This window comes from Seriola lalandi, unplaced genomic scaffold, assembly GCF_002814215.2.
Source record: "Seriola lalandi dorsalis isolate HSWRI2012SDOR001 ecotype SW California unplaced genomic scaffold, Sedor1 jcf7180002054692, whole genome shotgun sequence".
Taxonomy (NCBI): domain Eukaryota; kingdom Metazoa; phylum Chordata; class Actinopteri; order Carangiformes; family Carangidae; genus Seriola; species Seriola lalandi.
The window spans coordinates 1,401,726-1,542,465 of NW_019525245.1; the positions used below are offsets into that span (position 1 = coordinate 1,401,726).

A 140,740-nucleotide genomic window follows, 5' to 3' on the forward strand; every position below is an offset into this window, starting at 1 on the left:
ACTGTCGGGAAAATATGGTCAAATATTTGCCCACTCGGGTCTGTTGGCGCCAAAAGCAGGTGGCGTTAATCCTTGTTTGGTTTTCGTGTGAATAGGATGGTGTACCTGTGTGTCGGAGGCTGGTGTGTCTTTTTTGCTCTGGATGTGAATCTCAGCAGGGATCTCATCTCCGTTGGACCATTCCAGGTGAGCGGACAGGAAGAGAGGAGAAGAAATTGATCTGGAGGAGGCTGGGGAAGCATCCTCGTCATCCTCAGAGGAAGAGTCAGGAGCTGTTTGAATCAATATAGACTCCTTACTTACGTGTTCATTACAGGGCAGTGGAATTGTAGTGATGTGTACTGTGTGAAGATTTCATCACTCACAGATAGATCTAGCGATTTCTTCATTTGATTTAGTTTCTGGCACAATCCCCAACCTTTGCTCCAGCCGACAGATGTAGTTCACCAGGTCCTACAAGTGTCCGAGTTCAAACCCGTAGATATGAAGATTTGAAGAAAAGACGACAAGACGGAAGAACTGAATAGATTGAATATAATGAAGTGGTTTCCAAAATGTAAGCAGAAATATATTATAGCAATGACATTTTTTGAGGTTATGAAACTTTTCTTTTCTTTTTTAAAAGATATTATTCTTAGCATTAAATCATTTGTGTTACATGTTGACTGTAAATATCAGCTTGACATCTGGAAACTTCTGACTTATGATTTCATCTATTTGTCTCTCTTTCTTTTCTTTACTTTGGTTTTGTTACAGACATTTTCTGTTTCTTGGAGAACAATAAAAGATAATGGGGGGGGGGGTCATTTAAATTGTGTTTTTGCACCTTCACATTTCACAGGGGTCAGCCAGCGCAGCAGATATGGTAGCGGTACAGACACGTGATATTTTATGGTGAGGGAAGAAACAACCACTTTATGAAGAAATATTTTGCTGGGCGTGTGTGAGGTCTGATGTGAAATTCTTGCCTGTTTCTCAAGCTGCTGCTCCTCGCTCTCCATCTGGGCTTTCCTCAGACTGGCCTTCAGCTCCTGCAGCTCTCGCTTGGCATCACTCAGCAGCACCTGCAGGGGGCAGCAGCATTATTCTCAGACCATGTGAACACCACACATCTGACATGACTTGCCCTCTTTTCCTGCTGTTGATCACACGGCAGTGAAAGGAAATGTTTACTCACTGTTCCTGGAAGGGCTTTCTATTTGTGCCTGCATGTGAGTAATGAAAGAACTGCGCTGAATTCTGGCTTGGTTCTCCAGTTTCCAAAATGGAACCTGAACTACTGATGATGCAGCTCTGCAGCGCTCCAGCAGTTATATTTAGAGCTGAATGTGTTTGTGTATTAAATGATATAATTGCAATGTAATTTGATTTACTTACTCGATTACAATCTCTCTCCCTCCCAAGCTCAACTTCTAGTTTCTCCCTCTCCATCCTCTCCTCCTGGAGCCAGTCCTCTTTCCTCTGCACCTCACAGCTCACTTCTTGCAATTTGTTTTTCTCAGTCTGCATGAAAACAAAAACAGGCAGCAAGTTTAACCGCATAGTCCCATATATTTATCACGCACGTGCAGGATCAGGCTCTGCCGTATCCTCACCTCTGCTGCGTGTTTGTAAGCCTCTCTCTCCAGAGCCCAGTTGGCCCGCTCCTCCCTGAAGACCAGGTTCTCCTCTGACAGCTGCAGGGTGAGCTGGGCCACTTGCAGCCGGGCTTGGTGCAGCTCGGTCTGGGTGTGGGCCTGACGGGTGCCCAGCTCCCTCAGCTCTCTGCGCAGGGTCTCGGTTACGTGCTCGCAAGCATCCATATGCTCCTGCAGCCCTCGCACCTCCACCAGACCGGCCTCGTTCTCCGCCTGAAGAAAGACAACAGGAGGAAGATGAGTGCAGAGATAGCAATGGGGGACAAAAATGTTTTAGCTGTCACAACTCTTGACTGATAAAGCCATAAAAAGAAACAGGAAACTTCTCATCTTCTACTTCTGAGTTTAATTTAAACATTCTTACTCCCACTGCTGATAGGACACCTAAACGTCTAAATCTAGCCTGGTTCCAGTAAGTTGTTGAGTCCTTACTGGAACTTTTCCAGACCTGTGTGTCCTCTATCCCCATTTCAAGCTATCCATGTTTCACAAGAGAAGAAGAAGTGTCAACCAATAACCTGCAGAGACTTTCTCTTTTCCTCATCGTGTTTCATTTGACTGGACATTTTCTTCACTCTCTCCTTCAGCCTATGCAGAACAGGGATAGCAAATAGGGTTAGTTTTAGGATCCAGGGACTAGATAAGACTAAGACAAATGTTTGAACTAGCCAATGTCTCAAACACTTGCCTTTCCAGTTCCATGTTTCCCTCTTTCTCCCTGTCAGTCAGAACTGTGACATCGTCCTCCAGGTCTTTGATTCGCTGCTCGCTCTGAGCCTTGTCAGCCATAAGTTTACTCAGTTCAGAGGTCAGATTTTCCTGGCTATACTTCACATCCTTTTAGTGTTGTGGAGAGAAGAAAAAATATTATAGAAACTTTAATATGTGTATTTCCCTTAGCCAGAAACTTCAGCCCTCAGCCATTAAAGAAATTCAACTAATGCTGCACTTACCTTGTGTTTTCCCTCCATCTTCTTCAACAGGTCGCACTTGTGTCTCAGGTTGTCCTTAAGCTCTGAGATTTCCTCCGTCATTGCTTCTCTCTCACTCTCCCACTCCATCCTTTCTTTTCTGCTGTTCTCTTTCTCACTCTGTCTCTCCTCTTTTGCCTCGTCCAGAGCCTGCTGTAAATCGGCTTGTTTTTTTAAGCATTCCTCCAGTCGACTCTGCTCACAACAGGGAGGGGGAACAGGGAGGTTTGCATTAATTAAATGGAATTTACACAGCTGATTAAACGTTACACTATTCTGTCAAATACCCAACTTCTCATTATGAAGATGGAGATGCTTATCTGGAATAGTTTTTTTCTCTTCCCACCTGCAGCAGCTGGGCCCTGGGGATGACCAGGAGCAGCTCCTCCTCGCCGTCCTCCTCGTCTCGTTCCTCTTTCAGAGTCTCCAGCTCCTCCAGCGGCTTGGGAGCACAGAAAGTGAATGGTCGACTGCGGGCACACACCTGTCCCATCTTATCCACGTACACGAACTGGTACTCCACGGTACTGGGACGGGGCAGGTAACATGCTGTATCGAGCAGATATTTCTTGTTGTACTTTAGTTGTTCTTTTTTTATTCTTTAAAAATGAGCAAAACAAGCTCTTAGTGAGATCAGAATGACGTGCAAATGAACTTGAATTGAGGGTGAAAGCAAGTCAAGGCACCTCAAAATTGCAAAAATGGTCACACTAAGTTAAACTCTGTGTTGTTTCTGAATTGCTGTTTGTGATATAATAAACAACTTTTGTCCCAAGAACTTAACAACGATAGAATATGTTGTTTTCGCCGACCTCGACTGGTTTCATTTTTTACCTTGCTGCAGTGATGTAGATGTCTATAGGAGTTTCAGTACACCGTGACATCACTGTTGGTCACAGGTGCAACACAGCACACCTCTGACCACAAACTTTAAGCCAGAGGCTTGTTGTAATATCTGTTGAACTATTCTCTGTGTCATATGTTTATTTGTTTGTTTGTTTTTTTGTTGTTGTTTTTTTGGCTGAATTCTTACCGTGAAAAAGTGCACAGCAGTTTACACTGGTTCCCTCGGCGTACCCTTCAGGAACAAGAGCCCATGTATATGTGTAATACTCTTTCATTGAAGACCAGCCCATCTGTGGCATGATAGCAAACACATTTTAAGACACAAACAATACAAATGTGCATCCCCATCAGTATTGAGACACATAACTTATTTTGCTAAAACAAATTGAGTTTTGGTTTTTTTGTGTGTGTGTGTGTGTGTGTGTGTGTGTGAATGGGGAGGTTGGGTGACTGTACCTCAAAAATCCCTATCCAGTCTTTGCTGCTCCACTGATGGTCAGAGGTCAGACTGTAGTGGCACTCCACTCTGGTTTGGGGGAAGTACAGTTGCCCCACATTTCGAAACACCACTGTGAACTGTTTATCCATGGTTATAGGAAGCTGAGCTGTTTAGGAAGAAAGGATCCAGTGAAATGTGCTCCAGTTTCAGTCTGGAGGAGAACAGCTGATGAAAGCCGATAGCAGAGTCAGTTCAGCAATGCTGCATGGTCATAACACCGGTCACCTATGGCCCCACAATATGTTTATAAACAACAAGCTCATATACTCACTGCGCACTGAGGTTATACCATGCAATCTGTGAAAAAGAAAAGATATCCTGATGATTGTTTGTAGCTCTGAACCCATCTTTTTAAATGATTTCAACAATAAAAATGATCAACAATCAATCTATATCATAAATTATATCAAACTATTGATGAAATACAGGTTTTATAATTAGTTATAGATCATAAAAGATAGTCCTTAGTCAACTAATAATTCCAATTTATATTCCAACACTGAAACTATGATTATTTTCATCATAACTGCATTCATAAATAGTTTGAACACAAATAAAATGGCACATTTTAATTACATTTTCAATTTAGCAATAATTTCTTCTTAAATGTATGCCATTAATTTAAAAAACAAAAACATTTTCATAACATTCAAAACATTTTAATATCTTCAATATTCTTTATTCACAATATGTTACTCTTGCCTTTTGTTATTGGTCTTGTTAAGTGCAGTTGTTTGTTGCTTGTTATTGGTCTTGTTAAGTCACTATGGCTGTCTAAGAACAGTTAATAATTATATGCTTGGATTTAATAAATGAATGAGCTGTGTGGTGGCAATGTTTTGAATCTTACCTTATTCCGCTGAGAAATGAATGTGATGTGTTTTCTGCTATCTGATGAAGGATAGAGCTGTGCATCAGTCTGTAGACAGTGATGAGCAATCCTGTCAGGTGCAAGAGTTTCACAACCTCTCCGGAACCATGTGGACCCCAAGTAAAATTAGTGATGCTGGCTGATTCATGGGAGATGCAGTTCAGGGATACACAGCTCATCACAAGGCAACGCAATGCTATGGACTTCAACTCCCATTAGATCACACAGCTGTGGGATACAAGATCTGCTGCTGGTAGTTCTTGCTCATTGCAATTCTTAGTAGGCAAAGAGGAGGAGGGGGGTCAGGACAGGGGGAGGGGGGCACTATGCTCAAGGCTAAACATTTCTCTTAATAACAAATTAAGTGAGCTCACTGTCCTGAGATCAGAACCCTGAAATGCAGCTACACACCTCCACAATGTGAGGCACAGATATGACTTTATTGTGTGACTCACACACTGTGTGGATGGTTCTGTATTAGTTTGCTTTGAAAATGCAGAGACAGTGACGGACTTGAAGAATTATCAGCAGTATTTCGGGTGAAACTCATCAGTCACTGCTATGTTTGAGTAACTTGGATTCAGCCTAGATGTATAAACGTGTATAAGCTTTTTTTTTTTTTTTTTTCTTTAAATCAGATTAGCTGAGATTGCCTAAGAAATGTAGTCTCAGTTTTGAACACTTGGTGGCAGCATAGTTTTATCACACAACCACTTTAAACAAGTGAGCGATGTTTTTGCTGTGTTTGGGGATTCATATGGTCAAAAGTGAGTTCAACATCACAAAGACAGAACCATGAACATTTTCATAGCAGACAACTGGCGTAGGCTGCAGAGTGTGAATAATGTCATAGGCTGTACTGATGCCACATGGTGGACATCTCCATTAACACAGATTTGGCTCATATGCCTGGTGATGAATTTTCAAACACTTTTCATTAGTTACTTTACAATGAATTACTTGTTCTCAAGTCCATCTTCCAACCATAACTGCATGACACCATTTCCTTTATACCGCTGCCACTCTAAATGCCAGGGGGGAAATTCTGTTGTCCATGCGGCATTGGTGGAAAACTTTATTTTAATTGCTTGCTTGCAGTTGTGGGCAGGAAAAGCAGCTTTCAAAGGTCTCCATTCATTTTGTTTGTATCTCAGTCAAATTCAGGGCTCCCAACATGTGGAAAACTACAGAGGCTTACATAATGCTGCTGCTGGAATTTCTGAAAAATCAAACACTACTGATTTTGGCCACACGTGGGTGTGGGCAGAGGTGGTAGGTTTACAAAGCAGATATGCCTCTTTTTTCCCATAGCAGAGATTTGTCGTAGGAAAAGTACAGGCTCTGTTACATTCAAGTGTCTCAGTCAACATGCCAGTCATCCAACATAAATACCCTGAAAATGAAACAGCTACATTTAATTCGGGCATCATTTTATTATTGTCATTATTTACACTGGGACATCTGGCTCCACCAACAAGCGAAAACATCCTCTTGTCCAACAAGTCACTTCATGACAGGACAGAATATGCTGGATGTTAGCATATTGTCATGCTAACATGCTAAATATTAGCTTTTGCTGTCAGTAATGCTTTCATCTTTGGAGTACCAGAAAGTAAAGATAAGGAGATAAGGAAAGGAAAGTATCTCGTATTTCATCATTAGGTTTACTAGGTTTATTTAAACAAGAAACTCTTTATTCCAAGAGCCCAGGAATAAACAGGATTGGTAAAATTCTGGAAAAAATAAAGTGTGTAAATGAATAAAACATTATCAAAACAAATGACAATTAAAAAGAATGTTTGAAAAAGAATACAAAAGAATGGTCCTCTGCAGTAGTCCAGCATCAACAATATGTACAACTGTATGTTTACAAAATAATCTTTGTAATGTTTACAGGTTGTTTCATTAGAAGTATTTTTCTATACCAATCAAATGTCACAGTCAGTTGTAGTAATTAACTAAAATTGTTATTTTATATGAGAATCAAATGACAAATTTACCAGCTAATATGACTGTGACAAGGCTGAACATACTTACATACACATTTTAAGTATAGGCCTTTTTTTAAAAATACTGTTTTAACAAGTTTGATCAACAGTTTGACAAAAACATCCAGAGCTTATCCTTTAGATATGAAGCACCTTAAAGTTAGAGTAGTGTAATAATACTTTTAGAATAAATTGTCCTTAACCTATTGCCACGCTCCATCCACTGATCTATAAAGAAAACCATCTCCAAATGAAAACAGACAGATGTTTACAGCAGAATAAAAAATACAGCAGCTGAGCAGATGTGTTTACAGCATTTGTGTACAAGCTCTTCTTGGAGCTGTTTGCTGCGATTGTCAGCGAAGGTGGAAACGTTTGCTCAGACACAGACACACTTACTGGTGTGAGATTAGCTCATGTCTTGCTCAGTAGCGACATGACACCCAGTTCTACCAGTTTGGCTTTGGCTACTTCCTCCCAGCCCTTATTGGCTAGTGGGTTCCTAGGCGACGGATGCATGATGCCCTCAACTCGCACATTGACATCTGCAGCAGAGAGCGCTCGCCGTGCCCGCTGCTCTGCAACCTTCCCAACTCCAATCACCATGGAGACGCCCAGTGCCTGCACCGCCTGGCACAGTGCAATATCACACAGGGCCAGAAGGGCCTCCCGCTCAGCCGCCAGCAACTCAGGAGGAGTCAAATTCTTCCCACTCTCGCTCATGAAAATCAGTGGGCAAAGGTTGTGCACAAAGCAGTGGCGGAAGAACAGTGCTGGTTCACCACACAACTTTCTGAAGAAGCCCCAAAAACGTGCACCGCTAACTTCACTCTGAGTACACGCGAGTCCTGTGATCCGCCGCTTTGGATGCTCGTTCTGAGGATGACCGACCTCCCCTGTGATCTTCAGCCAATCAACAACTGACTTCACTTCACCAAAGGGGACCTTTGCAAAGAAAAGTAGATAATTTAAACTCTATTAAACACATCATAGTCACAGTTTTAACAAGTTTGAAATTTAAGTTTGCTATACAGTAAGTAACCATCACACAAACATCTGGTGAGGAAACCTTGGAAAATATAGACTTAACTAAGTGTGTATGTGATCTAGCATGTGGCCCTGGGGCAAAAATGAGCTGAGGGCCCCATTTGATCATATTTGTGTACAAATTTATGTAGGAACATGTTGCAGGTTCATTTTAATACACAGAACCTCCATAGGACAGGTAGTCAAGATGGATAATGCTGAATCCACTTGCCTTATGACCTTGATTTGAACTCATTTGAATGCATAGTGCATTAAACTGAGTAATATCACAGTCATTTGGTCTCATTATATTATGGTGAATTATATGAATTTCATATGTGTTTTAATGCTTTCACTTTGTTTTAATGTTCCTTTTATCTTTTCGTTTTATGCACTTGATGCTTCATTTCTTTGTTGTAAAACACTTTGTGCTGCATTTCTTATATGAAAGGTGCTATACAAATAAAGTTTTGTATTATTATTATTATTGTTGTAAAGGACAAAAGGAAAGCCCACACCTGTTCTTGCAAGGTGCTAGTAGATCATGCAGAACTCAAGGAAGGGAAGGGAATTGATGACTGTTTTCAGATAAGGCAAGTCAGTAAAGAAAGGCAGGTTGTCGTTTTGGGTTTCCTTGGGTACAGACCATCTGTGCGACATCCTGTGTTGATTAGCGTGTTTATCATTCTAACTTGAAAGAAAATGCAACTGTCTAAACGCACTGCTCACCCCAGTCTGTGCCATGCCGAAAGGTCCTGGGTTCATCCCCAAAAATAAGATCTTTTGTCCGGTCTGGCAATACTTCTCCACGTAGCAGCGGTGTGTGTCCCAGGCGTACTCCAGCGGGTTGTAAATGTACCGGACAGGGTTGCTGAAGGTGAGCCGACGGAGGTGGACGTTCAGCTCCAGTTCAACCTGCAGAAACCTGGAGGAGGGCGTCATGTGCACCTCCGGCGCAGGTTTAAATCCCTGCTCATTTGCCTCACACAAAGCCACTTCCTTCTCCCCGTCTCCACAAGCTAGCTTACCCGATTCCTGTGCAGGCGTGTTGTCATCTAACATTTTCGACTGCGGTCGTATGAAACAAGTTCCTGTTTGTCAGGTAAAAACGTAACATTAACGTTATGTTCTGCCAGCTTTGATAAGGTTTTGACACTGACTGCCTAAAGTTGAACACTTTTGATAATTATGAAATTCTTCCAACATACGGAGTATTTTCTTCCTCGGCGTCTTCTTCCTGCGCATTCAAAGCGGCTGCTGCCCTCTACAGTAACACTGGTGTCATTACAGCTGAGGACCTGACTGAGTGTACTGTTGGCAAAGGCGGCACTTGAACTAACCACTGGGTACTAAGTTTGGCTGACCAGAGACACTCTGTCCGATTCATTCATTTCATTCAACTGTGCATTGTTTTGTTTTCTGATGTTTTCCTCTCTCTCAAAAAAAAGGTGTAAGGAGTAACTTTTTCTTAAGGGATGCCGGATGCAAGTGGAAGCGATTAACGATGTTTTTTTCCTCGGGTTTGACCTCTTGATGGCGCTGTTACAATGAATAAATACAGCAGTAACATAAAGGTTAGCACCTAGGTGTCAGGTTTAGTCCAGAGCAGCATTTTCTTTGATATTGTTGATATTGGAGGTCTTTAATGCTTTTTAATTTAAAAGTAGGAATCTGAGTTAGCATTTATCTGTGAAGTGAAAGTGAAAGGGATGCGTTAGTGCTACACTGAACATACCTGGCCGCAGGTGTAATCCATTTAAAATAGTTCACTCATGCATGTAAAATATTTGCATGTCAGGCCTTTGTTTTGAATTTGAGTGGCTGAAGCAGGATTTAAAGAGGAAGTAAAAACAGAAAAGCTCATCTATCTATATGATGCCTTTACTTTCTACTTACAGCACCAGTCAAAAGTTTGGACACACCTACCCATTCATAGTTTTTTCTTTATTTTGATTATTTTCTACATTGTAGAACAATACTGAAGACATCAGACCTGTGAAATAACACATATGGAATTATGTAGTAAACAAAAAAGTGTAAAAAAAAAAAAAAAAAAAAAAAAAAAGGTTGTATTTTAAATTAGCCACCATTTACCTTGATGACAGCTTTTCATAAGATGGCATTAGCTTAATCAGCTTCATGGTAGTCACCTGGAATGCTTTTCAATTAACAGGTGCGCCTTGTCAAAAGTTAATTAGTAGAATATCTTGCCTTAATGCATTTGAGACCATCAGCTGTGTTGTGTCGTGGTTGGTATACAGTCAATAGACAGTCCATCATTAAGACATGAAGGTCAGTCAGTCTGGAAAATGCTGCAGAGGATAAGTTCATTAGAGTTTCCAACCTCAAAAGTCACTTATTACGCAGCTCTATAGATTAGAGCCTACGTAAATGCTTCAGAGTTCAAGTAGCAAAAACATTTCAACATCAACTGTTTGGAGGAGACTGCATGGTCTGCTGCAAAGAAACCACTACTGAGGGAAGCCAATAAGGTGAGAATTGCTTGGGCCAAGAAACCCAAGGGATGTACATTAGACCAGTGGCAATCAGTACTTTGGTCTAATGAGTCCAAATTTAAGATTTTTGGTTCCAACTACCATGTCTTTGTGAGATGCAGAAAAGGGGAACAGATGGTATTTACATGCGGTTCCCACCGCGAAGCACGGAGGAGGTTTGATGCTGTTGATTTATTCAAAATGGAAAGCACACTAAACCAACATCACTACCACAGCATTCTGCAGCGACATGCCATCCCATCTGGTTTGTGCCTAGTGGGAACATCATTTGTCCTTCAACAGGACAATGACCCAAAACACATCTCTAGGCCATGTAAAGCCTGTTCAGATGACCTGGCCTCCACAATCACCCGCCCTAAACCCAAAATTAAAATGGTTTGGAATGAGTTGGATGACAGTGAAAGAAAAGCAGCCAAATGCTCAACATATATGGGAACTCCTTCAAGACTTTGAAACCATTCCAGGTGACTAGCTCATGAAGATGTTTGAGAGAATGGCAAGAGTGTGCAAAGCTGTCATCAAAGCAAAAGGTGGATACTTTGAAGAATCTAAGATCTAAAACATTTGTCTACACTTTTTTTTGTTTACTACATAATTCCATGTGTTATTTCATAGTTTTGATGTCTTCAGCATCGTTCTACAATGTAGAAAAAGAAAAACCATTGAATTAGAAGGTGTCTCTCAACTTTTGACTGGTACTGTGAGTGTCTGAATTGAAAAACATCAAAATTAAGTCAACACATCCAGTGAGCATACAGAAGTCCTTTACAAAGTATTTTATTTCAGCATAATAGTAAGAAGCCTCTCCTCTGATTTTCATACAGTTGAAACTAATTGGATCACAAGGGTACATATTAGTTAGCCCATTTTACAATAATCATTGTAACATTTTTTTAGGAAGTTATTCTTAAGCACTCATTTTCCTACACAAAATAATCAATATCAAGATCCTATCTTAACTGAGGACCATAACTCTGCATGCAAGACTAATAAAGAAAACAACTAATCTGTGATAGCTACTGTTATGCTGTTGTTCATCTAATACCATTATCAATATAATTTACTACAAATACCAGGGACTTTGTATAAGAAAGAAAACATTTTCCTGTGGTACTACTGCCTCTATTGTTAAAATTACTGAACATACTGGGCTCTCAACTGTACTGATCCAAATTGTTCTGTCCACTTTCTGTGTCAAGTTGAGGAGAAATAGGCTTTGTCTAAAACCTAAAATCTAGTACAGTCTGAAGGAAAAAATATCCATCTCTCTTTTTTGTCTTTTTTTTTCCTTTCACTCCAGTGTTTACAATTTTATCAGAATAAAAAAAAAAAAAAAAAAAAAAAAAAAAAAAAAAAAAAAAAAAAAAAAAAAAAAAAAAAAAGGTCCTTGAAACAATCATCAAAATGTGATGAGAAATTCTCAGGCAAATAAATCCTTTGATCTGTCTGAAAAATTAAAACCTCAATCTTATAAACAAATGATCTGAGACTCAAGGATTCTATTGCATTTTAACAATGAGATTGATAATACTAAAAACAATAAATGACAAAAAGGTATTAACAAGTGACGTCAACTATATACTGTATTGCCCTTTAGCCATTATCAGTAATGTGCTCGTGCCAGCAGTATCCCTTCCACAGATTTGGAATAGTGTTTCCAGAGCAAGTTAATGCATTTCTCAAACTTGGCCCCTTTGCTGCCACTGGGTTTTACTTTACCCTTCCAAGTCACTTAAAACTGAATCCCCTCTTGGTTCACACTGCTTTGTCTTGATATCAATGGACCATTTAAAGAAAATCTTCCCATAATACTTTTGGTTAAAACAAACAAAACAAAAAAAATCTATTAACTCAGTAATCTGAAACTTGTTCGTATCAAACACAAACATCATTTCATCCTACAAATCAAAGACTGGATAAAGCACTCAGGGTTTCCATCTCAGTCTTCCATCAGTCTTATCTAGACATTTAAATTAAAAAACAAATTCTCTCTCAGCTCAGTGTGATTCAAATCAGACTGCCCTGAAATCACCCTTGATGGTTTTCAGCCATCTGTTACTCACTGTGGCTTCAAAGAACAGCTGTAATGTCTTGATATGCACACGTATGTTCGGCCTTGTAAACTAATCCTCCCACCCAGCACTGATTTCTGGGTTAAACAGCACGGTTAAGACAGAGCCATCACCAACTCAACAGTCACAGAAAGGATCAAGTTTGAGAAATCCTTCAACAGGGAGCACAGTGGCTCTTATCAACTGCCTCTCTGCTGTCCGACCAAAGTCAAAGACTTCCACACAATACGATCAAAGTTCATCATAGGTAAAAGAAATCGTTCGTTACAATATCATTTAGTACTACAATGATTATTATTTGTGTATCCGCACTTACTTAAGGCTAAACCCAATGACATGACAGACATCCATTATTACACACCAACCACATAATATTTGGATAAAAAGGCAATTGTTAGTGTGAAGCAGAATCAAGCAAGTGCTGATTCTGCTATGGCCTGTGACCGGCCAAAGCACTGCAGTGGGAAACAATTTAGCACTACTGACTTCTCACAAGGACTGTCCAACTCTCAGGGGCTCCTTTTAAGATTATATACGGTGTTATAATGTTATCAGTAACAATGACCCAAAATATTCATTGCCATTATAAAGACAACCTCTCTCGACAGGAGAACACATTAGTCTGTTTTAACACCACTAAAGCCATCAACTCTGTGTAACCTTGACAGCTTTAGGATAAAAAAAAAAAAAACATGATGATGAAAGGCTGTCTCGTCTTAGTAAATACATCTGATCCACAATAATAAACAGTTGAGAAAAAGGCAAATGAAAAAAGAAACACACTAAGGCCACAAGATTTTGTATACCCCCACTAATCTCACAATGTGAGAATCTGTACAAACAACATAATGGGACTTCAAGTGGCCAACCTGCACCATTTTAGACCAGGATCTATGGACAACAGAGAAAGTTTTGCGCCAAGTACTGGAGATCTCTGTATATATACTCAAAATATATACAGTGGTAAGTACAATAGCATAACTCAGGAGGAGGACTTGCTAAGGCTGCCACCCTGTGCCATTTCCTGAGTCATCAGTATGTCATACATGACACAGAACACAAGGTACACAGGTGATACTCCTGTGACCCGACCCTTCATGTCTGACACAACTAGTCAACTGCAGGTTGCCCTCTCATGATGATCTCATGAAGTCTTGGAAGTCCTGGTTTACAGTTATGAAGCACTGTCTGATATTACACACTCCAACTTCCCTCAGGATCTCACTGAAACAATGGCAACAGACCGTATTTGAACCAAATTTCAAAATTTCAGTTTCTTTTTGGCCCATTTTGTTCATATCAAAAAAAAAAAAAAAAAATCACCACTCAAGTCCCATAGCGAAATAATAATAATCATTTTCAATTATGTACACAAAGTAATCATTAAAACTGTACCTCCTATATTGATGAAGTCAGGGAAATTTTGTTTGAGTCATATTTAGACCAGATACTGCTTTCAGTGAAATGTCTTAATGCTAAACGTTATGTTAGCTGCAAAGGCAAGCAAGATCTGGTCGACATGAGAGGTCAACAGAGTGGTTTCCTTACTTTACCTTGAAGGAAAGTTCAGTTTTATCAATTTTGCCCTAAGTGACAATCCTTGTGTGTCAAAATTGGCCACATAGGAAAAATCAGAAAGAAGCTCAAATACTTTTCCTCACCACTTCATCCCATTTTGTTGCTAACACGTCAGGATAAACAATACCCACTGCCCTTCCCGAGTACCACCAAATGCAGATATATTTCAACAATAATAAAAACCTTTTTCTTTTTGCAAAAATCAAATAGATTAAGTACAAAACAGGACCACTGTTCATCACAGAAAAGTCTCGTCTTTTAAAAAAACAGGGAAGAAAAAGGAAACACAGTAAAAAGTCAACAAAACAAAAACACAAATGTCCCTCTGTCATTAGTAATCCCAAGACTGGAGCTGCAAGATCAGTCTGTGCTAGAGTGTGGCGCCACTAAGCACAGAGCTGAGAAGAAGAAACCCTGTGGCTTGTCCCGTCTCTGGCGGGGTTGTAGATGTAGGGAAGGTGGAATGTCAGACCGCCAGCCGGCCTGGAGGGGGATGCAGGGGACTCCAGGTTGGAGGTGCGGGTGGGGGCTCTTGGGGATATGGGCGTGGTTCGCAGCATGGCTGGTTCTCTACTTTGGCTACACTGCGACCCTGGCACAACCGCCGATGCCGCAACAGCCGGTCTGTCCGAGAAAAGTTCTTTGAAACACAAATTGGACATGGTTAATAATTAAGGCACATATGGGGGTTAATGTTTAAATAGCATTCAGACCAGTCTATTTTAAAATATTAAGATATCAATCATATTGTAAATTTCATACATCCAAGTCTAACAAAGACCAAATTTAAACAATACATAAATACCATAAATGTCAAATTAGATTCTATTTGCTTAGTGTCGGTTCATACATACCTGCTGGCACCGTTCACACTGATAAGGCTTCTCCCCACTATGGACACGCTTGTGTCTCTCAAGATGGTAGCGCTGGATAAACCTCATATCACACATGTCACAAGCAAATGGCTTCTCTCCTACAAGAGCACACAAATACACAGTCAATGCATCAATTTTAGAGTCTCGTACTAACAAATAGCGTGCAACTTTCACTTGTTAATTTTTCTTTGCAGACTAAATTTCCAACAGTTACAAAAAGTTGGAAAACACTGCCCTATAAGTAAATTTTAACAGTGTACTTTCAGCAAATGGATATTCTAAAAGGCCTCGTCATCAACTCATTATGTGTAGATCAGAGTGGAATTTCTTGTTTTCATGGCCCAGATCTACGCAACATAGAGGCCCCAAAAACTGGGGCAAGTATTTTGAGGCTGGTTCAACATCCCATCAAATGACTTGACAATCCAAACTCGAGTTTGTTGTGACCCCGTTATGTTGCAAGCGCCAGAGCCTCTTTCAGTAATAAGGGTACGGTAAAGGAACGCATACCCGTATGAGTGAGGCTGTGTCTCTCCAGGTGGTTACGCTGAATAAACCTCATGTCACACATGGAACAAGCATACGGCTTCACCCCTACACACACAGAGCAATATATTAGCCCTACCACCCACATGTGCAATACATACAACCTTCAAGCTCAAGCTAACACTAAAACACTGGCAGAAATATAAACTCATTCTAATTTTAAATATGTGATGTGCATTTCCTTTTTTTTTTTTTTAGAAAATATGTTCAAATGTTCAGACATGCATCTAAAAATACAGTTGTGTTTAATGTTCTTAACATAATGTGGAGCTTAACATGGCTTCAAAGCAAAAACACCAAGATCTGTCATATGCGCTGTGTGAGATTAACATTTAAATGACTGTGTTTGGTCTGCATAATCATCAGTAACATCCTCACTTGACAGTGAAATAACCAGACTATTTCAGCATCCTCTCACCTCTGATCTATTATGCCTGTATTTACACCACAAAACTTTAACAAATAGTTAGTCATTGTTTACCATTTTTACTGCAAGGGTTTGAGTTTGACTTTGGACCAGTCCCTGGGTATCAAGTTTACTAAAGCTACTTTTAAGATGCTGTAAAAAGATAAAAATATTCACAAGAGTTTCATTAATACTTGACAAGTTGCCACAATGCAATTAATTTCTGTGTTGATCTGCAAAAAAAGAAAAGAAAAAAAAAGTCCTTTCACAATGATTAATAAATGACAGTCGTACACGGCCTGTTTTTTTTTTTTACTAGGGTTGGGTTTCAAGAGCCAGTTCTGATTCCAAATTTAGACGAAAAACTATTAAATTGTTGTGCTTTTCAGTTGTGCTTATTTATGACATATGACTGTCAGCCGAAAATATATTTTTACTTTCAACATATTTTTGACTCACTACTTGCTTTTGTTTTTTTTTTTTATTACTAAGAATTATACCAAGAATTGCAGCCAGGACTTGGACCAGAAATCCCAAATGGAACTGGAGTCAGGTTCATTAACATCAAACTCTAGCTAAAGGGCAACATACTCCTGTGCTTCACATTTTAGTTCTCATACTACCCCCCAGTATTACTGATACACATAGTAAAAATCAACTCAAAAGGCTGGTAAACAAGGCCTGATCAAAAATAAACAGCATCTAACCAAACAGACTAACTGTAAATCTAAATTGCCCTTTAGGATTCTCACCAACACCATCTGGATCATCTGGATCAAGATAGAATTAAAAGTTAAAGGAGAGGGAAGCAGACAGACACATGCTACCTCCATGGCACATGGTGTCTCTAGCTTTCTGCTTATTAGGCATGAGCTTAAACAAGAGTGTGTAAAACACAAGAGGTTGACACTACCTGCTAACAATTCTGGAGGGCAACAATCAGTTTTTGCTAGATAACCTATTTTTAAGTACAGGTTACAGAAATGTGAAATGAAGAGTACTGGTAATTTAAATGTCGTACTAGTAGCAACTAACCTAATACCTAGCACAATTATGAATAAATGGTGATCTGTATAATGTGAGAAGGGTAGGTGCACGGACCCATACCCGTATGAGTGAGGCTGTGTCTTGCCAGGTGGTAACGCTGAACAAACCTCATGTCACACATGGTACAAGCAAAAGGTTTCACACCTAAATGCAAAGCATCAATACATTATTTTCAGGACTTTTAGTTTGTTTCACAATCCATCAATCAGTAATGTAATTTAAACATCTATTTACAATTGATGGGTTGTTAACCACTTTTCTCTAATGTGAAATTTTCGTAAAAAGAATGCATGTCAAGTTTATGTTTTTTAAGTCCAATTAAGAATACATTGAAATATGTTGATCAAATTTCAAATCCACAACTAAACACATCACATGAGCTGATGATGTCACAGCCCTGTATTTATATACATATAAAGACTTATTCTAATGGTGCATTTACATATATAATGTAGGATAGCCTTGATCAAGAAAAATGTGAGTTACTTTTACAGAATAATAATAATTGCCTCAGACAGCTGACTCTGTATCTAACATAATGTAAGTACAGTCTGATCTCAGTGACATGGGTAAGGTGGGCGGACGCATACCCATATGAGTGAGGCTGTGTCTCGCCAGGTGGTAGCGCTGAAAAAACCTCTTGTCACACATGGTGCAAGCATAAGGTTTCACACCTAAATGCAAAGTAGCAATATTATATTACTTTACCTCACTTTCCATTCTTTACCATAAATACCTAAGCTATTGGTTATTAACCACACATTTGCAAATTCATGCAAAAAACAAAACGATATGTCCAATGTTTCTTTAATGTAACACATTTAGCAACAAAGGCAACTACAACTGACCATTTTAGCTATATCACCAATCAAAATGATTAGCCATCTGTATCCTAAAGAGTACCAATTACAGTCGGGGAGCACTGCAATCATTACCTTTACACTATGTCAGTCAAGTTAATAGCCTGTTAACCATAGAGGATTTAAATCATCATTAATAACCAACCAAGCATTTTGCTTAATCAGTGGCTTTAAAGCACATTTCAATGTGCAAACAAAATGTCAGCAAACATTTCAGGTAAATGAAGATTGCCCACTAAAAAAAGCTTTTCTGAAAAGCTATTTCTAAGCATCGCGGTAACCATAAATGTAACAGGAGAGTTTAAAAGCACAGGAAGAAGCCGAATGTGTCTGTACTGCTGGGTTTTTTCCAGTCTTTTTTAGTTAATGTTTTTAGAAGGTGCTAAATGTTCTAGAGGACATCAATTATTTCAAGTAAACTACTTTAACCCACTTAAATTAAAGGTTACAGATGTTTGACAGAGAAAATACTAACTTACTTATTGCTTAAAAGATTCAAACACAACTACTAATTTTGCTCTCTCTAAAATTAAACATCTGAGTTTAAACTGTTGCACTACTGATATTACCACAATAAAGACTATGTAATAATGACCTACAAAATGTGAGAAGGGTAGGTGCACTGACGCATACCCGTATGAGTGAGGCTGTGTCTTGCCAGGTGGTAACGCTGAACAAACCTCATGTCACACATGGTACAAGCAAAAGGTTTCACACCTAAACGCAGAGCATTATGGTATTATTTTCAGACTTTGTAATTTTTGTGTTCACAATCCATCAATAAGCAATACACACCTAATATCTATCCAGAATTGATGGGTTGTTAACCACTTTTTTCTTTTAATTCTTTTGAAGTTCATTTTAAGAAATTAATGCTTGTTTTTAAATAGTTTTTCCTCCAAATCCAATAAAGAATAAATCCAAATGTTTAACCCAATTCCCAAATCCACAACTAAACACATCACATGAGCTGATGATGTTGCAGTCCTGTATTTCTTTACAAGTTAAGACTTGCTTTAATGTTTCTTTTATCACATAATGTAGGGGAGGCCTGATCAAGAAATCGTTCAACTGGTCAGTTTAAAAGAATATTGACAATTGCCTTGGATGACTGACTCTGTATCTAACATAATGTAAGTACAGTCTGATCTCAGTGACATGGGTAAGGTGGGCGGACGCATACCCATATGAGTGAGGCTGTGTCTCGCCAGGTGGTAGCGCTGAAAAAACCTCTTGTCACACATGGTGCAAGCATAAGGTTTCACACCTAAATGCAAAGTAGCAATATTATATTACTTTGCCTCACTTTCCATTTTTTAATTTAGGAATTAATATTTACGCTATTGGTTATTAACCACACAATTGCCAATTCATGCAAAAACACAAAATATAAAAAAAATAAAATTCCTCTAGCCATTTCATAGTCTTGTAGTTACCAACTAACATCAGAACAATAAAACTGAACTGTTATCCTGCTTTACTGATGATAGAGACTAGGAAACCATGTTAAAACTTTACACTGCATACTGACATTTCCTTTAAATGTAACAGGCATATGTCTGAAGTGATCTAACAAAATTCAATGTGCACGCTGATTTCTAACACTGAATGTCATGGGCACGGTGCACGGACCCATACCCGTATGAGTGAGGCTGTGTCTCGCCAGGTGGTAACGCTGAAAAAACTTCATGTCACACATGGTGCAAGCATAAGGTTTCACACCTAAATGCAGAGCATCAAGAAAATTAATTTTGTGTCTCTGCCACCAAAAGAAAATAAATAAATCTGTATTCCCACTTCATAACTGAAGGGCTAAATCTGGGCTAAATTGATATCTGTGGTTAATAACCAATGTCATACCCTAAAATAACTTACAAGGGTACAATATAATAAGTGCTTGTTTCAAAATACAAAATTCCCAGAGATCTAAAATCTATTTACACAACACATGAGATGATGATGTCATCTACTGGCTTTTAACACTTAAAATAATTCTCATCCATCATATGAATACAGATATTTAAGATTAGATCAAGCATTCACATGTTGCAGCATCCTAATCTTGTGACTGGGTTAAGATTGGCTGACGCATACCCATATGAGTGAGGCTGTGTCTCGCCAGGTGGTAGCGTTGAAAAAACCTCTTGTCACACATGGTGCAAGCGTACGGCTTCACCCCTATACACACAAAGTACCAACTTTAGCATTAAAAGACTCAACTGCCAAAAATGATCGATGCTAAACTTTACTAATTGCTTAGTAAAGTTCGGTTGCACTTATCAGCGCTTTGTTTACACTGTAAATTCCAGCATGCTTAAAAAATCTGTTATTCCAATTGGAAATGACATTTTCACATCTGATTGAAGATAACTAACTGCTGAAGGTCTAAGACCAAAGTTTAAATTAGGAAAAATTGAAGGATAATGGAAATATCTCATATAGACTGCAATATTAACTTATCTTCAAACCTAAAAACCTACCAAATCACCAGACAATTTAATGGGCACATTCCAACTACCACAATAGGATGATTTTAAACTATGCCAATAGGAGCTTTGCAACAGATTTGTTCACGTAAAAACTTTTGTCACGCTGATCGCAGAGATTAGACAATTTTAGGCAGTTGGTAAACAACTATGCACAATACATTAAGATTAGACATTTGTTTACATAGCAACTCTTGTGATTTAACTTTAAATACTGATTTATAGTAACGAAAATGCTCTGAAAACCATATTATTTATATAAATAACTTATATTTAAAAAAACAAAAAACAAACATTAACTTTGCACTCTCTTCATATTTAAAATTTGTAATGTAAAAACAGACTGACACAACATCTTTACACAAAACCTGCTTTCAAATTGAAAAATCAAACTTAACTATTCATAACAGAGGATTATATGTTATCTTATTGCCATTACTTTGAATGTGAAATGACACAATGACTAAGCTGAGTCAGTTCTGAATCTGCACGTTTTAATTTTTTGCAGGAAAAAAATCCCCTTGAGAATTTTAGCCTAAATATACTGTGAGCCATATTCACATCAGCTGAAACACGACACAGGGTTTTTTCTCCACTCACAGATTAAGACCCCCATCAGGCCATGTTACCAGCACACACTCCTTAAGTCAGAATTTGATCATCTTTATCCATAGCTATTCTAAAAAGAACAAGAATCTGGGATTTTCCAGGTTATGACACAGACACTGAGTCAAGGGTTAACGCCTGCCTCAGGGTAAACGCCTTCCTTGACTCAGTTTAAGACCCAGCTTTATGGACAGTTAGAACTTCCCTCACATAGCTTTACTAGGTATTATTAATGTGACATGTTCAGATGGGGGACTGTTACAGATTTCCTACTCTATTTGCCTTCAATAAAAATAAAAAAAAAGTTTTGTATGAAAATAGAGGAAAGAGATCTTAATGTGTAATTATGTTATTGAGTCTGCAAGCCACAGACACTAGCATTCACTAGAAGGGTCTATTAAAAATGTCCATGTGCTCTTCTAATCCATTACACATTTCATTTACTTATGAGAATCAGGCTGTTTTTTGTTTTTTTTTAAATTATGTAAGCAAAAAATAGGATTGGTGATTGTGTTACAAAACATATTTAAAAAGTAATATCAATATTTCAAACTCCGTTTTTCACTGGAAAGATTCATTACATGCAGCCACTGGGCTGACCGTACTCGATATGATGTATGTGTCACAGTAGTTTCTAGTTACAGTAAAGCTGAGCCAATTCTTACACAAAAAGTCTGAAATGGAAAGATGTAAGTAATTTAAATCAATTTTGGCTTGCAGACATCTAAAAGCTAACAAAATAGCTAAATAAAACTACAAACTAACATAAAATTGTGTTTTTTGCTTCATGTTCATCATGTCATTTCATTAACAAAGTCTTGGCAAAAGTATTGTTATGTACGTGCTTATGAAGTTCCTTGTAAATGTTACATGAAACGTTAGCACTTGTCAATATAGTGACAGAAAGCAATACAAACTCGAGTTTGAAGCAGCCATGTAAACATTAATGTGTGCGCATGCAGGAGCAAAGACAGGGAGAGAGGGTCAAAGTTCAAACAATGAGGACATACCTGTATGAGTAAGACTGTGTCTCTCCAGTTGGTAACGTTGTATAAACCTCATGTCACACATAGTGCAAGCATACGGCTTCACCCCTAAACAGAGCACAAGAGTGTTAGATGTATTTCAGCACAATGATGAAGTTCACATAATGAAATGCCTTCAGGTTGTTTATAATTGCATGCTTTATTACAGATAAAATTCTTTTTAAGACTTTACACAAAAAAAGAGTCTAAGAACCTGCAGACATCAAGAGTTATGGTGCATCGTTAAGTGGGGAGAAACAGGACTATATGTTGCAGCTCGGACCAGCTTGAGTATTATTCAGTCATCCTGCAAACAAACTGTTTGTGATGGTGAAAAAAAAAAGTTGAAGCTTTTTCAAGTTACCATGTTCAGGATGCACCATTTCACTATTTAGTCAGGCCAAATATTCTTGCCTGATAAAATCTTGAAAAACATTCTTGTTTTCTTGACTTGATTTTAAACTATTGATGCCTGCATTTAGAATACTTTTTAGTGTAATGTGCCTTTAAATGAATATGTAATATAATACATTTATAAACATGCAGTAGTACCATTACAGTGTTAATTAGTAAACAAAGTAGCTGACAGACAGAGTCACTTTCTCAGTGGACAGTTTTCCAACAAAGCCTAAAAAGTCTATTAAACATTTTTTTTGGAAATGGCATAATTATGGTATCATATATAGAGGGGGTTATCAATTAAAAAAAATCATGTGTAGGTTTATATGAAAGGTTTCATAGTGAAAGGGGAACAATTAATTCAAGCATACCAGTATGAGTGAGGCTGTGTCTTGCCAAATGGTAACGCTGGAAGAACCTCATGTCACACATGGAGCAAGCGTATGGCTTCACCCCTAAACGCATACAGTACCAAACTTTAGAAAAGAATACTCATGATCTACTATACACAAAATATATCATTTTATATACACTAGTCAGTGTTATGTCATTACAAGGTCTAATGGATATTCATGGCCAACTAGGCAATACATACAAGACATAAAATGTGTCATGTCAACCCTAAAAGCAGTCAGAAAGTACAGTGAGTTTACCAAAAAAAGAAAAGAAAAACCTACAAGTTTAATCTTTCATAGTCAAGAATATTGAGTAGCACAAATTACAAGGTACTTTGTTTCAATATACTCTCACAGGTAGGCCATACCTACGCACAAGGGCAAATATCTACAACCCCTGATACAGTCAAGTGAGAGGGATAAGTAAAACTTATACCCGTATGGGTGAGAGTGTGTCTTGCCAGGTGGTATCTCTGGAAAAATCTCATGTCACACATGGAGCAAGCATATGGCTTCACCCCTGCACACACAGAGCAAAGTATTTTGTAAAAACAACACAATCAACTGAACAGGACACACTCACTTATTTTATGTATCCAGACATGCCAAAAGTAGTGGCACCAACATGATAACACTAAATACATTCCACTAACATTTTCTAATCTGTCCACATACATAAAAAATGTCTTTTAGCTGAACCCAGAACTGCTTTTCAATGCCGAGCCGCGCAGCAAAGACCAACAAAGTATTAAGACTCAAGTCTAGGCATAATTTACTGGCACTGCAGTTAAGTACTAATGAATGAAATGTTGTCCAAAACAGTGCCTTAAAGGGTTAAGGCAAAAACAGAGGCAATCTTCCAGCATGCCCCAACAGTTACAACGGCTTGATGCCTATGAATATTTTAAAAACCAGACTCAAGTCATTCTGTAAACAAGGGACAGATAAACTTCAGTAAACTGGGTATTTGGGCTCTAATGTAACAAAGAAGGGCGAACCCATACCCGTGTGAGTGAGGCTGTGTCTTGCCAAGTGGTAGCGTTGGAAAAATCTCATGTCACACATGGAGCAAGCGTATGGCTTCACCCCTACACACACAAAAAGTATGTAAATATAAGCTAGAAACAGAAAAAATAAGTTTCAACACATATCCATCAACTCTTCCCTTAGAATAGCTCTTGTTTTGCTTCTACAAATTATACCATCAGCCTGAGAAACAAATGCTTGTTTTGCAGGATGCGGGCTTGTGACCATGAGTGAGTGGGTCATTTCAGTTAGATAAATGTATTTTTAAAAATTAGGAGTGGCAAAGAAATAGCGCAGAATAAAGTAGAGCATTCAGCAGGGGAAAAGCTGAAGTTGTGTAATATTCAGATGCTCCACTATGTATGCATGTATTTACATCAAGCGCTAAAAAAGATAAGTTTTAGATTTTACCATCTTAATACATGTCTGGATACATCTCAGTGTTCATGAAATTGTGAATATTTGAAGCTGTTAGTCATTTTAAACACCCTAAATCTTGGTTTACACTGCAATGAGTTCAAAAGTTAAGGTACTTCTAAAACACCACAACCTAATAAGCTAGGGTAAGCAGACCCATACCAGTATGAGTGAGGCTGTGTCTTGCCAGATGGTAACGTTGGAAGAACCTCATGTCACACATGGAGCAAGCGTACGGCTTCACCCCTACATACACAAAGTATCGACATATTAGCTAAGACGGAATATTTTAGGGAAGCATCATTCACAGGCATTAAACCACTGGGACCGGGCAAACATTACACATTCTAGTCAAGCTTCATGCAAAGGGGTTATTTGTTTCACTTCTAATTAGCAAAGTGTCTTCTGTTATGGGGAGAATTCATTTTCAAATCATCCAGAACACATCATGAAACAAAGCAGCAACAGGATATAAGCTAAGCACGTTTAAAACAAAACATACAAGTTGGAATCAAGACGGTGATCATACTGGCCAGCTGAAGCAGAAACATTAGCACACTTCTCCACCGTTCACTACTACAAATAATTGAGTCGAGCTCGTTTGTTGCAACTTACTGCAAGTTAAAAATGGTTTAACAACAATATAGCATATTAAATTTATGGTGGCAGGAAAGTGTATGTTGCGTTTAAGTGTTACAAGTGTGCTTGTTTTCTAGCACTCCTCAAGAACAACTTTCAAAAGCTTCCAATCTGATCTCCGCCATAATTTTACAGCAGAAGCATCTGCACAAGCAATTGCGCAACTAATAAAAATCTTAATTTAAAAAGGTAGAAAATTACAGCTTAGAAACGTGAGTTGTGCAGCCATTAGTCTGTATGTCAAGTAAGTGTGGACATCAAAGGACTATTCCCATAATATACCATGGCCTGATTGAATCAGCTACTTCAACATGACTGGTTTGTGCAGAAGGGCATTAACACAAACTGTTGCCCACGATAAAACATTTGCTTAAAATAAATGATAACTTTTTTTGCTAATTTAACTTTCTGTTAAAGACAGCAGTGTTTTCCAAACAACAAAGTGAACTAGTTTCCCGGAGATTAGATCTTTAATTCTTCGGCTCTTCTACCATGATAAAAGTAGTAGTTACAGATTGTTTAGAAAATAAATAATAGGGGAAAAAAAGCCAGAATGAATTGTGTTGCACAGCAATGGTACAAGAGGGATAATACACTTTGAAGGGTCCACAGGAGCAATTTGAGTTTATAACAGGTGTTTACTTGTATCTACTCATAAAGTGTACTACAATAAAATGGCCTATTGTTTGACATGTTCAATAACTGGCCATTCAGTGTGATAGAGATGTTGAGTCAACCCTGTAGTAATTCTGGAGGCTATTGTCTCATCTATTGTTTTATTAAACTGCAAAAAACCTGTGCTGAGGAAAAGGTAGCGTAAAGTGGATGCAAAGTATGAACCCCTGCATCAGTCACTGGTTTGATTTTGTACACTCCAAACCAAGGACCCCTTAAAATTCGATATGCAAAGTGTAATTCTAAAAAACTGTTAAAAATTCTGTTGAGTACTTAATACAGGTCAGTTATCAGTCCAAAGTTTATCGTTAAATTTTTTGTATGCTGCTTATGTATTTCAGACTGTAAAAGGTTTTGTTCCCAAGCATCTCTTGAATTTGAATAAGAAATATTGATATATTGAGAATTCCTGATTAAATAAAGTTTCATAATTTGAACTGGGTACGGTAAATGGACGCATACCCGTATGAGTGAGTCTGTGTCTCTCCAGGTGGTAACGCTGGAAAAACCTCATGTCACACATGGAACAAGCGTACGGCTTCACCCCTACACACACAGAGCATAAAATTATTAGCTATTCAGTCTATTAAATAAATGAGAATATAACCAAAAAAACAAAACAAAACAAAAAAAACAAAACACAAAAAAACAGAAAGAACATATGCTCTGTTGCCAAAAAGAGCGACTGCTTACTCAAGCTACTGAGATATTGGAACAATGTAATATATATATATATATACATGTGTATATATAAACCATGCCAACTTAGTTAGGTAGATCTGGTCAACATTAGTTTACTACTGAAGCATTTCCTTTTATGAATACTGGGGCAGTAGTAACTGATTTGGAAAAACGAGGTTGGAAGTTGACTTACCCACAGTGAACACTTCTTAAACAATGAAAAACAAAAATTTTTGTGTGAAATGGTGCAACGCAAATATTGACACTATGCATAAATGTTTCTCAATAAACTTCTCAGTTTTCATTTTACATAAACAATTAAGAACATAGTCCTTTGATGTCCATGCAATTATTTTCACTGACAAAGTAATCATTACATAGAAAAATTATGATACATAAATAAATAAATCTTGCATTTTTCCCTGCGGCCTGTGCTTTGAGGCTTTCACATACATATATTGGGGTCCACAAGTCTGAGTCCACTTTGAAGTCCACTATCAAAAAGTCTTTTTTAGAGAACTCTTTGTTGTCTTCATTTATCCATATAATAGAAATAATTTGTTCTACTCAGTTGCCTCAAGAATATCTTATTTAAATCTGCTAAAAAAAAAAAATTTAAGGTCTAAGAAATGCAAACAGAAAAGTCTCAAAAATCTGAACATTCAAATAGCAGTAGTAGTAGTATTCTTTGTAACACATAGTCATAACTATTTTGGTCTTTTGACAAAGAACACCATATGTTGACAAAATTAATATGGTCGCCTATGTGTAGCTACGACCTGCTCCTAAAATGAATGTTTCAATAGAAGTGGTTGTCAGATGGCTGAATAGCGTGGGTGGTCAGACGTGGTCTCATGTACTTGTGACTACAACCAGCCAAGATTCAGCATTGCCCAACAGTGCATTGTTAAGTGTTGTACCACACAAGGTGTTTACAGGGCATGCGGCAACTGATAGATGGCAGTACATATAGGATTATAAGCCTGAGTATAGTATGCTTTAAAGTGACAGGATCCAACAGCAACTGCATCAACAATACAAATCCAAATGAACAAAGAAACTACTACTTCACTTGTCAAAACAATCATTTTAACAACAAAACAAGTTGCAATGATGAGCCGAATATGGGCATAACCCAAACAATATCAACATTTTACAGACAAATCAAAGTTTGAAATTGCAATGAGAGTTTATGACAATCACAACAAAGGCTAATTTCCAACATCTCTGGGATCCTCTAAAATAGTGATAAAATAATGGGAATTCTCAAATCTTGCAAACATTTCTACAACTGGTGCCAGACAGTATTGAATCTATGGTTATGGCAAATAATGGACATCTAAAATGGAAAAAACATCTGATCATAAATGATAAAACAACATGAGTTTTTAATAGTGGACTCGGGACTATTGGACCACACTGTTTTAAGTACTATATGTAAATTTTTCTGGTGTTGGGGAACAAACATTTGTAAGACAAATACTGTGCATTATATTTTGGGCTGAACAGATTTTGGGGGGGGGTGGCTTTGTTGGAAATTACTGTCCACAGACAAAATGAACCCTGAGCATCTGTCCATTGATTGAAGTGACAGACTACAGAGGTAGTCAGATTTATGCAATATGGGTACGGTTAAGGGACGCATACCCGTGTGAATGAGGCTGTGTCTCTCCAGGTGGTAACGCTGAATAAACCTCATGTCACATACGGCACAAGCATACGGCTTCTCCCCTAAACCGAAGAGCACCAGTTTTAGTTAAAGTCCCCACAGATACCACCGATTAGCTGTGAGGCAAAAGCTATTACCAAACAAGGTTTTTAAGCAGGCCATTGCAAAACCTTACAGTTGCTGCACACTCCCAAATTCAATCCAACTCAAGCTCTCAGGGACTCTTTCAACAAATGATTCATGTATTCAGGCATTAAAAGCTGTTTAGGCTTAACTGTAAACTTGAGTTGTTCCAAGCATGACCCATACCTGTATGAATGAGGATATGTCTCTTCAGGTGGTATCCACTTCTAAAAGCTCCGTAACAGTGATCACAAATAAAGTTTTTCTGCACTTTGGATGATGGACCATTCTCATCTCCACCTGTGCCCTAAGGATGACATTAAAGAATAATGGTTCACCATTTGTTTCAAATTACAGCATGATAATACATAATAATATAAATAAACAATGAAACAATACTACATTTTTCACACATACCCATCCAACTGTTAAGGATCTGATGCAAATGTAAAAATGCCTCTGAAATTTAATTATTATAGGGTTATGGCTATTTATTTTGTGTCTATTTTTTTTTTAAATGTTTTATCATTTCTAAAACCCTAACTGTCTGGTATAAATAAGCAATACCCCAAAGTTTTCTCTGCTTTTTCACTAAATGTAATTTACATCTGAATTGAAAAATACCCCACAATCCCTTCCAATGGCCTAATGCCCTCATGTTACTGCTCCCCCTGTTATGCACACAACTGCAGTTATTGTGCTCCGCTTCACTCTGCTCCCCTCCCCCTCTTTCCTCTCTAGAGATCCTCCACCCCCTCCACATCTTCCCTGAACTCCTCCCCCCACCCCCACACAAACAAAATGTGCACACATGAAAGCTCCAAGTCAGGCAGACTTGAATATTGTTGAATACTTTCACAAAAATATGTTTAAGCAAGTAAAGACATATTTTTTGTAATAAGGCAAAATAAACATGCACTGCAAAGAGCATTCCCCATTTAGCAAGCACAGCCACTGACCTTCCCTCCCCTTCCTTCTTGTTCTCTCACTTTACAGGGCGTCACTGACTTCCTGTTCTTTTTTTTCTGCTGCATGTCCTCGTTGGCCCTCATCTCCTTCTCATCCAGCAGGCGGGGAGCTTGGAATTCACCTTCCTTCCGGATAAGCTACAAAGACAGAAAAAGTCAATTATTTTCTAATTTCAGAACGATTACACTTTAAAACTAAAAACACAATATCTGAATATGACTAAAATGAAGTGATAAACTGAACCTCAATTATGTGCATTTTTTGCCACTGTCAGTCGGAGTGGATGAGTGGTCTTGATTTCAGTAAAAACCAACACATGATTTAAAACAACTGGGACCATTTCCATATACTGTGCTGGTTAGGGCAAGATTTTGTCATCTTTTCAAGATTTTGAGACAAATCCTAAGTTTAATGTACTAGAAAGCTGTACTCAGGTATAAGGACAATCAGCTACATGGAACTTCTAAAACTGTAACTATCTGCCCTGATGTACAACTTTGTATTTACGTACTTATAGTACTAAATACTACATATTTATGACAACTCATTTTACAATATATTCTATAATCAAGAAATGGTTATTGTTTTAAAGTTGAGTGAACCATCATGATTACATTCAGAGGGAAAATCCTTCCACAATTTAATTTTCAATTTCTTAAAGCTAATAGTTTACACTCTTCACAAATTTTAATGCACAGCATAAAACAGCCCCATTTCCACTCTGCATTTCCTAAGGGGGTTCTAACCAGGGGTGGACAGCTCATTCCAGAAGGGAGGATCATATGGCTCTGGGGAGCACGGTCAGGTCCCTCTCTCTGCGGTGGTCCATGGCCAAGTGGAGCCATCATTTTTTTGGGCGGAGCAGCCATGGAGCTGGCCTGCATCAGGGCCATACTGGAGAGGACAGCTTCGCAGCCAAGCAGCCCCGCCTGCAAAAAAAATAAAAAAAAACAGGACAACAACAACACATTAACACCTGTATCAAACATTTAAAAATAGTCTGCAATATGAAATTATCTGCATCTAAGACAATACTGCCAGTCACATGGCAATTACCAAGCTACTCAATCAACGACAACATCCTGAGTGACACAAGACTGCAAGTTAAGTTATTTGTAACCACTTTGGTGTTCTCAAAACAAACCCATTTCATATGGTCGCGGACTGAGCTGCTGGGCAGATGTGACATTGCTGTGGTGTATGTGAGCGCAGGGACAGGGGTGGGGACAAGGTCATCCAGAGATCCGTCAGTCAGGATGGTCGGGCTGGTGGGAAGCCACACCCACCTCACTCATCTAGCATTAAAACTGAGGAAGAGGAGGATGTGGATGAAACAGACAAACATTAAACTCCATCAACTCCAATTGGGATGGTAATTTTTTACAATGACATTTAAACATCACAAAATATAACACACAAAAATATTCTTCATTTATACAAATAATGATGTAAGAAGATTTAGCTTTTTTTGTTGACAGAAATTAGCCAGTATACTTACCTATAAAAACGGACAACTATAGTTTACTCGCCGTGGTCAATATTTGATAAATTATATTTTATAATTCCTTTGTAGCTATGTTTTTTCTATTTTAGAACTACCCTAGTTGACTATAGCAGGCAACTGATGGACTTACTCAATCATTCGCTTCTGAATAGTCCTCACACATGAAAAAAAAAAATCTGCTCATAACCATGGTGTGATTGGGACTATAGCTGGATATCACATCTGTTTCACCACTGGGTGACACAGAGGAAAAAGATTATTAAATAAAAAAACATTTTTTTAATTAAATAAACATAAATAACATTATCTTGTTAGGTATGATGCTGATATGCGTCACCCTCAAGTGTTTAAAAAACCAATCTGGGAAAATCTATTTATTTATTTTACAATTTTAATAATTTTGATTGTAATTTTGCTTATTGGTTTCCGCCTTTTCCTAAATTCTTGACATATTATTTTGGTGAGGAAAAAACAACCTATGTTGAAAACAGTAAACACAATTTTCTACAGTGGCTTTAAGTTGAATGTCAATTATGTTGGTTTGGGAGCATCATGGACATCAAAAACAGTCCAGTCATATAATGCTTTTCAGAAAGTGATGTTGTTTTGCCGTATCACTATTGTGTTTTTTGGGGGCTCATGGTTTGAAGTGCTAGCTGCGGTCCACTGTTGAAAAGTATACACTTGCAGCGCTGAAAGCATAACAACTGAAGAAGATGGAAGCAGAATCCAACTTTGCTTACAGGAATCACTAACCAAATTTCCTCTTGTTTTTGATACCAAACCTTGACCAATAAAGGTAACTCATTTTTCCTCCAGCCCTATATTATATTATTACTATTTTAGATGCTATTAGCTACCTAGCCACCACTGATGCAAGTCTACGTGTTTGTACAGCAGAAAGTACAAGCTGGCAATCCAACCACAAAGCACACCTGGATGTTCTGGCCATACACATAGACCTACATAGCGCTTGCAGTATGGAAGGTCTGTTTGTACTCTAACAAGCTTTCAAATTTTGTAAGAAGCTGCAAGGGAATGAGATGATGGAAACAAGTTGAACCATGGGAAGATAGGATTCCATAGAAAACTGGAATCTTCATCATTTGAAAAATCTCAAACCAGACAAATTACAGAATAATGTAATTTTTTTGAATATAACTGGTTCAACCAGTATTTTTTTAAACAGAGAGCTTCTAGCACCTCACAATATTCAACTCATTCACAATGTTTAACACACATATCAATTATTTTAATTCTAATTCTGATATAATAAAAGTTGTCTAAAATAGACAACAAAAGTGGAATTCAACATATATGAAAACATAAAAGAGGACTGTTATACAGTAAAACCGTGGATTTTAATTCTTAAACTTGAAGTTTAAAACTGGCCAGTATCGATCAAAACAAAAATTCAAAATGGTTCAACACACAAACAGCTCAATGGGAACGAAATTTGAAAGTATAAACCTGAAGTGAAGTTTCTATGAGTGAGAGTGGTTGGACCACTATATTTACTGTTAAAGGGGAAGGCAAACGCTCGGAAAACTTGGCTGTTAAAACATATATACTTAAGCAATAATTCACCAATGCTAATCTGGTACTACGGTTTTGACATGGGGTTTGTTAGCGTGTTACAAAGAGGCCGTTAATCTAGCGCTAATCAAAGGTGCATTGCTCGATCTGAAGGCAGCTTTTCCAGGTTAAACTTATGCATTGACTCCGTTTGTTCTTTTGTCAGACTGTAGCACAAGTTGACTGTGCCATCGTAAAAGTGAACAGTAGCCCGATGAAAGCAAGGCTACAGTGTTTTCGCCAGTGGCGTTTGTTAGCCAGCTAATGTTGCTAGGAAAATAGACAGCAAGCGCTAACATGGGCTAACGCTAATTAAAATACTCCAACACAACCGTCGTATAGTTATTTCAATGGCTGTGATCTTGTTAGTTAATGCAAGAAAAAAGTACCACAATGTTGCTTTGAAAATAAATAAGTAATTTTCAGCGCTGGCTAAACTGGCCTTCACACTACCACCCAACCTAACGTAAGTCTTGCTGATGTTGAACAAGCTGGCTAACACCAGCTAGCCAACAGCTAACTGCTCGCTGGCGCCCTCGCCCACTACAATGTTGGTAATCGAACAATTCTTTCGCCCACCTGGTTATCGGTTTGATCAGGAAATTTACGATGGTATATATCTTGCAGACTGCACCAATTCATCTTCTCGCCATGATACTACTATAAGACACAGCCTCAATTGGTTCAAGACAAGATTGAGCGATAAAGACATTCGTGATGGCCGTCGCTGTGAGAGCCTCCCCCTCCCGATGATTAAGCTAACATTTGTTAGCGAGCTAGCCATGGCTAACATTGACGCTGTAATATTGAATAAATCTATTTGCTGCGCTTCGCCGAGCATGGATTTTTACACAGAAAATGCAGACAATTGAATGCACAGTCAAAATTCACCGACCATCGAAGAAAAGCGAAGAAAATATATATATACCTTTTAGCTTCACTCGCCCGACGTTTTCAACACCGTCTAGTTTACAAACACAGGAAACGCCACAGGATGTAACCCACTCCCCCACACAGCAGCAAAGCCTCCTCCAGCGAAGAGAAAAGGGTCATCTTCTTCTATCAGCTCCCCGGGAACAGAGAGCGTTTCTTGAAAGGACGGGGAAAAATCTGCTGTTAATCCATTTTTATACTGTTGTAGAGGTTTAACGCCTATTTAATGTTATATCGATATGCTATTGTAGTGGCGCTGGCCTCTCTCAGTTTGCAGCAGACGACGACTGAAGAGACGCAGATGAAGAGGAAGGAGTGAGCACTTAAAATGACAGAAAACAGGGACGTGCACACTATGGATGTGTTAACAGTGGTGGTTACAGTGGGTCAGTCCGCCGCCCCTTTGCCCTAATTGACTGACCAAATTAATATTTTTTTTTAACAATATGACAGCTATTATTGCTCTTATTCTTTTAGGATAATTAATACTATGAGAGAGCTTCTGCCAATCTGCCATTTAACGGGGTATGACGTCATTGTTAATTGTGTCAGTATTGATTTATTTATTTATTTTAGTGAATTTACTCTGCACTTTGCATTTACATCTTTTCTTCTTTTGTGCGTTATACTTGGTTTACATGTTTGCCTGACACACAAAAAAAACAAAATCTCTTTTTTAAGTTTTCCTCATTAATCAGTTATTAGCATAGGAAATAATTTCTATGGCTCTTGCATTTCAGGAAATCTTCATTTGTGTGATTAGCGATTGCTTAGCCTATGTAAATCCTCATACCCATACTAGGAAACACCATCTTGGAGCTCATAACACAATAATGCTGGGCTCCATGTTGACTGTGTTGATGTACACCCACTTGTCTGTTTATGGTACACCTAGCTAAAACTAATGCAGTCTAATACAACAGTCCTGCAATAAATTATATTTTCATGAAGTTAATATCTTCATAATGTTCTGTCTTTATTGAAACTGTGTTAAAACTGTGTTGATGCAACCGTATGAGCATTTTGGAAGCTGGAATTAGTGGTACTGTTGAACTGTATGGCATTATACAGAGAGGTGAGTCAGTTGTTTGGCTTACCCTCATTAGGGGTGAACAAGATAATAGGAACTGTCAACACTACACAGTTCAACAGCACCACAGACTAGCGGCCAAAATGATCATACAGTTGAATCAGCACCTCATTAACACAGTTTCAACAAAAACTGAACATTATAACCATCATGAAGGGAGGATTTATTAAAGGACTGTTTTTATGCATTGAGATTTTGGAATCATATATCTTTTATGAAACTTTTCAATATAGAGAGTCAGTTGGTTTAAATCATGCTAACCCAGTTACTAGGCAACTAACAACAAAAAAAAAGAGTTGGCTCATTCCCTTTTCAAGTGATTGTTCTTCAGCATCGTTTTGACCTGAATGATTTTTAAGTAAAAGGAAATATGTTTTGATATATGTTGTTTTTTTATTATATCAGAATATATATATATATATATATATATATATATAGTATATAGTATATAAATCGACCAAAACACCCTTTTTCTAAGTTTAGCAATATAACAAAGGTATTGTTACATTTAGTTTAGTAGAAAAATGGACTAATATGTAAGCTTTAGCTACTGCATAACAGTGAAACCTTTAACTCAAAAAACTCATTTTCTAAGCACTCTGTCACTGATCTAACTAAAATACTGCTCTTGGCCCCAGTTCAAAGTGATCAGTGCACCTCACCACAACAGCCTTGGAGCTGGAAAAGACACACTGCCTTGCTAAAGGACTCTTGGGCAGGTCAGATGCTTGCCAGCACTGGAGCAAGAAGCAAAGGGTTCAAATTCCTAAAGGAGTTTTTTAAATCGAAAACAACTGGACTAGGTTATTTGTCTGTGAAGACGTTTCACCTCTCATCCAAGAGGCTTCATCAGTTCGTGTACGCATCTGACCAGGCTAGGACTGGTCCTGAGGGGCAAAGGGTTCAAATTAATTTGCCTTATTTAGAAGGCAAATGTAATGCAAACATGCAATGTACCGTGCACAAGGACAACCTCATTTTATTTCCACTTACAATTAGTACTGCAAGATCTCACAAAGGTACTACAGTTTGATTTTTTCTATAGTTCTGTAGGCATCTAGCTTGTTTCTTATAGCAATGTTGCATATATGACATTTGTCCCTACATTGTTGCCATTGGGAGAATGAAAATGCCTTAATCTACAGTGGCCCTGAGAGCTCAACGCACTGCAACTTAAGAAAACACATGCAAATACACAAAACACAGAAAACATCATCAATTTGACAACACATGTGAAACAAAAATTAACACTTCCTTCATTTTTTAATGAAGGACTTTGAGTTGCTTTTTGTGTATGGAAGTTGTTAAATAAAGTTTATTTTATTATTATCATCACAATTATTATTATTATTAGCGGTAGTAGTAGTAATAGTAGTAATAGTGTTATTACTATGCATTGAAATGTATTGACTGTCCATGGGGAATCAGTTGCTGCTCTGTCACACAAACTGTAAGAAACTGGAGTTGTTCGGTATGTCTGCTTTCTTTCTTTCCTTTTCCTTTTCGGAAAAAAGAGCCGTTGTTCTTGGCAATTTCAAGGGGTGGTATGCAAAGCGCACACACAGACGTAAATGTACCAGGTAGGGGTAATGTAATACCTACCAGTTCGTTGGACCATAAAATCACATGACCTGGCTCTTCCACTCCCATGACACCTTTCTGTTCACTCCACCTCTGCCAGTCCACACCGGGCGGTGACGCAGTGGCAGCAGCAAGTGTCAGGTGTCTGAAGGTTTCACAAAAGGAGTGACTCAACGGAAGTTTGCACAGGTAAGACAAGACTCAACTCAAGGACATTAAAAATATGTGAATGACTTTAACCAGCCCTGTAAAAAAAAAAATCCAACTGTGAGTATTTTGAAATGTTCAATAAGTCTGTGGGAGTTTAAATTTGGTCGTTGATGATTTCTTTTTACCGTAACGCACGTGTTCTCAAAGAACTCTATGTCGATGCCAAACCGGTCCAGCTGCTGAGTTTTTGTTCAGATCTGGCTGTCAATTTATATCCCTAAGTCAAAACAGATCTGTATAGCTATATTTATATAACTAGAGTTTGACTTTTTTTATTTTTTGTTTTACCAGAAGTCACAAACGCTCTCAACCAATGGCTAACAGTGTTATACACCTGTAATTACAGCTCTTCAAATAACATGTTGGTTGCTTAGCAAGGATGCCAGTCTTCAACATAAGTCATGTTTTCTTATTGCATCACCTCAGTACTGATCTTCCACTTCAAACTCAGTTATTTCCATTCAAACAACTTTGTTTTTTGTACTTTTATTTCTAATAACAATTGCCTCTTAGGTCAATAATGTGTTAAGCAATTATATGGACTCCTCCTTACTTATGAGTCATATCCAACAGTGTTCTGTCTACTTGTTGTTAAGGAGAACTTGTCTTGAAGTGAGGGTTAAAGGTCAGTATCCACCTTTCACTGATAACAAGTGATGGAGATCAAGCTGCAATGCTAAGATTATCCGATTTCAAAAGCTCATATTTCAGATTGCCTTTAAAGGTTCCAAGGCACCATTTTCAGTGTATCTAAGCACCTGCCAAAACAGGGACACCTTTGTAAAGGCAGTGTTTACACTTTCTTACCTTTGTTACCTCAGATTAATGACAATTTTATTCACTGATCTTTTTTCTAAAGCTTGATTTCAGAGAAGTAACTCACACAATGAATTATATGCTGTTGGGAGCTGTCAGTGCAACCAGCACCTATGTGAATAGTGACCTATATGTCATAACCAGTGAGGGGGGTCTTTTGATTTAAACTGTTGATATTTACTCCTTTATAATACTGTGAAGACAGTTTTGTTCATTTACTCCCAGGTTTCCAAACCATGTCATGCTAACGAAGTCAGAATCTAAGGCATTGAGATTGTTTTTTCATACAGGAAAAGCATGCTATGGCCCCACCCCATTCTTTATTTAAATCAGTGACATTTCCTGCTGTAGGTTTATTTTCACATGATGGCTCTGTTCACATCAGCTATTGTCTTTGTGGGCTTCTAGCGATAAGGACTTGAGTTTGATTCTCAACCCTTGTTGCTTTTGTTTTCTTCCTCCTGGTTTCCTTCAACCGTCTATGGTTTAAGGATATGCAATAGAGGTGGACTGGCGACTCTAAACTTAGTTTACCTGCAACACCCTGGTGACCTGTCCAGGGTGTGTCCCTGCTTTTCATGCAGTGCTTGCTGGGATAGGCTTCAGGCTCCCCTGATGCAAAAGGGCTTACAAGGTAGAAAGTTAGTTAGTTAAAAAGTTAACTAACAAAGAGCATGCAGCATTTCCATCAAATTACAGTGTTTTTGTGCTTCAACCCAGGTTCTCATTTAATAGTGACTATTGACAAACAGCTGATCAATTGAAAAGGTAAACTAACCTGTCTGTCAGGCCTCAAAACCTGTGACAACAGTAATCAGCCCCAAGCTATTTGGACATAACAAACCTAATAAAAGTAGTTGAGCAGTGGTTCATGCTTCATATCGTTGTGTTGAGTCTAATGAGGGTTTTTCTGCCCATCTACAACCCCTAACACTAGCTCAACAGAAATGAAAATAATCAAAAACAATTATATATAATTACATATTGTTAATGTATAATATGTATAGTTAAAAATTGCATAAACCTACATTTGCAAGTCTGTAGGTAATACTGTCAGAAGTGTAGTTGTATTTGACTGTTGAGTGTTAAGAATCAGGGTTATGTTGAAACTCAGTTCAGTCCAAAGTCCTCACTACTACTTGTCTGTGTTGTCACCAGTATCACTTTGTGTCTGAGTGATGATGTAATAGGTGCAACTGAGTGAAAAAGCCCAGATAGCAAGAGAAATGATTACTCAGTCTATCAGCTGTGCACAGCAGTGATTTAAATACATGTCTGAGCACAAACTGTATCAGAGGCTCATCATCTCTCTGTAGCACTTATTTAAATGTGAGTTTAAGATTGGGAGTGAAGTTATGGAGAAATTGTGTGTTATGGGACTCTCTGGTCTGCCATGAATGTTGCGCTTGGTGAGTTATCCCTATGATGATAATGTGCTCACACTCAGCTTAGCGGTTTGAAGTTTGCGTTTCCATCTTGCAGTCAAGCGGCACAAACTAGAGCACAAGTTCGAACATGTTGACTTGGGTCTTTGAAAGCATAACTGTATGAGCACCGATACACTATGTTCATGCAGTATGGTATGTATGTCTGGTAGTGGGGGGGTGGGACAAGTGGTAAACTGACAGAGTATGTTTTAAACAAAACTGGACTCTGGCAACAACCTTCTGAAGGGTTTGTACACGTCAAGATAGTTTCTAGCCTTGTTTACCTATAAACAAAGGTTTTTTTTGTCTTATGTAAATGTTAATCTTGTCTATTGTTGTCATTCGTTAGTGTCAGCTGGATGGTCTCTATTGTCTAAAGCACACAGCTAGTAGATGTCAAATTGTCTTTGAGATGAAAAGACTGGACTACCAACAAATGCAGACAAGAGGAGTTAGAGGACCAGTGGAGAGTGACAACAGGTGTTATAATACAAATCGCTTACAGTGGGTGTGTTTGTGTTTCAGGTACTCAGGTCGTTGGCAGAGATGGCAACCGGTCCGTTCAATCGACGGTCCTGGGCGACACAGTCTTTGCGTGTCACTGCGAAGGAGCTGTCACTGGTCAGTGTCCGAGGGAAAAACACAGCCATTGCTGAACGCTTCTCCAAGTGAGTAACACCCGGTTTTAATGAATGTTCGCTGTTAATATCTATTTGTGAAACTGTATCTATAATACAAGAAATTAAGTCTAAATACATTGCTAGATAATGCTGTCATCCCAGTGACTTATATAGCTGACAATGTATTGGCAATGAATGCAAATAAAACTTAGATAAATCATAAATATTTTATGATTTATTGTTTGTGTTGCATAGTGCTTGTTAACATACAACATACCTTTATTGCAATGGCCCTTTAATCAAAAAAATATTACCCACTGAAAGTTTAGAAAATTATAACTGAAAATAAATTAAAATCATATCTATGCAAAATACAAAAATACAATCTAGAATAAAACATTTCAAAACTATACTAGAACATTTTCATTGTGTTCGTTCTTGAACACCTCACAAGTTTTTAGAAAGAAGAAATGTGATGATTTCTAGGAAAGTAGATCTGCTCTGTTTTGTTTTGAGTCACCAGAGGTCAGTGTTGTTTCCTTCTCTTTAAGGTACCAGAGAGCTGCTGAGGAGTTAAGTACAGAGAAGAAAAAAGGAGTAAGTTTTCTGTTGAGCTTTTTGAGCAGGATGTTAGACACATTTAATTTAGACATCTCTAACTTAGTGATTATGAAAGGTACAACTGTTCCTGAATTTGTTGCATGAAAGACAAATGAAGACTATAGATATTAAATGGTTCAGTTGATAAATTGTAATTCACGGTTTTAAATCTATGGTACATCTGGTTCACAGTGTTTTGATGAGCCTCTCCTAGCAAACTAAATGATTAAATGAAGTGTGTGTGTGTGTGTGTGTGTATGTGTGTGTGTGTGTGTGTGTATATGTGTGCTGCATGTCTTGCCTCACTTGCTCAGTAGTTGCTGATGGTGCTAAACTAATTACTGCATGTTGAGATGAGGAGCACACACACACACACACACACACGCACACACACACACACACAGACTCACCATGCCAACATACTGTCTGGGCCAAATGTCTTGTCCAGGCTGACCTCTCATTGGCCACTTGTTGCAGTGGGCTGGCTATCAAACCCATAATCCTACTTTAGTGTAATCCCCTCTCTGTGTTTCCAACTGTAGGTTAGCTGCTTTGTCAGTGTGAAAGACTGATAAACAAACCTGGATTGAGATTAAATGAATTACTGATTAGATAATACCATGAAGAAATACAAGGTAATGTTGCTGTGGTTGTGTGTCATATTTTGACAGTTTGCCAGTGTGTGTGAGCCAGATGTTTAAAAAAAATGTTAGCTTCTTTAGTCTTTGTTTAATGGTCTGGCTGGTAAAGACACTGTCAAGAAGGCTTTGATTTTAACTCCTGCTGATGCGTGATAATGGTTTGTTAACGTAACGTTCCTGTATTTCTCCCTTAGAAGAGGCAGCACTTAATGGATATAACTTAAAATCTGCTCTGAAGGCAGATTTATGTTAAGCAACACAAGTTCAAGTTGTCAGGGTCATTTTTGCTTATTCACATTTTTATTCTGATTTATCATAGTTCATAATAATTTTCAGGAACCTATAGTATGTGTGGTCATGGACTGATACCACTTTTACAGGGATATGAAACAACTCTAGTTAAAATATTTGAGGATAACACTACTGATGTGTCTGAGCCAAGTTTGAATGAGAGCGTAAAAGACCATCTGTCTGACTTAATATGTGTGTGTGTGTGTGTGTGTGTGTGTGTGTGTGTGTGTGTGTGTGTTTGTGTGTGTGTGTGTGTGTGTGTGTTGGGGAGTCGGGGATTTAAACATGACATTAAAACGATGAATCCATTACAAAACAGATCAATTACAGAAAATTGTTCAACACCAAGAATTTCTCGGTTACATCGTCTCAAAATGCTGCCTCTCTCTGTTTTATGGCATTCAAACCTAATCACATTGGAGTTTTTGGAGCACCCTTTGGACTCTGGTTATCTGTCATTATTGCCATCATTTTTAGAGTAAATGATTGAGCCTAATATATATAACAGATTTATTGATGAATTAAAAATAATTGTGTTTAGAACCTGAGAAACTTGTTTTGTCCCTATTGTCCACCAGAATTTTCATTCGGCGTAGTAACTTAGTTTAAAAGAAAGTTACTCTCACAATCTATAGATTCTAATTTATTACAATTCACCCTGGTGTGAGGATATTTTTCATGGTGCATTTTCCTCCCTCAACCGTAGAATCTGCAAACAGTCTTGACACGATAAAAATTGATCAGTTGATGGATCAACAAGAATAACTGTGTTCAATCTGTCTCAATGTGGGTCAGAACAGACTGGGTCAACCATTGATCAAAAAAACACAAGGTGTGTTTGGTGCAGTGAATCTATTAGTGCTTTGGAGCATTCACAATGTATATAATCTCCTTCATTACTGCCTTTACGTATGTATGTATCAATAATGTCAATTTCATCTCCGCCTTGTACAGAAAGCAGTTGCATGTATTATAAAATGTGTTACACAGTTGTAGTCAGCTTTATTATTAACGTGACATTTTTAGCAATTACTTGTAAAGCTGAGAAACGTATGGCCCCAAAGCTAAACTATGTGACTCTTCTGATGCAAGACTCAAGTCCAGAACTGACGGAGGATCTGTCATTTGAGTCTGTGTTTTGTGGAACAGGTTTCCCAGTGCATTTCTCACTCACTCGCTCTGTCTCAGACTACTGTTTAAAATTCTGTATAAAACTCTGTTAAGACTCATTCACGTGACGAACCTTTGAATGGCTTTTGTTTGTCTTTTGTTCTCCTGGTCTTTTCCTTCCATCTTGTCTTGTATTTGCTATTTTGTGTCATTTTTTGCCTCTTCTAAAACCATGGCACAGATAAGTTCTATGTAGACATAGTGTTTCATAGAATTATCTTCAGAAATCATTCAAGGGTGGAAAAATGTCAAAGCCGACGCAGCAAACAAAGAGTTAACTTTTTCCTGAATGTATCATTTCCTGCTCTGGTTTCCTGGGTATTCTGACTCTCTCATTCACTTTCCTGGTGTTAAAGGGGCTGGGCTAACTCTTACAAGCAGATTTTGTCTAGCTGCTAACATCTGGGAGAGCTCTACCTCTCACTGTCTCAGCACACTGACCTGTAGAGAAGGACCAACCAAAGGACTCTCACTTTCCTTGCTGTCTAGTTGTGGCCGCTCCATCGCATTCACAGAGGTTTCTTTCTTTTTTCTATTTGCTCAAAAAACAAGGAACAATCTTCGTCACTGACCAGTTCTTTCTGTCCACCCTGGACTTGCCTCACAAAGACAGTAATTGTGCCTCCTTTTTTTTGTCCACTTTGGGGTTTTTCTCCCTTTTGTTCAGTCCTTTAGGCTCATGTTCCTATTTCTTTATTCTTTGCTCTCTCTCTGTTTTGTCTTTGTTTGCGCCTTAATACAACTTATTTTTAGATTTATCAGATTCAGTTGATGTACTAATACGATAAGGCAGTGTTTTTGTTTGTTGTGTTTAACCATCTCTAAATTAAGTTTAAAGTGTATTCGTAGTTTGTTTTGTGAGTAATTGTAGTTTTAATATTATACTAGTGTATAAATGTTCCCTGCTGACCTGAATTCAACCAGGAAGCTTGCCAACAAAAACTTCCTCTGCTTACTAAGATTTATTAGTTAATTAGTTCACTTATACGATTGTGATTTATTCTTATGTCCAGATGCTCTTTCTTCAACGTTTCATTCCTCTTTTATGATTAAGGAAGTTCCTGCGGGTCATACGGCAGTAGTGTGCCTCCTGTTGTTCTGTTGTGCTGTTTGCTGCTTGTTGTCATGAATGGCTGAGTGGTGAACAGAGCCCTCCTCAGTGTTTTTTTGGGAAAGGTGAAGTTGTCGTGTGGAAAGGAATGCAGCTGAAAAATCTGCCTGCACGCTCAGCCTTGCCAATCGTTGCATTCAGCAGCTGCAGCAAAACATCTATTTCCTGGACCAACTTTGAACAGCTGTTCACCTAATCTGTCAGTGAAGCCAAGTTCAGACTCTGGCATTTCCTTTATTCCATTGTGCTGCTGTATGTTTGGTACAATATATGCCAAATGGAAATACTTGTATAATTTAGCATGTATGGAGAATGAAAGAAATTGCTTTTGTGTTTGTGAAATCATTTTCATGTTAAGTTTGGCGTGCTCACAATTTAACTACCTTTAATTTCTTCTTCTCTTCCTCACAGTCTTTTGAGAGTGCGACGCCCTCCCTGCGGTCAGGCAACCTGAGTGCTCTTAAGAAGCGCTGGGAGCAATCGGAGAACCTTGACCGCAACAAACCATCGTCCTCCGTCCCACCTTCAAGCCAAACTAGCTCTCGCTGTAGGCCCCCTGCCCTCGCCAGGCCTCCTTCTATCAGTGAAACCCCCCCTCCATTAAAGAGCCCTGTCCTGCTGACAGCTCAGCGAGGTCAACCTACAGCCAGTCGTGTCCAGCAGCCCTCAGCAGCTCCTGAAGCATCCAAAGCTGAAGAACAGAGAGGGATGGACAGGGATGAGGTGACACACAGTGAAAGACCTGAAAAGCTTGAAGAGCAAGTTCCAACCAGCCCCTGTGCCTCATATGAAAAACCCAGAGTGCCACTGAACAACCTGAAGATGAAGTTTGAGAGGGGAGAGGACAACATGGGAAAGGTAAAACATTTAGGTCTTGAGGTGATATTATTTCTGTCCATCGTAATTATAGAGATATAGTGTTGAATGGCGTCACTTCCTCCTTTTGCAGCCTCTTCTTCTGGTGAATTTGAGACACAGTGTGATGAACATGTGAATAAGCACCAGGACTTTCCCTCACTATATTGATAATTGCATTATTTAAATACCTAGAAAACTGCCACAAAGTTTGTTTAAACTTTAAGCATTAATTAAGATCATATTTGTTTGTGTGAATACTTCACGAATGAGGCTTGTAGTCTCGACTGCTTTAACAGCTGTGCATCTATTGGCCATGTTTCTCAGGCATTAACTGTAACCATGATGGTGGGATTTATTGTACTGATGTTGAGCAGTTCTTGTAAAACACTGGTGTATTTTCTGAACCCCTCTCAAGAGCAAAGTCATAATATTTTTCTCACTAACTCTATGTTGTATAACCTGAAATTGCTTTTGCGACCATGATTAATTTTAATCCTTGAAGGAAAACCACTTTGATTGTAATTTACAAAGCTTATTACTACATACCTTGTAGCAATGAGTCACCTATTACTGACCATGATGATATCTCTCCCATTCAGCAGTGCTACCTTACTACCAGGGTCCTGTCTTTCACCCTGCTTTCTGTGCAGGGATACTCTGTGCTGAGCTTAGTGACTGTGTTCAAGATTTTCCCTTCATACACAGTTTCTTTTTACATGCATTCTTCCCAGTGTTCTCTGTCCCTTGTATTTCCACCTGGAATTTGCCTCATCTCTCCCCCACCCTCTCTCTCTCTCTCTCTCTCTCTCTTTCTCTTCATCCCTCTCAACCCAAAACAACAAGCACTCTACTCTTCACCTTCCACAACAGAGGAATGCAGGGACATTCCTGACCTAGGGCTGTTTCATTCTTCAGAGGATCACTTCTCTACAGCAACTGTCTTTATCTCACTTTTCATTAGCCACAGTGTGTATCCTACATTCCCCAACAGTCCTGGCCTTCAGTTTAGAGGGTTTGTGTGTGTGTGTGTGTGTGTGTGTGTGTGTGTGTGTGTGTCATGCTGTGCAGTTCTGTGTATGTGCTTCAGCTGTAAACTAACATTCAAAATCACATGAAAGTGAATTCTTATCCTGTCGTTTTCCTTAACTTGCACTCCGTCACTTTTGCCATGGTGTCAGGGTTCTCCAGTTCTGGAAGTTGCGTTTAGTAGTATGACTAACACCATTACGTCACCAGTAGGTTAGAAGAAGTGAAACATTTAATGGTGAATGTTACCAGCTAGACCAGCAGCTTTATAACACTTGGCTGAGGAAGATGGTGCCACTACAGGACTCCACAGTTCCAGTGAAACAGCCTGAAGAAATTAGCTGTTTTAACTGGCCAAAAGTCTTTTCCGCTCATGTGCGTACAGGATAACTGCGGAGAGGAACTGTCTGGTTTACTCATTAGCATTGGTGACACGTGGGCATGCATGCACACACATATGTAGCTCATTCTTTGCAGTAAAATGCAATGGAACAGTTTTGGTTGTCGTGACTGCAGGTCAAAGGCATGTTGGTGTCTGTCCAGGTAAATTCTCTGCACTCTAGTATTAAATGGAGGACTGGAAACGACATCACCTTTACTTTGCTTCCATTTTTCTTCTGTAACTAAACTTCTACTACTTCCTTTAAAGATGTTTATTTAATGCAGAGCACAATTTCTGCTTTAGATGTATGATTTTATGATAACACGACCACTTCCTATTCTCTACATGTTAAACACTGCAGGCTCATGCTGTGGTCATGTTCCTCAACTGCTGACCTGTGTTAAGCTTTCACATCAGTCCTGATGACTTGTCATTAAGGCATGGGAAACAGTTCAGGCAGTGCCTCACATACATGACCAGTATATGTCTAAATTAGACCTACACCTACAGGCTGTGACAACTTTAACCTGAATGATCTTTTTTTTGATAAATAATTCAAATTTTAGTCTCTCACTTTTGTGGAATTGGTAATGTTGGAATGATAATGTTGGTAGTAGTGATCTACCACTCGGAGATCACTAGTGGTACTAGTGATATCTGCCGACAGGGCTGGTGCATACAGGAGTTTGTAGTACTGATTTATTAAACCAAGCCTCTGATCCCATCAATCATTTTTGCTCTCACAGGGCAGCAGGACAACACTACGCAGTACTTCATCAGACGACATGGACCAACGCAGTGGTAAGGAGAAACACACTCATGCACACAGAGTACACACTGACTTCAGGTACATGAACTTAAATGACTTCTCAACTCATACCCTGTAACCTTCAATCATGAATAATGCTGAACTGATGAGCAATCGTTGTTTGTTGCAGTGAAACGAAGGCACAGTTTTCATGTTCAGCATAATCAGTCAAAGCGTAAGTGTGAACTTCTCTTCTGCTTCAGGTCTGTCTCCATCTGACAGAGTGCTGGAGTCGACGTCCCTGAGGGAGAAGATGGCGAAATACCAGGCTGCTGTTTCTAAACAAGGCACCACACGATCTGTGAGTTCATACAACAGGACCTGATTTAAAAAAAAAAAAACACCTTCTAAGTACAAACATATAGTATCTCTAAGGTATGTTTAAGAGAAGTGTTAAATGTGTTTTATAAATTGAGATTTTACTGGCTCTTGAATAAAATTTTATAATAAAAGACCCATATGAAGCAGTTAAACAACAAAGCTTAATTGCATTATAACAGCAGTTTAAAACCAAAATCATAGCCACAGCCAAATGTTGTTAATGAACATATCAATTAAAAATCTTATCTATAAAAAATCTACTAACTATATATTGTATAGTGTATTGAAATATGGATTCTCTGAATTCTTTTAATAGTTTTAAAATAACATACATTTTTAAATGTGTATCAAGGAACTTAATTAGTCCTTTCCAATCGTAAAAATAACTGTTGTTATCAATGAATATATACATGACATTTGAATGAGCTCTGACCAAATCTTTAATAAGCCAAAAGTAAAGTTTGCATTGTAATGGACACAGCATTGTGTATTGAAGATTTATGGTTCTTTCTTTCTATCTATCCGCTTTGCTCCCTTCCACCTCTTTAATCTCTTCCTTCCAACCTACTCCAGAAATAACAGCCAGTTAACACAAGATCTTGTTTTCCTCTTTTTCTTTGTGTTTCCTCCAGGGTGTGGCCCCAGAGGTGGCTGCTCCAAAAACATCTGCAACTGTTCCTCAGAAACACGTTCCTGCACCTGAGTGCAATGGTGAGTCTTGGTGGATAGTTGAAGGACAATTATTTCCACATAAATATTATTTATGCAGTAAAAAATGTAATATGAAACTTGAAATAGAACATCGACTATACTGTTGATATACCTGGATTACTTTGGCACCTAGAATGCGATCTAGTTTAATTTGATTGTCCCTCTCAGTGGATCGTAGCGGCTCCTGAGGAGCAACGGACAATTACATTTTGTGTTTTGTGTATTTTAGGTGAGAACGGCGAGCCATCCAAAGCATCCAGGGTGAGTCAGTCATCACAACATGCAGGAGACATGCATGAAATCTAATTTCAACCCCTGTTGATTATGGATAAATGTGACTGCGTTTTTCTGTTTAGAAGTTCTGCCCACCCGTGAGGGAGACGTGCGTCGCTTGTTTAAAGACAGTGTATCCTCTGGAGAGACTGGTGGCTCATCAGCAAGTCTACCACAAGAGCTGCTTCCGCTGTGTTCACTGCAGCACAAGGCTCAGGTTAGTCTCTCATTGTCAAGTACAGCATATCCTTCATTCTTGTTTGACATCATATCTTTTGATGAAAGTATACTTCAAGTGCCTCCTCATTGGGTGAATGTTGAAGTAAATTAACATCTTTGCTACTCTCTGTTTCTAGTCTTGGGAACTACGCCTCTCTGCATGGTAATGTTTACTGCAAGCCCCATTTCAGTCAGCTGTTTAAAGCCAAAGGCAACTATGACGAGGGCTTTGGCCATCGCCCTCACAAGGAGCTGTGGGAACCTCGAGTCGATGGAGAAGAAGGTGAAGAAGTGGTGAAGCCAAAAGAACCAGAGGAACCAGTGGAACCGGTGGAGCCGGAGGAACCGGTGGCAGTTACGCGTCCAGCTGAGAGCATCTCCGACACGCAGCCGACCCAAGCTGTGGAAACATCCCCACAGGTAAAAGTTACAGACATGACCGCCTTACTGGAGACACGCGTGCAGACAGATGCCAGCTCCGGTGAGAAACATCAGCCTACAGAGAGGCCAGCCGAGACACGCAAGCTGAGGATCGCTTGGCCTCCTCCGGCTGGTGAGAGCCAATCTGGGACAGCAGTACTTAGTCCAGTCACAGAGGGAGGGACCTCAAACCGACCCTGGAGAGCCAAGTGGCCCCCAGAGGAAGAGGTAGCATCATCCTTCCAGAGCTCGGAGCGGGTTGAGCTGAAGAGCCTGAGGAGGAGCTCTTCCCTAAGAGAGCGCAGTCGGCCTTTTACAGTCGCAGCTAAACCCACACCTGCAGCCAGTCTGGCACCCAGGGAGCCTCGTCGCCCTCTCAAGTCCCTACTGGAATGGAGAGCATCATTTGAGGAAAAAAACCCATCTGAAAAATCACCCAAAGAAAATAAAGCAGAGCAGCAGCAGGTGAAACAGCAGGAGAAGAAAGAGCAGAAGGTGCCTCAAAGTGAAGACCCAGCAAGTGCAAGCGAGACCATCTCAGAGGAGGTCGTGGAGACTCTGCACAAGCGGCAGGAAGAAAGAGACGAGCAAGTACAGAAAGAAAACCTCTCGGCGGCAGCAGCAAAGACGGCTGTGGAAGAGGGCTCTCTGAGAAGCATCTCTCCAGATATCTCACCGTCCCCCTCTCCACCTCTGCAGCCAAAAGAGAACCGCGCCTCCCAGGATGTTGGCTTCTGGGAGGACGACAAAGAAGGAAGTGATGCTGAGGAGCTGAGTGCAGAGGATATAATCAAGAGGAACCGCTACTATGACGAAGAGGACTCCGACTCATAGGAATATCTTGTCAGTTTTGTCTTCTCAGTTTAGTAGTAATAGCTTATAAATTTAGCTTTGCCAGATTTTAGTGTTTTGAGAGGTTCAGCAATGTGTAAAAGGTGTGTGTGTATGTGCATATATGATTCAACAACTGCCTTTAATTACTAAAGTACAAATGTTTTTTTTACATTTTAATTATATACTGTAAAAAATATCTAAAACAGCTTTTATATGACTCCTGATTATACTGGAAGGTGGGAATCTATTAAAGTCAATCAGTGCATTTCTGGATCTCATCTTCTGATAATTATATGCATCATTAGTGGTGTATTGTTTTCAGGTGGTGTGTCCAAAAAGCAGTATACTTTGTGACACATAAAAGTGCTTTTTAATTGTATTGTTTTGCCCTTCCTTTAATGCAGAACAGACCTTCACAAATTTCTGTTTCGTATAGCTTTTGTTTTTACAAATTGCCAGCATCGTACAGACCATGTCTTCTCTCAGGGATGAAGACACTGTACCACACGTGCAGCTGCCTTCGTATGGTCTTCGTCTCATTGGACTCAGTACTGTCCTACTATGGTTTTACTTTCAGCCTAGTTGGATATTACTTTGAATTCCCCTCCTGCGGTAAAGTTGTGCCAGTTCACATGGTGTCAGTTTAATGCTTTGACTGTTAATGAGCCTTTACCTTTTCCCAGCACCTGAATAATCATAAGATGCACATACAGAGGAATCACTAAGCAATAATAACTCTATCCTGCAGGGGGCTCCCTGGTTTTGTAAAATTGCAGCTGGAGCTGTAAGGACAAAGACGTTTTCTTAATCATAAGTGTAACTGTGTGAAATAGCCTTGGTATATTATCTGGTGGGAGTCAGAACCTTTCCACTATAATTCTGTCAGAAAAGCTATACATTTATTTACATTTTTTTTGTAACATGTTCCTGGTTAAAACTGTTCTAAACACCACAGCAAAAGGAGAAAATATAAATAAATAATATAAAATTTCAGTCTAATAGTTCAACATATGTCATTTCTTTTGGCCTTCTGGATTTGTGATGTAACATTTTCAAATGCAATCCGATCAATATTATATGTAAAACACTTTGTATTTTATAATGTGCTGTGGAATATATGTTTGCACTGTAGAATATTTTTAAAAATAACAATTTGTATACTGACACATTGGGTATTACAGTTCTAACTGTGACTGAAACACAATTAAAATGTATCAATAAGAAAATCCAGAATTCCCACAAAGCTGATAGTGTCTTTTTCGTGATGCGTCTGTAATAGCTATTAGATTTACTGTTCTCTTGTTTTGTCTTTGGTGAGGAACAGTTTTAGATATCGTGTACATTGAGGTGAAACAAACAGGGACATGGTTCTTTCACACTATAGTCAGAATACATTACCTTTCTTATGTTACATTCATTTTGATTTGAGAAGAGCCATGATACATATTAAGCCAAAGAAAATAAATCACTCTTAACTGGATGATCTTCCTCAAAGAAATGGGTTTAATTGATTTGAATTTGAATTTTTGCGATCTTCATACTCTTTTCTTAAGACACCATGAATCGCTGTTAATCTACAACTACTTCTGTTGTAGTTAAATACTATATATTTTAATATTTTTCAAATATCCGAGATGTTGACACAAATGAAAACAAGCAAACGATGCCAAGGATTATTAAGGGTTTAAACTTTAAATGCTTATGAAGCTAATAATTATTTTACATAATTTGGGGTGTGAAAGATTTTGCCTGCATTAAAAAAAAATCTAAGAGAAATTAATTTACATCTAAAGCACAAAATGTTATTCATATTAAACTTGACAGGAATAAAAAAAGATGAAAATGGAGTCAGCAGTGCAATGAATGTGAACATTGCTTTTAATTATTTTTGGCATGTTTATCCGATTGCTTTAAGTGTAAAGAGACAGAATGGATGAGAGAAAAGTCAACATGATACAAAAAACAAACAAGACAGGGAGAGACTGAAAGATAACCTGATTACATTAAATGTGATTCAAAAATATCAAAGAAGGGATCATTGTGAGTAGCATGTCGCAGATAAGCAGCAGCAGCAGAGGACCATTATTAGCTCCTGTGAACGAAGATGATGATTAACACACAGTGTGACCAGAACTGGACGATGATAAGGAAAAGTGGAAGACCCAAACAGGAGTACAGCCTTTATGCAACACAGAGGGGCATTTCATGGCCCTTATTCAAATGAATATTCCAGCAAGAATTCCTCCAGTAAAGGTGTGTTTAGTTCTTTTCAGTGACCTGCACAGTCCTCAAGCTTTAGGATGATATGCAATAGGAGGTTTTCAGTGTGGATGCAGTTTTACAAACAAACAAAGCATTTCCGTCACCTGCTACAAGGTGTATTATTGAACTGGATCTTTTTCATCGTTTGGTCTGGTTGTTTTAGACAACTGAAGTTTGACAAATCAGTATTCTACTGTAAAGTGTACATAGTATCTTGATGAAGTGCACAATGGTAACCATTTCTGGCAGATTAACAAAAAAGGAACATCAATAAACAGCATTAGAGGTAAATGTTAAAACCCTTCACAAGTTGCAGCTGTCACCAGTGAATGCCTATTTGTTATTTTTGCATGAATGACTCAACAACTTGCAAAACACATCTGCAGAGAAACCTGTCATGAGTGTAGTATGAACTGATGCCAAAGCAAGTGCCCTCATCTCAAAAATATTTTTAAAAAGTATCACTGGAAAATAACAACTTGTGGCAAACAATTGCTGAATTCAACTTACAGCAAAGTCACACAAATGATCTTAGAAAAGACTAGGTCATTTTGATTTTCAAATACCTGAGAGCAGCAAATCTTAGTTATGGCTTCATTTTTAACATTCAGACCTAAAATATTCAAATTTGGAACTACTCAGAAATGTACTATTATACCTCCTTAATGTTGTTGTCCTGACAGGGTTTGATACTCAAGAAATTTGTTTTTCATGATTTTCCTCTTTTTTTTTTTTTTTTTAGATAATTGGTTTCCATTTCATCCAAAATACATGAATGATCCAGAGAAAATACATTTAATACCATACTAACTTCCAAAGTGTTCTTTTTCTGTCATCTTCAATTTGTGAAAATGCTCCAGTTTCTCAAAAAGATCTAAGTTCAGATTTTTAGAAATAAAGAAGAAAAGGAAACCAAAAAGTTTGGCATCACTTTAATCAACTGGAGATGAGGTATTTACTGTCTGTCGGTTTGTGCGTAAGCCCAATGATAAGGTACATTCTCAGAGGACATGTAAAGCACTAGTTACACTTGGACACCAAGGATCTCTGTAGAGGGAAAAACATGTAGAGCAAATTGCAAGAGGCAAAACAAGAAATGTCAACTCATTATTGGTCTACATCTGTTTGAAGTTCATCTTCTGACATGGTTTTGGTTTTGCTTATCTTTTAAAAGCAGATGTTTATCACAAATATGACCTGTGCATGTGTTTCATGTCTATCACAATTATGATAACATCAAACCTGATTTAAAAAAAAAAAAAAAAAAAAGGACAACAGCTCGTCATGATCGTCAAATCAACCTTGTGTTTTGCTTTTTGAAACAGCGTATTCCAATAAAACGATAAAAGGTCATAATGATGGTTTGGACTCAGTTTCAACAAATTGTTATTACACTTAATTATCCCATAATTCCCAATGAATGTGGTTTGCACATTTGCTACTGAATATGCAGTAATAACTCTATGGAATGACTCCATGTCAGAACAAGCACCCACACCTGAACTGAACCACAGTGATAGAGCAGCTGGTTTTATAGAGAGTGAACTCACTGTTCGTTCAGTGCACTGCCGTTTCTTTGGAAGACTTTCCGGACATGATTTCTGCAGACTTACCACTCTCACCACTGAGTGTCACTAATACACCATCGATAGGAAGAAGTACAGCAGACCTCTGGTAATGAGCACAGTATGGCTGCAGGCTGTGAGAGCGGCGCTACATGTCTGCTGACGTATATTATTGCTGATAATGTTCCTCTTATGAGGACAAATGGGGTCCATTTTTCAGCCGGGGCCCCACTTTATCTGGATTTTTACATTCATTATTCTGGTCAGACCCTTTTTTTTGGCATTTTACTAACTTTACAGAGTGTGATTTCAAAAAATAGTGTTTTACCCTTTAAAACCTCTGACTGGTTATTTCTTACAGTATAAAACTATTTCATTATAAAGCGATTTTCTTAGGCACACATGTAATATTAACATTCATTATTTTGATAATTCTTGATAAAAAAAAAAAAAATTCTGCCAGCATGTTAATTCATTCTTACAGCACTAGAGAGCCACAGTAACCTGCTACACTGGAGTGACTATTCAAGTAACACCTTGGAGCCTGTTGATGTGGAGGTATTACACTGCCCAAATAAATTAAGGGAACACTTAATCATCACAGTATAACAACAGGTCAGTTAAACTTCAGGAATATCAATCTGTCAGCACAAGTGATTGTGATTTCACCTGCTTTGGTGCAAATGAAAGTGACAACAGGTGCAATGGAGAGGCAAAAGCAAGACAACGCCCAAAAAGGGAAAGCTTTTGCATGTGGTGGCCACAGACAATTGCCCTCTCCTTATCCTTCCTGACTGATTCATCTCTTGTTTTGTGTTTTGCTAGTGTCTTTGTCACTACTGGTAGCATGACGTGGAACCTGCAGCCCAATCAGGTTGCACAGGTAGTCCAGCTCCTCCAGGATGGCACATCCATACGAGCGGTCGCAAGGAGGTTTGCTGTGTCTCCCAGCACAGTCTCAAGAGCATGGAGGAGATACCAGGAGACCGCCCGTTACACGAGGAGAGCTGGACAGGGCGGTAGAAGGGCATCAACCCAGCAGCAGGACCGGTACCTGCTTCTTTGTGCGAGGAGGAACAGTAGGAGCACTGCCAGAGCCCTACAACATGACCTCCAGCAGGCTACTTGTGTGCATGTTTCTGACCAAACTGTCAGAAACAGACTCCAGGAGTGGGACCTGTGGGACCTAGCACCGTGCAGCTCGATTGGCATTCGCCAGAGAACACCAGAATTTGCATTGGCGCCCCGTTCTCCTCACAGACCAGAGCAGGGTCACACTGAGCACATGTGACAGGCGTGAAAGAGTCTGGAGACACCGTGGTGAACGTTATGCTGCCTGTCACATCATCCAGCACAACCGGTTTGGCAGCGGGTCAGTGATGGTCTGGGCAGGCATATCCTTGGAGGGTCGCACAGACCTCCATGTCGTAGCCAACGGTGCCCCGACTGCTGTTAGGTACCGGGATGAAATCCTCAGAGCGATTGTCAGACCTTTCGCAGGTGCAGTGGGCCCTGGGTTCCTCCTGGTGCAGAACAACGCCCGGCTTCATGTGGCCAGAGTGTGTAGGCAGTTCCTGGATGACGAAGGCACTGACGCCATTGGCTGGCCTTCACGTTCCCCTGACCTAAATCCAATTGAGCACCTATGGGACGTTTTGTATCACTGGATCCAACGCCGCCAAGTACTGCCACAGACTGTCCAGGAGCTCACTGATGCCCTGATCCAGGTCTGGGAGGAAATCCCCATCTGCTGGCTCATCAGGAGCATTCCCAGACATCGTTGGCAGTGCATACAGGCACGCGGGGCCATACACACTACTGAGTCACATTATGAGTTGCCGTGATGAAATTCACACAAGTTGGACCAGCCTGTGATTTCAAATTTTCACTTTGATTTTCGGTGTGATTGTGAATCCAGCCCTCAATGGGTTGATGATTTTGGTTTCCATTGACCGTTGCTACGTCATTTTGTTCTCAACAAATTATACAATGTATATCAGTAAAGATTTTCAAATTGAACAATTTGTTCATCAAGATATGATGTGTGATTTAAGTGTTCCCTTCATTTTTTTCAACAGTGTATTTATTGTCCAATCTCCAAAATGTACCAGAGCTCAATCATTCCTCCTCGCTCTGATTTCACCACTTGGTTTTCATTTCCTTCTCTCGGCTCAGCCGCTGAGGGGGTGCAGGTCCACCCTGACCTTCTCCCCAGTACTCATCATGCCAATAGTGGGGTAGAAGCCTCCTACCGGTAAGGCCACTTCTCTCCGGCCCACCACCTTTCCATTGCGAGTGAAGAACACCTGTTCAAACACAAAAACACAGCAAAAAAGATTATTTAAATGTTTGTACTGAAGCTTTAAGAGTGCTTGGTTTTATATTCCTGGACAGCAACTCACCATGACCTTCTTCCCCTCTAAGTCTTCTGCCTCATCCTCCTCCTCATCTTCATTGTTTGCATACAAGTCATTCTGAACCTCGCTGGGCTTGGGAAACATGTCAAGGTCCCAGTCATCTACGTCATCTGACATAACCCAGACAGCAACAGAAAGCGAGACAATGAGAGGCTGTTTTCAATGATAAACAGAGCTTTGAAAAATGTGGAATCAATATAAAAGATGTTCACCTCCACCATCAGGGTTGAAGTCACGTGGAAACATGATCCCACAGCCCATAATGTCTCCTTCAAAGCAGCGTGGTCCAAACGCATCCCCGACCCCGCTGCCCTGAAACAACTTCCCATCATCTACAAAGGGCAAAGGGTGAAGTTGATTAGTGCTTTTAATCACATACATGAGAGACTGTGATACAATTAAAACACAGGTGCAACTATCAGAACACAAAACATCTGTCATCACCAACATTTACATAACTCTTTTTCTTCTGGCTCCTTCCAGCTGATGGAAGCCAAAGAAAGCTGCATAGAAATCAATTCTAACCTTTTAAATTTTTCATTATCATTGACACGGCTGTCAATAATAATGAAATTTTAACTGTTCTGTCCTTTTCTACCATTGCCAGAAATGTGAGTGATGATTTGGTGCCATTACCAATGTGATCGTTTGTAACACATTAAATGTGTACGCTAAAAAAAGTCAGATAGAATATTAAACACACGGACACTGCCCGTGATGATAGTTGTGCTATAGTATGGATTTCATTTGAATGCAAATGTTTGCAGAGAAAACTCATGGACACATCATCATGCACCAACATTATCAGCCAACACTCACCTGCGTGATAAGCTATGGACCCTCTGCTCCAACCTGGATGTCTGTTTTTAGGGTAGTCCTGTAAATCAAAAGAGAAAAGTATAATCTTAAGACTTGAGTTGATTTCATCAGCTTGATCAAACTACTATATGTCCCCATTTTATTTAATTGATGTGTTTTGTGAGGCTTCAGCCAAGGTTCTCATGATACCTGAAATTCTTAAAAGTACTTGAGTACTTTCCAAATGGAAGGGGGGGGTTTGAGTTGGATTTCACATTATAAAACAGATCTAATTCGAGGAAGTCTCAGTGACCATATAAGCCCCTGTAAGCAGAGCACTGATGTGATGATGACCACAGCAACAAGCAGGAAAACCAGATGTTGGAGGGAAACAGCATGATGAGATAAGACCGTAGGAACACCCCAGAATTAAAGTGATAAGGAATCTGGTGCGTAAGAAACAGAGACAGTAAGACTTTTACCCGAAGCGACAAAAGGGGAAAGGAATGCACCATAAACAATTGCTCCTTTATACATGATAAGCAATCATTGAGTAACTAGTAAGTGTTAAGAATGTGTTAGTCAGAGAAAGAGAATGAGAGAGAGAGAGAGAGACCTTTGTTTTGATGTTTGTAGCAAGAGGTAACACTTCCCATCATCAGACTGATGCGTCTTGCAGGAGATGACGGGGGATGGCGCAAAACCTCAGGAATGACCGTTTGATAGATTTATAATGCTCTACTGAAACCGCAGACACACTGAGAGAAACAATTCCTGGAAAACAATCAGTGAAATGACAGAGCTCTATTCTCCACGCAGGTCTGACCTGGGGGCGCAACATGCCCACACACAGTAACTGACGGCACAGGAGTCAGGAGGAGCTTAACACTGAGGGTGAGTGCAAAAATGATCCACCACCTCCCAGGGACCATCACAGCTGGTGAAACAGCAGTGTGATTAGCATGAGCGACGCTCGATCAATCAGCATCCAATAAAAGAGTACAGAACAACAATATCTGAACCACGCTTCATTTCATATCGATCATTTAAATGACACGATGACTGCGCCCTCAGTGATTATTACGCTGCTTTACTTATATTAAACGGGATGTGTATGATTTTGTTGGAGGCCAAAAGCAGCATCTCTGATGTATAAATATTCAACTCACATCCTCTCAGACCCAAGATTTGGTTCCAAAATATGGATCATCATTTGCTGTCAACATTTCTGATTAAATACTACTCAACTGAGCCAAATTAATCAGGATATTAACCTTAAATTGCGTAGCCTGAGGAACTCTTGAATACCTTTAACCATTTTCTATTTATTCCTTCTTGTGCAGGGTGAGTGTGTGGAAAGAGGAAGTAAAACAAAGAATAAATGGAAAAGACTGAGACAAATAGAACAATCGGATGTTCTCATCTTATCTTATAACTAACTGTGCCATAACTTACTCGCCTGCAGTATTCTAGTTAAGATGGCAGATTAGCATGTAACTGGAACAACATGCTTTCTATGGAAAACCAGATGTGGGGGTAAAATGAGATAATATTTATTCTGTTGTTAGCTTTTCCTCTTTCGGTCATCCATCACTCAAGACTGGAAACAGTGAGAGCAGTGGTGCGTATGAGGGAGAGGGATGACGAGGTGTGAGCAGACTGTTACTTACTGTACACAGAGTGTGTACAGTAAGTAATACGGCGTGTCAATGTCAATGACATGCGATCATTACGGTGGTGACTAAAAGGAGGAGGCTCTTACCCTGCGTGCCAGCCCCAGGGCGATGTAACACTTTTCTCCAGCATCTGTGATCTCCAGTTCATAGTAGTGGAAGCGTGTGTTGAGAGGCCGACGGGCCTGAGCCAGGCCCACGTCCACGATGCTCTTGCCTTTCCCCATGTACTCCAGCAGCTGAGGAACACGCACACACACAAACAAACAGAGGTTGTGACTGTACACAGGAGCTGCATTAACATTCAGCGAAATGTCCTAGTCTGAGGATACATATAGAATTTATGTTAGAACAATAACTGAAAACAATGTTGGGATATACACTGTTGAGTCATTTTTGCAATATTGCTTTCAGTTAAGTAAGTTAAGTAATTAAAAGAAATGCATTATTTTATGCTTTTAAAATTTTAAACTACACCAACTACAACCTCATATGGTCTGGTATGACCAGTAGACCTGCAGCTTTTGGTGGCTAATGTTAGCATATGTTAGCTAACTTTAGGGAAATATTGCGATGTAACTAACGTTACTGAGTCAGTTAGCTGTCTTTATGAGTCCTCCCTACCAGCATTTCACAATAACCGTTTGTTTGTCACTTGTGGCCACAGTGGCAGATATTCAGTAATGTTACATAGGCTCGCTTCAAGCAGCTTTGCTGTCCTATATGGAAACCGGAGGTCCTGCCCTACTTTCAAAGTAGCTTCTGTTCCACTAACCTCCATTGTGCGTAATGCACTACTTTCAAAGTTGCTTCTGAAAGGCTCAAACAGTATGCAGTGGTTAAGGAGGCATTTTACGTTCTGCAATTAATATTACTTGCAAATTTGTTCTAATCCATACTTTTTTAAACGAACCTTTACAATATTTTTAGTCTTTCTTTACTTGTATAGACTAATTGAAGCACTACCTTGTTTTAGTCAAGCAGGTGACTGGAGTTTGGTGACTGTATGTTTAGGTGTGTCAGCTGGACTGTGTGAAACCACAGGTGGACGTTGTTCAAATGATCATAATGACTCAAAAACATCTCAGTTCCTCCAAACAGATACCTGCATTTCACTGGTATTGATAGCATGTCTGCACTGGCATAGCTGCTGCCTCCTCCTCAGGTTGGGACAGACCAGAATCCAACAAAATGAAAGGGCATGTTTTATTCACACGTTACCCTATTAGGGATGTTAGATGATGAGATGAAAAAATAGGTTGCAACGTCATGCGATTCTTTCTTGGAAAAATAGGGCAGGATTTGGACTTGTTCTCCCTGCACTGTACTGTTTGGGTACTAAAAGCAAAGCTAAGGCAACAAGGACAACATAACTGTTTACGACACGCAGCACAGGAAATCAACACCACCAAAACTGAATCCTTTCCAGAGTGACCTTTCTAAATGTCAGATCAGTGGATGAACACATGGGCCCATAATATGCCCATCTGAAGATAACTGCATTAGTCAAAACAAAGCCTATTGTATTCCATGAGTGTCCAGGCTGTTTTGCCCAACATCTCATTATAAACATAGTTGCAGATTTCCCTAATTTCACTGTTCTTTCATAATTAAAAGCAGACTGCATGAGATTTCAAAAATAGACCAATAGTGTTTAAAAATCTGTGATTCCCACTTTAAACCACTATCGCTTCGGCATCAATAACAACACCTAAGATACACATATGAACAGGTGCATCAGTATAAACCTACATCTAATAAATAAACTGCATTTTAAGCCATAACCATTTACAGACTGATTCATTTCTGAAGAACTTGTGTTTTCTTAATACACCTCCTCATCTTTCTTTTTTTAGTATGTAAGCACAACCTCAAGAGGTAAACAGCCACTCTGGTGTTGATACTGCAGCTCACTTCATGTGGATGAAGGCTGACAGTAAATCACTTACTAATCTGTAAACAGCTGTGCCAGTCACAGTATATTTGTAGCCAATATTGGATTTCGTCTGTCTTAATAAACATGAGTGTTTACCACACCTGCATGTCAAGATTTTAAACCAGGGTCCAACAAACGCCTGACCTAACATGCAATCACAAGTGTCAGCAAATTCAGAAAGAATAACCCTTGAAGGTATTGATTGGACAAATGAAAAAGGAACTGCAAATGAGGCTCAAGCAGAAAAAGGAGCTCAGTAACTAGGATGCGCAATAACAACTTGAAATTGACTGTAACTTTTTGTTTTTTTCTGCCCTAAGAGCTTTCATGTAACACGTGCACTTGTGTAATTGATGAGCTGCAGGAAGTTCAGACTGCGGTTTGTGGGCCCTACCTTCACACAGGACAGGGCCAGATTTGTAGAAATAAAGGGTAAATAAATGTGCGGGTGGCATGCAGGTTACTCGCTCCTGCCTGAGGGCTATTCAGCTGCGATCTCCTCCCATCCTCTTTCAGTTCAGGTTTCGTGTGTATCAGCGCCTGAGTCAGACACAAACACTATAGCCCTGCTGTCACAGGGAGGGGTGGAGACCCAAACAAATAGAGGGGGAGAGAGAGGTCAATGAACACCTCTGAGAAAAACATTTTTATTTTTGGTTATCTCTTTCTATCTTAATCTTTTATCAGGTGCTTAGCAACAGCTAATATTTATGTCTGAGTTTCTGTGTTGATCTATCAACATTCGTTTTACAACTAGTCTAAGAGATGTTTTGATAAATTCTTGTTGCATTTAATCACATCAACAATTCTGCATTAAGCTAACTGAGACGTTTTGGAGGCGGACTTGGAAAGAATCTGTGTGTGCCAGGTTGTGGACATTTTAGCCAGAATATACAGGGCTAGGGTTAGATGTAGGGTCAAGGTTCTTCAGAAAGTCTTGGTTAAAAGAGAACTCCCTCAATTTAGCACTGCACTCCTATAACACTGTCTGCCTCACAATGAACAGTTTTTAATAAAAGGATCAAAATCAGTGTAGCAGAACCAGAGATATGGTCTTTTTTATTCCACACATTCTTCTTCCTTGGCAAAACATGGCACCTACATTACCCACAATGCAACTCTAACTGCCAGCAGTTTGGTTGGAGATTTGAAGTGTTATGTTAGGAAACAGCTAATGTAGCCTCAAGCTGGGAACGTCAAAGGGAGATGAGGAGCGGGCTCCTCTTTCTAACGCCACACCCAAAGGTTTTTTAAATTTTCAAATTTGCAGCCGTGAGCCCTAACCAATGTTAGATATCGTGCAGCTCCATCTGGAGCCACAAAAGGCTTTTTACACCTTTTTTTCACATTATGAAACCCAGCACACAGAGTTTGGGATGTTCAAACTACCTGGAGTGATAAAAGGACTCAAACATCAAACATTAGCAGCCAACCTTAATTAAACCTTGCTGATGTACTGTAGAACAATAATCTGGTGTGTGCAGATTCTCTGGTTCATCCACGCACTGATACCAGCCAATCATTACACAGCATGAACCTTCATGAGGGAGACAACCTTTCAAAGTTTGTGTGACCTTTATTCGCAATAAACTTGGTAAAAACTCCAAGTTTTATATATATCTCATTCTTCTCTATGCTTTAGGACTTACCGTGCCAATCACCTTGACGTCATGGAGACGGCCCCAGTCCTCTTCATGACTGTCCACAATCATCTGTCCATCATCATCTTCCATCCCCCACTCAGCGTTCAGGTCCAGCAGAACTTCCTCCCCCAAAGAGTGCATTCCCACAGCAGGGTAGAGAGCTTCAGGAGATGCTGGGATTTCCACGTTGCCAACCTGAGGACACATTCAGATACAGTAATGTTGGGGAAAAGAAAAAACTAATTCACTTGTAGACTTGCACTGGATGAATACATTCGGTGTGAGGTAAAGTAAAACGATGGTGATGGAGTACTTACTTCTTTACCATTCTTGGTAAAAAACACTGTCAGCTGTCCATCGTCAGAGTCCAGGGAGATTCCGCAGCCGATTCTGTCGCCTCGGCAGCATTTTGGACCAAACTGCTGTCCCACAGTGTTGCCATTATACAGCCTGCGGAAAGACATATTCTTGAGAGGTTGAATGGCGAATGAACATTTTGCAGATGTTCAAAGAAAAACTTCAAAGGACAATCAGAAAACACTTCCACTAATAGAAAATGAAACTAAAAATGGCAGATAATCAGCCGCTCATTGACGCCAACTCCCTCTCAGTAAATAAAGAAAACTATACAACTTTTGTTTTGACCTGGATTTATATAAAACTGAATTCTGAGTCAAATTTCATATGCATAAAAATCATTGATGAATTCTGGATTTTTGAATAAAAATCTAAAATATTGGGGCACCCTGGTGACCTGAGGGTGTAAAGTGCTGTACCATGAACCAGAACATCCACGATTTGAATCTAGCCAGAGACCTTTGCTTCCTGTCCTCTCTTTAATGTTTGAGCTCTAATGAATGCATCAAAAATAATGACCCCCAAGCTTTATAATATCAAAAACTACTATTGTAACTTGGTCCCATGCCTTTTATATCGGACTTCCCTGTGATGAAGCCAATAGTGCTTGTGTGATATTGGTTCCTTTCAGTTCCCAGCACTGTGCGACTTTTTAAGGGGAAGTGTTACTGTGTTGTAATGAACTCATATCAATTTACAGCATATTCTTATATAAACACCAGCAAACCCAGAGGAAACCCTCTCAATTGTACAATAAATCCTGTTTTTTGTCACATCACTACAGCTACTCTAAAGGGCCAGTCCAGCATAAATGCGCAGCTTCTCTATATTTGGTCCAGTTCCTAAAACATCAGACCAAGTATTGCGCTCTCACGCTGACTGACAAAGCTCTTACTAAAAGTAGTAAACAGTTTCTGAGAACTGAACATTAAATATGAAAGTGTGCCCTTTCACGACCTTTCCAAATTTATTCAACAGAACCCTTCGTAAACAGACAAGAGTGCTCTGCTCTCGGCTCCTCAGTCTGTTACGTGAACAGACTAAGCGTTCTGTGGGGATGTGAGATCCCTACATCGGATGTATAACATTATTATATTCAGTCTACAGTATATGTAATTGAAATGATCAGTGACACATACTTGCCATCATCAGCATGAAAAGCCACAGAGTGTGGGAGCCAGCCCGGCTGATGGTCCAGTTTGTAGAGCTGTGGCACCAAACCAACAGCGATCATCCCCCTCACTCCTGTATCGACGATGGTCACCTGCAAAGACCACAGGTCGATTTCATCACCAAAGAACAAGAGAGGGGTTTTCACTGCAGTTTAAAACCCTCTTCCTTTTGAAACAACTTTTCTCTTTTAAAAAGGACTCCAAGGACAAAAACAGATTTTCCCCAAATTCACAGTAATGTCTCAACCTTTAGTGTCTCCTTATAGTCTTTAAACAACATGGCGTTAGCAGACTTGAGCATCACAAGGAGGGCAGAAGCTGTAGATATTAATATTTCTTTTAAATAATGTGAGTAGTCATTTTATCCATCCTCTGACACATCTTCAGACGCCAACCTAGAACTTAAAGGAAGCTGTTTTCACATCCAGAGCTACGAGTCATAACACATTATCTGTGGGAGGCTGTTGCATTGTGAGAGTGCATAAGCAGAACAAACTTTGTTGATCGTGAGGAGGCGGAGGAGAGGGGTGAAGTCGAGGTGAAGGACATGTCTTTTTTTTTCTTCTTTTTTTTTTATCAGAATTGATTTTATTTTTATTGTGGTGGACGTTCTCTTAAAAAGATGAGTCAGCCACTGTGATGAATTAAGTGTTTACATTGATGTAATGTTGTAAAAAGTAATATATTTATACACTTTTTTTATATGTTGTGTGCTGACATTTGCTAATTAGCACTAAACACAAAGTATAGAGATGAGGCTCATGGGAATGTCATTAGACATGAACTAAAGGACTGGATAAATACTATTTTGCAGTTGTTGGTCGATCACCAAAGTCGGAGGGATTCATTCAAAGTGGTGGACTGTAATCTACCTCCTAGTTTTATAGTTTTACAGATCTGATGGGAGGAAAATCATATAAGATGAACAGAAAAAGTTTCTAAATGCCCTTTTGAGTGCTGCAGGTTTATTGCTGTTTCTACTCCTTCAGGCTCCACCCCAAACTTTTACAGGCCATTACATTGTATTTCAATTTTGGGTCGGCCCTGCTTCTCTTTTCACCTCATGGAATTTCCAAATCAACTTGAAACTGTGTAGTTTCACTCTGTACACACATGATGGATCAAAGTAAAAACCCTGAAGCAAAGAGCTAGCCTGCACCATTGTTATCATAACTGAATACTGACCATATGACATCATCCCTAGGGAGCCCTAGATGGACGCATTGCAACCAGAGCACTGCTGTCAAATCCAGGGCAAGCAGAGCAGGAAATTTTTAAGTTCTTTCCCATGACCTCAGCAGTGGTCTCCGGAGAGGGAGAGGGAATACGTCCCTTTTTTCTGTGTCAGTGTAAAACATGCAGATGATCTGTAAAATCTACCGTCAGATCAACAATCAGCATCCACTTAACTATCAAGTATTAGCTCATAAACCCCATTTTACGTAAATTGCTTCCTCCCTCCTCCTACGTGACTCCCACAAAGTGAGTCACGTAGCATGAAGCATACGTAAGTATAAAGGTTGAGTTACTGTTTCACTACACATCCGATGTGTGTGTTAGGCAAGTTTGAACATGGCTACTTCTGAGAAACGGCCACTGTCTTCAGATGTTTGTTCACGTCAGCGTCTAGATTACCAAAAACAGTAAAATAAACAAACCAGCACATGATTTGTAATGAGCTGCGACTTCTTTGGCTCGGTGAAAGCAGTCTGTCAGGGCTGAGATAAGAGAGCCAAGTCTGTAGAAAAGTACCACTGAAACTTAAACACACTGTATCTGTGTGTGCAGCAGCTGTTAATGCACTTTCTTCTTTTTTTTTTTTCTGTCGGAGTATACAGTAGAGTGCTGACCCTACTGACAGGATCACAGGAGTTTTACTGGCTGCTGGCTGAAGCAGTTTTCAAACAAAGGGTCAGAATCTGAGTGCACTGGTGTCAACAGCAAAGTCTGGTACATTTTAGCCCCAGAGCAGCAGCTATGACTTGTTGCTGGCCTTTTCCAACAACATCATGTATGCAGCCATCAACTGCACACTTAAGACCTCATTTTGCTGGGTTTTTGTTTTACAATGACAGCCATCTGGAAACATTAGCTAAAAAGAAAGCAGAGACAACTCAAAATCAAGGACTCACTGTTTTAAAAATGACTAAGATTTTCAAATTATTAAGATTGCTTCACTTGTTTATGATGTAATTGAATGTCTGGAGCATGTAGCATGAGTTTTCTGCAGAAAAACGGAACATGAGTGTGATCCTAGTGACTCCTCTAACCGACACTTTTTTTTTCAGGTTTCTTCTCTGATCCAAAAATACATTGCTGCCTCCACTTGTACCAAGGCTTTGCAATAAAGTGATACGATCAAAAAACATTACAATATTTTTAACCCTAATTGAACCTGGTATATTGACTGAACAGTAACTCAACATCAAAGCTGCTCAAGATATAAATACAGATTTGCCAGGCAAGCCTCAGCAGGCAGAGGAAAACCTGTCTGAATTTTAAAAATATGATATTTTTTCTCATTTCTGTGTTGGTACTGAGACTTAATTGCTGAGTCTGCTTCTGACTCGGGCGTAAATGATTTCGGTGTCTTTGACTTGAACAAATCAGCAATTACTGCACACCCAGGCTAAGCACACAATGTAAAAAGAGCTGCCAAGTAATTCCACAAATCTATTTCCAAGCTGAAAGGTCTTTGTTTCTCAGATGCGCACTATTCCCAGGAGAGTTCATGATTTCTTTTCCATTATGGTTCAAAAAGATGAAGGCGAGCAGTCAGACGCGACGGCCTGCCAAGTCTCCTCTCATCACACAGAATGAAGGTGGTGTCCTACATCAATAATATATACTAACGCAATACAGTTAACTGTACATGCTTATCTTAATGATGTACTGTTTTGACAGTTGGTACAAGAAATAAATGCACTATACACTTTCTACTCACTGGAAATGAAACCAGAGATGTGCGACAAAGGACACCGATCACTCTTTACTAAATGCGAACACTTTATCTTTAATTTTGTATCTTGTGCTGAACCTGGTAGTCCAAAGTTGATTTAATTATTTTCAGTTCTGAGGCATGCATTGCATTGTGGGACAGTGGGTGTCACACAAAAAAAGCTATTTGTTCACACATTTAATTTAGTCAAAATCCTCAAGCTTAGATTTGCACAGCAGAATATTACACTTACAGTAAACCAACAATGTGAGAACAAATGAGTCAGCTACATCCTGTGGTAGATGAAAGAAGATCCAGCTAATTAGAACTAGAGTTACTGGGCTAGAGTTACAGTTTGAGATTTTGTCCTAATTATGAGATATGTAGGCCAAATTCATGATGCAGAGTCAAGCAGCGAAGCCAGGAAACTTTCATGTGAAAGTAGATCAGAAAATAACTTGTGTAGCAGTAACCTTTCCTGGATTGTTTTTTTTTTTTGTGTCACTTCTGTGTCAAATGAATAGTCATGAACTGAGAGGAAATCATCAAACTCTTACTTCAAAATAGCGATTTCTTCTCGACAACGGTCTGGCTGCAACAAAACAGCCAACTTCATCTGAATTCCCATGATACCTACAAAGAGATCCAAAAAGAAAAACAAAAATGTTACTCCTGCCAAACACAAGCAAAGTGGGATGCTGATTCAGCAGGCAAAGGAAGGGCTCTAGCATAAAATCTGGGAATGAACCACATGACTAAGAAATGTCTCCAGTTTGACCTCTCGTGCTGGCATTGCTCATCACCGTTACCTAAGTATGTCTCCGTCTCTCAGCATCCTTTTGAGCCGCTCCTTGTATCGCACTGCTCGCACCTCACGAATTTCTCGGATTCGCCTCCTCCAGTTGAGAAAGCGATAATGAAGGTTTATGTCGTCCATGTCTGAAAATCATTACAATCTAGGACACAGGGAAACAAATGAGATTGATTACTGCTTTTGAGAATGTTACCTTGAAAAAAACGGCCAACTAACATTAAATAATTATTCTTAAAACAAAAGACAAAGATTCTAGTGATTGTTCAGTCAACATAATTAGTGAAAAAAAAAAAAATCATCACTTAAATTAATGCACAAGACAAGATGCAGTCTAATGAAAGTGATTTTGAGTCTGAACTTCAGTGATGCTTCCACTGTTGACGCACACAACAAGCAGAGCAATCGTGATAAACAACTCTGGAACAATGAAATGTCAGTGCAGTCGTGAAAGCTGTAAGCGGAAGGAGAGCAAACATCTCTGACCACAACATGGTTACCACTGTTGCCTGACAACAAGAAAGGCCTAGGTTTGATCCTCAGGCCAAACCCTTTGTGTTTGCGTTTGTGTTTTTCCATTTACGTTTAATCCCACATTCCACAGACAAGCAAAGGCCTGGACAGTGACTGTACACTGCCAAGAGGCAGGAACGTGAGTCCCCTATTTGTGTTAGGCCTGTGATGGTCAGGTACCTCCCTTGGGTGTCTTCCACCCCAATGCAATCTGGGACTGACTCAAGCTTAGACACCCAGACTGTGTGGTGTCTCTAACAATTGAAATCAATACACACACACACACACACACACACACACACACACACACACACACACACACACACACACACAGCTTCCGATGTGCAGCTTCAGATTCGGCAGTTAAATCTAGCAAACTACTGGCTAAAACACATTTTCAGATTTGTGAAACCTTTTTAACATCCACAGCAGCGCGGCTGGTATTGTTTTCACCTTGTGAGTGTGAGTCGATGGGCGTCGTGGCTGGTGTGATTCCAACACAAGATGGTCTCTCATTTAAAACCTTTGTTTCATTTGCGAAAACACAAATAGGGCTATTTCACTGTTCTTTTTAGATAAAGCAATAAAAGATTTCACAAATCTGAAACAGTCTTTAATCTAAGGTTAATCTACTCCAGACGTGACAACTCAGGTATAGTGTTCTTTGATCTAGAAGTGGTCTGATGTGGCCTGGATGGGGGATGAAAGAGTTACTTTGACATTTTTTTACTTTCACAAATAAACTGGAGATGGGATCACACCAGCCATAACACCTGTCAACATGTTGATGTTTCGACCCATGAGTACTCAGTAGTTACTACTACATTAGTCAGTACTTATGGGTCAGACCACACCTATCTTCAAACTTGTCTTTAATTTTGATTTCAACTACACGTCTGTAAAGTTTCATGACTGTATCTTGCACAGTTGTGACACTATCATGGTGACAAAATCAGCTGTATTAACACCTGCCAAAGTACTCAAAGCCACCTCTGTGGTAGTTTCCGCTACAGTAGGTGTCTCATGACCACATTTCGCCATGACGACACACATACACACAAGATGAAAATACCAGCCACACGCTGTCGCAGCTGATAATCAGAAACAGTGTTTTAAACAGTCTTTAGCTTCTCTTGGTTATTTTAGTTCAGATTTGACAAGTCTAGGTAGAGTGGTTTTTGATTTAGACCTGGTGTGATGTGGTCTGGTTAGGAAAACTCACTTTCCCCTTAACTGCCAAATCAGAAGCTACCCACACAGTAACATTTTCTAGCCAAAACTTGGGCCACATATAGTGTCTTTTCTGGCCCACTATACACCCCGGTCCTCGCCCCAAGTCTGGTCTAGACTAGCATGATAGTCAGACACTACACACAGATAATCTGGCTGGCTCTCAGCCGACACTGCCTGATAACAGCCAGTATAGGCCTAGAAGTGACCGCTATATGGGTAACCTCAGCATTGTGATTATTCTCTCGATTAACCCATTAATAATTTAGTCCATAAAATGCCAGAAAGTAGTGAAGAATATCTGTCACAATTTTCTAACACCAAGGTTGTGACATTAAATAGTTTATCTGCCTAAAATATTCTGCATTTACTGTGGAATAAAACAGGTAATCCACAAAATTGAGAAACTGGAACTAGAGAATTTGGCAATTTTGTTTGATAAATTACTTTAATAAATAATTAAACAATCATCAGAGTAATTGTTGATTATTTTCTGTAAATTTTTTGTCTGTCTATTTTTTCATCTCTACACTGATGCACTATGATGTGCATTATACTTAAGTACAATTTTGAGATACTTTTGTTTTTCTTGAGTATTTCAATTTTTTTTTTCTATTACTTTATACCTCTACTGCTCAACATTTCAGAGGAAAATATTCTACTTTTTTCTCGACTACATTCATCGGCTAAGTTTAATATTATATGTACTTAATAATATATATTATTCTGAATGGGCCATTCTGCATAATAAATACTGAGGACATGATAAATACCCTACTTTTAATTATAGTGCTTATATATACCTTATATAGCACCTATATAATTATATTTTGATCCCAATACTTATGTAATTTGACTTCAATAAAATTTTGAATGCATGACTCTTACTTTTAACTGCGTTGGGTGTGAGTACATCTCCCACCATTGTACATGTGTAACCTGTTATGCTTTTCCTGTGTCAGGTTATGACGTAGCCAGGGTGACTCAGGTAAACGCACCTTCACAGTTTTGTTGTTCCATTCAAATTCATCACTCAATACTAAAGTACCTAGGTGGGTGGGTTGTTTTTTTTTTACTTCCACTGGATTAAAGGTGGATCATTACACTATGGTAACGGGCTAGTTTGGTTGGTAAAAGCCTGAAAATGTTTTCGGTTCGTCTTAAAACATGAGCAGTGAAAACAAATTATGGCTTCATCTTTGTGAATGATGATGAAAGAAGTCACCAGACCGAATACGACTGAATAACATAGTTGAGGATCTAACAAGTAAAGTGTTTCAACAAAGTAAACAGAAAAGCGAACTATCACCTCATATTGTTATTTGTTGCGTGTTCACTTCTACGATTTACCAATTTACGAGCCAACCTCAAACGTAGCAACACATTTCCCAAACTACAGGGAGGACTCGGTTGGCCGGCTAGCTGTTTTCAGTGTCTCAAACGTTGTCGCGCTGTATGGCTAATAAAATCATGTAAACACCAATGTACCTCACATACCACACTGTTCAAAGCCCCGTTGTCTTATATTGATTCCTTACTGTTTTAAAACTTGTAACGCATCGTCCTCCGGGTTTTCTTCCAATTTTAAGGAGGTGAAGTCTGTCACTTTATGTCCAACCTGCGCTGTCGGAAGTCCCGCCTTCTTAACCAATCACAGCAGAGGAAAATACAGCGTGAGGTCCTTAACCTATGCAGTGCCGTGTGTGAGTGTCTTTGGTTATACAGCTTATGTTCCACATAGGCCTTTTACATGTATTTGACATGAGTACTTATACATCAACCTTAAAAGACTATTCACACAAAAAAAAAAAGGAAACTCAAACTTACTTTTATGAAAGCTTTTTTATTTTGGACAGTAGCCTAATAAAAATGTACACTTTAGTGCTTGGGAGGGCTATCTACTGTTTACTCACTGCAGTTATATTTAATGAGGTAGCTCTTGTTTTAGTTTTGGAAAGGCCCCACAGAGTAGCCTGAAATCCTGCTTTGAGGGCACAAAAAGAAGGATGTTCCATTTAAATGTGCCTTAGAAATAGTCTGGGATAAGCATAAAGAAAAGAACTGTCTCCACCTCATCACCTCATCAATTAAAGAAGAGTCATTTGGCAACCAACAATTCCTCTCCAAGTGATGCAGTATGGCCCTTTCAAGGTTACCATATGTGTTTTATATGTATTTATTAGTAACTGACACTAGGGGTATTGTATGTCTCAGTGTCTTCTGTCTCTCCATGTATCCCAGACTGACTCCCTGATGCTTACATCAGGGCTTTTTAGAGGCCAGATCCTCTGTTGCAGGACTCCTTGTTCTTATGTCTCTGAAGATAGTTGTTTATAACTCTGGCTGTGTGTTTGGCTTGTTGTCCTGCAGCAGAATTCATTTCGGAGCAATCAGACACCACCCCGATTGTGTTGTGTTGTAGACAAGAATCTAAAGTGCCTAAAACCTTTACACAGAACTGTATGTGTATATACTATGGTAGCAAATAAATTATTTTCAATATCAATTAATGTGACAATTATTTTTGCCCACCGCAATTTCCTAGGGCCCGAGCTAACATCAAAATAGTTGCCAATTTATGCTCTGCTGCTCATCTTGTTGTTTACTCAGCTAATCATTTCATCTTTAACATATAATATTATGTAGTAAATTTAGTAGAAATTGAAAAAGGAAATATTTATTGATTTAAAAAAGAAGTGTGACTTTTTGATTGTAGTGATTAACCAAGGTGCCTCATCACACTGAAGCAAAGCTACCAATGGAAACACTATTATCAACAAGGCCTAATACACCAAAACATATAAATAATTGCCAAAATCTATGAGCTGCCTGTGTACCTTTACTGTACGTGACTAATATAAGGCCATGTTTCCACTTACACTGTATTCTCATCGACATTATCAGAGGTCAGGTACAACAGGTTAGAAAACGAGCTGCCAGATCTTTGTGATCCTGTTTTCTAATTTAATGTGTTTGTGACTCACACATGGTGGAATTTACAGGGTGGGACTTTTTGCTCGTGGCTATTAATGTCTTAGTCATCCAGCCTTGAGTGGCACTCCTTCAGCCTCTCAGAGTCGACCAACTCCTCTGAACCTTTAGCCCTGAAGTTACAGACTTTGTAAATCCACGCTGTCAGCAAAGTGTTTGTTAAGTGGTTGCTATTTAAAGAAAAGTCATAAAGTCAAAAACAAGGTGGAAGTAACTAAATACTCTTACTCCCATTGTTGTAACTGGGTATTTTTCTTTTCCATAGTTGCCTTATTCTTAATACTTTATGAGGCCAACTAGTTTATCTATACATTTCTAATCAATGCTTTTAACTGATTGTTGGATGATTTGCTGTATAAAACATTTTAAAGTTATAGTTGAGTGAGGTTGAGTTACATTTGATCATATTCAATAATCTCTTATAGATATTGTATGCAAAAACTTTAGTATATTTGTAGTGGAATAAAAATATTGAGCAGCATAAAATGGAAGTATTTACGTAAATTTCTACTGTAAAATTACATATACAGCACTTGAATAAATATACTGAGATTTAAGTTGTTTTAAGTTGTACTTATTTATACTGGAGTTGATGATTTAAGTTCTCAACTTCAATTACTGGTGACTGATTATAAGAGATTTTCTTTTAAATTCTGATGGAAAGCATATATTTTTTATTATCACCAGCAATAAAACATCAACAGTGAATTTCTTATCTGCTGAGTTACAATTAGTTGGTCACATGAAAGTGTCAGCTCTGGAAATGAATTATCCTCAAAGAGAGAGCAACGGAGCAGCACACACAGCAATCAGTGGAGAAAAACATTACTATCCTGCAGGATGACAAACAACAAATGGTATGAGCATGCGTGAGTGTGTATGTGTCAGAGACAAGGGGAAACGGGGTGTGCTCTGCTGTGTGGAAATGAGAAGGAAAGCTAACATTCTCCATCACGTACCCTCCCATACCTTTCCCCGCTGGTTTGGGCTCTTTAAAAGCTGCTGCCAGTGGTGTCTGTCAGCCTCATTATCACTTTGTCTTGGCTTGAGGGAATTATATAACCCTTTTGACACACAGACAAACTGCAGTCTGTGGAACTAAACAGAGATAGTGCAAAACAGGGAACAGAGTTAGAATAGGAAGTCTTAATAGAAAACAGAGACTGGACTGTTAACATCTATTAGTGGACAACTTTCAGAGTAAGATGCTTCTGTATTTAAACATCCTGGTAATGCTCCTCCTGCAGCCGGCTCTGTCAAGCCCAGTGCCGCTGACCACACCGTCCAGAGGATGTCCCGGCTGTAAAGCAAAGACCTCACAGAGTCAGCCGTCTGTAGATTTCAACAACACCGTTCTGGCTGTTGGAGAACCATGTGGGGTCTACACAGTGAGCTGTGCCCACGGTCTGCGTTGTGCACCTCCAGATGATGAGCCGAGGCCTCTCCGTGCCCTGCTGGAGGGCAAAGGAGTCTGCAGTAATGCCAGCAGCGCCAACCCGACTGAACAGACCAACACTGCAGGTAAGTCCCACACAGCACTTTATGGCTGGATGGTGATGTGAATGCATGGATGAAGCAGAGTTGTTCAGTGGGTGAGACACAGTGGTGGATTTTCAGCTTCATCTCACCCTTTGCTGATTTTATTTGTGGATTTTTGACAGGGTTACATACTTTAATTTCACTTTAAATCAACATAGGGACATTCAACAAATCTCCCTGTGACATGATTATGAGTTTGTTATGGTCAAGAGAAAATCTGAACAGAGAAACACCCTTGTTTTTAAATTTTTTTTTCCATGGCTCAACTGCTTAGTCCTGCAGCAGCTGGGAAATAAAAATATCAGAAGAGAGAGATGTAGTGAAAAATGCTTTTATGGCTCAGTGACAGTTTTTTGAGTTTTTGAGGAGTTAATAAAAAAAGAGTAATTGGAGCTGACCTCACAGTCAGAGGAATTTTGTGTTGTTCCACTTCCAATATTCACATGGTAATAAGTGATAGATGCTAAATATTTACGCCTATTTCTAATTCTAGATCCAGGACCCACTGAGGATCCAGAGGAGGTAAAAAAAAATCCTCTTCATCTGCCTCAGTGAAATAGTACATCACTAACCTGGAATCAGACATGCACTTACATGTATCTGTTGAACCCTTCCTACAGGCGCCATGTCGTAAGCTGCTAACAACACTCATCCAAGGTCTGGATGCCCATTTATTTAAGTCAAATCATGATATCTACATGCCCAACTGTGACAAGCGTGGTTTCTTCAGAAAGAAGCAGGTGAGTTTAATCTAAGATGCACTATAAGAGATCATTGAAACAATATCATGTGGTTGGAGGTGTGGTTGTATTTGCAGCTCCACATGAAAGCTTCACTGTCTGTTTGCTTGCTCTGTTTGTGCAGTGTTGGTCGTCACGAGGTAAGCAGCGTGGCAAGTGTTGGTGTGTGGACGAGAACGGCATGCCGGTCTCCTCAAACACCAAACAGAAAGGCAGCCTGAGTTGTTAAAATGCATAAAGCCTGGACTAAAGCAGAGCAGGCTGCAGCTTCGTTACCAGTGTGAGATAAAGATGAAGGAACACCACACAGAGTTTAAAGGAAGTGAAAATGGTGCCTCACTTTTCACTCTCCATCCACCAGAAGCAGCTCTCCACCAATGAAAATCTGTTTCAAAATCAGGTGTATCTTTGTCTCCTTGCGCCCTCTACTGAACATATCAAGACTGTCTTCATCTGACGTGTCACATTGGAGCGAGACATCCTACAGAGACAACCTGTCTCTTCATTTAACTCTGCAATAACTTTCAGGAACTGCACCTACAGTCTGGGCTGCACATTTTCAAGGGGTTTACTTCTAAGTTTCAAGATTTTAACATTTTATCTGATTACAAGTTTTCTATATAGGAATAGTTGGAAACATGTTTTTTTTTTTACATTACTGTATATACAGTATATCATACATAAGGTTCAGGTGTAGTTTAGTCTTTTGTATGTACTCAATCCTATTTATATATTTTTCAGTATTTTCTTTTTTACTTTGAAACCACTGTAACTGTATTACTGTAATTTCTGTACATAATCTATAGATGTAATCCTATTTATGTTACTTTGAATATGGTATTTTATTTATAGTATTATGTTATTTCCACTACTTTGAATCGTCCATAAGAGCAAACACTAGACATTTCTATGTTTGTAAGCACAAACTTACATGGCAGCATTGTTTTGTTTTTTTTATCCTTTGGCTATTAGGTTTAGATTTAGATTCACGTAGGAAGGAAGGAGGAAGTGATTTTAAAAAGAATACAAACTTAAGACCAATAAAGATGGACAGTATTACGAAATATTCCTTAACAGACTTCATCTGTTTTATTGTTGAGTTTCTGAATTGTTATAATAAAGAATAAAAATCACTGAGTTATAATTTTTTGGAAATAAAAATAAATTTTCTCACAAAGTAAGTTCCATCTAGTCCATTAGATGAAGCATAAGGCAGAACTTGCAAGACTTCTCAGGATAAGAATCTCACATGTGGCTAGATGCATGATTGAAGGTAACAGATAACATGTAACATGACTACAGAACTGTGAGTGTCACTTAGCAAAAGGTATTTTTATCAGTAACCCACACACCTGCGTATAATATCTGAAAGATTGTAAAGTCTCAGCATTTTGGAGCCTCCTGTAACCATTATGGAGAGAACAAATGTTTGGCTGCAGTAAAGCAATATGACAGTGAGGGATGGGGTCAGGTATCTGCTTCATTATAGATGCAGAAACCCCCTCAATATAATGACTTATACTGCAGCGTTGAGAGCATGATTACACTGAGTGACAGAAAAATAGAAACACCTACATATTGCAACAGAATCCAATACAACAGCCCTGTTTTATTGGATTTCTGCCCAGAACATTTAGATACATAGAAGAAAGACCTTACAGTGCTGGTCCCAAGATAAACTCCAGGGGGAAACGACAGAAAAAAATGAAAAACTGAAAAAAAAAATATTATCCAAAATTGTGTTTCTCTGAACTACTACTCTGAACTTTCTTCTAATTCATGCTTTTCTTGTGAAATACTGGACACTCACACACAAAAAGTCCAAAAACTGAAAACAGATTTGTGTATCAGAACACTGTTTTTTCTTCTTTCTTTTCCCATTAATCATCTCACCACCCCTCAGATTTATCTGGTGTCCCTGTTCCTGGCTGTAAAACTGTATACAAAATCCAAGCTCCAACAGTAACATACTGCTTACACACTGATGCTTCAGTATTAATCATCAAATGATGAAACATATGACAACATAGCAGTCAGAGGGACCACACCAGTACTTTTACTTTAATACTTCAACTACATTTGCTGCAAATACTTATGTACTTTTACAAAAGTAGGATTTTTAATGCAGGACTTTTACTTGTATTGAGTGAATGAATGTATTTTTACATTGTTGTATTGGTACTTTTACTTCCACCACTGATTATCATATTATTATTATTATTTTTGTTGTTGTTGTTGTTGCTGCTAAAGCCTTCTGTAATCTCCAGTTCCAAACCAGTCACACATCACATGCATGAATGAGGTGATTTTATTATTTTTTGCCTATTGTATCATCATACTGACAGTAGCCTACAGCTAAGTCTCTGGTCCAGCAGAAGTTGGTTCATAGCGCCAACAGGCTGCTGCTGTTGCTGCAGAGACTCCGCAGGGCGGACTTCAGGCTACTTTACATACACGGGACTCTGCAGATGACAGCAGAAGCCCTGCTCACAGACCTGACGCTCGGACACCTGTGAAAGCGCGATGTCTTCTCCCAGCGCCGCCTCCAATCCTCTCAACTCTCTGGCGTCCAAACGGAAGACCAAGAAGAAACACTTTGTGCAGCAGAAAGTGGAGGTTTTCCGAGCCAGTGACCCCGTGCTGAGCGTGCTGATGTGGGGAGTCAATCATTCGGTAGGTATGTGAGCTGCTTATTGAGCCCAAATGTGTATTCATGTCGGTCCGAGTGAGGATATGTCCCTGAACTCTTCATCCATTGATCATTGCAGATTAATGACCTGAGCCAGGTGCCTGTGCCCGTCATGCTGCTCCCAGACAACTTCAAAGCCAGCACCAAGATAAAAGTCAACAACCACCTCTTTAACAAGTACTGTGCTCCACTCTCTCCAGCTCTGTCTGCCTGACTCTAGGACCCTTCATCCTGCTTCCTGTCACTTGCACAGATTTTTGTAGCTTTTGTGATTTATTTGCCTGCCTGTGCTTATCAGAAATTTGCAGACCCCTTCAGAGGACGACAATGATTTTCTCCACCAACAATAGTTTTAACACTCTCACAGCTCCAGCTATTACCACTAACAATAATGACGGCATCAGCCAAAAAAAGATGAAAGGAATCAAATGTGAGCTTGTATGGACTACAGCCTGAAATATGCCATACTGTTACTGCCATGCAAAAGAATGATATCGTATACTAAAGTTGGAAATGCAGCATAATAGCCATCCAATGAGCTGCTTCAAAGGTTGTATAACACCACAGCATTAATAGGTGCCAGACGAATAATAAATGAACTCATCTGAAGATGTTGCAGGGCTCACAGAGCACAGAGTGTCAGTAGGACAAGGGTGTCAGATATAGTACGCTACAAAATCATTACTGTTTATGAAAACTGTGCTATACACTCTGTCTGCTGGGAGGTTCAGTTTCTATAAGGATGGAGTCTAGAAAACTGAGTGGCTTTCATTAATCCTTTAATCCATTCAGGAATCCGGGTTGTGTAAAGACTTATAAACAGAGGTGGGAAGAACAAGAAAATATGTTTTCCTTGCCTCTGTGATATTTTACGCAAATGTTTTTTTTTTTTTTTAAACATGACTTGATGTTTCATCTTATCCAACTAGTCAAGGGAAACAGCTGTATGCTGAGAATAATTCAGTCAAGTTATATGAATAATTTAGACATAGCCAACAATGAAAGTGTCCATTGGGAAATTATTTTGTCTGATTTGGTTACTATCTCTGAATAGATTTCATTCATTTTGAATGAGCACATCAGTATGGAAACAGCTGCACAAAACAGCAGGGATGTCACCATGTTATCGTTTTGATAACATGACACTGAAATATTGTATTTATGCTGTGTTTAGATGTAGAAAGTGACAACAAAACCTTTAGTGATGGCTATTTCACATTAGACAACATTAGACAAATGATGTGAAATTGTACACATTTTTAATATTCATTTAAGCATTGATTCTTTGTTCCTCAGAGAGAATCTCCCTGGACAGTTCAAATTCAAAGAGTACTGTCCACAGGTGTTTAGAAACCTGCGAGAGCGCTTTGGCATTGAGGACCAAGATTATCAGGTAATGAATGTAAACTTACCTCGAATCAATGTTTTATAGTCCAGAAAAAGCATGGACAAAACAAGCAGGTTGAAAAACAGCACAAACTCAGAACTTTCAAGGTTTTTCTTTGCTTTCTCTTATTAAAACCAGACACACAAAAATACATATTTATCTGTTCCTTTCTAAATTTGAATATCTTTGTGTGATATTTGCATGTGCCAGGTGGCACACAGAGTCATCATCCACTCTGCACAGTGCACATTTGGTTAGCACAGAATGATGTGAAGCAAGCTGTATGTGCACTTTAAAGTCTGCAGATCTAGAAGTGAGAATAGTCTTAAAACAGAGTGAGCATCAGTGCAAACGTCATCTTTTTATGTTCCTGTGAGATCCATAACAAGCTAGAATCACCACCTCACAGCTGTATGCCTCCACCAACCAGCCAAGTTGCAGAAAATATGGTCACAATCTCCCCTTCTTGAGTGACAGCACTGAATTATATCCAGAGCTGTTTTGGAGAACATTATGAAGTCACAGTGAAGTTGACCTTTGACCTGCTGGTATCACTTCATCTTTTTATCCTATTAGACATTTTGTCTAATAGGATTTTGTCTAATAGGATTTTGTCTAACTGTGTCATAATTAGGGTATGAATACACGAGTTATGGACAAAAATGTGTTTTGTGAGGTCACAGTGACCTTTGACCTTTGACCACAAAATTCTAATCAGTTCATCCTTGAGACGAAGTGAATGTTTGCACCATATGTAATGAAATTCCCTCTGGGTGTTCCTGATAAATCACATTCACAAGAACGTGACGTCACCGTGACCTAGAAATTTGACCTTTGACCACCAAAATCTTAATCTTAAGAATATTTTGTGGTAGAGATTTGCATTACAAATTTCTACAGTGTTTCAGTGAAAATGATTTTAAAAACAGGATCCCAGTATAAGAGATGTAACAGCTTCACTGGGCAGACTTACTGTACAGTGGATGTCTCATGTGCTCATGATGTTTTTCCTCTCACTCACCAACAGGTGTCTCTGGCCCGCAGCCCTCCACTCAAGGACGAGGAGGGGCAACGCGAGGGGCTGCTGCTGACGTCTTATGACCGCACTTTGGTAATAAAAGAAATCTCCAGCGAGGAGGTGGAGGAAATGCACAACATCCTCTCTGAATATCACCAGGTATGAGTGGCAGGGGGTAGAGTAAGCTCAGGCTTAAATGTCCTTTCAAAGCGACACAAATGTAATTTCAGCCCACATTTTAGTGAGTTATTGTGTTTTCTAGTTTTTGTGTAAAGTTTCAGTGGGTGGAAGCTGAGGATGAATTCTATTGGTTACATGTCATTTTGTGCTGTATACTAGCAGAGAGGAGTTGCTTTTTCTTTTCTCAGGTTGCCATGGCAAAGATTTTACAACATCAGAGCTATCAAACAGAGGAGGTTTTTCCTTTACCAGTAATGACACATGATAAGGGCCTCTTGTTTTTATATCTAAATTTGGTTAAAAATACAGAATGCCAAGCAAGGGTTCTCCATCAGGCCTTTTTCTGTTTCAAGAGGACTGATGCAAAAGCTAGTTATGGACGAAAAGCTCTTGAGTCAATACGGTTTGATTTGTATTGTCATGTTGTCGAAATAAATGCATAATATTTTGTAGTGTAGCGTAACATATTTGCATTTGTTTTGGCCTAATAGGCCTTTATCACAGCAGATATTTTGACTTGTTACAGCAGGAAAATCACAAGTATTGCTAAACACATTAACAATGACTCTATTACATTCAAGTGCTCCAGGAAGACATGAGAATGTGACAGTGAGTCAGCATGTGCCATGCCAGCAACCTGAAACTGAGGCTATATTACATTCAGCCAACGTTCATTTTACTGTGAAAAAGATGTATGGCCAAGAAAAAATGTTTGACAACAAACGGTATCCCATGACAACCATTATTCAACAACCATACACACACAGACAAAAAATGTAATTCATTGTCCATTTACAAGGTTTCTCTGGTGCTTTCATCTCATGGTCTGAAGTTTGCTCAGACAAAAAGTTAGAAAGTGGACCTTACAGGTGCTGTGTGTGTGTGTGTGTGTGTGTGTGTGTGTGTTTGTGTGTTTGTGTTTGTGTGTTTCTGTGTGTGTGTGTGTGTGTGTGTGTGTGTGGTTGTGTGTGTGTTTTATTGTAAACAAGCAACGTTTCTATTTACGATGCAGTATTTCTCACCAAAACTCATTGTTTGTTTCCTTGAGGCCTGAAAATGTGTTGAATCCTGTCTTATTCCTAATAAAAAAATGTACAAAGCCAATTTTTTAAAAACATTTTGAAACCTGTGTAGTTTACATCCATGTTAACTTGCTAGCAGTCATCTTCTTCTAGCCTTTTCGGGAACATTGCTGTGTTTATTGGTGCATTGCTGCTACTTGTAGATCAGTGGAATAGTGTGACAACATTGGCAGAAATGTGTAGCATGTCACCTGCATGCTTTTGCTGCATTTGCACGAAACCAAACAAAATAGGGACCCACTCAGAAAAAACATTTCTTTATAGCACTATTAGTAGTAAAGTTAAAGTAGTTAAAATGAAGATATCCTTTATGTCAAACTGCTATTTAGAAGGTGAACAATCTGTCATGTTCAAGAACTATCGTATGTTTTTTTTTTTTCTAACACCTCAATTACTTCTAGTGTTTCAGTACTACAGAAAGCCAGAGAGGGAGACAGAGTACAGCAGAGACAAACAACCTGTCCAGTGCTGATCACAGGCCAGTGAAGGATCATCTGGGAGAGCATTTAAGCAAAGACAGCAGCACTTTCATTTATGCCTCACTGCTGTGCTCATGCTTCCTTCGATTCATTGCTCATTCACTGCTGCCCTCCCTTCCAGCATATTGTCACCTGCCACGGCAGCACGCTGCTCCCTCAGTTCTTGGCCATGTACAGAGTCACTGTGGAGAGCGAGGACACCTACCTGTTAGTTATGAGGAACATGTTCAGCCACAGACTGCATGTGCACAGGAAGTACGACCTCAAGGTAAACCCTGCAGGAGTCACGGGGCTGGATGAGGGTTCAGAAGTCTGGTGCATCATGTGTTGAAGCATCAGTCGTGTTTTTAGTTTTACTTCAGTCCCTTTTGCCACCAGCATTTATGGTTTAGAGTTTATTTGATTTATTTCACTGGAATTTGAAAACCAAAGATAAAAATTTGGTAAATGTTTTTATGTCATAAACTTTCATTACAACTGAATTTTTGAGTCTTGCTAAGAAGCAGATGCTGTACGCAGAAATTTTTGAAAGGAGGAGAGGGAGCGCTAGTACAGTTTGTCTGACTTGAAAGATACTGTAAAGGCTCTGCATAATACACACAGAGGCTTTAATTCTCTGAATTTAAGAAATGCCTACGTCGCCTAAACCACCTCAGCTGCAAGCAGACTCTAGGATTCATGCCCATTCATGTATCATGTTTCAGGGGCTTGTACGCCAGGATAACAGTAATCAGTGACTGTCTTTTCTTACCTCAGGGGTCCCTGGTGTCTCGTGAAGCAAGTTTTAAAGAGAAGGTGAGATCAGACTTTGGTAAAAGTTGCATGATGAGCTCCTACTTAAACTCCACTTTCTGCCGTTCAACAACTGTGTCGATTATAGACGATTTATTGACGTGTGGTCTTGGAAAATCTAAAGGACTGTCAACTAATGTAAAGAGAACAAAAATCATTTACTCCTCACATGAGTCTGTTCTGTCTGATGTAATTTGACTCAGACTCATTGGTAAGATGATGAATTAGATCCTGCAAGTGTAGCTGAGGATCCTTTAAGCATGTTACCTTTAATTATACGGGGACCTTTTCAGATAAGAAAGTTTGGCGCAGCTACTGTCTATGGCCTGACTTGTACAAGATAAAAACGTTTCTGTCCCCTAAAAGATAGGTTCAGTATTTCACTAAAATGGGTTTCTGCTCTTCAGTTTTTAAAATGATTCACTGCGATGACTCAAAGCAGCAGAGGCAGAGATATCCTGAATTTTAGTATTAGTCAAACTCCAAACCCAAATTACTACATTTCCCATAATGCTTGTTGATTTGGTAGGATCTTTATTTCAATTTCATGCCCCTAGCTTGTGAGACACAGCCCTCATAACCCTGATGATATCATTTCTCCTGACGTGTTAACTTATCTTCACATGTAAAATTAGTGAAGGGTCCCTTTAACAGATTTGAATGTTTTTGATTCATATTATCATCATATCATATTAGTATGACTGAGAAGAGTCTGAAGTCGACTCTGCAGCTGTCTGAAGGTGTGGACGTACAGTGCTGTATCTCTCACCGCAAACCAGAGAAAGGTTCTTTTTCAAATGTGTGACTGACAGCCGTGTGTGAAAATTACAGTTTCTGTTGTATCTTATTGTTATTGTTTAGTTTACCAGTGTGGTTTTTCCAAAAGTGTTTGCACTGTAAAATCTCTTATCAAATGACTTTAAATAACATCAGAGGCCCTCTGTTTGGCCTGGAGCGTCTCTGACCTAGATAAAATGCTGTTAAGTAGCTGGTTGAATGGATAGAGTTTAAATAACTGCAGAAACCTTTGATCTTTTCAAACTGTGGATTCTGAAAACAATTTTTGGGGTAATATTGTTTGACTTTTATGTCACTGGAAATAGGAAGGCTGTTAATGAGAAAAATGCTAATGAATACTGTGTTCACTTTGTGATTTTTATGCTGCATGTAATTCAGTCAACCTTCACTCTGTATTTACAGGTGAAAGAACTGCCCACTTACAAGGACGTGGACTTCAGGAATAACATGCAAAAAGTTTATGTGAGTGACGAGGAGAAAGAGAAGATCATGGACAAGCTCATCAGAGATACTGAGGTAAGAAAGGCGAGTTTAAGGAATCACTCCCGTCAATGTTTTCTTCTGATTCGACGAGCGTGCATGTCCTCTTTCTGCAGTTTCTGGTACATATGAGGATGATGGACTACAGCCTTCTGCTGGGCATCCATGATGTCGAGCGGGCTGAGGAGGAGGAGGAGGAGGAAGAGGAGATGGAGTCATCCTATGACGAGGAAGGGGAGGAGGAAAACGGCCTGGCTCCTGCCCCAAGCTCCACCTCACCAGAGGGCATTGCTGGCTACATGAACTCCTTCAAACCCATGGGTCCCGGGGAGTTTGACCCTTATGTGGATGTGTACGCTATTCAGAGCGCTGTAGGTGAGTCCTGACAGCTGAGATATCTCTGGTGAATTTAAGTAGGTTATAGGAGCTCAAGGCTGTAATACACCCAGACTTCATTTCACGCTGGGCTGCAGCAGATAAGATCCTACTTGCAGATCAATATCACCCACCCAATGCTGTGAATCACTACCATGCAGGTGCACCCCAGAGAGAGGTGTATTTTATGGGTTTGATTGACGTGCTGACACAGTATGACACCAAGAAAAAAGCTGCTCACGCTGCCAAGGCTGTCAAACACGGGGTGAGAGATCAGTGTTCTTTAAAGGGATTGCTTTGCATACAGTATGCACGCTTTCATCTCTATCCTGCTAAGTGTAAAGAAATTATTTGATTTCCCGTCAAGTTATTTCTAATCGACTGTGTCTCGTGTGTGTGTTTTTACAGGCTGGAGCAGAAATCTCCACAGTTCATCCAGAGCAGTACGCTAAACGTTTCCGAGAGTTCATCGCTAACATCTTTGCCTAGTTCAAAGATTCACTCGTCCACTTGTCATTTAATACAAGAGGAGTCTCACTATACCATACTTAACGCCACAGCAAATCAATATTAAGAAGCTGTGAAAATTTGCTGTTAATTTCTATATGATTTATGTGCTGTCTGAGTATTTACCCTCCACATTATTCTCTGCTGCACAATGTGACTCTGTCTTTATTTTGAGTGACGAGCTGTAATTTGCAGACAGGAAGAAAACTTTTCTTGGCAACTCATTGCTGTTGTTAATGGGTTTCTTTTGTTTCCATTTAAAGTTTTGCCAGCACCAATGCAGCTTTGAGTGACAGCCAGAAATACAGGATTGCAGAAATAAAATCATATGAGGTGATGTAAGTTAGCACCTCTGACAAAAATATGAAGGTGTCCAGGAAAACATGTTTTCTCAACACATTCATCCTTCATTTTTCCAGCTTTCCATCAGTCGAAGTCTGCTGCATGGGAAAAAGATTTTGGTTTCGCTTTTAAATACTGATTTCTGACTCCCTCTTCCCCATCAGTGACAACACTTGGGAAGGAAATAATCTGGGCTAACTAGACAAATCTACAGGGTATCAATTAGGAACAATACAATATTCATGTCCTGTTCAGCACCAATGTTTGATAAGGCTGTTGTAGTTTTACATGAAAATGTTGCAGAGTGCAGATTCAAAATTAATAGCACAAACATAATGGTGTAGATGAAGCATCAAATCCTGTTACCTTATATCTTTAGACACATATATCAAAAAGAAGAAGAAATTGATTATTTAAAAATCTTCTGTGATTATTAAATGAATAGGTAAAGCCATTGGAAATGTTGTTTATTGAGGAATGTATTATCAATACTGATGATCTGATGATCAGGTGTATTAAAACCTATTTTCACAAAAAGCATACCAGACTGGTCATTTCATCAAAGACACTTTCACTTTTTTGGATGCCTTAACACTACTGGAAACCTACCACTGACTGTAAATATGTGAGTAAAATACTATAGGCTGCTTCAGATGTAAGTACAAACAGTCTCCTTTTGTTGCCTGAAACTGAAAGGTTTAACTTAGCTGCGGTTTAAATCTCATTGAGATGGTTGTAAGTCCAACAGGTGACTATGGCATCAACAGTACATGTGTTCCTATAAAATGCATTCTCAGTGATGAAACAGTCATTTTTGTCCTTGTTTAGTCCTCCCTCCCCTGTCCCAGTCCTCCTGGCACACATTCTTGATAAGATTACCATGAGGATTTCACTTTGAGCTGAGTAGACAAACAGAGGCAGGGGAGGGAAGATGAGGAGGAATAAGATTGTGAGAGTGAATTCAAGATTATTTTAACGAAATTACACACCAGATAAATTACAGAAAACAAAACAAAAACAAAAACCAGAAAACTGACATAATCACAGCAGCCTTGCTTTAAATTGTGAGCGGAGAGGAAATTTTGTTTTATTTTAAGATGGAACTGATCGTCTCTGCTAATTATTATTGTACATTCACTCTTTATAGATTATTTTCTCTAGATATGTCAGTCTCAGTTTAGTTTTCTCATACAGTGTACACCAAACTCGGTGCAGAGCAGTTTTGTGTTGGCATATAAAAATGGTCCAAAATGGACCAAGAAGATAAACACCAGCACTTATGTCAAGCAGTAAACTTCAAAAACGCATAAAAAGCCCAACAAAAATGTTTCCATTACACTGAAATCTTTGTCCTGTCAACAGTAACTTTGCATTCATTTTTCTTTTAGAAGATTATCAACAATCATGTTTACAAATGTACGCTGGATTAAACTCTGAGTAAAACATTTCTTGTTCTTTTCGAGTTGTGTACATATTCCAGAGCCGAGGCCCGAGTTTGAAGCTTTCACAGCAATGTAAACACAAACATGTCAGAAGTGGATTGAATCAATGTCAGTATTTAAGGGAAAACACAAAGCTGGGTTTTCTCTTTCATGCATTGCAATCTGTAACAAGCACAGGATTATTGTATTGCAATTGGATAGAGTTAATTCTATATTTATATCATTCATATATCATTATTCCATATCATATATACCAACCTCATGTTTTTTATATAGTTCCTGAACACCAACATCTATAAATCTACAAAACATCCCCATATTGGCACCATTTGCCTTCTAGTTATTGTGTTTATATCACATTTGTCTTTACATGTGTTTCCCCAGAAAAATCACTTCACAACTCCATGAAAGTGAAACCATCTCAGAGATGGTATGATGGAATAAAAATGAGTCCATGACTTCAACCTAGAAAGAAGTAGGTCGAAGCCAGTAGGGGCCTTTAACAAGAGCTGGTGTGATCCAAAACACCTCACATTCAAATGCTAGAAGAGTGTTAAGTGATGTCCTCTGGCTACTGGAGGACTCCCACCTGTCTACAAAATGATGCCCTCAGCTCAGTTTGAAACATGAACCTTCTGCACACCAGCATATGAGATGTAACTACACTGCATGATGCTCCTGTGAGCTGGAGCCTCTCGTATCCTCCCAGGAGTAAATTCTACAGTATATTTAAAGGTCAAAATAGGTAAGTGAATAACCAAATCTGGACAAACGTATATATATCTATATATATATAGATATAAATATCTATATATATATATAAAACAACTCAGCTTGCCTTTTGAAAATGGTCTGCTAAGAGCCCAGACACAAAAACACACACAACTCTGAACAAAACACCACAGCTTGGGCAGTAGCCTTAGTGTATTGGTAATGAATGCTCTATGAACCATTGCATGAGTAAAAAAATACAAATGGAGAGAGATGCTTACATCACAGACAAGTACACTCAGCGTCTTCAGATCAACACAAAATACACACAGTACTGCAGGAGGGTTGTTTTTTATGCCTTCTTTTTAAATATTACTTTGGGCAACATTCTTCTAGTTCACGTTGGTTTTCAGCCACTTGTAAATATAATCATAGTCATTCAAAGGCCCAGTTATGTAGATCACAACATTTGATCTATTAAACCTATTACTTTCAATGTCTATTAGTCACAGCAGGAATATTAGTCAATTAAAAAATAAAACAGTAACATCTGGAAAACACATGTTAGTGTTTGAAATAATGAACTCAAACCATCTGTTTTCATATACATTCAGTCAAAATGGAGGCATTTCACTTCTTCGTGTACACGTCTAGTATTACACTCGCCACGGTAATGACCTGCTGCCATGACGCACACATCATGTGCAGTGTTTATGTCACACACAGTGATGTAAACATAACATAGAAATCTCAGTCGTGGACGTCAAAGAGTTAATCAGGTGGTAGTCAAAGGAAAACCAAACCAAGAGGCTGTGCAGTAAATCTCTGAGCAGCTATGAATAACCCTTTGAGTTTTATACACAGAACCAACTGTACAAATCATACAATAACAATCTGGAAAATGAAGCACTTTTAAATCTTTAGAATATTATAGTATTTTTATCAATGTATCTCTATACAGTTATTTTGATTATCTTTAAAACAACCTTTCTTTTCCAACCATTGTAAAGTTTTTTTTTGTTTTGTTTTTTTTAATCAACTTACACAACATTATTTATGCACTGAACGACCAGCTGTGTTGAACGTAACACAGTATACGCACTCTGAATTTAAAACATTCGTGGTCAATAAAGTAGAAGAAGAAGTATGGATGTGTTTGACACCGGGATTTCAAGCAAGACAGACTTGAAAATAGAGACGTCCATCTTTCAAAGAGTAAACTTATTGCAGTTCCTTATTTCTGGGCTCTAGATGCTCAGTTAAGCTGTTTGAGGCCAAAGGCAGATTTCCATCCTCAGTAGAGTGGAGAATAAAGTTGAATACTGACTGCATGAGGAAATGTGAATCAAACCAGCTGGTATACAGTGCAATACATTCCTATTAAATCTGAACGCCATGTCATGTGTAGTCAGGAAAATTTCTCTTTTTGTTTTGGTTAAATCATTGTAGCAGACTGAATGTGCCTGTGTGATTAACAATGAGTGTTTTCATCCCACACAAACATGCACGCGCGCACACACACACACACACACACACACACACACACACACACACACACACACACACACACACACACACACACTCTTACACACTCTTACACACACTCACACACACTCACACACTTTATACCACACCATATTTCCATTATGACACTGCTCTTCTGGAAGTGCTGTAGCTCAAGCTGGTGCCACCGCTCTTGTGCGAGATCTTGAGTGTCGTGGCAACCGTCAGGCTAGGCGTCATAGCAACAGGGAAGCTGGATGTAGAGGCTGCTGCGAAACCGACTGTCGTGGCGACGGAGGGGGACGGTTCATTTAGGCATCCGTACTGGAGCAAGATGTCGACGCACTCCTGGCTGCCAGAACAGCGAGCCAGAGCCAACGCTGTCTGCCCCTGAGCGTCCCGACACCGAACATCACAGCCATACTGAACACAAAGAGAAAAAGAAGATCAAAAACTGGATCAGACTATGTAATTACCCCATATTCCACATTTTATCACATGGAATAAATGGCCTGTGGTCTCTGAGGCCTAAAACCTGACAAGGCTGCCTTAAATTATCCCAACAAGATGTGACTCAGTAAGCTTTAGTGCCTTTCACACACACGCCAACACACACACACACACACACACACACACACACACACATCACCTTGAGTGGTCTGCTGAGTTATTTATTCAGCATCTTTTCTTTCTTGCTGAGCCTATTACTTAGAGGTTATTGAAGGGTAACATTATTATTTTTGCTGTGGACGTCGACATTTAAAATCGTTTTACACTTTGTCTATTCTGTTCATTCAGTGCAACGTGTCTCTGTCGCTGTGTATTGCAGTTCTTTGGTGTTTACTACATCAAAATTATGAAGAATCACAGTGAGGTAAAACAGATAGGGAGGGAAACGCACCCAAACAAGAAGCTGCGTCATCACCACATCAGCCTGCTGACAGGCAGCGTGCAGGGCAGAGCCGGGCAGTCGCAGCGCTAAGAGCGACCTGGAGGAGAGGGCCAGGCTGAGAGGTGCATTAATGTCCTCCTTAGTGCAGTGGGCCAAAAGGAGCAGCAGCCTGGGGAGGTTGTGCTCCATCACTGCCAACAGAAGACGGCCAGATAGTGTGATGTCTGGGCCCTCACTGGGAGTGGGAGGAGGCAACGGCGCCACAAACAGTTTCTGCTCATATTTGGCTCTGATCCAAGACTCCCGCTCTTCCCTGAACCAGCAACGAAAGCAGAGAAACAGAAAGAAAGGTGAAATACATTTACAGCTTCTTGTTTTTTCTTCTGTTCAAGAATGTAAAACAACTTGTACACTCAGACACATAATTGTAAGCAGCTCATACCCGCATGATGTAAAACATTGAACTAGAGCAGTGCTGCCCCATGTCGCATCAATAACGTTACATCTCATAACACGTTGGTCTGTTTTTACCCTCCTTCCTTACCGTGTAGCATCTGGCGCTGGTTTACGCCGCCCCAGTGTGCGCGTCTCCCATATACTGTTGACCATGTGGTTGCCGATGGCACGGAGAACCAGAGTCATCTCTCGTGGCAGATCGTCAAGGTCCAGGGAGCGAACACGCGTCAGATGGGTTCCCAAGTTCCTGTGGATTCCTGAACACTCGATGCATATTAGAGCGCCCAGGTTCAGACTGGCCCAGGTCGGATCTTGGGAGAGGGAGAGTACACACAAACAAATTAGGCTGACACTACATTTGAAACTATGTGCAATATGGTTGACAGATTTCTACCATCTGAATTGTTTGGCCATGTCATGCCATGAAAGTGTCTGAAGTTGTGTGAAATCCTGTTTGGACAAGTTTTAAAGCAGGGCTGTTAAATCTGTGGCCAGTGAGCCAAACATTATATTCCCCTGAAACTCTGGCCTTTTAAAGTGTTCCAACATCAGAAGAATATTCAGCATTTAATCTATTTTTGTTCGGTTTAGTGATTTCTAAGACACTGATTTTAATTCTGGAGTATGAGTGAAATTTTGCTGATTACATTTCCTAAAAGCGAAAGTTTGCATCGCAGCCCATTGCTCATGTGTTGGACTGAAATTGGACAATATTTGCACGTCCTTCCCTAATGGACTAATTTACCTTGCACTTAACAGTGTAGCCATTCTTTTGGCCGAAAGTTTTGCTTACACAAGTAAAAAATTATTTCAAGGATGACAACTCAATTCAGATTCAATAAAGCATTCAGGTTGTGAGTTTGAGTTGAAGGACTCAGACAGTTGTTTTAACTTACCTTTAAAAGTTCAACAATTATACAACATGAATACAATAATGAAGAAAAATTTAAACTCAGTTTTCCTGTGAATATAATAAATATGGTTGGGAAACACGCTAACACACACACACACACACACACACACACACACACACACACACACACACACACACACACACAGGCACACACAGAAAACAGGGATTTTTGCTTTATTTAGAGTTATAGTACATGCATAGTCACTCGATCAATTCAGTGTTCAGTGCATGTACACCAGGGCCATTATGTGACTGCAACACCTCAATAAATAACAAGCAACTAGGTTTTAGAATATGTTAAATGTTAATATAAAGTCCAAATGAACTGTTCTTAGGAGAGTCAGAAAGCTGTGAAGCTGGTTTTAGATAGTGAGACATTTTCTTGTAACTTTCCAAACCTGACTATCCAGTGGTCACACCCACTCTCCACACTGACTGACCAGGTTTGTTCTAGTGTAATAATGCTTCAAGCGCTCCATAAATTCAATTCTCCACATTCCTCTCAGTCTCAAACCTGGTTGATTCTTATTTCACAGACTTTTGAAACTAAAAAAATGACTAAAAGAGAAAATAACAAGGGTAGTCTGGAGAGATGACACATACATACAGGGATGAAATGAGACAAGATGGGAAATGTACCAAAACCACACACGCGTATGGACATGTACAAGGAGGAGAAAAGCTGTTAGAGTGTGTTACTCACTTGGTGCATCACAGTCAACACAGAAGTTGTTGCCCTTTGCGTTGCGGATCGCCTGCAGAGCCACAGCTTCACTCTGGCTGTTCTTGCGAGCCTGTAGAAAACACACAGTATATGAATAAAATGAAAAAAACACCAGAAAGCGCCCCTCTGTGATATTAGCTCCGCTAAGTGCTCTCATTACTAATAACAATGATTATCATCTCCAAATCTCCCAGTGAAAAAGCTGTGGTAGATGGCTATAATCATTATAATGACCATTTAAAGCTGTAAAATGAAGGGTTTTGGCCTCCTAGGACATACTATTCTCATAAAGACATGCATCATGGGATTTAGGTAATCATTCAGAATCATCATATTAGTGGCAATTATAATTTTTAGAGATGACTGAACTAATTCCACACCAGGACGTACTCCCCACTCAAGAACAGAAATCCTAGCCCATTTGTTAGTTTGGCACATACAGCACTTTGGTAATGGCCGATCGCATTAGCTGCAGTTTCCTAATGGATTGAGAAGAGTCTTCCTAAGAGAAAGCTCTTCTCATCCAGGAGTCCCAGGGTGTAAATATATAGCATACAATGAGATTAGCGAGCAGATAATGCCGCTTCTAAATTTCAGTTTACATTTCAGGAGATAGTGAAATCGCCTCACATAAACAAAGCTGCTTTTTTTTGAGAAAAAAAAAGATAAAAACCCAGTTTGGCTACAACTGCTGCAACCTGTAGTACAAAATATACATTTCCACTATTACTATCTGCTGTCTATATTTTGCTTGCAAAAATAGGATGATTGCCTTCATTTATATTTGCATACATGTACTGGATATTTGCACAATGATCCTCCAATAATTTTTTAAGCCAATCAATGCTCAGTTTTAGCAGTTAACAAAACTATATATAAATATAAATATTGGTTTGGACTGTCCAAACAAATCTGTGTTGGAATATTGTTTATGTCCTTGATGGAGCTCAGGTCTCATTCAGCAAACACATCCTGTTGCCCAAAATGATTTTATTATATAAAGTATTTATGCCGTGTGTGTGCCTCTGGCAACTAAAGCCTTAAGAATTATACTGTTGACTTGCAATAAGAGGCGGTCTGAGCAGATGGAAGCGCAGACACAATTTCATGCCAATATGGGTCCCAATATTGCGCTGCACCACCTGATTTGCATAAAAACAAACCTCAGGTGTATGACTCGGCCCATCTCCATGCAAGCAGGTACACGTAATACTAAAAAAGGCACATCTTGAGTTGTTATCATATTCATTAATATTTTGTCCTTTGTGAGTTACATTATCACTGCACTGGGACACACACACACAAGGAGATGTGCCCGTAGGAAACAGATGAAGATGCATTACAACATATGTGGGAGTAATCAATAAATATGATTCGTTTGCATCTGTGTTGATGGGAGAAATCTATACAGACCTCGCCCACATATTTAGATCATGTGTCATGTATTAGATTAGTGAAAAAGAATGTATTATGAACATTTCCATGGATCCAGATTTTTTTAAATGATCTTATCAGGTGTAATGCCTCCTGAAAAAATGGCCAAAAGGGAAAGTATTTAATTAGAATATTGAGAATAATAGAACTGGTGAAGCATAAAAGCATAGAAAAAAAATCTCATAAAATAAGAGGCAATATAGACTGTTTTGAAACAAGATTGGCTAAATAGCTGTGCTGTGATATCATATAGGCAATGAACAGATTTAATGTGTACAGGTACATTGGTGTATTCATGTCAATATACATGTTCAGACATACACAGTATGTTGATAGAGAATTATGTATGTGCATAAGTATGTAAAAGGCTCTTTACTGTCTTTTTATGCATTAATGTGAATGTTTACTGTGTTTTACTGCAGTGAGGAAGATCAGCCACACCAGTTAAATGATGAATTGTGGGTTACAAACCCAGTACAGACATAATTAATGAAGGTAATTAATGACAATACAGTTAAAAAAGAATTATCATTGTAAAATACATTGAATGCATTGTCTATAGAAAATACACTGAATGCCTTTTGTTCTGTCTTGCCTTGTTTTTGCTGCTCTCACACAGCTGCAGACTGGCCAGGATCTGGCTCTCGATGGCTTGGACCCAGGAATCCCTCTCCTCCACACTCTGGGCTTCAAAGTGCCATGTCTGGCCAGTGCTCGACACGATGAGGAAGTCAAAGTTATCCTCATCTGACACAGAAAAACATGAACACACCACATAGATTTTTCAGTGGAAGTCATTTTGCCCATGTAGAAAGTTAAGCCAGTCCCCCGAATGCAGACGTTTCTGCAGCATTATGAACGAAAGGGTTTAAGTTTGCATGTATCAATGCAGTTAAGCATCCGTGTTGGACCATCATTTTTCTTTTTGTATAAGTGAACTGTTCAAATATAACCAAACCCCCTGACCCATATGATAAATTTTGCATTCATGAAGGAAGACTAAATGTATCTGTGAAGAATACCAATTGCATATTTTACAGTTTAATTTAGCCATGCTACAACAAAGCTTGATATGATATAATATCCCTCCGTGATGTGAAAGGAACCCAAGCCGACAGACTGACGTGTACAGAGGGTCAGGCAGAGTTTGAAAGATGAAGTTCGACAGATCAACATTACCTGTCTTGCTTACGTTTCTTAAGCTACCAAAGCTTTTCAGTTTCCACATTTTGCGCTTGGCTGCAGAAGAAGTCACGAAAAAGCAAAAGAGACAGAGAGGAAACAAAAAATGTTACATGTTGAAAGCACATTAGATGTAATATAAAAGTTATCAATTATTACTATTGTTTTTTCAGGATTAACATCATATAAAAAATCTCAGAATATGATTGCTGTCTTTATTATTGGGCTTGCTGAATGCTGAACGGAAAAACACATTTGCTGGAGTTGTTCCAGTGTTACCATCTGCTTGGCCAGTGGTTGCATCTCCTTTCTGGTTCATGCTCTTCTTCCTGCGATGCTTCTTCCTGTCAGTCACTGGGGAGGCAGAGCCAACATCTTTGGTGGAGGAGGAGCTGGAGACTCCCTCAACTGCAGAGTCTAGGCACAAGAGCACAGGACCAATGCACCAAGTTATATGAATCTGGTGCAAACACATGGATGATTTTAAGTCATGCACATACTGAGGTCCTTTACTCACCAACACTTTGAGCATGGTTAGATAATGTGGAAGGACATCGCTGCACCCCTCTGTTACTCCTCAGGAAGAGTGCACCGCCCAGGCCTTCCATTTCCTCCACTTGCAGGAGACTACTGGCACTTACAGGGACTAAAGAGACAACAGAAAGCATGTACTTAATAACAGAGTTATTTAGGCAAACATTAAATGTAATCTGAGTTTCTGTGATTTAAATAAATACATCACTGACTCTTTCTCTCTCTCTCTCTCTCTATATATATATATATATACATATATATATATATACCAAAGAAAATAAAAGATACAGAGTATTACTAAATAAATGGTGAAGTGTTTCACACACTCTTGCAAAACTTGTAAAACCCCTTATGATGCTCTTTTGTTAAGGTTTCGCATTCTCTTGCAATTTCTTTCCCACTCTGGTACAGAGGCTTGACCCCCCCTCCTCACAAAAAAGTCTTAAAATCCAAAGGACCATGCACTGACTGTAGTTCTGAGCCCTGATTCCTTCGCCCCAACCCTTGCCTCTTTATCTTTTTTTTTTTCTTTTAACATTACTTTGCTCATTTCTACTCAGTGTCATCAGGTTCTGTTTCACCCACTCACATGCACCCGTGCTTCACAAAGAAAAGAACCATCGAGGAGATTTCAACTCAGGACTTTCAATCAATCTTTTCAGATTTCAGCCTCTTCATGGGTGCACTTTGAAGCACTTTGTGTAAGTGAGTTTTATTGCTATAATTCCTCTGATAATTGGAAAATAGTTGTTAGACTTGTTGTAGTTTATGTTTTATACTTACGCCCAGATTTAAATACATTTTTGTGTGGCATCTAAAATTAGAATTGCCCTCATCCTCTCATGGTGTACAATGCAGGAAAAATGTTTATTCTTTGACCTGGGCTGAGACCCTCAGGGTCTTTGACCCGCCCGTTGAGCCCGACTGGAGGGCCGCCGGCAGGTACAGCACGGGGCGGTCGCTTTCCCGGCACCTTCACCGTCACTCGCAGCAGGTCCATCTCTTTCCCCGGGGTGTTCAGCATGTAGTCCTGTCAAACCAAACATCCGCCATTACCATCAGCCACCAGCCGTCAGTGGTGCTTTCAGCAGCATAATGCTTTGGGGACTCAACACAGTGACTCACATTGACACTGGAGTGATAGGACAGTATGCCATCGTTGGACAGTGTGACATACTTCTTCTTCCACTCTTTGTTGAGTGAGCTTCCACTGCGCTTCAGCAGGAAGCCCTGATGGAGGTGACAAAACCCGAGAGTGAGAATTTATTGCTAAAGTCTCGCGTGTTCATCTAACATATTTCGGCGGCACACGATTGCAGGCTGCCAACAAGACCCACCAACTATTCATCAGGGCAATTTGAGAGATCACACCTCACCGCTCCACGTGATGAAACTGCCTTCACACCTTTGATTTGGAGAGACTGCTGGTGTGATGTCCTCTGCAGAGGGTCATTAGATACATGATATTTGATTCTGTATCAAGTGCAAATCTGTGTCCTACCTGTTTGATGGGAATGGAGCGCCCACTGCCCAGATCTCCTTTATAGTCTGCACTTCTTCTGTTTGAATCACTGCCTCTCCGGCCCTAGACGAAAAAGCAATAACATCAGAGGCAAGAATGGGGTGATTGGTTAAAAATATTAATTCTAACTCATAACGCATTGAGCCTTTCCCCTATGAATAACTGTGCATTTAAAAAAAAAAAAGCCATAAAAGATATTTTGCCTGTACAGACTGGCTTATAAATGTAACTGATTTCCATAGAAATTAGTTTAGTACCAGTCCCATTTGCATTAATATCAATATTATCAAATTAACAAAAGCTTACTAGTAATCTGAAAGGGGTCACTCATAGGGACAAATGTACATATCACCCAACTTGGAGTATTTTAGCATCTTTCAGCTCACTGTTCTGGTTTTAAAGCTTGAAACGTTAACATGTGAATTCTCTCTCACTGCTCTCATCGACTCATCGAAGCCTCTTAATCCCACTGAGCACTACCTGCCCAGCAACAAACAACATACGGACGAAGTTGTGCTTTCAGTTCATTGCCCTGCTCCCTAGGGGCTGAAAATCAATAAATGCAGGTTTAATCTTTTGTTTCAAAATTCTTCTAAATGCAATGTCAGATAACCCCATCAAGTCTTACCAGCAAGAGACTGATCAAAAACCGTGTTACCAATAAAAATAAAAAACTAACATAGGCTTCACATAGGCTTCAGCCACTGACTTCATATTATCTATTCACCATTCTGCCAAACATTGATCAAAATGTGGTGTTGAATTTTTTAAATAAAGTTCCTAAGTTTCATAGTCAAATCCCGTACCAAGTTATGGGTATTTCTTAGATATGAATTTCTTTCTTTTTGCAAAAAGACTGCTTGATCTATGCTTTGGTTTTCAAAAGTCAAACATTGAGGAGAATGCAAATTTCCACAGACTAATGCGGTGTGATGAGCCTCTTCACCCATCACTTCTTATCTGATAATGTGTGTTGTTTTGACAAATAAAAGACATCCTATAACAGTAGAGCCATATCCATATCACGGTGCATCTCTCTACCGTTGTGCTTTTTACACTGGTTATACCTCCCACTCCTACTTTATGGGCCCTGTGAGCAAACTGTTCACTGTGGATATGAGTGAGTAAGTTTTTGTATATTAAGGTGAATAAACTGTATGAAAGAGTAAAGTCTCTTACTGTGACTATAGGTTTATCAATAGCATTCTTCCGCTGAGCCTTGGTTTATCTTTATCTGCGTGGCATCTTGACAAGTGCTCACAGTTTCATGAGTTTTTTTTAACATGGAAACCGAGTGAAATGTGAGGTAAAAGTAACAAAGAGAAAGAGAATAAAGGGAAAGTAAATAGTGCCAAACCACACTTGAAGCTTGTGTCCCTAAAAAACAATCACTTGATCAATATGTACCGCAAATCGAGAGGTGCGTCTTCGGGTGGCGCTTCGCACTGACCCAGGCGTGGCACTGTCTTGTTTCTCCCCTCTGGCTGTCCTGCCGATCTCCTTATGACTGATCACAGGGGTGGAGGGAAGTGATGAGGAGTAATCACTGCTCTGACCACCGTTACTGGCCTTAAAGAGAGGAACGAGGCAGAGCAGCATAAGAGGGGGGAGGTGAACAGGAGAGCGAGATAATTGAGTTTGATACAACAATGTGCATACAGCCTATGAAAAAAGCCTGACAACAAAAACCTGAAATACACAACACACTCAGTAAGAAAAGATAAATGGTCCAACTTTGCTCAATCTGGAACATATGGTCTTTAACAGTTTTACCTGTCCTGGAAAGACACCTGACACTGGGGTGGATCCTCCAGAGTGACTGGGAGAGTTTGGGAGAGATTTACAGGAAGCCAGTAGAGCAGCTTGCTTCTTGGCTGCCATGATCTTCTGAGCAGCTGTGGAACCAAAAAATAAATGTTAGCCCTCTAAACAGACACATAATCTTTCATATATCTGCTTCTTCTTCAGCAGTATGCTCCATGTTGCAGTCTGGCTTTCACCTGGACACATACCATCAGTGAAGACTCTGTTCACGTTGAGGCCGTATGTTGCACAGGTTTCATAGTAAGTGCAGCGCCGCACATCTGAGCACAGCTGTCTGGCCCTGGCATCATCTATTACTCTGGGGTTGGTGCTGCTGATCTTATCTAGAAAAAGAACAAACAACAGATACAGCAAGATGTCAACTCTGCAAACATTTGAATGAAAGCACATGTTGTGTCTGAGTGTCTTACCCTGAGTGCCAACTACTACAAAAGGTATCTCAGTGACAGGTCGGTAGATGGCAAGCTGGTGGTAGATTTTGTAAACTTCCTGGAAGCTCGACTCATTTTCCAGACTGAACACCAAGATAACTGCATCCACCCAACTTGCAAACTAAGGAAAAGGAAGAAGAAGAATAGCACTCAATTACACAAGAGCGTGCTAAGAGTAAAGACTAATTTATACAAAGTGTAATTAGTTGTCCATTATATTCAAGTTCAGGTCAGTTCTTTACCCACCTGAGAACCAGGGAGTTCAGTTTCTTCTCTGATTATCAACAGGTGGCTCTGTCCATCCACTAGGACATCCTTAATATACTGGCGTCCTGAAAATATGGGGATAAACAATAGCCACTGTAAATGTCTTTCTCAGCAAGCATTTCCACTTGTTATAGCAGGAAAAGCACCTGTATAACTAATACAATTATTAGCATGCCCCTGGTGGTGGATCGGCCACTATTAATGTTATCTGTTACACCTGTGTATGCCAAGTCAAAATGTCTGCTGTGATAAAGGTATATTGTCAGGTTTCAACAGCGTGACAGAAAAAACACACATAAAGGCTGTAGATGACGATATGTGAAACCAACCCTCAGCGTTTTCCAGTGGCAGGTAACTTCCTGTCAGGTGTCTGTGGACCAGAGCAGACTTCCCACTGCACAGACCTCCCAAAACACCCTGGAGACCATACACAAAAATAGACAGAGAGAAAGAAAATATTCATTTAGTATAAAATCGCACTGAACAGTTTGTAAAAGCTATGTCCTCGTGCTTACCAGGTGAAGCTCTTGCACAGGTTGGTTCATGGTCCATTCTTGACTGCTGGTGCATGCAGCTGAAGAAACAAATTCACAGAGAGAACAAAAAGGGGGTGGGGGATTTATTAATAAAAAGTTAAAAATAAGCTCAGCAATTCAACGCCCTGATGTGTTGGTAATTTTCTTTACACCAAGATACAGAATACAAACTACAAAGAAGACAACTTCGGAGTTGCTGGAAGTTATTTGAACTTTCAACAGCGGTAATATTTGGGCTAACAGTTTCCCTCTGCTTCCACTCTAGGCTAGGCTAGGCTAGGCCAAGCAAGGCTAGGCTAGGCTAGGCTAGGCTAAACACTCCACATAAATTAACATAAACATAAATTTTTTAAAATAGTGTCATATAGGAGATCTGAAATGGTATAAACAGGAAACAAAGGTGGTTAGACTCAAGTAAAAGTGAAAAAATATGTGACATGTTTGAACAACTGCAAAACTGGCATCTTTACTTGTTGTATCATGTTACCTACCAAATACAGCCACATGTCACCTGGGTTTTCGAAAAAAGAATTTTCAAATTTCAAACTGAGGACAGCACTGCTGAGGTTGGTGGAGAAAGGGCTCGAATGCTGAAGATGTTGTTAGAAAGCATGTTTAACATGCTAACTAAGCTAACCATACCACCCGCTTTCAGCAGAGACAGTTGAGAAAGGTGTAGAGTATCTTTCTAAGCTAAGCTAAACAAGACATAGACCTATTTCTGTAAATTAACAAAGAAGAATCCTATCTTCTTTACAAGTCAGGGTACATTGACAAACAGACCTATTGCCACAGCATTCATTTGAATGAAAAGAGTTACTGTGGCCTGTTGGCTAAGTTAATGTCTGTGGACACAGCACAGCGAGGAGAGTCAGGGTGTCCAAGCCTCCCCACTGGGTGCAGAGAGGCTGCAGCTCCCAGCAAATTCAATCAAGTGTACAAATGTGCATGTCTACACGAGTTAGCGAGCACGCCAGATATCTTTAGTTTACCCTAACAATGTTAGGCATGCCACTTTTTTGCCTCTTATTGTGGTTACCTGGCAGAAAACCTCTAACAAGTCATTTATTCTTTTACTCAGTTTTGAAGACTGAAAGCAATAGAAAGAATTCAGCCAGCTGTGGTGAGATAATTCATCTTATTCCAAGTACAAATGAGTACATCCCTCATTTCATGAATTTTATAGAAGTCAGTGTCAACTGAAAGACGGCAGAATATGGGTGCTCTGTGGTATCGAGAAAATGAAACCTGTCTGAAATAGACTTCTGAAAGAAGTGGATATGCATCAGAAACAAGAAAACAACTTAAACTAAATCTAAAATACCAAAAATAAAAATGATTTGTTAATGCAGCATTTTTGCATTTTCATCTAAAATGGTTTAAGTTACTATTGTGTCTAAATGAGTTAGCCAGAGTCTTAATGCTAGTGCAACAATCTGATTTATCCTGCACTGTTACATTACTGACCAATATTTTTCTAAAATATTTCATAAAAAGGGAAAACAGCACTGAGGATAGTGAATAATGAATAAACAAGAAAAAAGCATTGAAGGCAGAATCTGAGACCAAATGCCTTGTTAAGATGGATGTTTTAATACTGAAGGATCAATAGTGGGATTTTGGTTTACGTGGAGCTTTATTTTGTATCAGACAGAACAGAAATGGCTCTTAAAAGAAACAATAGATGATAGCTGGTGTAAAGTGACTCATCTAGTTACATTTACAGTTACGTCATCTTTAAGGTGAGGCAGCATGTCAAGATGAGCAAACTCATCCTTGGTTCTTCAAAAGTCTTTGAATTGCACAATAAATTTCTTACATCTAGGCATTTATTATAAAACCATGGTACAAAGAAAGATGGCTGAAAGAGGTGCTATGTTTCTATTGTAAATTAACACCATGTGAATTTGCATGTAAATTACAATTTAACTTTAACATTACTTAAAATATCTATTATTATCTATTGAGCACTTAAAATTCAAACAGAGTTGTGCTTATGTTGGTTTTCTGGCTTTGTTTCTTAGAGATAAGGGCATCGACTTGGCAGCAACTACATGATGACTGAGTGTTAATATTAAACGCTCACATTATGTTCCAAGTGTCATGATGATAAATAGTTGTGAGATTACTGAGATTATACCCAAATATATCTGCTTCACTGGTTAACTGTTATCATAATGATCTTCCAGCCGTGCTGATTTATTGTGTCTCTTTAGCAATCAGTTCAGTAAATAATCTTCATCATTTTTGATGCTGAAAGTAAAACATGGCAAAAAAGGCTTATTCTTTTAACAAAAATTCATAAAGGACATATAGACACTAAGGTTACAGTATTACAATAGTACATTTTGGTAGATATCTTCAGGCTATGTTTGGGAATAGGCCCTTCAAAGCATTTTGAGGACGACCCATAGGGGTTGCCACAAATATCAAAAAATGTGTACCTGAAACCTGATGGACAGAATGTCATCAAATTTGGAGCACATGCACATTTTTGACATGTCCTCCTAAACTGTCTGATCGCTACTAAAAAGTCTGTGCATCATTATTGGACCAGGCTTATCAAAAGCTGAATAAAGCTTGTTGATATTTGTTTGGTTTTCATGATATTGACCAATGAATTTTAAAAGGGTCATGTCAACAACTGTTGGGCCAGTCATCACAATACTTGCAGGATGAGTCCACATGATTAAGTAAAAAAACATACCCTGAAAATGTTATTCAAATCTACCACTAGGAGGCCAAGAAATTGGCATAACCTAGCACAAATCAATTTACAAATGAGAAAATGTTTATCCGAACCTTACAAAACTTGCAGGATATATTTAATAACAATTTTGAATCACTTGTGTAAAACTAATTTGACATTGCTCAATAGGGGGCGACACCAGCTCCAAACATGTGCACGAGCCTGGTCCAAATTGTGCCATAAACAAATGAGTTTGTCCAGTCATCACAAAAATTGGTAGATATCTATGTTGAACTATGTTTGTAACAAATCTTTTCCATATGGCCTTACAGTGTAGCATTTTAAGGGTGCTTTAATTTGAAACTAGTTATTGTTTTTTGAGAATGGAAGCCTCTGCCCTTGTGGCCTTGCTTATATAAACATAAAGTGAAGTGCATAGATTTGTGTAATTTATCCTCTTGAATTCATTTTGTAGTAAAATAAACTATTAATTATTAGGTGTGTTGTTAACGTAGGCCTACAATGGAAATAATGTCATTGGATGAATGTTGGGGCATTGTAAAATTTACTGGTCATGTCACAACATATTTGAAAAATTGCTTTATTGTCATTCACCTGTCATATTTATGAATTTTGATGACTTGCACACACAGCTGAGGTTCATTTTGTAATTTTGTCACAATGAACAATACGGAGACCAGTGTTGACTAATAATGCGTGACAGTAATAATAGTTTTTCCAGTAGTATAACGAATTACTATTTAAATTCCAGTAATAAGCGCAAAAGAGGTACTGCTTGCAGCTATATTTCTTATTTTTTATCACTCCCATAGCTCAGTCTTTAATTTAATTTTGCGGTCATAGATATACAGTATGTCTGCTCAATCACTTACTCTCTTATATTCAGCCATAAAGTTCTCTTGAAAGCTCATACATTATGATGGACTGGCTTTGAAAAAAATAGTGTCATTCTATCTTGTTTCAAGATACTAAGACAGATAAGTCCACTAGTGTCAAGAAAATAATTATATTATTTTCAGTTTTTTACTACTGACAGATATTTCTTACATTTTAAAGGACTTTTTGTTGAGAGGTTGCACTAAACATTGTGCTTTGAGTGCCTTAGGCTTACCCTCAGTAGAATCACAGCAAAGGTGCCTCTGTGAATGGACCTTTTAATAAAACAAGCACACACACACACACACACACACACGTACACAAACACACAAACACACACACACTCATATACACACACACGCACGCACGCTCGCACACACACAAACACGCAAACACACGCACACACACACACTCATATACACACAAAGCCGCGAAGGACATCACGCACATCTGCAGATTTGAGGCTGAACAGACAAAGACAAATGCCCGCCAGTGTGGACGCAACCACTCACTCACACACTCTTGGCAACACTGCGAAAGTGCTTACAGATGTCCATCGATGTAGGACTCACACCATCAGAGACAACGACATAGGTACTGTTAGCACACACACACTCTGAAGCTGTCGGGTCACGCTGTGCTCGGGCGGGGCCGTGGTATCGGCCCGGCTCTCTGGGGACACAGATCCTAACTTTAAACCCCGTCGACTCTCCCTCATCCCCATCTTTGGGCTATCCCCACGCCCACACTCCCCTCCATCAACAGCGTCACGCCACAGACCAAATAGCATCTCTCACGGCTTGCTGTTGCCATGGCAACTCCATTTTCCAGAAGCCTCCAGCCCAGGTCTCTATACAATAAATGGTCTCTCACGGATACAGCGACGTGTGTGTGAGAGGGATAGAGACATGATGTCCACTGGTGCACACATGATGCTGAAAATATGCTGCTGTGTGTCTCTGACATTCTTGACAATGCTGATCAATATTTTCTAAATCAAATGTGATCAATAACGCTCATCTGTCATCAAAATACCAAGATAAATGCTTAAATTACAGGTTCAATATGACATGATGTTAACTATGCTGCTCACAAACACTTAAACACAATGTAGCGTCGACGAATGAATAGGGTCCATTTGTAGACTGATTAACTCTATGCACAGAGCAGGAAGCAGCAGGTTCCCGCTCTCCTCGCTCCTCCGATGAACACAGCTCTGTGTATCCCCAACCTTAATTATTCATGTCCCACTTACTCCTGACAAATTATTCAGAGCTTACTCCAATCCTACACTCTCTGTCAAAGATGATTGTCTTTAGAATATGTTAATAAAGATTGAAGATTGATAAAGTTGCATCATTTCGTTTACTTCAAAATAGAGAAGCCTTAATATTTCATGAAGCGTCCTTATAGTTTTTGACAAAACTGATCTAATTTGTGTTTGTTTAAGTGTCAGGGGTTTGAGGAATTCCCCAAAAACAGATATCCAAACCATTAGGTACAAGGTACAGAGACAGATCACAGCATTTTACAGTCTTCATTATTCACTATTGTAGCACCTACAGTGAAGCATAAGTATGACTCACAGATAAAGAACACTCTGTACTAACTTTTGAAACTTTGCCTTTAACATTTATTTCAAAAATCTAATTATATATGGTTTTATCTTATTTTGAGTGGTTGCCATATCTTTACCTTAGCAACAGTTGCATTTAATTACAGCTGCATAATATTCCATTGATTTCATTAGGATCTTTAGCAACAGATCCAGCTTTTGTTTTTCAAGGATGATGATTTATCTTGACATGTGTTTACATTTTTATAGCAAATCTAGTGATCATTAAAGGGCTGCAACTAACAATGGTTTTCATTATCAATTAATATGATTAATGTAATTATTGTCTTGACTAATTGATATCTTTGTCTATAAATTGTCAGAAAATAGTGAAAACATGCCCATGAAAATGTCTAAATTCCAATGTGACATCTCCAAATATCTTGTTTAGTCTGAATACTGATCCAAAACCCAAAATGGCTCAGTTTGCTGTCAGACACAGAAAAACAGCAATTCCTCACATTTGAGAAGCTGTAACTAGAAAATGTCTCCAGAGAATAATTTACTTTAAAATGACTTTGACGTTTAACTGATTATCAAAATATATTTTATAAAAAATATATTTATTCATTAGTTTAACTTCAGTCCATTAATTTTCTGTCAGTTGACTAATCAAATAAGTGACTGCAGATCATTATGGAATCTGAGCTCTGGTTTTCCCTTTTGGTTTACCATGACACAGTTAAAAAATTAAGAGGATAAATGCCACATGAGTCTCACAGATGTGAAGTTCCTTTAGAAACCTGACCCTTCTGCAGCTTTAAGTGGAAGATCATCCTGTGTTTTTTTTTCCTCTTTAGAGAGGTGTGTTGTAAGGAGCCCCATTTTATTCGATCTGACGGCATTCTCACCAAACATAGTTATTTTAAGTTGTGTAGGCATTACATGTAGTTTCAGATACACTGAGAGCTCGGGTCTGTAACAAAACAGCAGAGCTGTTTCACCAAAGACAGGAAAGATTGGCAGCTGGGGCATTAACGTGCGTCTTTGCCCTACATGTTATTAACTTATTGGCCATCATGTCGCAAACACTTACAGTGTTCAGCTGTAAAGCTTTCAGTTACCACCTGCTGCTCACGTTAACTTCTCCACTCCTCTCTAAGCAAAGGAAGAACATGCAGATAGTGTAAGAGAATGAACTTAACAACAGCTTATTTTAACAGATGATAATCACAAAGGACTCTTCCTTTATATTAGTGGTATAACCACATTCAAATCCACTTTCTATGAAAATATGAATAATATATTCACGCACACCAGATAATTGAATATCTGGGAGATGTAATTCCCAGCAACTGCCCAAAATAAATACATTTGTGAATTGTATCAGAACATTACCATGATAAAGTGGGAGCAGATTTTTTTTGGTTCAGGGCCACACAACTCCAGAGGGGGCAATGTAAATGTGTAAATGGTAATAAATACGTGACCCTGTTTAATCAGATTGAACAAAATGGTCTTCTCAGTCGCTTAATTTCAACCCAAGTGAGCAGTGATGGATGAACTGAAACAGCGGATGGTGATAGTGTTTTCTGAAAGCGTTATCAAATTCTCATGGACGAGGAGTTTTGCATCTCTTCTGCAGAGTTGTGTGAACGATGCTCTGCTGGTTCGTGTGACCAGATTAAACTGCCTCTTTACTGTTTTCCTCTTCATTTTTTTTTTTTTTTTTCTCGGTACTTGCAGCACTGTGGGTCTCAAAACCACTTGCATCTCTAGAAGCAGAGTCAAATGTATGAAACGATCTGAACGGAAATGCTCATATAAAATATTGGGTTGATTTTACATTCAAAGTCTGACATGAAGTTCTGTGTGCAGGTGCAGAACACGCAGAAAGTGAACTTACCTTCCTCCTCACTCGAGCCCCTCTCCACAGCTGGATAGAGGGGCGGTGTAGTGTTGACACTGGGTGGAACAGCTGTACTTTTGGTGAAAATCCCACTGATGAACTTAAGCATCTTGCGGTCACGAGGAGGAGCTCGCTGGATTGTTCCTGCCTGGCCCTCCTTCCCCTTCTTCAGGTCCTCAGAGAGGGAATGTAGGTCACTGTTGTCCAGGGTACGACTTGTACCTTTTCTCTGAGGCCTGGACACATCTGTGGCAGGAGGTGCAGGCAGGGAAACAGTAACTGTCTTAAACCTCTCCCCCTGAGGACTGTCCCGGGTCATTAGGCCTGAAAATCCTCCGCTTATGGGAGCTCCGGGGCGAATGAGCGTGCCCCTTCCGTCGCTGTCGGCCCAGGACGCCCTGTAAGGCCCAAGAGTTGTAGCTGCCATTAAGGGAGACTGGTCCCCCATACGGTTATCCCTTCGGTCCAAAGTCTTAGCAGAGTGATACAGGCTGGTATTGGCCTCTCTGAGTTCCCTCCAGCATGCAGAGTTGCCTCCTGCATGTGACCTCATCAGGACTTCAGGACGCTGGCTGACTTGCGGCGGGACGGAGAAAGGGAGGCTGCAACGTGAGCGACTGTTAAGGTCTGCTCCATTTTCACCCTTTAGGAACAGCATGGGGGGCTCCCTGTAGAGCTCCGTCTTAGGGCGCATGGCATCTGAGCGAGGTCCCTCTCTGCGCACAGTTCCCTCAGAGGACGTTCCTGCATACACTTTGACCATTTGCCTAAGGGGTGGATGCACGAAAGAAGTGTCTTTGCTTTTACCAGTTGCTGCGATGTCTTTTTGGTGTCCGTGAGTTTCCCTCCTCTCAGGCTTCCCTCTGCTCTCTGTGGGGCTGCCATACTTGACCTGCACCTGTTCCACTTCATATTCCACCTGTGTGTTTTCTTTTCCCACCACTTCCACACATACAAGTCCTCCCTCCTTATCGGGGACATTGCTCAACTCCTCCTTCTCCTCATCCTTCTTAGGGCTCCCTTCCCCCTCTGGAAGAGCCTCCTTCTGGTTCCCTGCTACATCCTCTGGCACAGCCTCAACCTTCACCAGAGTGAGGGAAATGAGGTAGGTGGTGCGTTTCTGTGGGTTGCCTGCTTTGCTCATTGGGACAGCAGACCTCAGCACAGTGGCACCTGCTCTCTGACCTAGCCAGACTTGCACATCTCAGTTATGGCAACAGGGACAAGACTGAAGCAGAGGAGAAAGAAGATCTAAGATAAGACACAGACACATGATCAAACCTTGTGTTGCTGATTAGGTCTGACATCAGGCTTATGTCGGGTATCCTACTTTCCTTTTATAAAGACACAAGCAGTCACTGAAGAGGAATCCTGTGAATTGCAAATTTCCAGAATATATTTAAAAGGCTGACCCAGTGGTGAAACAAGTCTAGACCATTTTTTCTAATGCCTCCATTAATCCTCTTCAATGCACACCGCTACTACTGGTCTCTACCACTGATTCATTCATAATCCTTGCCTGTGTCTCCTTAGCTTTCCCTCTTAAACTCATTTATTTTGTACAAATCTGACAGGTAGACACATGGATAGATATAAGAAGGCATTTCCTTCTACAGTGTTGATGTCTTAGCCTCAGATTTCATACTGGAATTATGCAACAGTCAATACATTCGGTTGATCCATTTCTTGACTAGGACTAAAATTAATACTGGTTGAATAATGCCACCTTACTACAGTATGTGTCTTGGCTTTCGCCCATATCATACCTTCATTTTTCCTGAAGAAAAGCCATTGCACGGCTCCTTGTACATTTCATCTGATAAGGAATTTTATCTTGCCATCAGATTGCCGTTCATATCAAATGGCACATCAAACAAGGCTGACAAAAAAAGAGCTCCAGCTGATGAGTCCGAGAGAAAAACAGGTGAGAGGGAGCAGGGTGAAAAGACATCAAAATGGAAATCATTCACTTGTCACGAAGCGTCTGGCAGCTGGAGCCTCAATTCGACAATGTCATGCATAAAATTATGTATGCACGGTGTGAGGGTCACTGGGAGATGCTGAAAAACATCTTTTATGTCTCCAGAAAATTAAAATAAAAGAGATAAAGTAGCCGGATTTACGCAACCCAAGCAATGCTTCCTTCTGCCTATATCCCTGCTCTGGAGAACAGCTCCTCTCGGTCACCGCATCCTCTCCTCCGAGTGCCTCATCCAATTAGCAAGTCAATAAAATGTGTCTGTGAGGCAGAGGAAGCCCACCAGCTCACCACAGCCCCTCCTCCTTTTTCCCCCTCCTCTTCTCGCTGCCACAGAGCCTTGCAACCCCCCGCTAGCCCGCCGTTAGCCTGCCGCACAGCCAGCTCCACACTGGGATTCAGCTCTGGCAAGCGGGTTGGGAATGAGAGGCTTGCAGTGAGGTGGTGGTGGTCCTTACCCACGTTCATCAGATTTTTATCTGTGCCGACACAACAAAAGAGACAGGAGGGAGAAGAAAAAAAAAAAAAAAAAAAACCTCAGCTCTGCTTCTGCCAATGCATCTGCTCTGTCTCCATCTCTCTCTCTCTATCTCTCTCTCTCTCTCTCCCCTCCTTTTCCAAAGCAATTTATGGGCAGCTCCTGCTTTCTCTCCCTGCCTCACAGTCTGTCCCCTCTGAGAGAGAAACAAGTGAGGATGCACAGAAGGGAAAAATCTGGATGTCTGTGCATGACTGCAATAGGAAATACAATAGAAAAAGAATAGTTAGATGTTAAAGAGAATAAAAACTCAATGTAAAGAGAGGGAGCTGAATGAAGTGATTAAATTGCATCAGAAGAAATGGAGAGAAAACTGAAATACTGATGGGAATAAAGGGTTTGGATAAATAAATACAGGACATTAGAATTAGATAGAAAGGAGGGAAGGAAAAAAATGGAAATACAAGAAAATGCACAAAATAGCTCATAAAATCATGTTTGTTTACTACACCATCTCTCTTCGGGGCGCAGCCTGTCTTACCTCTGTGTTTGTACCATCATCATAAACCTGTCCACATCTAGAAAATGGTTCAAAAATCAGGTATTGAGGTATCAGGTATTTTTTACCCTCTTAAGCATCAAGCTCCCTGATCCTGTGTGTGAGCTGGGTGATATCTTTTGAACCCTGGATTGGTCTTTGATTTACAGTTGTTTTGTATCAATTTGTAGAATTTTTATTTTGATGTAATAGTGCCACTGTAGCCATTTGCTTATTATGGAATAAGACAAAACAAGCAACACTTTTAAAGTTTTATCATAGCACTCTCAACTGTTGCTGGGTGGAGTTAATTACATAAAGGAACAGTTCAACATTTTGGGTAATGTGTTAAATGAGAATATCACTCTCATGTCTCTACAGTAGATGTAGTAACTACAGCCAGCAGCAGGTTAGCTTAGCTTAGCAAAGAGACTGGAAACATGGGGAAAAAGCTAGTGTGGCTCTGTTCAAAAGTGGTTAAATTATGCTGTGTGTGAATATTTGAATCGCTCATTTGAATATTTGTTTGTGCATTTCATTATGACAATCTTGAGAGTATTTTGAGCTAATGAGCTAATGGACACATGAATTTCCCCTAGGGGATAAATAAAGTATCTATCTATGTATTTACTTCACTTTTGTAGTAGTAGTTAATTCATCAGATTGGTCAGTTGACTTGTGACCGCAGTGAAAAATTCAAATAATTTAAAAGCGGAATTTCCAATCAACTAATCATGGAGAGTACTACTCAGCCTGTGAAAAAATCTCAGCTTCTGCTGCATGATGTCTTTTTTGTAACATCTGTCTTTTGTAACCCCCTTAACTTAACAGATGTGTAATACTAAATCGTTTGAGTATCCCTTTGTGAAATACAAAAACAACTCACCCGCAAAAATCAAAAAGAAAACATCTCTGGCTGATTTTGACAGCCACATTCATTAACAGGCTATGACTAGGTGTTTTTGATTTTTTTTGTTAGAATTTGTGTTTTTCACAAAATATTTCAGTCCATTTCAGTTTTCATAGAATCACATTTATTTGTTTCATATGGACTACCATCTGTATAATAATACACAAATGAAGTCTCAATGTGATTAAAACTGTGTTTTATTCATTTGTAGTTGCAGTGCTGGTTGATTTCAGATGGTTTTAGCAATGGAGAAAAAAATGTTAAAAGTAAAATGAGGTTCAATCTTTCAGTCCACCAATAAACAAAACAATTGTTTAAGAGCAGTACCAGTATTTTTGTCATATATTTCGTTGTTGTGCGTTTTTGTTCTGCTACTTTAGACTATTGTTGCTTTTGTTTACAATCTAAATACAGTTGTGTTTAATAATGTTCATACAGATTTATTTCTGTCAGAAATACAGTCAATTCCAAACGACTGGTTGATTTAACCCTCTGAGGTGTCACTTCTGTCAGATTTCTTTCAGTCTGTGACAACAAAAGATGACATCTCTGCTTCCTTCTGTCTAAACACTGTACAAAGGTAACAAGAGCAACATTTGAGAGGAGATGACAGACGTTTCTATTCATGAGTCCCTGCTGATGAGACTGATGCAGAAATCAAACATCAAAAACACTGGTACTGTCCTTGAAGACATGATATGTTACCATCATTAACTGTGACATTTACATGTTGGAAAGCTTGCCAGTGATCCTTAGGTTCACTCCTCTTCATTTTTTATCCCATTTCTCAGGCTTTAATCCTTTTTTGATGCAGGAGTAACAAAATAATATCCCACAGCACAACCCAGACATCTTGAAAGGCAATGCACTGAATTAAATTGAAATCCTTTAAGGTTAGGCCAGGACTGAAGCTTAGACACTGTTACCTCTCGTTGCATGTTTCTATGCATCATTTCAGCTTTTTGTCTGAGTCAATGTCTCCTCGTCCTGGAAATATGGATGTTCTAGTGCATTCAGGGCGGATATTCGTTTCAAGGGGTCAAAGGTCAGCATGTTCTGTGGATGAAAGGATAGCAGGATGTTAGAGCTGTGTCACTGTCAAATTTCAGGTCTTGATGGAATATTTTGACATTCTGAGAAATACCCTTATTCACTCTCTTGTCAACACTTAGATGAGGAGGCTGTATGGTAAATATGACGCTACAGCAAGAAGCTTGTTAGCTTAGCTTTGCTTAGCATAAAGACTGGAAACTGGGGGAAACAGCTAGCCTGACTCTGCGCATAGGTAACAAAATCCACAATCCACATCCAGCACCTCTAAAGCTTATTAATTATCATATTATATCTTGTTTGTTTAATCTGCACAAAAAAGTAAAGAAATGGATTTTAAAAAATGGTTTATGCACCAGGTTTATGCACTTGTTGCTAGGCAACCAGCAGAAACTCCAGGCAGTTCCTGGTTGAAAAGGGGTCACACTATTGCTTTAACATATAAAGAGGAAATTCATGAAAAAGAACAAAATGAATAGTCACAAAAAATTTGCTAATATGACTCCTTAGCTTCATTGCGTCATTAAGATTTAGTTGATAAAATTTAGTTATTTCAACAAGCTGCTGTCTGATATTGTGTTTCTATTATTTTGCACTAAAACTATATTTTCTACAATTATATGGAGAAGCAAAAATAAATATACCATTTACTTTAAAAGGTATTTTGAAGTCACTGGTTCAGCCCCAGATAAGCAACATTTACTGTGCATTTTATTTTTTTATTTTTTTTAACATCAGTTGGTAAATTAAATAGCAATCTATAAGAAAAGCTGAGGTTTTATTTCTCTGTTCTCTAACTCAACCAGCTGACAATTCAACATTTTCCAATACTGCACCAGTGAAATTCTGGTGGCTTGTGTTGATTATCACCAGACTTCTTCTGGAGTCTGAGGTGACTTATCTGTTACTGTCCTGATTCCAACTCTGTTTACAGCTTACAGTGAGTTACCAGGCAGGATGGACTTTCACTATAATTAAAACATTTTTCAAGTTCCAAACCGAATCTTACCAGCAATAATTGTGCCCCCTGCTCATTTATCTCTGAAACAAAGTCAGCAATTGGGCGAGGCATGAGAGGGGGGAAGTTTTTTCTTGACAGTGTGACGTCAGTCGGCCACTCGTCCTCTGGTGGCAAGCCAATAACTCTGAAATCACATATTATTTTCATTGAAACAAGTATAATATGAATCCATCTACCAATACATGTCTTAGTCGGCTAAACGTGATGGAAGCTGTGTGTTACTCACTCAAAAATTTTCCCAAGTTGATCCACTTCTGATTCACCACAGAACAACGGTCTAAGCAAACAAAGCAATAATTGTGAGGCATGAATATCTTTACCCAAGCTGAACCAATGTCGTCATGCAAAGTGTCACTTCTACCAGTAGATGGAGCTACTGTGTGTATCACTGAGCTGATCTGGAAGATGATGTAGAGCAGTCTGGTGACTTTAAAGCTTTCCGCCACACATCACCTCAGGCAAACCAGTCACAAAATACTTACTATCATGTCTTGTCTCTAAATTCACTGATTATGACTTTTGCACCAACACTAGTGAAGGAGCAGGTCATTGTCCGTGAGCTGGGTTTCTATTGGCCTGCAAGAGATACCTGACCCCCTCCAGCGGCAACTCAATTTTCGAGTTTGGGGTCGTCTTGAAAAACTAGTAAGGGGGTCTGACCTTTGAAGTTGAATTAAATTCTGTATTACAGCAGTTTTTATGTTTGTATGCTTTCTTGAAGAGGGGTAAGACTGAAGTAGACTAGATTTAGATTTTGCTGTAACATCGTGTCTGGCAAAGCCCTGCTGTTTTTCAACAATTCACCTTCCGACAGCCTGAGGCTCGGAGCAGATTTCCCCAGAGCCACAGATAACCTCATAATGTGATTCATTTACAGATAAAATCTGGACACTCGCATCACCAGTATCCCTACTATAGGCAATGAGACGAGCCTAGGGGTGGAGTTTTTATTCAAACATAACACGGAGATGTTCATATTGAATGTATTTTCAAGCTGTTTGCTGCAAATGTATTTCATTTGTTTTCACTCAGGGCAACTAAAGCGTGACTTAAAGTACAAGACGGGACAAGACTTTTGTCAATATTTAACCAAAGTCACGGTCTTTCCTTAAACTCACCTACAGTGTTTTAGTAACCCATACCGAACAACAAATAAGAGGCGAGACATCCCATATGCCCTAGCTTCCTTTCCTATGATTTATGTGCAGGATACGGAATAAAGCAAGAGTTTCCTCCAAAACATATTTGTTAAATCAAATCAATGTAAATCAAATGTATTTGGAAAGGTAAACGGTGGTTGTGTGTGCGTGTGTGTGTGTGTGTGTGTGTGTATGTGTGTGTGTGTGTGTGTGTATGTGTATGTGTATGTGTATGTTTATGTGTGTGTGTGTGTGTGTGTGTGTGTGTGTATGTGTATGTGTTTGTGTGTGTGTGTGTGTGTGTTAGATTTAGAAACTCTGGACTGTCTTGAGGAGTTATATGAGAAATCACAACTCACTTTGACTCAGGTCAACGTCAAAATCTAATGCACTGTCCAAAGCCTCTCTTTTCACCAAATGGATCAAAATGTGTTTGTTACAAATACAGAGATTATAATCTCATCATAACAGACACACTAACATGAAGAACGTTAGTGCGTCTCTTTTTTTAATCTGAAAATGACTCTGCTGACTCACTTGCGTCGGAACATCTCAGCAAAGATGCAGCCAGTGCTCCAGATGTCCACAGGTGTGGCGTAACTGGACTGTAGCAGCACCTCAGGAGGGCGATACCACAGTGTCACCACCTGGGAGACACAAATATAGAGTCCATCAACACTAGTACGTGTAGATAGTAACATTCACAGGGATCATATTAAAGTACTATACTGGTGGCTTGGCAGGTTTTGGCTTGTTAGTGATGAAAATTGCCATAATTTAACTTCAGTGTTTCGACAGCAGTTTACAAAACTCTCAGGTGGCCAGTTTTTTAAATACATTTCACTACAGTATGAATATCAAGCTGTACATTGTGTTGAGCAAATGTTAACAGTCTTAGCTAAGACTGTGAGCCTGGTAAACATTAGCTACCCTCTAAACAACAACACCATGTTAGCACAATCACTGCGAACATGTCAGTATGCTCACACAGCTGCTAGGGTGGCTGTCGACTCCTAGTCTTGTTAAAACTGATCCTTTGGTATGAATTCAAGGAAGCTCAATCCAAGATTTGACATGGACGTGAAGTTGGTCGTGTCTTGTATTCACAGGGTTAATGTTCATGTATCATCAATGAAGAATTTAACTGCGACTTAATAGATTAGTTATCTCAGTCAAATTTTCAACGGCTAAAGGTTGATTTGTTTTTGAACTGAAATAAATGCTGTATGAATGGTTAAAATCTAAATATCTTTAAAAAAAAAATGATACTATGCTTTGAAAAAATGCTGTACAAATGACACGATAAAGTACTGGCACTGCATGGTCCAGGTGCGTCCGTACCACAGGAGTGAGAGCCATGTGGCAGCTGTAGATCCTGGCTAGCCCAAAGTCAGCTAGCTTCACCTGGCCCTGGCTGGTTACCAGAATATTCTCTGGTTTCAGGTCTCTGTGCATCACGCGGTTAGAGTGAAGGAATGTAAGACCACACAGCAACTGCCTCATCAAGTCCTGCAAAAGAAAAAAAAAACCACACACGCACACACACAGGCATACTTTAAATGACTCCAAATATAAAAAAAACAGATTAACTTTCGAAATCGGGCTTCTATGCCTGACTAACAAAAGGCTCATACTGTTTCTATCTTGTGATGAATTTCACAAATTATGCAGTTTACTTTAGATACTGTTTCTCACTTTAATGCGGCCAGGAGATAAGCCGGGAGCTGGAGCTCTCTCGAGGTACGTCTTGAGGTCTTGGTCCACATGCTCAAAGACCAGAGTGACTTTAGTCTCCTGGTCTGACCTCTGGGTGGCACATACATCCATGAGCCTGGCATGTAGAATAAATACTGTGACTTCTGTGAGAGGTTTAGTCAGTGGATTACAGATGACATAGACTGAAATACTGAAAAAAAAAAAAAAAAAACACTTACCTGACTACATTTGGGTGGTCAAACTGCTCCAGCCTTCTCAACAGAGCCACCTCTCTGACCGTGGAGATGGGCAGGCCATTTTGATCCGTCTGGACACGCACGCTCTTCAGAGCAACAAACTGCCCGCTCTCCGTGTCTCTGGCCTTATAAACAGTCCCGTAAGCGCCTCCTCCGATCTCTGCCACTGGCTCATACTGGATACTGGTGGCGTGGGCCATGGCCAAGCTCAGACAGACTGAGAGACACACACAACACACAGATTAGATGCAGAAACTATGAATGCTTGTAATGAAAATAATTAATTATCTCCTTTGGTCTCACTCCCACTGTCCTACGAAAACATCCCTTGACTCAACCCTACCAAGTTCACAGCTTTTTAATAAGTATAGAAAGTATATTTGCAACAAAAATTGAATGTGTTATCGCAACAGATAACTGTGTATGATTCATTTATAGATTAAAAAAGAAAACAGAAGGTAACAGAAAAAATAATACGGAAAGACAAGACACAAAAACATCCGACAAAAATAATAATCCCCAAAGTCAAGTTAACAGATCTGAGATAAACAGCTGTTAAAAAGCTGCTAAAAAAACACAAATGTCAACCTCACACTGGCACCAGAGGAAAAGCCAAGTGGTCACCAAAGTAACAAGTATTTATCCACTGGGGACCATAAAAAGCTGTACAAAATTTCAATGCAATTCATCCATTAGTTGTTGAGATATTTCAGATTGGACCAACGAAGAGAGCCACTCTGCCAGCATGGCAAACAAAAAAACAAAAACCGAAAGAACAAACAGCGTAACAGTATAATGGGCTCTACATGAACTCTCCGTCCTGGAAAAATATACACTTCTCTCCTCAGCCGTAACGACAGAACCGTCCTCAGAGTAACACTTTGCAGAAGCTGAAATTCTTTGTCGTTTCGCTCCAGACCTTTCCCATCCAAAATTTACGGGCGCTCCTCACAACAGCTCTCGTGCTTGCATCATTTTTTGAACGAATATAAAATCTATTTTCAGCCAGGCAGTTTACACATGAAAATCTATTCTACCCATGTTTCCACAAGTTCTCTAAACGCCGTGAAATGTGTCTAATTTCACCTGTGGCAGCACTGCCTTTCATTTTATTCATTTAAATTTACTCAAGCTTTTGCACCCCAATGGCCTCAGCTTGTTAGTACAGTGTTGTCATTCCTGGAGCTCTTCAATGACTCCTCGGCTGCAGGATGCACCAGTGTGTGTGTGTGTGTGTGTGTGTGTGTGTGTGTGGGGGGGGGGGCTTCATTTAGCAATCAGTCACAGCAGCTTTCAACGTACCGAGCAATAAACCCCTGTCTCTCGTCTCTACGAAGGAGGATAACAGTTTTTTTTCCTGCTCAAGCTCAGTCTGTAAAACAAATATCAACCAGTGCGTAGTGGTTATGGTACTGCTGCATACAGGAGAGGCTGCTTCAAAGAGAGAGATGCTGTACAGCTCAACAACCTGCTGGATGTGCCAGGGAGCTGACTGGGCCATTCTGGTTCTGTGCTGAATGTACAACATTTGCAGTTACAAAAATACTGTTTCAGCTGTTTGGATTGGGTTATATGAATAAAATCTTCTAACACAGAAGGTGTCATTTTATCTTATGATATCAGTGCATATTGTGATATGATAAGATTTTCTGAAAATATGACTGAAAAACTGTTTATGGATAAAATATCTGAATCGGAATGTCGAATTAAACACTTAAAAAAAAAAAGCTTTTTAGTTAGTTTCTAACTTTGCCTGCTGTTTGGCGCTGGGCTGGTAGCGCTGACACTGATGAGGGAAGTGAGAACAAAAACAGTGAAGTTATGGGCAGAACTGCAGAGTCAGGTGATTATTCTCTGTGGGTTCATTACTAAAAGTGACCGATTTCAAAATAAAAGTAGTAATTTGACTCATTGTCAATATAAAATATTGATTGGTTCAGCTTTAACAAAATATAGACACGAAATTAAAAATCAGTATATTTCAGCCATTCTGGCAGCAGAAGGCAACTATGCTTGCAGCATAGTGCACAACATTTTATAGCTACTTGTGCTGGCCTCTACAGTGAAGCCTCATAAGAGCCCTCCAGGTACTTTAGGTGCCAAGTGTTGGAAAGTGTGACATATTTTCACTCATATTCAACAAATGTTTTATAATCCACGAGCTGCAGGACAAAGTACCTGACCTCCTCAAAGAAATCAAATGACTCACTGAATGGCACGCCACTTTAAAGCAAATACACTTAACATGAGACTTTTGGCCGCCACTCGGCCAACACAGGAAGCGCCTTCAACCACTCAAACCAAACAGCTTTTTGTCCACTCGCTCATCACTTTTCAATGACTTCTCCACAAACTCCACCCATCCCTGCCGTCTCCTGCCAGGTATCATCGAGCGCCTTCCTTCCATTTGTTTAAGTCTCCGCCCGTCTGATTTGTCACACCAGTACACTTCCCCTGGACATGCGTCAGCCTGTCCCATCACCCCCTCACCTCTTCACCTCCTAAACTCAATTTAGACCATTTAATACACAGATCCATGGTTGTTACCTGCCCAGTTTTTATGTGATTTTGAAAAGCTTAACAGTATCTTAAACTTAGGCTCATGTGAATATCTTCGGCTAACATGGATGGAACTGATACCACACTCAGAAAAATGTATGTGATCAAAGGTGAAACAATTAGGTGATTTACTCATGAGTTGACCAACAACAAATTATTTGACAGAAATCTTTGATTTGTTTGATTCGTTTCAAATCATTTTCAAAACATTGAATGTGAGGCTTTGATGGTTTGTTTTTCAAATATCAGAGTAAACTTAATGTCCTTGGGATTTTAACTGTTGGTTGGATACAATAATAGTAATCTCAATGTCTCCTTGGGCCTTTTTCACTACTTTTTTTGACATTTTATTGACAAAACAATTAATATATTATTTGAGAAAATAATCGGCTGATTATTCAGTAAAGACAATAATTGTTCGTTGCAGACATATACTTATATACAACTTAAATTTGGCTTCAGGTAGAAAATGTGTCATAACAATATCAATAAAATACAAAACTTTCAACTGCCAATAGTAAACAGTGTCAGACTGTGTAAAAAACATGATCACAGTGGACTTGTTAAGGCAGAAAAAGTGCGAAAGAGATGGAGCAGGGCTGGAGTTAAATAGTTTCTGCAGAGAAAAGTACAGTAACAAAAGAGCAGAAACACAATCCACTGAAAGCCAAACACTTCAACAAGGAATTCATTCTCTCCTGTTGTATACCTCACTCCTCATTTTGTGAGGAGGAGGATTTAAAGCTGGTACTCCAAACTTTAATGCTGTAAAAACGGCTAAAGGGCATATCTGGACTTTAACTTTTTATAAACGTTTGCCTCATGCGCCTGGAGTAAGAATACAGATAAAAGCAGAGTCACTGCTGAGTCTAACAGTGCGTTCACCTTTCAGCACTGATTTTCAAAATTATAGGATGATTTGGTGACTCATATTTACAACCTTTTGGATCTGCATGCAAATCTCACGAGAGCTGCGGTCAACTGTTCTACTAACTAAGATTTGATGTGAGCAGATATTTAAGTAAGATTCAAAACCTGACATGAGTTCTTGATATGTCAAGGTATCTATAGGCGTCAATACTGTGCTAAGATACTAGTGAAGGGGAAAATGATGTTAGCACAGGGCTTCGGGTTGTTATGGCCAAGTGTTTGAGTAACATATGTATGCTGCCAAACCACAATTATTGAAGTGGTTAATATAAACTATTGTTGATAAGAGGAAGTGATGTTGCATTATTCGTGCTGAACGCACCACATTTCTTCCTCTCATACAAGGAAAGTTGAGTCAGAGTGTCTGCGGACAAGAATCTGCCGGCATTCCTTTGTATCTGCAAAAAATCCTGCCAAAAATATTCATGTGGAAACTCAGCTGTGAATTACACTACAAATAAAGCTTCCTCTCCGACAAAAAAAAGAACAAACCCCAGGAATTATTTTTTTTTAACATTGCTGAATGTTTTACTTTTCTGAGTGGCAGACTTTACATCCATGACATCTTTAATAAAAATCTCTCCTTTAATTTCAAGAAAATAAAGATCTGTGATTTTTGATTCTAAAATGACGACAAGTTTTCAACACACTTCACTGATTGTGCTTCATTCAAATCCCCGCACACATTTAGATGCAACCAGTGAACTATAACTTCACTACTGCAATTAACTACATACACATTCAGAAAAATATCTGACTCTCTTTCTTTGTGGTTTTGCTACAACCACGCAGAAAGTTAATGAACTGACACTTTAAATAAGAAAAAAATTGTTTCATCACTTCACAGTTTGAAACTACACATAGACAACTTGCTAAGCAATCTGTATTTTCAGAACTGTGGCTCATACACATCCGTTTTCTGACAAAGTAGAAATGAAGATGTTAAACATTTATTTTTTACAATATAAATGTTATAATACAAATGTAGAATTTCATTAAATTCATAGTTCTAAAATGCCTATAGATAACAAACTGTACAACAGTCAAACCATTTCAAAAACTGAAAAGCATTAAAGATTAATATCAATTAAAATTAGTTATGTATTTTCAATTTTAAAGGATACCTGGAAGCATTTTTTTCGTTGTTTGAAAATACAGTTTCCCAAAACTTTGCATGACAGTGCAATCTGTAATAAAAAAACAAAAACTACTGCATATATGTTTTGTACATATTATATGTCAAAATATACTCAGTATCTTAAAAGCTGAGGGTGATAATATCTCAGTGCAGCACTACATTTTCCTTCTTTAAGACAAACTATTTTGATGATATATTGCACATACTTTCCAGATGTTGAGTGTCCAGTAAAAGTGAAGCTGCATCTGATTTTAAGGTGTTTACCGTCCACAGCTCATTGTGTGAGTGCAACATTCCTCTGCAGGTTGTGTGGCAACTGCTGTGGGAGGCTGCACAGCCACAAAGGGACACAAAGTCCGACAAATACAAAAAAATACTTGAGAAGAGCGGACGAGGAGGAGGAGGAGGAGGAGGAGGAGGAGGAAGGGGCTGTGAAAAAGGGTGAATTTCCTGGCCTTTGCTGTCAAAATGTCAAACTGCTCAAAGTTACTCTATTTTTTGTTTTATTCCTAATAGAGCTCAACCAACAATGGATTTTTAAAGGCTGATACCAGTATCAATATTTTATAGTTTGAGTATATTTCCTCTCTTTCTTTTTTTTTTTTTTACCAAAATGCATAATTTTCCTTATATTTGGTTACAATTGTGACCAACAGTTGAAAAATAAAATTGCCTTTTTTTGTCAACATGCATGCTGATGGCAATATATCTGTGATCAGCCAATATCTGCTGTTGAGGAAGAAGTATTCACTTCCTTTACTGAAGTAAAAGTACCAATACAGCAATTTAAACACACTCTCTTACAAATCAATCCTGCATGAACAATCCTAATTAAGTAAAAGCAAATAAGTAGGCTGTTTACAGTTATTATATGGTTATTTACAGGGACACCAGTTAAATCTGCGGGGCGGTGAGATGATTAATGGGAGAGGAAAAAAGATAAAACAAAGTTCTGATACACAAATCTGTTTTCAAATTTTGGAATTTTTCTCTAATCTTTTTGTGAGATATTAGAGATAATTTGAACATTTATTGAAATGAAACCATGTGAGAAGTTTAGAGGGAAAAAATCACTATGTGGTGGAGCTGTTAACTGAAATGTGAACCAGACTACTGACTGGTTTTTGTTAGATGTCAGAAACCAGAAAGATTGGAAACCACTGGTTTAATTTTTAATCTTTAGTAACTAGTAACTAAAGCTGTAAAACAAATGTAGCGCAGTAGAAAGTACAATATATTGTCTGAAATGAAGTTGAGAGGAAGTATCAAAGTAAGTAGCAAAAAATGGAAATACTCAAGTATAGTACCTGTTCCTCAAAACTGTACTTAATTACAGTTCTTGAGTGAATGGACTAACTTACTTTCCAGCAGTAAAGTCGTCCAGCAAGTTTATATGTCAGGCTCTAATCCCTGCCAGTGTCCTTGATTTCACAACAGGGCGAAACAGAACAAAACAACAATTTAGGTTGAAAATAACTGAAACTATTCCACTGCATTACAGAAATAGCCTGTTGAAAGCCTGTCACTGTCTCATATAATGAATGATCAGGCTTGTTGTGGTTTTCATGACAAACGTCCTCTGGTCCTACAGGAAGTGGTCAGCCTGTACACGACTTGTCACCCTGAAAACATCTCCTCATTTCCTTTGCAGTGAAAGAGCAACGCTCACACCAACAGAAACAGACAGACAGACAGAGAGACAGAGAGAGAGAGAGAGAGAGAGATTGAAGCACAACATCTGGAAGTTTCACTGACACTGAGGTCATTAACCTGTCCGTCTGTATCGGCAGCTATTGATCACCAGCAGAGTCTGTCAGTATTGATTTGTCATGCAGGCGGAAGCTCACGTTTCCCCCACACTTTTCATTCATTTATGTTCTTGATCGAGTCCAAGTCGTAGCCGGGCAATGAAGGCCGGTGGGCGGAGGCGGAGAGAAGAAGCAGGGCAGAGGAGGAGGACAGACGGAAAAGCCCTCTTATATCCCGACACGTGGTGGCCCCTCCATATCTGCTCCTTTGTTAATTAAACTGGCAACAAAGTGCAGCAACAACAGGCCACACTTTTCCTCCTCGCCTACATGTTCAGTGACGTGGCGGAGGGAAACAAGCAAAGTACAGACGGGAGCGGACGAGACAGATCACCGCCTGCAACTTGCATTTCTTCCCCCACCTATAGCGCCTCACATTACATAAACGTCCGCTGCCAAAGTATCTCACACCCACAAGCGCGCGCGCGCGCACACACTTCACATACACACACACAAACACACACACACACGCACAAACATACACGTGAATCACAATCAGTTTCATGAAAACGACAGTTGAGACAGTGGACTAACCTCGCCTGTTTCTTCTCTGTGGCAGGTACTTCAGCTCTATGAGGAGGACATGCTCATTAATCTGCCACGTATTGCCTGACTCCTACAGGAACGGGTCAGGAGTGGCAGGTCGGGTCCAGGCCGAGGTTTACAGCCCGGTGGTGGATCTGATGTGAAGAAGCCAATCAAGCGATATGATTCAGGCCTCCACTCTGTGTTTTTTTTCTTCTTCTTCCAGCCTGCACTCTTTTTGGGTTGTCGCTTCCTGTTGATTCTCGCAACTCCTGGAGGAGGCGGAGCCAAAAATATTCAGCGGCACATCATGTAGGAAGAACCTAAAGCTCTGCTGTGGTATATTAACTTTCAAGTGACAATAATCATAAAGTAATGTATATATTTTATAGAGAGTCGTGCTTTTTGTCTGTCTGTCTAAATGCTAGAAATAAGCCTGCATGTTGTATATCACACACCTATAATTTCAGTGGTAACACTTGAAGTCCCCTTATTTAGCATTTATTAGCAGTAGTCTATATAAACATATAGGCTCTTACAATTACCTTATAGTGGATAAGGTAATTGTAAGAGTGTAGTGTTTTTATTAGTTGCCTATTTGTCAGCAATTCTAACTTTTATGAAGACATGTTTTTTATTTATTACAACTATGTTTAACTATATAAATGTTTTCTTAGTTTAATTTAGTGTATTTATTTGCAAAAGTAACAAAATACAACAAAAAACAAACAAACAAAAACCAAACATGACACCATTAAAATGGATGGTGCTGGTGAGACTGAAAAAAAACCTCCAAATGGACCCATAAACATCTTACCAAGAAATAGATAAAACAATAGCATCTAAAATTAAAGGTTATTGTTGAGAAAAGAAAAAAAACACGATAAAGGAATTATTAATGCATCAGCACAATATGCAAAAGAAAACAGGTAAAAAAATATATAGATTATAATGTATTATGTGTCAATCAGTTGCTACTCACACGCAGACAGAAATGTCACAATATACCAAATAAATAGTAGTTTGAATGAACAAATAAGCTTTGAGCCTATATTTGAAAACTGCACATTTTCATTGAATCTGTGACAGATTTTTAAATTCATTGGCATCAGTCTACTTCATTAATTCAATTACTCATTGGTTCATAATCTAAAATTCATCATATTTTTACTGTTGTTGGTGCAATAGAACAAACTGTAGTTACCAAAATGAAAACGGTTGTAATAAAAGAAAACAAGAAAGTGAAAGAAATGAAAGGTGGAAAAGAATGTCCCCAAAACAGAATACTTGAATACATCAAGATAAATGAGTGTAAGCTACTTATACATAGATTTACAAGTTTCACTGTATCTAATAATCTTCCATGTTTGTAACATAACTTCATTGTTTATTCCACAAAACATGAAGTAGGCCTTTAAAAAGAAAAGTTATGTGAGAATAAAGTGTAAAGAAAACAAACAAAAAAAGACCATCCTCTCCCTCATTTTCGCTGAACTCATGTTGTTGTTAAAGTTTCATTTTGGATTAGGGGGTTGTGCCCTGGACAACTTTGCTTTATTGGACTGGGACATCTTGCAATAATAAAAAAATAAAAAAACAAAAATCTAACCCTCTTATATTCTACTCTGAGTATTTAAATGATTAAGATTTCTAGTTTTAGATTAGTAAATTTGTTATAGAAATAAAAACAGTGCTCATTCATCATCACAGTGGCTTCTCCAATTGGCTACAGATTATAAATGTCAGGACATCGCCCACTGTTTCATGACTTCATAAACTGATATGAGCTGATGTAAGATAACACTCGGCTATAGGTTTTTACTACAATAACACATTTAAAAATACATCATTTTGGATATTTGTCAGACCTGTAGCCAGTGTCCGTCAGTCACAATAATCCGTCAGTCCACACTAATGATGGCATCTATGCTTTCAGGAAATTGTGCATCAATCACGTGAATACATACACTTATGTATTTACTGTAACTGGCGTGCCAGGAGTTTGTGACTCAGTAACAACCAACAATAAGAGCACACATGGAAGGCAAAGACTCATTAAAGGTTGATTTTTGTTCCTTTGTGGATGTTTATTGCTTACACACAAACTGCTTAATGTCTGCAAACTTTGAAAACAACATGTGATCGCAGAAAAACATGAATGGTGCATTTGTGGTTGTCTATGAATAAAATCCTAATTGGTCAGTTCTGGTTTATGAATTCTGGTGACCTGCACAACAAATGCATTGCAGTCTTTCAGATCTTTTACAGTTTTCTTTCCAGCCACGACATTTGTGTTCCTGCTAGAGGGGAGGAAAGTAAGCGCTGTCTGTATCTGCACTAGGGTGGATAGGAATGTAGTGCAGTGACAGTGGCATCGGACTGTCTTGCTAGCTGGGGAAAAAAGTTTAAAACAAGGCAGTGCTTCTCTCAAAATGTTAAGTTACTGTGGGGCTTTCTCCCCCACCAGCTGAAGATTAAATCACAAAGAGCCAGCACACACAAAACAAGCAGCCTGAAACTGAAGGAGCTAAATCAAATTCAGCAATATTTACTTTTAATTTATTCTTCTACTGTGACATGTCAAAATGTCTTCTGTGGAAAAGGTTCATTCCCATCTTGATATGTTTTTCTACCATGTTTACCTGTTTATATTGTGATGTTTCATTTTTGAGTGATGATGTGAAAAACAGATAATAAATTTTTATAAAACTAGATTCATGGTAAAGAAATAATAAGACAAGAGTAATGGAAAATATTTACAAAACACATTTTAAATACATATAAAATAAGAAATGGCACATTTAAATACTTCCATTTATAAATATCAACCTTTCTCCATCATCACATATTAAGCATTTCCACTGTCACATACACATCCTTAGATATATTATGGTTTTCAGTAACAAAAAAACATTGTGATGCATTAAGTGTTCCGTTTACTGCTGTTGTATAGACCTATTTATCAATATTTTATATATTTATGTTTCAATAACAATGTCACTGGCAACAGAAAATAAATAATCAGTATTTTTCACCCACAGACCTTTAAATTAGGTAATTTGAGCTTTGAGATTAATATAAAAGAATAAGCAGCAGCAGCATAGAGAAGGTAAAGTGATGGCAGCTGTTTCCCAGCTGTGTGATCACTGCAGATGTGATAAATAGTCACTACAGTCACCTGCATCCGAACTGGTGCAGGTGATATGACCATAAGTAGGTGATAGTGAGGATGTATCGGAACACGTTTCTATCACTATAAATCTGTGAATGATAATTACTGTGGGTTTGACATGTTTGTTTACATCCTCTTTGAAGTGATGGGCTCCTTCAGGGATCTCGTTGCATCAGCTCACTCAGGACATAAAAGGGCCCGTGGCTCTGCAGTAATGTTTACTACAAAGCACTAACAGCCCTCAGACGCCGCATTATCATACAGATGATGACACACACACACACACACAATCCAGTTCTGTGATGGTAGTATTTATATTCTGTGTGATGATGTGACAACCCTGACGTTACTATAATTGGCCCAAATTTTTTCCAAACTGCAAAGTGTCTTTTCTGTAACACTGCCGGTTTTACCCCATGATTATCACTCAAAGACTGTAACAGATATTTCCCCTCACTATACTTCATCTGTTTCCTCCTATTGTAAACCTCAAACTGCATATTTCAAATGGGACATGTTATCTTCCACCAAATTCTAGGTTGTACTACTTTAATGCAATTCTTTATGGCACCATTAGAAACATAAAGACATGTCATCATCTCTCTGTTAATCTGTCAAGACCTTGGATCCGTCTTTATATATTTCATTTCTTTCGTTATCTTATTTTGTAGTCTTCTTTTCATATTTTAATCTGTTTATACTCTGTTTTTGAAAAATGGTGAGTTATTATTATTACCACCCACTGTTGTCTTTGCATTGTGCCTGAAACGCAATGCAAAAACCAATTATATAAATGAATCACAAGAATATTCATTAAGAATTTCTGGAGATAATAAACAAATTAAACATCACTTCTTGTCAATTTCCTGGGCAATTTCTCTAAACATTCAACAAATTGTTGATAACTAGATTGACCACAAAGCCTCTAATGATTCTGAACAAAACAAAGTCACCAGCTGCTCAGGCACTTTAGTTAAGATGAAAAATTGGATCTAGGCAAATCTAGAAATGTATTAAGTTACATTTCAAAGTTTGATACTGGAGGAAAAATGAAAATTTTAACATGAACTTAATCATCTGTGCACCACAACACACCTCAAGCATACTGGAACTCTAGAGAAGTACTTATAATAATGATAAGAAGAAGAGGAATTTCTGGCTGTAGACTGGTACTGAAGAAAGTCAGGGACAGATTTTATGAATAAAATGCCTCTGTTATATAATTTTTCTGATATTAAATGCTGATTGTTGTAAAGACAGCAGATGTTTTTTTTCTTTCTTTTACATAATGATTATTTCATAATGATCAAATGTTTAGCCACTTTATAAAAAGAAAACTCAGCAAACAACAAGGCTGCAACGTCTTTCTTTTTGTAGCTTACTGTTTGCCTGATAATAAACAGCAGACACACTCCTCTGAAACTATTATCTGACAGATGTATGGTGACGGTGGATCTATTGTGCACAACCCCTGGAGAGTCTTTGTTCTATTTATCAGAGTCTTATGACACCATGCATGAGGTGATGAAACACACACACACACACACACACACACACACACACACACACACACACACACACACACACACTGGTTGTTTACAATACGTCACGTGAACATCAGCACCTCGGACAGCCACCTCTATCTGCACGCCACAGCTCAGTGTGGATGGAGCTGCACGCACGAGGATGTTTTTAACGGGAAAATTGCTTCTGTGACTGTAAACATAGGGGAGTTTGTGCTTTCTGCCTGAAAACCAGATGAAATCAAGTTTTAGCATCCCGCAGATTTATGAGGAGGGAGAGACACATCGCTACAGCCCGCCATGTGAAGTGGCATTTTTATTCTCACTGATCCACGAAGGTCTTAATTTGACTCAATGATGATGATGATGATGATGATGATGATGATCGCTTGTTTTTAACAAGAGTTGCAAGGAAGAGTTGCAGCCTGCTGTCGGCTCACCTTGTGTTTGCAGGAATCCATGTTCCTGTCGCTCCTCCTGAACGGTGGCGCAGAGATGGATGGGGAAAAGAAGGGAGAGGTGGCTGTGGCAAGTTGTCGAGGATTTGTTGTCCGTCAGATTTCTCTTTTTTTCGCTTCCATCTCTAACGTGCAAAGCAGCTGGACTGTAACTTTGTGACTGGGCTGCCTGAGGTGGGGGGGTGTGGGGTAAAATCCGCTCGATGTGCCAGCCCAAGAAAGAAAGAAAGAAAGAAAGAAAGAAAGAAAGAAAGAAAGAAAGAAAGAAAGAAAGAAAGAAAGATCCAAGGCTACAGCGAAGAAGAGGAGACAAGAGGAAACAGTAGTGAACTGATGGATGCCACTGCGAGACAACAAAGGAGACACGCTTGTCACCTCCTGTAATTTCATCTCCCCTGTAGGTAAATGAGAAACTCAAACATAAATCGGATTTGACTTAGTTGTTAATAGGATTTAATATCAACCCCCCTCAGACACCCTCTCTGCTTCTCCCTTAAGAGGAATAGACTCCCAACATTTTGCTGCAAGCCCTGGACAGCTCCTGCTGATTTAAAGCACCGAGGGGACCCGGTTGAACCCTGGGAACCCAACAAACAACCGGAGTGAAAATGTAGGCATGACAGGACGCTGCTGGACCCCACTGACTTTAATGATGGTGCCCGCGCAGTTTGTGGCTCTCAGCGTCCATTGAATCCCGAAAGAAAAAACGCCTGTGTCCATGAAAAATAATCCCTCCCTATTGGCTGGATTGCGGTGCACATGCTATAACAACAGGATATGCAAAGACCTATGGGCTGATCTAATAGCCTATCATGTTTTTCGCACGCGTTTTTGACCGAGACCTGTATTTTATTTAACAGGATGTGAACTGTGCTGTTAAACCAGGTGGATCGAATGCAATAATAATAATAATAATAATAATAATAATAATAATAATAATGATCTGATGGACCTACCACAGTCAAGCTGTGTGTTGTTTCACAGGGCAGTTGTGCCTGTGTAGTAAAGCTGCTGAAGAATGTTTAAGTATCGGATCCGGATTTTTTTCAATGAACTCAAAGTGTTGCTACTGATGCGCTCTGGATCAAGCAGGGGGACTGATACAGGCACAGACACACAGACCAGGATGCGAGGGCTCGCTATAGGAGACTGTGGTTGGCCGCCGCTGAACTGCTCTCACCGGGACGACGAGGAGGAATATTACGGCTCTGACCCCCGGCCACGCAGCCTGGCATTTGAGGATAAAGAAGGAGCCAAACCCCAGGGAGGGGGCCTGGACGCTGCTTCCCTCCCGAGTCTCTCAGAGAGCGGGACGCGATCACCGCAGTGCCGGATCTGCTTCCAGGGGCCAGAGAAGGTAAAGTTATGCAATAGAGGTATTAATGTGGCTTATTGTACTTGAACAAGGGGGGCGGCTTCTCAGTAGGATCCTGGTGGGTCCTACTGAGAAGCTGACCCTTCAAGGTTCTGGTGCGCTCATGGGCATCTCAGCAGGACAAAAGGCTCAACAAAACACGTGGCACTCAGATGGAGGGAGAGTCTTTAAGCAGGTCACCCTGCCATGTCCACTGCTCCTCTGGGTCCACAGAGACATCTGGCATCATCAAAATTAACTTTGAAAAGACCTTTCAGGAAAACTAATGCACCAGGCAACACACTGAGAACAGCACAGCAGATTCAAATGCAAATGTTTGTGCACTGGTTTACCCACTTTATGTTCAATATTATATCTACAGATGAAGGCTATGGAGCCAGGTGATGTGTTTTCAGTCACTTGCACAGCTCCAAATTTGGGGGACTTTTAAAAGACAGATTTAAAAAGGAATCATCCAAATCGAAGCAGCAGAGAGGAGACTACCAGAGCTGACTAGTTTGGGTCAAGTTGCAATAACACTGGATCTTACATTTCCAGTAGCTAATGAACCCGTGTCATCTTTATTTGAGCATATCCCTCCCTGGAAAGTGGCAATGTCTTTTCCAACACTTCCGGTTTAGAAAGCAGGATTTCTGTTATGAATTAGCCAAAGGGTGATTTTCTCAAACTTGAGAAAAAAGCTCCTTCAGAGCCACAGGAGACATGATACAGCTGTTTTCACATGGCCGAGCTGTGGTCCTCAAAACAACTGAACTGATCATGTAAAATCAGTGGAGTGTCACTTTAGGCTATTTTGCTCTGCAAACAAATTCAGTTGATGTGCCATTATACATCCATTATACATTATACAACTGTTTCAGATCATCTGTAAGTGTGCATCAAGTCTGATCTGATCTGAAGTAAAAATGTAGAATGACTACAATAAAACAAAAAAAGAAAAGGAAGTAATCTATCAACAGTGATCTGAAAAAAGCAGATGAAGGACATCAGTTAAGAACAACCTGGAGAGAAGCAGGGGGAACTGTGTATTTATCATTTGAACAAGTAAATTCCTTGCAGTAATATATTCAGCATCTGATGCACAAAATTAGGCCATTTCTTTAAGAAAACAGCATCGAAGAAAAGCTTCACAGAATGATTCCTCGACATAAAAGACAATTTTTCAGCAGCTGCTTATTTATACTCATTATTATTCAGAGGGATTTGAGTGAGGGAGGCAGTATGAGTTCAATAACTTGCTGAAGGACTCTTCAGCAGGAACCATTAATGCAGGGATCAAGCCTTTGATCATTCCTTTAGGCTACAGGGAGGTCAGGCACAGTACAGCTGAAGGAGAGCAAACTTGATAAATAGAAATTAAATGTTATTTTAAAAAGGAGAAGAAAAGTTAATGTAATCCAAGATGTGGAGATCTGAGTGCGGCAAATCTGACGGATGAAATCAACCTTGAAGAGACAGACTTTGCTCAAAGTTTTTGTTTCCCCTCCAGATATCCAGCTGATTAAAGACCTAGCACATCACCAAGAGTCAGACAGAAAATAAATTGAGATGTGCAAGAGCCTTGTCAGTCCGGGAGCCTTAGGGAGCCTCATACTGACAACAAAAACCTGCGCCAGATGTCCTGTGATTTCTTTTGAGGCTGCAGGAAAATGACACAAGGCAGAAGTTAAGCAGCAGATAGTCAAACATATGAAAATAAAAGCGTCATAATCTCTCACATTATTAAGTTTCGATTCATGTTTTGAGTGTCTGCAGCTCGGCTTATAAAGGCATGTGTGCATCCTTTGATTGGTTATGCAGTCCTGGTTAGATTGATATCCAGCTGAGAACATCAATAGTGAAATTTTTCTTTCAACCCAGCACATAGCTATGCATTCATTTCACGTGATGCTTGAAATATCTTCATAATAATGAGGTGCCTTGCTTTTATTCCCTAATTAGCCATAATTAACTGGAGGACCAAGTGGCAAAAGCGTTTCTCAGAATTTCTGTCCTCCAGTATTTTCTGCAAGTGTGTCGGTTTTGGAGCCGATCATTGCCTCCAAAAATCCAAACGCTCATCTGGACTGAGATCTGGTGACTCAGCAATCCGGGCAATCAGATGAATTCACTGTCATGTTTGTGGAACTATTCCTAGACAGTTCATAATGGTGAAAAACCCACTGTATTGCTGCCACGAAGGAAGAAAACTGACTGGCAGTGATGTTCAGACATGTCCTGACATTCAAATGTTCTATTTTAGGCGCCTGATTTGCTCTTTGATAAGAAGCCCCACAGCACTGTACCACCGTCAGCTTTCAGAGATTAAGCAGGCAGCTATGGATGCGTGCACTTCTACTCCATTCGTGGAGAGGTTCACATTTAGTGCAGCTACACAACTCACATTCAGTCGTCTAAAAGCTTCAAAATATTGCTCAACCTGTGTCATGCTGAGTTGTGTGAATTAGTTCATTTCATTTTCACTACAGTATGAAATTTAATCAGGAGTAAAGCCTTGTTCAGGGTTCCTCGTTACTTCCCCACAAAAAGAAAGTAACAGGTGTTTTGCAGGGAATCTAATCAGCCATTTGTGTGAGATTAATCAGTAGCGTATCACAACAGCGTGTTAAATTGCAGCAGAACTAGATTTTCCTCCCGACAGTGCTACAGCAGCTGGCGCAAAATAGTTTCTTGGCAAGACAAACAATATTCAAAGTAGGACAAAAAGAAAGTGAAGCTGGGAAAGACAGGGAGCTTTGCAAGGATGTTGGAAAGATGCTGCCAGAGAGAGGACGGAGAGCCAATAATATCTGAGATGGTTCTGAGATACAGAATCCTACGGCTGTATATACGCCACTGATGGAGACGGTTCAACGCTGCGAGGGTAGCTGCACAGGCAGTGAAAGAGGCAAACTAATGAATGGCAGAAAAAAAGTGAAGAGAAGTGATCAGTTCTTTTGTTTATAGGTCTCATATTACTGCAGCAAGCAGACAACAGCTGTATGACAGAGTTGCTTTTGAGAGAGAGTTCATTTTATCACATAACTGTCAAAGTCAAATACACTTTAGAAAATCTCAGAAAATTGTTGTAAAAAGTGAAGCTCTGGTTTTTTAAATCAACTCACAAGAACTGCAAAAGAACAGAAGCCAGTTGGCAAAAGAAAGCAAAGATTATTCGTAGCAGGGATGTGGGAGCTTTGATCTTATCACCTCAGCTTCTCTTCTCACCGGAGACGATGAACACTGTCATCGCCGATACTCTTTAGGTGTCAGAATTAAGGTTTATAAGGAAGCTCCATGTACTGTAGGTGATAAAACCATACCGTTGTGAAACACTGTTCAATTTGTGACATATACAAATTTTCATTATTTGCAGTTGATCATAATTGTATATTTCATTATTATTAATAAGCTAATGTTAAGTTCGACTAAACCCCAAAAATGTGTTGGGTGACAACAAAAAAGGAAAAAATAAAGCCAACCATTGGCCAACACTTATTATTCTCTTTGAATACATACAGTATAGTCTCATATTGATGATATCTGTCAGTGTTTGCTCCAAGCTGTTGTCTCTCTTTTTTTAATCTCTTGCTTCCTGACACAAACAACACCTAATACAATGCCCTCAAACACTATCTTCAGTAGATAAAAATCTGACAGTAACAGTGTCAGTGCTGGGGATTTACAAGCTGAGCCATCTATGATAACAATTTTTATCTTTATTTTTACCCTCATCTCCACCAAATCAGATCTTTTAACAGGCAGATTCAATAACAGCAGCCTTTGTGAGTCGTCTGTGTGTCTCATGCAGCTGCTGTTTGTGTCCTGCAGGGGGAGCTGTTGAGCCCCTGTCGCTGTGACGGCTCTGTGCGCTGTACTCACCAGTCCTGCCTTATCCGCTGGATCAGTGAGAGGGGCTCCTGGAGCTGTGAACTCTGCTACTTCAAGTACCAGGTCCTGGCCATCAGCACCAAGAACCCACTGCAGGTACAGTCAGTCAGTGTCTCTGTCCTCTGCCCCTCTGTCTCTGTATAAACATTTAAAGGAGCTGAATGAAATCCTTGGCTCTGTGGCAGAAGGCCATGCACAAACTTAACGTTGCCAGTTTCGAGTGATTGGTGGCAGAAAAGCATCGTAATCACATTAAGGGGTCATTGACGATAAGGTGAATGTACAGGCATACAGCAGAGGCCGTGCAGTGTTTACATTACCACCACCCCCACGATCATTTTTGGACCGACTTTGTCCAAGCAACAAGCGCCCATTCCCTGCAGGAAGCACATTAGCTTTGTCTTTTGGCAGATAGAGGAGCTATTAATACTGTTTTTGTTTTTTGTTTTTTATGGACGAATGGAGAAGAGGAAAGTGGTGAGGATTTATAGGAGGATGCCAAGAACAAATGCACTCATCTCAAAGAGTTGGCACGTGATTCAGCCGGAGAGTGTGGCATATGGACAGCAGACCCACAGACAGTGTCACTGAATGATTTCAGCCTCTGAATGATGAAACACAGATATTATCAGATGAAATGCTTGTCCTGTCAGGTGCACTTTGGGCTGGGCGATGCCTGCATTTTACAGCAGTAACATCAACCAGTCAGTCATCTACATATGAAGAATGAAACGTTTGACCTCTTTCAAAAAGCTGCAATAACTGGAAGAAATGACATTGTACAGGATGTATGACTTGGACCAATTGATTTTTGGATTTGCATAGATATACTGTAATTTTCATCATCAATGTAAAAACTAGGCTACAGCACCATAGTTACAGCGCTTTGAATGTGTAGTGATCTGCACTCAGAAGCCCAGAGTGAACTGAGGATAGTAAAAAATGAAGCAGAAGAAGATGTAAGCCGCCTCTCAGTTGATGAATGGCATTAAAAACCAGCACTGACACCACACTGCCGGAGGGAGCTAGCACACTAGTTTTTACTATCTATGAACTCTGATGGAAAAGAAAAGCTTCAGTATATTTGATCTTATACACAGTTTTCACAGCCGCTAGCACAAAGCAGATTACAATGTGCCTCTCATTCAACCACGTGCAATGCTGGGCTGGCCATCAGGAGCAATGCAGTTTAGTGTCCTGACATGTGGAAACCAGGGCTCGAACTATCAACCCTAAACACACAATCTTCACTATCTGCTGAGCCACAGACGTTTTATACTGAAGAGAAAATAGCAGTTTTTGATGTTCTGTAAATCCACTTTTTACATCATTCTTAAAAAGTGGAATATCATGCATAATACACATGTTTTCATTCACTTCAACCACACTGCTTGTGCATGAGTTCCTCTCTGTTTCAAGATTTATTTAGTGTTTGTCTCAGGTGGCACTAAAACACGGAGTTCTTTCAAACAAGCGGCAGAAGTTTTAACTTGTTAGAGAAATTAGATCTCAAGACCCTACATGCTAATGAAGTAATCTGATCTATCTTATTTAGGCAGACAAGTTTCTGCAATGTATCCTGCTTCAGAAAAGCAAAGAAAAGTGTGTTAAGGTTCATTATCGAGTCAGGCTGAAACTCACTGATTTTACTCTGAAATCACAGAAACATTAAGGGAATGTGTGTTGCAATTAAATGTGGCTATTTGGAAGCACAGTGTCTTTAGAGGAACATCTTTGTGTAAACAACATTGTTTGTAAAGACAAACTATTATCTCATACAATCAGGAAGAATTTTACTATTTTTGGGGCCTCGGCCCATTTTTTTGTGTCTCACTCTGTCTGTTTCTAGTGGCAGGCCATCTCTCTGACTGTGATCGAGAAGGTGCAGATTGCAGCCATTATCCTGGGCTCTTTGTTCCTCTTCGCCAGTATCTCCTGGTTGGTGTGGTCGTCTCTCAGCCCCTCAGCCAAATGGCAGCGGCAGGACCTTCTCTTTCAGATATGCTACGGCATGTACGGCTTCATGGACATAGTTTGTATAGGTAAGACGGAGATACTGCAGCTGCCATGTTGGGTGGTAACTCTACTATACATACATAATTTCCTAATAATTTCATAGACGTTTCCTGGTAAAAAATGTTTAATTTGGTAGTTATTGTAAGGAATATAGCGACAGTGACTATGCATCCAGGTAATTTATTCCAATTAATTGATACTTAGAGAGTCTTTCAGTCAGTATTTCATTTCAGAATGATTAATGAATGAATATTTACTTAGATTTAAACAGGACAGTTCTTTCAAGTAAAGTCCTATTTTCCCTATAATTAGTATAATGACATAGTTTCTCTCAGGAAATGTCCTATGAAATTATCAGAAGCTTTAGATCCTTTAGACAACACAGTATTGGCAATTTAGTTTTCAGTTAAGACATTTGCATTTTTGTTTATTCTAATTGCATGGACACTAATGAAACGAATTACATTTGTTTTGCATGAACATGTTTGTTGCATTCTGTCGCCTCCTTTTTTCTTCTTGTGAAGGGATTATGATGAACATGTGATTCACCTAACATCAGTCCGATATACAAACAGTCTAGTTTATGTAATATTTTCATTTTTGAGACCTCATAGTTCTTATTAACTGTGTACCTTCTGTAGCTTTTAGTACTCCCTGATACTCCTTCACAAACAACTGTTTGTCTATATGTAACCCTGCTTCCTGCCCCTGACCTCCCCCCTCCCTTTGTCCTTTACACCCAGGCCTTATAATCCATGAAGGATCATCTGTTTACCGGATCTTTAAGCGTTGGCAGGCTGTGAACCAGCAGTGGAAAGTGCTGAATTACGAGAAAGCGAAGGACTTAGATGACCCCATCAGTTCCAGCAGTAAAGGCGCTGATCGTGTTGAGAGGAACTCTCCTCACACTGTCACAGACAGCGGACAGAGGGCGAGTCGGCATGTCAGGACTATTCTCCACCACCACTGTGGCTATACTATTTTGCACATCCTCAGCCAGTTAAGACCCAACAACCTGCACAGCGCCAACCATGAGGTGGTCATGAGGGTGACCACTGTATGAGGCTGGGTATATACAGACAAATGTCCTCTGATGTTTAAGGAGGAGATAAAAGTGTTGATTGGGATTTAATACAAAGAGAATCCTAATCTGTCACATAAACACTGCCGATGACTTTTTCACAGATTCTCCCTGAGCTCAAAGTGGACAATGAGAAATATTGAGCAAGGGGAAAACATTGCTTGTGAAAATTATTGTGCTCCTTCTCATGCGACCACCACAACAATGGCCCCAGCACCCTTAATTTATTCTACGTATTCCTGATCTGGTAGATTTGATCTGTTTTTAATTGGAGCTGCGCTGATGGATCAGACATTAGAAAGCCAACAAAAAGTTGTCCTCTCTGGACATTTTTTTTAAAGATGATGCAGACAAAAGGGGAGATTTCTTTGTCACATGTCATTCCTCACTCTCTCTATTCACTGTCAACAACCAAATAAAACCATATTTCAAAATGCAAAAGTCAGATTCATATTTCTTCTCATTCTGTTAGTCTATGGTGTATTTCTAGAACTGTATCAAAAAAATAGTCTCATAACTTAAACTGAGGCACAGAAGCAATTGTTCGGGCGGCTTTCTGTCTAAGTCTGACAAAGTAATACACCAGGATTTAACTGTAATGTGTCACAGAGTGAAATGGGGAGAATATTGGAGATGACAGAGGCGACGTCCAGAGGGAACTGCAGCATCTCCATTCAATACACAACAGAATGAAAATAATCACTGACTGTGTGGTGGTGTCAACACTAAAAACCAGAAGGTGAGGTTTAAGCCTACATAATGCAAAGCAAACTTGACTGTCACTTGACATTGTGTCTGTATATCATTATAATAATCATAATATAATTTTCACAAAGTGAGCACGTTATCATCAATATTACAAAAAAATGTAACCCAAGTAATTCTTTAGAAGAATTAATGTTAAGTAATTTTGAGATGTATTTCTTTTGTTTTTGAGGGTATAGGGAAAGTTGATTACATTGTTCTTAGTTTATTCATTTTAATTTTATTTGTTTATTATAAAAGCATTATCACATTCCTTGTCCAGGATTGAAATTCCCTGAATTAGGGTTATGGTTGACAGTGGGGTCAGTTGCTGTATACATCGGTGTGCCATTTTATTTTTTTTGTCAGAAACACAAATTCTCAAGGAAGTGCTTTATAATTTAAAAAAAGTCTCACTTTGAAGGGGTTTAAAATATGTTTAGTGTAGAATTGTTCATAATCTGATAAATTACTTCAAGTATCCACTAAGTCAGCTAGACCATAGTCTTCATACCAATCTTCCTATAATGAAGATTTATTCTGGTAAATTCATCTATTATTCCAGAGTATAGTGGTATGAGGTGAAAAGTTGCTTAAACATAAAATTTTCCACTATAATATTTGTTTGCGGAAATGATACAGGTAGTTTATCAATATTGAAGTCCGTGATAAGAAGAAATTTCAATCCTCCAATTTTATTAAGTGACCTGAAATACGATACGTGTAAAATTAACAAACCTGGCAACACGGAGAGGACGCCTAGCGATGACGTATAATCCCCGCGACTGACAACCGGTGGTGAACTGGAAACCAACGTGACTCTGTAGCAGTACACGTTCCTGTGTTTATTTAATATTTACGTGACAGACTGAACATTTTGTCGAGAGTAAAGTTTGTATTTTAATCCAACATGACGTCAATGCCGCAGAAGCGATACTACAGACAGCGAGCGCATTCAAACCCGATGGCTCACCACACGTTTGACTAGTGAGTGATGTCCATGTGTCTTAGTTTAATACCTATATATAGTGTGGGTATTAAGGCAGTGTAGGCTACACTACACCGTGCCCGTTTCGCTTTGTGTCAGCATCTGCTAGCGTGAATGTCCCAGCTGTGCATTTATAAATGTAAAAAGAAGAAACTGGCCCATATTTACTTACTTTTTACCCCCTAGTGGCAGCGAGTCATGCAGAAAGTTGTGGTTTTATTAGCCAAGGATTTTACATATTTGTTAAATTTGTATTTATAACACAACAGCTGCATTTAAAAAATCCTCAGTACCATCTCTTTTCAGAAACAAAATCCCTGTAATGCCGAGTAATCTAGAGAAAACACTGTCCAAAGGTTTCATGGGGACTATTTCTGCAGAAGAACATAGTTTCATTGAGAACTGTTCACAACAACGTACTGTTTTCTCCTCTTTTCTCCTCAGTCCTTTGTGTCCGGAGGACATGGACTGGTCCGAGCTGTATCCAGACTTCTTCACTGGAGACCTGTGTGAGAAAGAGACCCCGCGAGTAGAGTTTGCAGACATTGGATGTGGATACGGGGGGCTTTTAGGTAGTTATGTCACTGATCCGACCACCTGGAGTGTGCACAGGTCATAGCGTTGCTCTACACTGTCCTTATATCCACTTTGTTAATGTCTTTGTGCGTGTCTCTTGTGCATCTTTTACTTTCTTTCAGTGGAGTTATCTCCACTTTTCCCAGACAAGCTTATGCTGGGCATGGAGATCCGGGTCAAAGTGTCGGATTACGTCCAGGATCGTATCCAATCATTGCGCGCCTCTGAACCTGGAAGCTACCAGAACATCGCCTGCATTCGTAGTAATGCAATGAAGTACCTCCCCAACTTCTTCTGTAAAGGACAGGTAGGTCTGCTTTTGTGCGTTTGCTGCGGACAGAAAAGATGGGAGTGTTTCTTGCTCCTGATTGGCTGCTGGGGTAGGGGATGCATAACACTCACTGATGAGCAGTCCCTTCAGGAATGTTTGTTCTTGAGATCACAAGAATTAATACAATCCAGCCGATAATTATTAACTTTCACGAGAGGTTGCAGTTTGACAAATACAGCCGGCCACTGCTCTTTCTCACATGAATTGATCCATTCCAGAAGTGTTGATATGAGTTTGGATGTGTATGAATACAGTTTGAGTTCAAACAAGTATTATAAAGATTTGGTTTTTCCTAGTTTTCTGTTTAAAACTCATTAAATATTTTCAAGTGTTCCAGTCATTCTCACAATTTTATTGCAAAATGAAACAATAAGGATACAGTTAGTCATTTTAAGCCTCAATAATGGTAATCATGCCCCTAATGTTATTTCTGATGCCCTCTTTTCTTCTTCTGCTGTTCATTGATTTGTTACATCTAGATACATGCAAATATCAAACTGAGCACAGGCTCCAAGCTGTTCAGCTGAGCCTCACTGTTGCAGTCTTTACTTACAATTTAATAATGCCGCATTAATTTAGAGCACCTTCATCATAGGTGTGTAGTTATACCGTCCAGTATTTAAAAGTCAATCCTCACCTGCCAGCCAATCAGAATCAAGGATTCTTGGTGGCCGTGGTATAAAGACTAATACAGACCTGCACACAGTTGAGATTTGATCATGTTACAGTTATACAGTTGACATTATCAGTAGGACTGTAGGTAAACTGGTAACAATGTAAATGTGTCCCGTGTTGTCTAAGTAATCCAAGACATTAAGTTGATGATGTCATTATGTAGTTGTTGAGCTCTATGCCCGTTGCTAGTGTGGTCTGACAGACGATGCATACTGGTTCATGTTGGCAAGTGCTGCACAGACTGTGTCTGTGTCTCAAATCAGATACTTCAGTCAGTATACTGACATGTAGTACCTTGTGAGTACAGAATACTTTGTGGTGTAGTGTGTGTATTTCAACAGGGTAGTGTTGTCCCACATCAAACACTGCCATTCTGCACTCACTGGAAATTACGATTGCAACGCGCAACCGTGATTGTCGCTCGCTCGCTCGCCTGTCGGCTGCTTTGCTCACTTGATATGAATTGAACATTTTACAGTCCTGTGTGCCCCTGGTGTCATGTGACGTGGAAATTCAGACACCGCCGGCATTGATGACGTGTCCTCATCACTGCAGCAATCCACTGAGTGGCCAGACGTAAGCCTCTCCTCAGTGAAAGTCTGAGAAAAAGCTTAACCTAAAAGACTCTCAGACTGTGAGAAACAAGTTTATCTGATCTGATGAAACCAAGAATGAACAGTTTGGCCTCGATTCTAAGCGCTCATCACCTGCCCAATACCATCCAAATGGTGCAGCCCTGTGGTGGCAGCATCATGCTGTGGTGGTGTTTTTCAGCAGCAGGGACAGAGAGACTGGTCAGGGTTGAGAGAACAAAGTAAAGTACAGAGCGCTCAGGACCTCAGACTGGGCTGAAGGTTCACCCTCCAACGTAATAACCCAAGCACACGGACAAGACAATACAGGAGTGGCTTAGGAACAACTCTGTGAATGTCCTTGAGTGACCCAGCCAGATCCCTGACTTGAACTCAATTGAACATCTCTGGAGAGACCTGAAAATGGATGTACGCTGGAGTTCTGCAGAGAAAAATGGCAGAAGATTCTCTGTTTTTGCTTTGTCAGCATGGAGTTTTGATTGTAGATTGATGAGGAAAAGGATTAATTTAAACGATTTTAGCAACATAACAAAATGTGAAAAAAGTTACGGGGTCTGAATACTTTCTGAATGCACTTGTATATAGAAAAATACAGAATATGATGTTAATGTATCCAAATATTGTTGACTCCCCTGAATTTATTCCTATACAAAAAGCCCAAAAGCCCAAAAGTTCTTTAATAGTTTATCCGGCATAGCCAATAATAACCTTAAATTCAAGCTGACAGTCCATCATGGCAGTGCCAAGGTAAAAAGAATTTGAGGCTAAACGTTAAAAATAATTACTTTCCACATGTTTGACATATGGACTGAATTTAATTATACCGATTGCTCAATAAATCTAGGATTTCACAACAATGGGGTTATTGACTGACACGCAAGGCATCGCATCAGCTGAGTAAGGAGCAGTGCAAAACGCCATTTATCCGTTCCAATTAGCTGCGGTAATCTATGACTTGTTGAAACTCGCATTAGATTACACAGTGGGCTTAGTATACCAGGGTTAATTTAGGTACACTGGATAAAAAACTTCACCTCAAATGCCCTGAGAGAGTATAAACTAAGAAATGAATGAGGAAAGTAGTTGCTGTAACACTGACACATTTATGGATGTATATTACAAAGTTGTTTCAAATAAAAACACATACATTGATTTCATTTTTCTAAAGTGCCCTTTAAATAATATGGCTATTATTTGTACAGCTTGAGCTGAGGCTTCTTGCCAAGTTGAGATTTGTAGTATGCGAGAGGAACTCTGTCCAATTTGAACAAAGAACGTTGGCTTGAGTTTGCATTGACATTAAGGTGTTTTATTCTGCAGACAGCGTCACTCCCGTCAACTATTTCCTAAACCACATCTCTTAAATCATATGAATTTATCCAAGTTGAACATTTTTCCAGCATCTTTAGTATTAGTTGTCTTCCTCACTCATGATTAGAACAAAACTGTCTTCAAGAGCCAGATTTCTTCAAAGTGGAGAAATAAAAGACGACCACCCAGACTAGTGCTCAAAATTTAGTCCCAATCCCTCTCACATGCATGAATTGATTCAAGTGTTGAAACAGCATATTCTAAAGACGTGACATACTTTTCTATTTTTTTCCCCTCATCTTAGCAGGTTTTGTAACCCAAAAATAATTCAAAGTGTAAAGGTTTTTCCATCTGCCATCAGCACTGAAGAGGCCCCTGAGGCTGCAGCAGTCCCCAGTGATTATCCCCACATCTTTCCGTCTATACCTGACATTATTTATTTTAACTAATAAAAAGTTTCTGGAATGGTTTTTAATGTATCAGCCAGACTAATATCAATGGAGCCGGCACTTGTACACTTGTCAAAAAACAGAGACATGGGGGGAACTTTATGGAGAAAAAATAAATCGAGGGAAATTCCAGTTTTGCAATCCACACTGCTTAACAATCAACCACAAAATGTTAAGGAGGCCACATTGAAGCGATGACATTTAAACATTATAGAACCATACTATGAATGTAGATAAAAAGTTTAGTTTTCATCTTGTGTTTGAGAATGACTAGAGTTAAAAGGAAACATTTTTTTCTGTACATGCTTCACTGTTTCTGTTTGTTCCCTCTTTCTTTCAGCTCAGTAAGATGTTCTTCCTCTTCCCTGACCCGCACTTTAAGAAGACCAAGCACAAATGGAGGATCATTAGTCCCACGTTGCTGGCAGAGTATGCCTACACACTGAGAGTCGGGGTATGTACATGAGTCAGACCCATTGCAGCTAGTAGTAAAATAATTAGTTGATCAACAAGGATAATTTTGATAATTTTTTATGTTATTTTTTTATACAAAAGTTTCATATATTCACTGGTTTCAGCTTCTGAAATCTCACCAGAGGTGACATGTTGTATATTGTAGTAAACTGAAAACCTTTGGGTCTGGAACTGTGTTACCTCAAAGTTACCTCTGAGAAAGTACATTTCTGAAATTTTATGTAATAGGAAATAATAGATTAATTGCGTAAATGATGACAGGTTAATTAATGGTGAAAATAGTTCCTAGTTGGAGCACTAGTTGCGGACAAGTTCACACATAGAATTTCTGCTTCTATCTGTGGTGTTTTACTCGACTGAATCATTTTTTAACTTTTGGATGAACAGAAAAAATTGTGAATTACAATATGAGTATAGACTTGTTTTATAGGGTCAGGTCGGCCTAAGTACAGCAAAAAAAACCTCTTGTCGTCATCTTATCAGTCGATAGCAGTATGCAGAAATCCATGAATTCACTGAAATAAAATTGAGCAACTGGTGTGGCCTGCAGCTGGTTGATGTCTGTACACACCCTGCTCCGGCCTGCCACAGCTGTCAGGGCAGCAGTGGGACATTTGAATAGGGTGCGAGCGTTGATGGAGGTTGTAGGAAACAATGGAAGGATTGTGTCTAAA

At 39.4% G+C, this 140,740-nt stretch overlaps 11 protein-coding genes across 31 annotated transcripts in view; 5 read left to right on the forward strand and 6 right to left on the reverse strand.

Annotated features, from left to right (window-relative positions):
• The window catches only part of LOC111667658 (calcium-binding and coiled-coil domain-containing protein 1-like), a 6,551-nt gene extending 1,640 nt beyond the window's left edge, over nt 1–4,911 (reverse strand). The window contains exons 1-13 of one of the 3 annotated variants that reach the window (XM_023423398.2): nt 4,804–4,911; nt 4,225–4,250; nt 3,911–4,059; nt 3,642–3,744; nt 2,955–3,157; nt 2,591–2,803; nt 2,326–2,474; nt 2,156–2,225; nt 1,596–1,850; nt 1,378–1,503; nt 969–1,064; nt 366–453; nt 106–272 (exon numbers count right to left, since the gene is read on the reverse strand). In XM_023423398.2, coding sequence (XP_023279166.2) covers nt 106–272; nt 366–453; nt 969–1,064; nt 1,378–1,503; nt 1,596–1,850; nt 2,156–2,225; nt 2,326–2,474; nt 2,591–2,803; nt 2,955–3,157; nt 3,642–3,744; nt 3,911–4,059; nt 4,225–4,250; nt 4,804–4,868 — 1,710 coding nt within the window. In that variant the 5' untranslated portion in view covers nt 4,869–4,911. Of the gene's footprint in view, nt 1–105; nt 273–365; nt 454–968; nt 1,065–1,377; nt 1,504–1,595; nt 1,851–2,155; nt 2,226–2,325; nt 2,475–2,590; nt 2,804–2,954; nt 3,158–3,641; nt 3,745–3,910; nt 4,119–4,224; nt 4,251–4,803 lie in introns of those variants that run through there. The other 2 variants (XM_087178560.1, XM_023423399.2) reach the window with 2 other exon arrangements.
• A 1,326-nt stretch (nt 4,912–6,237) lies between these two features.
• On the reverse strand, nt 6,238–9,083 carry LOC111667702 (single-strand selective monofunctional uracil DNA glycosylase). Its single transcript, XM_023423462.2, has 2 exons — nt 8,568–9,083; nt 6,238–7,757 (listed from the first exon to the last, which is right to left on the reverse strand). Exons 1-2 carry the CDS (start codon nt 8,898–8,900, stop codon nt 7,227–7,229), a joined length of 864 nt encoding a protein of 287 aa, XP_023279230.1. The 5' UTR covers nt 8,901–9,083; the 3' UTR covers nt 6,238–7,226.
• A 2,032-nt stretch (nt 9,084–11,115) lies between these two features.
• znf740a (zinc finger protein 740a) lies at nt 11,116–33,153 on the reverse strand. 13 transcript variants are annotated; one of them, XM_023423378.2, is made up of 21 exons: nt 32,856–33,153; nt 29,993–30,155; nt 29,595–29,777; nt 28,839–28,985; nt 28,066–28,186; nt 27,735–27,818; nt 25,869–25,952; nt 24,255–24,338; nt 23,654–23,737; nt 23,086–23,169; nt 22,626–22,709; nt 21,841–21,924; nt 19,833–19,916; nt 19,377–19,460; nt 18,922–19,005; nt 18,372–18,455; nt 17,469–17,552; nt 16,939–17,022; nt 15,390–15,473; nt 14,859–14,977; nt 11,116–14,644 (listed from the first exon to the last, which is right to left on the reverse strand). In XM_023423378.2, exons 2-21 carry the CDS (start codon nt 30,035–30,037, stop codon nt 14,471–14,473), a joined length of 1,965 nt encoding a protein of 654 aa, XP_023279146.1. In that variant the 5' UTR covers nt 30,038–30,155; nt 32,856–33,153; the 3' UTR covers nt 11,116–14,470. The 13 variants fall into 13 exon arrangements, with proteins under 13 accessions (XP_023279146.1, XP_023279147.1, XP_023279149.1 ...); XM_023423379.2 differs by lacking the exon at nt 32,856–33,153 and adding an exon at nt 32,507–32,657; XM_023423381.2 differs by lacking the exon at nt 27,735–27,818.
• A 2,446-nt stretch (nt 33,154–35,599) lies between these two features.
• LOC111667756 (LIM domain and actin-binding protein 1-like) lies at nt 35,600–49,512 on the forward strand. Of its 4 annotated transcripts, none has more exons than XM_023423535.2 (10): nt 35,600–35,720; nt 38,510–38,652; nt 39,156–39,201; nt 42,829–43,275; nt 45,430–45,484; nt 45,695–45,792; nt 46,445–46,523; nt 46,753–46,784; nt 46,880–47,013; nt 47,153–49,512. In XM_023423535.2, the coding sequence occupies exons 2-10, from the start codon at nt 38,531–38,533 to the stop codon at nt 48,267–48,269; spliced, it is 2,130 nt and encodes a 709-aa protein (XP_023279303.1). In that variant the 5' UTR covers nt 35,600–35,720; nt 38,510–38,530; the 3' UTR covers nt 48,270–49,512. The 4 variants fall into 4 exon arrangements, with proteins under 4 accessions (XP_023279303.1, XP_087034749.1, XP_023279301.1 ...); XM_087178623.1 differs by lacking the exon at nt 35,600–35,720 and adding an exon at nt 37,781–37,966; XM_023423533.2 differs by lacking the exons at nt 35,600–35,720; nt 38,510–38,652; nt 39,156–39,201 and adding an exon at nt 41,581–41,823.
• A 612-nt stretch (nt 49,513–50,124) lies between these two features.
• Nucleotides 50,125–69,223, reverse strand: LOC111667657 (SPRY domain-containing protein 3-like). Of its 2 annotated transcripts, XM_023423397.2 has the most exons (11): nt 69,123–69,223; nt 65,840–65,986; nt 65,588–65,663; nt 62,060–62,184; nt 60,881–61,013; nt 60,570–60,758; nt 57,074–57,223; nt 55,333–55,390; nt 54,726–54,845; nt 54,499–54,623; nt 50,125–54,402 (listed from the first exon to the last, which is right to left on the reverse strand). In XM_023423397.2, the coding sequence occupies exons 2-11, from the start codon at nt 65,965–65,967 to the stop codon at nt 54,268–54,270; spliced, it is 1,239 nt and encodes a 412-aa protein (XP_023279165.1). In that variant the 5' UTR covers nt 65,968–65,986; nt 69,123–69,223; the 3' UTR covers nt 50,125–54,267. The 2 variants fall into 2 exon arrangements, with proteins under 2 accessions (XP_023279165.1, XP_087034750.1); XM_087178624.1 differs by lacking the exons at nt 65,588–65,663; nt 65,840–65,986; nt 69,123–69,223 and adding an exon at nt 62,340–63,173.
• Nucleotides 69,224–71,529: 2,306 nt separating this feature from the next.
• Nucleotides 71,530–73,987, forward strand: LOC111667724 (insulin-like growth factor-binding protein 6). The gene is made up of 4 exons (XM_023423486.2): nt 71,530–72,096; nt 72,608–72,636; nt 72,735–72,854; nt 72,979–73,987. Exons 1-4 carry the CDS (start codon nt 71,781–71,783, stop codon nt 73,081–73,083), a joined length of 570 nt encoding a protein of 189 aa, XP_023279254.1. The 5' UTR covers nt 71,530–71,780; the 3' UTR covers nt 73,084–73,987.
• Nucleotides 73,988–75,313: 1,326 nt separating this feature from the next.
• LOC111667829 (phosphatidylinositol 5-phosphate 4-kinase type-2 gamma-like) lies at nt 75,314–83,523 on the forward strand. Of its 2 annotated transcripts, XM_023423671.2 has the most exons (10): nt 75,316–75,527; nt 75,623–75,720; nt 76,840–76,936; nt 77,958–78,107; nt 79,811–79,957; nt 80,446–80,484; nt 81,682–81,795; nt 81,876–82,134; nt 82,296–82,399; nt 82,543–83,523. In XM_023423671.2, the coding sequence occupies exons 1-10, from the start codon at nt 75,378–75,380 to the stop codon at nt 82,621–82,623; spliced, it is 1,239 nt and encodes a 412-aa protein (XP_023279439.1). In that variant the 5' UTR covers nt 75,316–75,377; the 3' UTR covers nt 82,624–83,523. The 2 variants fall into 2 exon arrangements, with proteins under 2 accessions (XP_023279440.1, XP_023279439.1); XM_023423672.2 differs by lacking the exon at nt 82,296–82,399 and having other exon boundaries at nt 75,314–75,527.
• Nucleotides 83,524–84,039: 516 nt separating this feature from the next.
• Nucleotides 84,040–106,650, reverse strand: LOC111667828 (arf-GAP with GTPase, ANK repeat and PH domain-containing protein 1-like). Its single transcript, XM_023423670.2, has 20 exons — nt 106,171–106,650; nt 104,402–105,632; nt 97,334–97,392; nt 97,148–97,235; nt 96,798–96,883; nt 96,531–96,672; nt 96,309–96,443; nt 96,070–96,191; nt 95,704–95,865; nt 94,276–94,359; nt 93,900–94,004; nt 93,654–93,804; nt 92,758–92,886; nt 92,520–92,657; nt 92,238–92,297; nt 91,654–91,805; nt 89,604–89,694; nt 88,076–88,298; nt 87,541–87,844; nt 84,040–87,062 (listed from the first exon to the last, which is right to left on the reverse strand). Exons 2-20 carry the CDS (start codon nt 105,546–105,548, stop codon nt 86,781–86,783), a joined length of 3,660 nt encoding a protein of 1,219 aa, XP_023279438.1. The 5' UTR covers nt 105,549–105,632; nt 106,171–106,650; the 3' UTR covers nt 84,040–86,780.
• Nucleotides 106,651–108,487: 1,837 nt separating this feature from the next.
• Nucleotides 108,488–120,676, reverse strand: cdk4 (cyclin dependent kinase 4). Of its 2 annotated transcripts, none has more exons than XM_023423749.2 (8): nt 120,440–120,676; nt 113,453–113,687; nt 113,214–113,349; nt 112,860–113,027; nt 112,056–112,165; nt 110,606–110,656; nt 110,368–110,503; nt 108,488–109,364 (listed from the first exon to the last, which is right to left on the reverse strand). In XM_023423749.2, exons 2-8 carry the CDS (start codon nt 113,668–113,670, stop codon nt 109,263–109,265), a joined length of 921 nt encoding a protein of 306 aa, XP_023279517.1. In that variant the 5' UTR covers nt 113,671–113,687; nt 120,440–120,676; the 3' UTR covers nt 108,488–109,262. The 2 variants fall into 2 exon arrangements, with proteins under 2 accessions (XP_023279517.1, XP_087034716.1); XM_087178590.1 differs by lacking the exon at nt 120,440–120,676 and adding an exon at nt 119,459–119,479.
• Nucleotides 120,677–125,241: 4,565 nt separating this feature from the next.
• Nucleotides 125,242–134,366, forward strand: LOC111667699 (E3 ubiquitin-protein ligase MARCHF9-like). The gene is made up of 4 exons (XM_023423459.2): nt 125,242–126,940; nt 130,769–130,924; nt 132,678–132,870; nt 133,588–134,366. The coding sequence occupies exons 1-4, from the start codon at nt 126,602–126,604 to the stop codon at nt 133,905–133,907; spliced, it is 1,008 nt and encodes a 335-aa protein (XP_023279227.1). The 5' UTR covers nt 125,242–126,601; the 3' UTR covers nt 133,908–134,366.
• Nucleotides 134,367–135,442: 1,076 nt separating this feature from the next.
• mettl1 (methyltransferase 1, tRNA methylguanosine) overlaps nt 135,443–140,740 on the forward strand; it is an 8,037-nt gene continuing 2,739 nt past the window's right edge. The window contains exons 1-4 of the mRNA XM_023423455.2: nt 135,443–135,656; nt 136,102–136,229; nt 136,356–136,540; nt 139,933–140,046. Of these exons, the coding sequence (XP_023279223.1) occupies nt 135,580–135,656; nt 136,102–136,229; nt 136,356–136,540; nt 139,933–140,046 (504 nt within the window). The 5' untranslated portion in view covers nt 135,443–135,579. The remainder of the gene's footprint in view (nt 135,657–136,101; nt 136,230–136,355; nt 136,541–139,932; nt 140,047–140,740) is intronic.

What these genes read in the sequence shown, in the direction of transcription:
- LOC111667702 (XM_023423462.2), bottom strand. Translation starts at nt 8,900, where the DNA reads ATGTTAGATGACAACACGCCTGCACAGGAATCGGGTAAGCTAGCTTGT. An exon ending in TCGGCATGGCACAGACTGGG is followed by an intron (nt 7,758 to 8,567) that starts GTGAGCAGTGCG and finishes TTCTTTGCAAAG; the next exon opens with GTCCCCTTTGGTGAAGTGAA.
- znf740a (XM_023423378.2), bottom strand. Translation starts at nt 30,037, where the DNA reads ATGTCACATCTGCCCAGCAGCTCAGTCCGCGACCATATGAAATGG. An exon ending in ACACACTCTCACCCATACGG is followed by an intron (nt 22,710 to 23,085) that starts GTATAAGTTTTA and finishes GTATGCGTTTAG; the next exon opens with GGGTGAAGCCATACGCTTGC. An exon ending in ACACAGCCTCACTCATACGG is followed by an intron (nt 17,553 to 18,371) that starts GTATGCGTCAGT and finishes CTTTGCATTTAG; the next exon opens with GTGTGAAACCTTATGCTTGC.
- LOC111667756 (XM_023423533.2), top strand. Translation starts at nt 41,596, where the DNA reads ATGTATCATTTCCTGCTCTGGTTTCCTGGGTATTCTGACTCTCTCATT. An exon ending in GAGAGGACAACATGGGAAAG is followed by an intron (nt 43,276 to 45,429) that starts GTAAAACATTTA and finishes TTGCTCTCACAG; the next exon opens with GGCAGCAGGACAACACTACG. An exon ending in TCCTGCACCTGAGTGCAATG is followed by an intron (nt 46,524 to 46,752) that starts GTGAGTCTTGGT and finishes TGTGTATTTTAG; the next exon opens with GTGAGAACGGCGAGCCATCC.
- LOC111667657 (XM_023423397.2), bottom strand. Translation starts at nt 65,967, where the DNA reads ATGGACGACATAAACCTTCATTATCGCTTTCTCAACTGGAGGAGGCGA. An exon ending in TTTCATGCTGATGATGGCAA is followed by an intron (nt 61,014 to 62,059) that starts GTATGTGTCACT and finishes GTCTTTCCGCAG; the next exon opens with GCTGTATAATGGCAACACTG. An exon ending in CCCTGGGGCTGGCACGCAGG is followed by an intron (nt 55,391 to 57,073) that starts GTAAGAGCCTCC and finishes TTTGATTTACAG; the next exon opens with GACTACCCTAAAAACAGACA.
- LOC111667724 (XM_023423486.2), top strand. Translation starts at nt 71,781, where the DNA reads ATGCTTCTGTATTTAAACATCCTGGTAATGCTCCTCCTGCAGCCGGCT. An exon ending in TGAACAGACCAACACTGCAG is followed by an intron (nt 72,097 to 72,607) that starts GTAAGTCCCACA and finishes TTCTAATTCTAG; the next exon opens with ATCCAGGACCCACTGAGGAT. An exon ending in GTTTCTTCAGAAAGAAGCAG is followed by an intron (nt 72,855 to 72,978) that starts GTGAGTTTAATC and finishes CTGTTTGTGCAG; the next exon opens with TGTTGGTCGTCACGAGGTAA.
- LOC111667829 (XM_023423671.2), top strand. Translation starts at nt 75,378, where the DNA reads ATGTCTTCTCCCAGCGCCGCCTCCAATCCTCTCAACTCTCTGGCGTCC. An exon ending in AAGCAAGTTTTAAAGAGAAG is followed by an intron (nt 80,485 to 81,681) that starts GTGAGATCAGAC and finishes CTGTATTTACAG; the next exon opens with GTGAAAGAACTGCCCACTTA. An exon ending in AGCTCATCAGAGATACTGAG is followed by an intron (nt 81,796 to 81,875) that starts GTAAGAAAGGCG and finishes CTCTTTCTGCAG; the next exon opens with TTTCTGGTACATATGAGGAT.
- LOC111667828 (XM_023423670.2), bottom strand. Translation starts at nt 105,548, where the DNA reads ATGAGCAAAGCAGGCAACCCACAGAAACGCACCACCTACCTCATTTCC. An exon ending in CTGTGCAAGAGCTTCACCTG is followed by an intron (nt 97,236 to 97,333) that starts GTAAGCACGAGG and finishes TATGGTCTCCAG; the next exon opens with GGTGTTTTGGGAGGTCTGTG. An exon ending in CAGGTGTCTTTCCAGGACAG is followed by an intron (nt 95,866 to 96,069) that starts GTAAAACTGTTA and finishes CCTCTCTTTAAG; the next exon opens with GCCAGTAACGGTGGTCAGAG.
- cdk4 (XM_023423749.2), bottom strand. Translation starts at nt 113,670, where the DNA reads ATGGCCCACGCCACCAGTATCCAGTATGAGCCAGTGGCAGAGATCGGA. An exon ending in ACATGGCTCTCACTCCTGTG is followed by an intron (nt 112,166 to 112,859) that starts GTACGGACGCAC and finishes TGTGTCTCCCAG; the next exon opens with GTGGTGACACTGTGGTATCG. An exon ending in CAACTTGGGAAAATTTTTGA is followed by an intron (nt 110,504 to 110,605) that starts GTGAGTAACACA and finishes ATGTGATTTCAG; the next exon opens with AGTTATTGGCTTGCCACCAG.
- LOC111667699 (XM_023423459.2), top strand. Translation starts at nt 126,602, where the DNA reads ATGTTTAAGTATCGGATCCGGATTTTTTTCAATGAACTCAAAGTGTTG. An exon ending in GCTTCCAGGGGCCAGAGAAG is followed by an intron (nt 126,941 to 130,768) that starts GTAAAGTTATGC and finishes TGTGTCCTGCAG; the next exon opens with GGGGAGCTGTTGAGCCCCTG. An exon ending in GCACCAAGAACCCACTGCAG is followed by an intron (nt 130,925 to 132,677) that starts GTACAGTCAGTC and finishes GTCTGTTTCTAG; the next exon opens with TGGCAGGCCATCTCTCTGAC.